At 42.2% G+C, this 144,179-nt stretch overlaps 2 protein-coding genes, 1 long non-coding RNA gene and 1 pseudogene across 16 annotated transcripts in view; 3 read left to right on the top strand and 1 right to left on the bottom strand.

Annotated features, from left to right (window-relative positions):
- Window positions 1-4,010: 4,010 nt before the first annotated feature.
- Window positions 4,011-60,889, bottom strand: ZNF592 (zinc finger protein 592). 10 transcript variants are annotated; one of them, XM_060157895.1, is made up of 13 exons: window positions 60,787-60,889; window positions 47,439-47,549; window positions 43,443-43,486; window positions 43,039-43,122; window positions 33,363-33,481; window positions 31,219-33,290; window positions 14,780-14,958; window positions 8,604-8,780; window positions 8,165-8,324; window positions 7,764-8,051; window positions 7,425-7,537; window positions 6,611-6,746; window positions 4,011-5,388 (listed from the first exon to the last, which is right to left on the bottom strand). In XM_060157895.1, exons 3-13 carry the CDS (start codon window positions 43,466-43,468, stop codon window positions 4,888-4,890), a joined length of 3,855 nt encoding a protein of 1,284 aa, XP_060013878.1. In that variant the 5' UTR covers window positions 43,469-43,486; window positions 47,439-47,549; window positions 60,787-60,889; the 3' UTR covers window positions 4,011-4,887. The 10 variants fall into 10 exon arrangements, with proteins under 10 accessions (XP_060013878.1, XP_060013868.1, XP_060013899.1 ...); XM_060157885.1 differs by having other exon boundaries at window positions 31,219-33,481; XM_060157916.1 differs by lacking the exons at window positions 47,439-47,549; window positions 60,787-60,889 and adding exons at window positions 35,993-36,103; window positions 42,463-42,584 and having other exon boundaries at window positions 31,219-33,481; window positions 43,443-43,461.
- Window positions 60,890-68,102: 7,213 nt separating this feature from the next.
- Window positions 68,103-68,594, top strand: LOC132503928 (large ribosomal subunit protein uL23-like; annotated as a pseudogene).
- Window positions 68,595-91,400: 22,806 nt separating this feature from the next.
- Window positions 91,401-142,650, top strand: SEC11A (SEC11 homolog A, signal peptidase complex subunit). Of its 5 annotated transcripts, XM_060157969.1 has the most exons (8): window positions 91,436-91,570; window positions 110,377-110,513; window positions 118,283-118,351; window positions 120,072-120,181; window positions 124,961-125,110; window positions 134,842-134,961; window positions 141,881-141,938; window positions 142,127-142,650. In XM_060157969.1, exons 4-8 carry the CDS (start codon window positions 120,099-120,101, stop codon window positions 142,175-142,177), a joined length of 462 nt encoding a protein of 153 aa, XP_060013952.1. In that variant the 5' UTR covers window positions 91,436-91,570; window positions 110,377-110,513; window positions 118,283-118,351; window positions 120,072-120,098; the 3' UTR covers window positions 142,178-142,650. The 5 variants fall into 5 exon arrangements, with proteins under 5 accessions (XP_060013938.1, XP_060013958.1, XP_060013933.1 ...); XM_060157955.1 differs by lacking the exons at window positions 110,377-110,513; window positions 118,283-118,351 and adding an exon at window positions 135,477-135,514 and having other exon boundaries at window positions 91,401-91,570; XM_060157962.1 differs by lacking the exon at window positions 110,377-110,513 and having other exon boundaries at window positions 91,433-91,570.
- Window positions 142,651-142,869: 219 nt separating this feature from the next.
- Window positions 142,870-144,179, top strand: part of LOC132503938 (uncharacterized) — a 6,984-nt gene continuing 5,674 nt past the window's right edge. Inside the window, exon 1 of the long non-coding RNA XR_009534673.1 lies at window positions 142,870-142,990. This is a non-coding gene — a long non-coding RNA (uncharacterized LOC132503938). The remainder of the gene's footprint in view (window positions 142,991-144,179) is intronic.

A 144,179-nucleotide genomic window follows, 5' to 3' on the forward strand; every position in this document is an offset into this window, starting at 1 on the left:
CTTCCATTTTTGTATATATCTAGGCCAAAAGTCAATCCATAAATAAAACAATTAAACAAAGGAAGAAATTCAATAAGAGATCTTGCCTTTAGGAAAGTCCCCTCTATTTTTACATAAATATATACAGGATCAAGAAGATAAAACCTAACCAGGCTCAATTCTAGATCCCCAGGAATTTAAAACTCCCACCCCCCCCCACCCCCAATTTGACAGATGCAAGAACTGAGGCCAAGAGAGATCAAATGACTTAGTTACAGAATCCAGACTGGAACCTAGGGCTCTTGATTTCTAGTCCCTGGATTTCTTCCTTCTATTACACTGCCAGTGAGTTTATTCTCAAGGCTATGTAGAAACAGGGAAAATGTCCAGACATAATGTTAAGTAGAAAAAAGGAGGATACAAAATCAGAGGCAGTGCAGTGCTAGTCACACCTGAGTAATCTCAGATCTGCCCCTTACTAGTTCCATGACCTTAGGGTCAACCACTCTGAACCTCCAAAAGAATAATAGTAGTATTGATATTTATCTCATAGGATTGTTATGAGACTAAACAGGAGAAGGAATGTGAGAATAATGTCTGTCATATAGAAATGTTTGATGTTAACCACGGTTATTATCATAATTATACCATAAACTCAGCTGTGAACAGAACAAGGACTGGAAAATGATATGCAAAAATGAAAACAACTGCAAAGATGGGATTATAAATATGCATGTTTTTTATTTCTCTAATAATGCTATATCATTTTCCAATAAGAAAACGGTGTTGTTTTTTTTTTTTTTTCCAGCCGTACCGCGCGGCTTGTAGGATCTTAGTTCCCCAACCAGGGATCAAACCCAGACCCCTGTGGTGGAAGCATGGAGCCCTAACCACTGGACGACCAGGGAATTCCCCAAGAAAAAAGCATTTTAAATAGAGACCTAAAACAAAAAAACAAACCCATACTGGGACTTGAGTCTTAGTCTGCTCTTTCCTCCAGAGGGACTGAAGGCTCCCAGTTTCTAAGACTGCTGTGGCAACTGTTGGTGGAAAAGGTCAGGCTTTGGACAACAGCCTGAATCCCCTGGAAAAGACAGGGAGAAATGTTCCAGAATCCAGAAGATTCTGTCTCAGATCAGACCCTGAGAGAACTTTGTAGCTACCAGTTGAATCAGATTCTTTCAGTCACGCATACATGCATTAATTCAGTCATTCAAACATTCTTTGAACCACTAGTGTATACAAGGAACTGTACTACGAGCTTTTAATGAATTAGACTGACCCACTGGATGAATTTAGAACAATCTCCATTATATAAGTGAAAAAAAAAAGCAAGCTTCAGAACACTGTGTATAGAATGCTACCATTTGTATTAAAAATAGATATATAAATATACATATTTAAAAACTTGTAAATGCATAGAATTGCTCAGGAAGGATACATAAGATATAGAAACAGTGATTAATTCTGGAGAGGGGGATGTGGAACTGAAGGCTGACCTCCATTGGGAAGCTTACTTTTCATTGTATTCTCTTTTTGCATTGTTTGGACGTCTTACCATGTATGTGTATTAATTTTTTCCAAAAATGAAAAAAAATATTAAAAACAAGTAAAAGAAAGTGTGCCCAGAGCTGAATACACAGTGATGACCAGGGCAGGCAGAGGGGTTTTTCTGCAGTCTCGGGGAAGGCAAAGTGTGTTGAACTTGCTGAACCACAGCTGTTTTCAAAAGCCAGACTGTTTACATAAGTTAAGGGAAGAGCTCTTTCTACACCAATTAGCTTATAGTAATTCGGCATATCATTTTACAGAGATAAAGGAGTTGGAAAATAAATACTAGTCATTTGTCAAGCCTTAGAGTGTATTAAATTGTAGTTTCTACAAGGGTGGGGATCTTATCTGTTTAACTTGATCAGTAGAGCATTCACTCCAGCAGATAAGTGCTTGTTACAGCAAGCATTTTCTGATAACAAATGATAGCACAACTATTTTAAAACATCTTTAAAAAAAAAGATCAGAAGATATTGGACCCTGAGGGAACCATGTTCCCTGTGAGGGTTGGGCCACTTTTTCTGTAATAGCCTCACCAAAATAATGATCTTCAAATGGCAAGATAAATCCCAATGAGAATGAAAGGTCACAGAGACACTGCATGTGCTTTGGAACGCCACAAGCAAATGTGATGCACAGGGCCCTCCTTGGGGTGAAAAGGCACAGACTGACTCCAAAGAGAACCTGGTGCTCAGTGGGGCACCCCAACTGCAGGGGAGGTAGGAAAGCAGTTGTCTGGATGGCTGCAAACTGTTGATAAGCTGGCAGCCAGCCAAAGTAGCCGGGTCACTAAGGCAACACAGCAGCTGACATCATGGACTTTAGAACCAGATGGGCTTGACTTACAAGGTCACCCAGCAACTTATTTAACCTCTCTGAGCCTCGGTTTTCTTCTCTGTACAGTGGAGGCTAACTGTGAGATCACTGTGAGGACAAAGTGAGAATCACTGCAAAGTGTTTTTAGAAAGATGCTGGGCCCACAAGCAGGACTTAAAGTGCTGTTAATCATCACTCTTACTAAACAGTGGAGAGATGTCCCAGACCGATCATAACTGACCATCAGCATCAAGTCTGAATAGCCGGCAAGGTACACTCCACCCTGACATTGATAGTGTTTCATAGTCAATAATCCCTGACATTGATAGTGTTTCATAAACTAGAAAATGCTTCCATACTTATCACCTCACAAAAGCCTGTGAATCGAGTTGGATGGGAAATACTAGGTCTATCTTGAAGGGGAGGGGCTGGTGAAGTTAAGAGGGTTTGTTAAGAGCTGGTTGAGGGCAGAACCCAGGCTGTGACCCAGGTTTCTTGGTGAGTGGCTCGACATTCTTTCCACTCCATACCATTCCCAGGAAGGAGATAGATCTGAGGTCAGGACAGGTCAAACCTGTGATTTCACCACCTCCTCTCCCCCAGCTCCAGCTACACTGTCTCTGAAAGTGGTTCGGCCATCCATTTCAAACGCTTCTATCAGCCTCCTCTATAATCTGTTCCTGTGAATGGCCCCGGGTGCAGGGTAGGCACCCTGCAACTGGAATTAGGAAGGGATGACAGCTGAGTTGGGGCCAGCTCTGGCTCTGCATGCAGCCGGAATCAGGCCCGGTTTGCCCTCTCTGCCTGCTTGGGAAGCAGGGACATGGTGGCCTTGCCAGGTATGGCAATCATTAAGAAGCACTGTTTCTCTGAAACTGAAACAAGCGCTAACCTTTCCCAATGCCATTAGCATTTCCACTAAAAATCTGGCATTTGATAGAGGAAGAAATTTTTTTTTCAATTGTGAAAAGGTCAGGCATATTCTGACTTAATAATTTATCATTGATATTCAATGTCTTCCTTGAAGGATCGCCTCTAAGAATGCAGTCAGCACCCACTTCCCTTTGCTGCACTAGATCCTGCTGGGCCCAGCCCCACATCCCACCCATGCAGGGCTGCAGCAGCTACTCGGAGCAGAGGTCAGAGGACACCTCCGCACAGCCGGCTCCTTGTGCTAGGTCAGGTCCTAACTCTGCCATCAGAGAAAAGACAGCCCAGCCTCCCATGTCTAATCCCAATTCTGCCACGCCCGAGTTCCCTGTGGCAGGGGTGATATCAAGGCCTCTTGAACAGTGCAAGAAAAGTACAGAATTCCTCCCTTCTATCCCTCTCCCTCCTCCCACCAGTAAAGGGTTCTCTTAGTTTGAAAAACCGTTTGTAGGAAAGATGGAGGTGCCCAGGAAAATTTCAATAAGCCCTAAAAACCAAGGCTGCTAGCTCAGGGGAGAACTTGGAGGTGACTCTTGACCAGCATAAGACCCTCCCCTCACCCCTTCAGAAGTACTGAGCTCCTGGTTTCCACACCACAGCTCCAAAATCTAGAGAGGACTGTCCTTGGGCAGCAGGAAACACTGTTCTCCCTCAGAGATGGGACAATGAGGGAAGTCTTAGGTGGAGTAGGGTAGGGCCAGGCTCACTGGAAGAGGAATACAAGAGCCTACCTGCATGGTAAGAAGATTTTTTTATTTGAAATATAGTCTGAGCAACACGGGTGCAGCCGAGAGGAGGAGGGGCTGGCCTGCCTGGGGCAGCAGCCTCTCTAATGGCACAGGAGCAAGAGTACAAATATCCCAGTGTCTCTGTGCCCCAAACCCCGCTCGTCAGGAAAGGCAGAACAGCAGCAGAACAAGGACGCACAGCTCCTTCTGAAGGGGGTCTGCCTCTCGGTGCCTGCCTGACTTGGCTGCGTTTCCTGCTCTCCCGGGTTCCAGACAGAGGTGTGCTGCAGAAGTTTCTCCCCCCACACAGACAGGATGGGCCAGTGTGACAATTAATTCTCCAGGACTCTTTTTTGGGGAACGAATCAGAGAAGACAGAAAGGAACGGCATGGTGACCAAGGGCCCTCTGCAAGCCAGGCTGGGCGAGCTCTCTGAGAGGGACTGCACCAGCACCCTCATCCCCCTTCTCAGGCTCCAGTGGCAAGAAAGAGAGCTGCTGTCAGGAGCCCCTGGCTGAAGGCAGCGAGCGGGGAGCCTCCCAGAAGAGCACAGCTGCTGAGGGGTTTCTAGCTGAGGTGACAGCATCGGGGTTGGGCCACTTAAGCAGCCTGGGGCTGGAAGGACGCAGACAAAAGTTGGGGTACCAGGAAGCAGCACAAAGCCATAAATAACAGAAGCAAATTCAGAGCTGTGAGGGTCCTGGATGACCCCGCCATCTCCTGGGGCTGGGGGACACCCAGCCCCCAGCAGCTCAGGGCAGACACTGCTCCAGGGCCCAGCCAGCCACACTCACACCGGGGTGGAGCCTTCTCTTTCCCACTGTCCGCGTGGCAGGCGGAGGACACCACGGCACCACCCGACTGCGCACTGCAAAGCTTCCAGTCACACCTGTGGGGATGGTGTGTGGCTGTCCCGGTCCTGAGAGGCCTGTGGTTGACTCTGAGCATCTTGGGCACCATCCTCGTCAGGGGCCAGGCCCAGTGACCTCCTGGCCTCTGAGTCACCCAACAGAGGCTCCTCCGCACACTCTTCCAGTCCGTTCTCCCTGGTCTCCACGGACACCTCCTCCCCAGAGCCCTCCTCTGGCTCTGCCGCCTCTGCCTCTTCCTCCTCCTGGTCTCTCACCTTGTGGACGATGAAGAGGTGGCGGCTGAGGGAGCTGGCAGAGGTGTAGCACAAGCCACAGAGGAGACACTGGGCTGTGGAGCTGTCCTTCTGGTGCTGAGGTATGTGGCTCTGAAACTCGAGCCCTGAGTCTGTGGCAAAGCTACATTTCGCACACTGGAAAAGGGACTTGTGCCTTTTGGTGGAAGAGACAGTCGCGCCATTGCTGGTGTCTGGAGCATCCCCTGCTCTGCTGACTGGTCTTTTCAGATGGTTCACCTGAAAGGGGAAACGATGTGAGCCCGAGACACGAGCCCCCCAAACAGGATAAACGCAGCCCAAGGACTCACAGAATCACCACCCAGGCCAGGCTCACCGCAGCCCTAAATTCTGGTTTAGGTTTGGTTTGTTTCTTATGTTTGTTTGTTTAATATAACACATACATGTGGCACAACATTCCAAAGATATGGGAAGGGTATAGAAAAGATTAAGTCCCTCCTACCCGGCTCCCCAGCCCTGCTCTCCAGAGAACACCGTATTACCTGGGTTCTGTGTGGCTCCTCCAAAAGATATTCTATCCGTACACAGAAATAAAACTACTGCCTTTTATGAAATGATAGCATTACACTCACACTTCTCTTCACCCTGCTTTTTTCACTTAAAAACATATATTGACACATTTCCTTATGCCCAAGGCCAAAGATATCTGACAGATAACTCTTAGAAGCAGAATTGCTAGATCAGAGGATGTATGCATTTGGCAGAGAAGGGAGGGTATGCATTTTAATCATAGACAGATGTTGCCAAAATGTCAACTGACACCCTTCCTGCTGTGTGTGAAAGGGCCTTTGCAGACCAGGGCCCTTCTCTGAATAGCCATTAAAGAAACTCCTCAAAATCCAGGCAGTTTCCCAGACATGCCTGCCCCTCTGAGGAGCAGCCCTCGCCGTGGAGTGGGAAGGCCCTACTGTGAGGAGGCTGCTCCAGAAGTTGACCAGAAATGGACGAGGGCATGAAATAGGGATGAGGCCAGAGGACGAAGGTCCAGGAGAGCAGGAGTCTAGGTCTGGCTCCTCTGTAACTGGGGGTGGGGGTGGGGAGGTGACTCAGCCAAGCATGGCCACCCTCACCTAACAGTGAGCCCTGCCTACCCCTGCCTCCTAGGACTGCAGAGGGGCAGAAGTAGGAGGGTATGTGTGAAAGTACTCCGATGGCCACAGAATGCAGCATACACCCAAGGAAGGGGGTCGCAGTGACAGGGAAACATAAAGAAAACACAGCCAACGGGCTGCCTCGTGGGTCTTTGTTCCTGTCCCTTCTTTGTGTGCAGTCCCCAGGCAGGTCACACAAGACTAGAGAGTGACTGGCATTGAGGGACGCTGTCACTGCTGGCTGCTCCACGGCCACAAGGACAAATGGGCTCCCTGTAGCCTTCCTAGTGCCCCTCCAGCCCCAGCCGCACTGGGCAAGCTGCTCCAGTCGGCAGGGGTCCCACACTCACCTGAGGGGAATGTCCGCCCGAAGGTCTGACTTTGGACGTCTGGCTCAAATCAGGGTTTCTGATACCATGCATAAGGCTGATGTGGCTCTCCAGGAGGGAGGGCCGAGGAAAGCTGGGGCTGTCCTCTGTGCAATACCTGCAAAAGTACAGCCGAAAGAGGTCATGTAAGATGACAGGCTCCGGGGCCCAGGGGGGCCAGGCAGGTCTGGCAGGCAGGCAGAGGCAAAACTGCTGCTGGCTCCAGCGGAGAGAGAGTTTGGAGCAGGCAGAGTGGCCCTCAGGCTGGCTGCGTGGTGCTGGGTACTCCCCAGAGAAATCTAGCCAGCAAGCCAGCCAAGGTGGCAGACAACAACAGCAAATCAGAGTATCTGTACTGGCCCTGAGCTATGACTGCACTCTCCACTCTCTGGTATCAGGGTCCAGAGACCCAAGTGCTGGTGGGTCTAGTGGTCAGCCTGAAAGAGTGGCCTGTCCTGTCCTAAAGCTCGGACAGATGGTGCTGAAGCCTCACAGCCGAACGGGGCACATGCTCACATTGCCACCACTCCTCTCAGACCTCAGGGCCCTCCACTGCTGACTGGCAGGCCAGCCTGGGGTTAGGGAGTTGGGAAGGGGGAGGGCTCCAGAGCCACCAGGCTCTAGCAGCTTATTTCCGGAATGCCCTCATTTCTGACCTAGCCACAGCATATTCCCGTTAGAAACCTGCTTATCTCTTGCCTTTGGGCCCTAATCTCACAGCAGAGAAAAGCCCCAGTGGTACTATGGACAGTCTTGATAAATTCAGGCCTCCTGGCTCCCGCCCCCAGGGACTCACCCACAAGTGTAGACTTTCTTTACTGTGTCGTGGTTGTTGCGGATGTGTTTGCGCAGGCTGTTGGGGGTATGGAAGGACTGTTCACACTGCCGACATGGGTACCGCTTCAACGTCTATGGGAGATGACAGGATGCAAAGCATCAGAACCGTAAGACAGTTCTGGGTGCGTCCTTCTTCTCAGATGATGAAGGCAGAAACGAGGATGCCCCAAGACCTCAAGATCTGTAGTACCCACCATGCCCAAAGCACCAGGAAGTCATCCATACAAGGGGGCTATAACCCCACAGGACAGAGTCCAGAGAATCTGGGGCTGCACTGTGCCCGTGTGGCTACACTTACCCGACCATGGCTCTTTTTCATGTGGGACACATAGCTCTCCCGATCAGGAACCCACTCCTGGCACTCCTGGCAGGTCCAGCCAGTGTTCCTCAGCCGGGGCCTGGCCTCACCCCTGCGATGGGCTTCTGGCCTGCCCCAGCGACTAGAGGGCAGGGAGCTGCCCCGAGCAGCCACATTAGTGGCTGGGGGTTCAGTGGGAACTCGAGAGCCAGGGCGGCTTGAAGATGTGTCTGCTGAAGACTGGAGGCTTGACAGCTCGTCCACGTTTCGGGGAACACCGTGGGTGCTCTGGGGATGGGGAGAGCGATTACTGACTGGGCAAGGGGAAAGATGCACAGAGTCAGACCCCCGGCCTGAGGCATGTGCCCTTCTCCCCAGCCTCCTTCCCCAAGGCGTCCCACCTTGACATGTTGCATCAACTCTGGCTTCTGCAGGAACAAGAGCGGGCACTCAGGGCACTTGAAGACGCCCACCTGCGCCTTACTGGCATTCTGGTAAAAATGCTGCTGAATGTGCCTCTTCTTGTTGAAGACCATTTCACAGGAGCACTTATAAATGAGCCTGACGAGACAAGCCCCAGCGTGTGAGGTACCCAAGGCTGCGCTGGCAGAACCACAAGGCCCCTCCACCCCATCTCTCATCTCTCTGAACCAGAGTCAGGTTTGGGGAAGCAATACTCTGAGCCAACGTTGATACTCAGCAGACTCAGGATGTCTTTAGAGGACTCCAGGCATCTCTGCCACTAGCCCAGGCTTCCCAGTCCATCCCAACACCTCCCCACAGAGCACCCAATCTATCAGCTCTGCTCCACAGGCCTGCTGGCCCTGGAGCTGCACTCACTGGGAGGGTCTGTGGGGCTGGGTGGGATGCTGGGTGGCGCTGTGGTCCGCGGTGCTACTGGCAGTCTTGAAGGCCATGGGGCAGAATGCACATTTGTGGAAAACCTGGCAGTGTCGCTCCTGGATGTGGCTTTTCAGCAAGGCCAAGGTCAAGTGGACTACCCCACAGTGGATGCACCTGGATAACAGATGTTGGGGGGTGCGGGGGGAGTAGGCATGTCAGACCGAGAAGTAGTGTTGGAAAAGGAGGAATGGAAGACAGGAACAGGGCCATCTCAGGGACCCTCCCTCTCCTCCTCCCTCATGCACTCAGTCTTCTATCCTCCACATGTACACCTCGAGAGCCTGCTTGCTGCCACCTGGCACAATGCAGTCATCCAGGGTCCCCCAAGCCCAACACCCAACCTGGTAGAAAAGGGGGAAGACAGCCTCCCCTCCCCTCACTGGCCAGAAAATATTCTTCTGCAAACCAAAAACTTGAACACAGCCAAGAGAATCTGGTGGGAGTGGAGAGGGTAGAGAATGGTTCAAAAATGACATCAACAGTATCCATTTAAGTGTGATAACAACTGAAGGAGTCCAAGAGGAATTTCAGAAGGAGACTGCAGAAAGCCTGTGTCTTCCGCAAGCTGGAGCCGAACAGGCAGGGATGTTCACTGAATAAAATGTACAACTACGGAATGCTACACTCCCCATAACAACCACATTAAAATAAACAGCCCTCAAAGCCCAAGAAGAAATGCTCTAGAGCAGCACTCTCTGATGGAACTTGCTGTGATGATGGACATGTTCTATATTGCACTGTCCATGTGACTATTTAAATTTAAATTAATAAAATAAAATGGCCAGTTGCACTGGCTACACTTCAAGTGCTCAGTAGTCACGTGCCTGATACTATTTTGGGTTTTCTTTTTTTTTTATAAATGTATTTTTTGTTTGTTTATTTATTTTTGGCTGCGTTGGGTCTTCGTTGCTGTGCACGGGCTTTCTCTAGTTGCGGTGAGTGGGGGCTACTCTTCGTCACGGTGTGTGGGCATCTCATTGCAGTGGCTTCTCCTGTTGTAGAGCACGGGCTCTAGGCACGCGGGCTCAGTAGTTGTGGCGCATGGGCTCAGTAGTTGTGGCACACGGGCTTAGTTGCTCTGTGGCATGTGGGATCTTCCCAGACCAAGGATCAAACCCGTGTCCCCTGAATTGGGGGGCGGATTCTTAACCACTGCACCACCAGGCAAGTCCCCCTGATACCATTTTGGACCGTGCAGCTCATAAGTGTTCTAGTGTCTCCTTGGTGGGACTATGGATAACATTTTTCTTTTTTTCCCTACCCATTCAAATTCTCTGAGTTTTGTTTAGGGCATACATTATTTTTGTAAAGTATCAACTGTCTTAAACCGTTTTTCTGAAATTGAGGTCTGTTGTACTCTTCTTTCAACTTCAGAATATCTCTCTATAAATACTGTGTTTCCTTCCTTCAGTATCAGAAAATGATGTGACCTTCCTCCAGGCTAACCTGCATCTCTTCAGGTTCCTAGACCCTCTCATGTGTTCAGTCTTTCTTCATGCCTATAAACACACACAGGTCTCCCCTACATGAGAAAACACCTTCCCTGCTCCCAGCTATTCCTCTTGAGATAACTATTATTTTCCGTTTGTTGCAATACTGCTTGCTCCTATAAACTTGACATCCCAGTAGGCTAAATAGAGGCTAGTAGAGAGGCTGTTGCTTTACTGAAAGGACATCCCTTCACTTAAGAATTCTTTGACTCCCAATATTAGCCTGCATTTCAATACATTAGCCCATTTTTGCAATGCACATAACTCATCACAGAATCCTGACCGGTCCTTTTTGTTTTTCTTCCTTTTGTGTGTGTTGGGGAGTGGGAGTGGGGGACAGAATCACCTTTTGCAAACTTAATTAGCAATGAGGAGAAGTGCACAGAACTCAAAGCCTGTTCGCAACTGAGGTCTGTGAGCATTCGTTACTAAATGTGTACATGTGTTAGAGCAACTATACAAACTACTTACACTTAAATTATATTTTCTTTTCTCTCCTGCTAAACAAAATAGTGACCAACTCCTAGCACACAGAAGTACATCCATACCACAAGTAATTATGAGGAGAAAAAAAATCCACATATTTCCAAATTCATCCAAAGTGGCAAATACACCTGACGTGTAAGGAATCTCTTAAGTGGTTTTATTTGTGCAGTTTGACCAAACTCCTACAGGAGCAATGTAAATGCGACTGAAAATCCATTCTATTTACCCAGCAGACATTCCTGGAAGAAACCTCATGGAAAGTAAGAATATAAAGGGGTAAAAGAACATGTGCCAAGTAGCCTCAGTGAAGGACTGAATCAAGCAGGGTTTACAAACTGATGAAAAAATCTGCAGAAGAGAAATCCAACCCTATGACACAGCTCTTTACCAACTGTTTAAGAGAAAAAGAGAAAACAGACAATTATAGAACCATATGCTGTCAAACATATACAGTTTCAGAAAAGATAAAGAGCAGTAAAATATTTAGCTTTGCCAATAACCACAAATAATAAGAAAATAACACATTATTAAACAGTCTAAACTTGCTCCCTTACGACACTGGTCACAAATTTTCAAGAAAGAGCAGAATAATTTATAGAATTCTAAAAATATTATATTGTAAAACTCTGTAGTAGAGCTCAGTGAAATGGAACATAGGTACCTTCTGAGAATTTCCTAAAAAATATTAATACCCAGGGCTTCCCTGGTGGCGCAGTGGTTGGGAGTCCGCCTGCCGATGCAGGGGATGCGGGTTCATGTCCCAGTCCGGGAGGATCCCACATGCCGCAGAGCGGCTGGGCCCGTGAGCCATGGCCACTGAGCCTGCGCGTCTGGAGCCTGTGCTCCGCGGCGGGAGAGGCCACAACAGTGAGAGGCCCGCGTACCAAAAAAAAAAAAAAAAATTAATACCCAGAGAATGGGAGAAAATATTAGCAAATCATACATCTGACAAGGGACTTGTAACCAGAATATATAAAGAACTCTTACAACTCAACAACAGAAAGACAAATAACACAATTTTTAAATGGGCAAAGGATCTGAATAGATATTTCTCCAAAGAAAATATACAAATGGCCAATACATTTATGAAGATATGCTCAACATAATTATCCATCAGAGAAATACAAATCAAAATCATGAGATACAACTTTATACCCACAACAACGGCTATATGCAAATGTCAGACAATAACAAATATGTGAAGAAATCAAAACTCTCATACACTGCTGATAGGAATATAAATGTGGTATAGCCACTTTGGAAAACAATCTGGTAGTTCCTTATTTTACTGCGAGGTATATATCCAAAAGAACTGAAAACATGTGTTACATAATAACTTGTACATGAATGTTCATTAGCAGCATTATTCATAATAGCCAACAGGTAGAAACAAAAAAGGAATGAAATACTAATATATGTTACAACATGGATGAATCTTGAAAACATTAGGCTAAGACCACATATTATATGATTCCATTTATATGAAACGTCAGAAGGAGACACATCTATGAGACAGAAAGTAGTTGCTTAGGGTTGGGGGGATGGGAGGATTGCAAATATAGGGTTTCTTTTTGGGTGATGAAAATATTCTAAAATTGACTGTGGTGACTGATTGTACCACTCTGTGAATATAGTAAAAACCACCAAATAGGACACTTTAAATGGGTGAATAGGATGGTACGTGAATTACCTCTGAATAAAACTGTTACCAGAAAAACACATTAATAGTTGAAGATCTTAAGTATAATGAATACTGTATTAGTGTGTATATCTTCTGAGTTCAACCATAGATCATTGAAAATTTTAATGTCAATATCTTCAGTAATACCTCTAGCTGAATCATAATACTTTTTTGTCTGACATTTCTTACAAAGGCTTGATAAACTAAATTCCTTTTGAGACATTAGGTTTCTTTCTACTTTTACAGAAGAAAGTAAAATATTTAATTAAAAGACAAAAAATGCTATTAATCCATCTGTGTTATTGAAAATTTCTTGGATTCAAGATTCAAATACAAAAATTAAAGTGTTGATTGCATTGCTATTGGATTCGATTTGATCTTGAAACAAGCAGCATACACTTAAGTCAAAGTTAGAAAGGTATTTTCAAACTTTATGAATGCTGCAAAAAACACAGGTTCAGGTGTTTGGTTTTAAAATGTAGCCTGGGATGCTGCCCAGCAATGCTCTTCTGCAACACGGAGGCAAGGGCTTTGTATAACCCCATCTCTGGATTATTTCCTTCCCATACACTTTAGCTTCTCCATTCTCCATAACATGTAAAAGAAATCAGTCTACATTTGGAAATGCTTATACCAAGAGAGAAACCTGGAAGATCACTAACCACTCCCCATCCCTCACCCCAGTATACAAACTATCATCAAGCCCTAATGTTTCTACTTCCTAATCTCTCTCAAATTTACCTTCTCTCCATCCCCACAGCCATGCCTTAGCTGAATCCCTCGGTCTCTCATCTGGATTGCCACACGACCAGTCTCTAATCTCTCCCCTCTAATATACATGTCAGCTTTCCAGAATGATCTTTCTAAAACACAGATCCAGTTGGATCACTCCCCTGCTGCAAATCTTTCTGTAGCTCATCACTGTCCACTGGATAAAGTCCAAACGTCTGCCAAGGAATACAAGGTCTTGCATGGCCTGGCCTCTACCAACTCCCTAGTCTCATTTCTCACCCTTCCTCCGGTTCATCCTGACCTACATCTATTGAAATGCTCATCATTCCTGTAAGCCCTTTTATGTGTGCTGGTATCCCTTGCCTATGCTCTTGCCAGATATGCTCTCCGCCTTTCTTCTACCTAAAAGCTCCTAGTATGTCCTCTGTGAAGCTTTCCTGACCATTCCTCAACTATGGGACTTACCACTTTGAATTGTAATTACTTGTGTGCATGTCTGTAACCTATCAGACTGAATGAAGCCCCTTGAGGGCAGGAGCTGGGTCTTAATCATCTTTGTATCTTGAGTGTCTGGCACAATGCTAAAGACAACAGTAAGTACTCAAGAAATGTTTATTAAATGAACTAAATCAATAAAAAAAATTTAATACCAAAGAGAAGAAAACCTTAATAAATTTGGGCAAAATTATGTTTCTGAAGTAAAAATAATCAAGTAAAGCATGAGAAGATGTAGAAACTCCCAAGCAACCAGTAAACCAGTAAAGGAGACCTGATTGCGTCAATGTAAAATGATGGATCAATGAGTTTTGGAGGGAGTGTTCTCCCTCATTTTGATCTTTTTCCTGAAAATGACTTCTTGCTTATATTTGTTCAACACAATGGAGAAGATTCAGTTTAATTAAAATAGAGTTTTCTCAGTTTTACCATGAAGCTGATGATTTTTTCCATGCTTAGGCTTTGCTTCTCACAAAGTGACAAAAACTAATCAACACAAAGATACTACAGTCCTTTGAGTTTGGCATCTTGCCATTTGTTAACAAAAATTGAGAACATTTGAAAGTACTGACAGTTGTAAATTTATTACTGAAATGGTACTTGAAAATTAATATGCCAAACATGATAACTTTGTGAACAAATTTATATACTTTTAAAAAACAAACTGACAAAGTGAATGCTTATATATATTCTAATCTTCCCCAAATCTTCCCATTTAAAGCTTTTTTTTTTTTTAATTTATTTATTTTTTATCTTTTGGCTGTGCTGCGCATGGCACGTGGGGTCTTAGTTCTCCAACCAGGGATCGAACCCACGTGCCCTACAGTGGAAACGCAGAGTCTTAACCACTGAACAGCCAGGGAAGTCCCAAAGCTTTTTTTTTTTTTAAATGTTTAACTTTTTAACTCCTTATTCTTCTTCCCCTTGCTATTCTGGTTCCCTACAAGATTAAAAATGTCTGTCCACATACCAATCAACATTCTTCTCTTATTAGGCTGCAGCCCAGGCCTCTTAAGATCAAAACTCATTTTTTTTCCGCCGTGCCTCGTGGCTTGCAGGATCTCAATTTCCCAACCAGGGATTGAACCCAGGCCACAGCACTGAAAGCACCAAATCCTAACCACTAGACCACCAGGGAACTCCCAAAGGTCAAGTCTTAAATGAGTTCTGGTCCAGAAAAATAACCAGCCACTGGGCAAGCCCAGGACAGTGAGTCAGGTAGCACCCACCTGTAGCCCACCTTGCGGGCATAGTGCAGGCAATTCTCCTTTACATGCGTCTGGAAGTAGGCAGAGCGACAGAGGGCTCCACACTCCGGACAACAGTAGGGGGACTTGTGGGCGTGGATCCGCTGGTGGGCACAGAAACTGCACTGGTTGGGCAGCAGCATCTGGCACACCTGGCAAGTCTAGGAAAGAACAGCAAGAAAGCAGTTCACACAGGAGCCACAGGCCTGTAGCTCTCCAATCAGAGCTGTCTGGCTTTCCTAGGACATGGGTCAGAATGACCTCCTCCCCCAACCATTCTCTCTTCCAGCTCTCCTAGGACACTAGTGAAATCCCCAGGCCTCATGAAGTGTTGACACTGACACCCAAGCTAGCTTTGCCTCTCACCTTATTAATCAAAAACAGATCTGACCGTATTTTCCCAAAGGTTAGTCCTACATGTAGGACTGTGAGTACTTCTCTCCTCTGGCATAGCAGAGGACCACGTTTTCCTTTTCAGAGGCCCAAGGCACTTCTTGAATTCTAAGACCTCATTACACTGCCAGACTCACCAGGGCCTCTACCCTAGCTCAGCAGGTTCCTACTCAACAGCTTTAGTCAGCTGACTCAGGGACTTCCAAAGTAGACCTGAGCCTACCCTGGTTAATGCTCAGAAGCCCCAGTGCAGACTAATTGAGCTTCCATAACCTCAGCCCACTCTGAGGGGTGCCCTGAGCCACAACTGACCACATACACCCACAGGAAAGCATAGGATAGGTAGCAGCTCCTTTGTTCTCAGTCCCAGGAGAGAACCAGAGGCTAACAAGTCCTACAGGCAGACTCATTGAAGCTCTCTAATGGGGACAGCCCAGACAGCCCAGAGGGGGAAAGCAAGAGACTAATCTGGTGCCTGCATCTGAAGAGGCCCTTCTTAGGAAAAAAGGGACAACTGTACTACTCACTAAGGGGGCCATTGACCTGGGGTCAGAGGAGTGCTTAGAGGGATAAGTTGTTAGGGAGGTCAGGAAAAGATCTCTGCTTTAAGCAGCAATATCCAGAATATAGGGCCTCTACAGGACAAACAATCCAGCGTTTTCAACAAAAAAAATTTCAATGGAAAAAAAAGATTAAGGGAAGAGGAATTTACAGATTAAAAGAGACTTAAAAGACATTTCAGTGTATACAACTGCAATGTATAGCCCTTATTTGGATCCTGATTCAAGCAAGCCAAGTGTAAAATGAAATGAGATAATCAGATATTTTAACCCTAACTTAATGATGACAATACTGAGACATCTGCCATTTGATATTAAGATTTGATAATAAGGAATTATTATTAAGTTTAAGATGTGATGATATTATGTCTATGTTTTGGTATTTTTTGAGGATAAAACTTTATCTTTTAGATATATATACTGAAATAGATACTATAATGCTGGAATTTGTTTAAAAGCAATCCACTGGGGGAGAGGTGAGTAAGAACATAGATGAAACAAGATGGGCCACTGAGTTGCTAACTGTTAAAAGAAGGTTCATTATACCATTCTTTCCACTTTTATATATGTTTGGGACATTCCATAATAAAAGGTTTTGTTGTTGTTTTTTCACTATTGCTCTAGGTGCAAAACAGTAAACAAGTATGCTATTTTTTGTGTAAAAATGGAGGAAATAATCACTCTCACACATACACACACACATTTGTTCATATTTGCAAAAAAGGAGCAATGGAGCAGTAAACCAAAAGTCAATAAAAAATGGTTACCTATGGGGAAGGAGGGAACAGGGTGAAACGGACAGGAATGGAAGCAAGACTTTTCTGCATATACCTTGTTATGTAATTTTGGAATCACATAAATGTTTTACATAATTTCAAATACATATACAAAATTAAACTAAATAAACAAAAGCATTCCCTAAAAACTGAAAAACAGAAACAACCTAACTATGTATCAAGTAGGTGACATAACCATGTAGAGAAAAAAATTATCCCCAGTGACTTTTAAAACACAGTATTTTGACTTACACATTCTTAATATGATATATTCTAAGGACAAAAAGAACTGCAAATACACCCTCAACTTTATGCAGTTGTCCTAACATTAGAAACAATATTGATTTTGATATTTAAAAATTGGTGTGTATGGGTGTGTGTGTGTTTATGTGTGTAGTAAGAAAATCTTAGGAACCAAGATTTTCAGTATAAAATCAGTTACATAAAAAGGATAATCTTGGGCTTCCCTGGTGGCGCAGTGGTTGAGAGTCCGTCTGCCGATGCAGGGGACACGGGTTCGTGCCCCAGTCCAGGAAGATCCCACATGCCGTGGAGCGGCTGGGCCCGTGAGCCATGGCCACTGGGCCTGCGCGTCCGGAGCCTGTGCTCCGCAACGGGAGAGGCCACAACAGTGAAAGGCCCGCGTACCGCAAAAAAAAAAAAAAAAAAAAAAGGATAATCTTACATTTTAATACCTGCATAAACTCATGATCTTCCTTTCCTCTTTTTCAAAAAATACTTTTTAGCTCTGACCACTGAAAAGGCCTAGGAACAGATATATCCAGCAGAATAAGCATCTCTGGTGCCCAGAATGTGGCCTCTAAATATCATTTCTCACACACATGCACACAAAAAAACCCCGGCTTCTTGGAAAAACAACTGACTCTAGGTTTAGTACAAGAAATGTGCCCAGGACATCTAGTTGGGGCTCAAAGTAAGAAAGCTTCTCAAGGTTTAATGAGTTCATATCAAAAGGACATAGGAGCCAGCTTGAAGGGGCTCCCACTGATCAAAGATGGGACAATTGAGCATCAAAAAGAATGACTCACAGGACTTCTCTGGTCACACAGTGGTTAAGAATCTGCCTGCCTGCTGAGGAATGCCTTATCTCCTAACTAGTTTGGGACATTAGCCAAGTTAAAATCAATAAGTGCTACAAACCACTTTATGTTGTTCCTCTCAGACTTCACGACCAGGGTGATAGATGGTCTGTGTTTGGAATGTATACACAGCTTGTGTAGAAAGGTTTGAATCAGCTTACAGCTTAAACCAACCCAAACAAGCCAAGTGGAGACTGAGTCCAGGTATGGACTCAGGAAGAGTGGACACCATCATGCTTTGAGGGTCACAGATCACTATCTACAACTTGGCTGTGAACTCGTGGCAAACATTCCTGGCAGCAAGTGCAAAAACAATAAATGTTGTGTACAACAATGAAAAAAAAAGAAGAATCTGACTGCCAATGCAGGGGACACGGGTTTGATCCCTGGTCCAGGAAGTTCCCACATGCCACAGAGCAACTAAGACCGTGTGCCACAACTACTAAGCCTGCGCTCTAGAGCCCACAGGCCACAACTACTGAGCCCACACACTACAACTACTGAAACCTGTGCACCTAGAGCCCACGCGCCACAACAAGAGAAGCCACCATACTAAGAAGCATGGGCACCACAACGAAGAGTAGCCCCCACATGCCACAACTGGAGAAAGCCCGCACGCAGCAATGAATACACAATGCAGCCAAAAATAAATAAATTTATAAAAAAATAAAATAAATACTCGAGATATTTTTTAAAAAAAGAATGACTCACAAATCAAAAACATACAACAGATTCACAAAAAAACAAAAAGAAGAGGACACAAGCATAACACAAAAGAAAACCATCAAACCACAATAGGAAAAACAAAAAGAAAAAGAAAGGAACAAAGAAGAAATACAAAATCAACTGGAAAACAGGTCTAAAATGGCAATAAATACATATCTGTCAGTAATTACCTTAAATGTCAGTGGACTTAATGCTCCAATCAAAAGACACAAAGTGGCAGACTGTTGATTAAAAAACAAAACAAAACAAAAACAAGAGCCTATAATATGCTGCCTACAAGAGACCCACTTTAGGGTGAAGGACATACAAAGATTGAAAGTAAGGGGATGGAAAAAGATATTTCATTTAAAAGGAAATAATAAGAAAGCAGGGGTAGTAATATATCAGACAAAACAGACTTTAAAACAAAGGCCAAAATGAGAGATAAAGAAGGACACTATATAATGATAAAAGGATCAATACAAGAAGAGGATATTACACTTGTTAACATATATGCAGCCAATACAGGAGCACCCAAATGTATAAAACAAATACTAACAGACATAAAGAGAGAAACTGATGGGAATACAATAATAGTAGGAGACTTTAACATCCCACTCACATCAGTGGACAGATCTTCCAGACAAAAAAACAATAAAGCAACAGAGATCCTAAACGACATACAATAGAACAGGTAGACCAATTGATATTTTCAGAACATTACATTCAAAAAACACACAATACACATTCTTTTCAAGTGCCCATGGAACATTCTCTAGGACTGACCACATACTAGGATGCAAAACAAGCCTCAACAAATTTTAGAGGATAGAAATTATTTCAAGCGTCTTTTCTGACCATAAGGGCATGAAACAAGAAATCAACCACAGAAAGAGAAATGAGAAAAAAAGATTACATGGAGACTAAACAACGTGCTACTAAAAAACCAATGGGTCAATGATGAAATCAAAGAGAAAATTTTAAAATACCCTGAGACAGGGCTTCCTTGGTGGCGCAGTGGTTGAGAGTCCACCTGCCGATGCAGGGGACGCGGGTTCGTGCCCCGGTCCAGGAGGATCCCACATGCCGCAGAGCAGCTAGGCCCGTGAGCCATGGCCGCTGAGCCTGCGCATCCGGAGCCTGTGCTCCGCAACGGGAGAGGCCACAACAGTGAGAGGCCCACGTACCACAAAACAAAAATACCCTGAGACAAATGACAATGAAAACACAACCATACAAAATCTATGGGATGCAGCAAAAGCAGTTCTTAGAGGGAAGTTCATAGTGATACAGGCCTTCCTCAAAAAGCAAGAATAAACTCAAATAAACAACCTAACCTACCACCTAAAAGAATTAAAAAAAGAAGAACAAGGGCTTCCCTGGTGGCACAGTGGTTGAGAGTCTGCCTGCCGATGCAGCGGACACAGGTTCGTGCCCTGGTCCAGGAAGATCCCACATGCTGCGGAGCAGCTGGGCCCATGAGCCATGGCCGCTGAGCCTGCGCGTCCGGAGCCTGTGCTCCGCAACAGGAGAGGCCACAACAGTGAGAGGCCCGCGTACCGCAAAAAAAAAAAAAAAAAAAAAAGAACAAAAAAACCTGAAGTCAGCAGACAGAAGAAATAATAAAGTTCAGAGAGGAAATAAATAAAATAGAGATTTAAAAAATTATAGGAAAAACCCAATAAAACCGAGAGCTGTTTTCTTTGAAAGGGTAAACAAAATTGACAAATTTCTGGCCCAGGTCGCCAAGAAGAAATGAGAGAGGACCCAAATAAACAAAGTAAAAAGTAAAAGAGGAGAAATAACAACTGATACTGCAGAAATACAAAAAACCATAAAAGAATACTATGAACAACTATACGCCAACAAACTGGACAACATAGAAGAAATGAACAAGTTTCTAAAAACATACAGCTCACCAAAACCGAATCAAGAAGAAATAGATAGGGACTCCCCCAGTGGTCCAGTGGTTAAGACTCCGTGCTTCCACTGAAGGGGGCATGGGTTTGATCCCTGGTTGGGGAACTAAGATCCCACAAGCCATGGGGCACAGCCAAAAACTAAAAATAAATAAAAATGTTCTCAAAAAAGGCAAAATTGGGACTTGCCTGGTGGCACAGTGGTTAGGAATCCGCGGGCCAATGCAGGGGACACATTCCCTGGTCAGGGAAGATCCCACATGCCACGGAGCAACTAAGCCTGTGCGACACAACTACTGAGCCTGCACTCTAGAGCCCATGAGCCACAACTACTGAGCCTGTGTGCCACAACTACTGAAGCCCGCACGCCAAGAGCCCACGCTCCTCAACAAGAGAAGCCACTACAATGAGAAGCCCTCACACTGCAATGAAGAATAGCCCCCACTCACCCCAACTAGAGGAAAGCCCACGCGCAGCAACAAAGACCCAACACAGCCAAAAATAAATAAATAAATAAAATAAATTTAGTTTTTTAAAAAAAGGTAAAATTGGGCTTCCCTGGTGGCGCACAGGTTGGGAGTCCGCCTGCCGGTGCAGGGGACGCGGGTTCGTGCTCTGGTCTGGGAGGATCCCACATGCCGCGGAGCGGCTGGGCCCGTGGGCCATGGCCGCTGGGCCTGCGCGTCCGGAGCCTGTGCTCCGCAGCGGGAGAGGCCACAGCGGTGAGAGGCCCGCGTACCACAAAAAAAAAAGAAAAGGTAAAATTATCATTATATGCAGATGACATGATAATATATAGAGAAAACCCTAAACACTCCACACAAAAACTACTAGAGCTGGGCTTCCCTGGTGGCGCAGTGGTTGAGAGTCCACCTGCTGATGCAGGGGACACGGGTTCGTGCCCCAGTCTGGGAATATCCCACATGCTGCAGAGCGGCTGGGCCCATGAGCCATGGCCGCTGGGCCTGTGCGTCTGGAGCCTGTGCTCCGCAACGGGAGAGGCCACAACAGTGAGAGGCCCACGTACTGCAAAAAAACAAAAAACAAAAAACTACTAGAACTGATAAACAAATTCAGCACGGTAGCAGGATACAAGATTAACATACAGAAATCTATTCCACTTCTTTACACTAACAATGAAATATCAGAAAGGGAAAGTAAAAAAAAAAAAAAAAAAAAAAGCAAAACCCTTTCACAATCACATCAAAAAAAAAAAGATGCAGCAAAAGCAGTTCTAAGAGGGAAGTTTACAGCAATACAATCCTACCTTAAGAAACAAAACAAAACAAAACAAAACAAAGAAGAAACATCTGAAATAAACAACCTAACCTTACACCTAAAGCAATTAGAGAAAGAAGTACAAAAAAAATCCCCCAAAGTTAGCAGAAGGAAAGAAATCACAAAGATCAGATCAGAAATAAGTGAAAAAGAAATGAAGGAAACAACAGCAAAGATCAATAAAACTAAAAGCTGGTTCTTTGAGAAGATAAACAAAATTGATAAACCATCAGCCAGACTTACCAAGAAAAAAGGGAGAAGACTCAAATCAATAGAATTAGAAATGAAAAAGGAGAAGTAACAACTGACACTGCAGAAATACAAAGGATCATGAGAGATTACTACAAGCAACTCTATGCCAATAAAATGGACAACCTGGAAGAAATGGACAAATTCTTAGAAATGCACAACCTTCGGAGACTGAACCAGGAAGAAATAGAAAATATGAACAGACCAATCACAAGCACTGAAATTGAAACCGTGATTAAAAATCTTCCAACAAATAAAAGCCCAGGACCAGATGGCTTCACAGGTGAATTCTATCAAACATTTAGAGAAGAGCTAACATTTATCCTTCTCAAACTCTTCCAAAATCACCATCACTCTGAGACCAAATCCAGACAAAGATGTCACAAAGAAAGAAAACTACAGGCCAGTATCACTGATGAATATAGATGCAAAAATCCTCAACAAAATACTAGCAAACAGAATCCAACAGCACATTAAAAGGATCATACACTACGATCAAGTGGGGTTTATCCCAGGAATGCAAGGATTCTTCAATATACGCAAATCAATCAACGTGATACACCACATTAACAAATTGAAGGAGGAAACCGTATGATCATCTCAATAGATGCAGAGAAAGCGTTCGACAGAATTCAACATCCATTTATGATAAAAACCCTGCAGACAGCAGGCATAGTGGGAACTTTCCTCAACATAATAAAGGCCATATATAATAAACCCACAGCCAACATCGTCCTCAATGGTGAAAAACTGAAACCATTTCCACTAAGATCAGGAACGAGACAAGGTTGCCCACTCTCATCACTATTATTCAACATAGTTTTGGAAGTTTTAGCCACAGCAATCAGATAAAGAAAAGAAATAAAAGGAATGCAAATTGGAAAGAAGAAGTAAAGCTGTCACTGTTTGCAGATAACATGATACTATACATAGAGAATCCTAAAGATGCTACCAGAAAACTACTAGGCTAATCAATGAATTTGGTAAAGTAGCAGGATACAAAATTAATGCACAGAAATCTCTGGCATTCCTATACACTAATGATAAAAAAATCTGAAAATGAAATCAAGAAAACACTCCCATTTACCATTGCAACAAAAAGAATAAAATATCTAGGAATAAACCTACCTAAGGAGACAAAAGACCTGTATGCAGAAAATTATAAGACACTGATGAAAGAAATTAAAGATGATACAGATAGATGGAGAGATATACCATGTTCTTGGATTGGAAGAATCAACATTGTGAAAATGACTCTACTACCCAAAGCAATCTACAGATTCAATGCAATCCCTATCAAACTACCACTGGCATTTTTCACAGAACTAGAACAAACAGTTTCACAATTTGTATGGAAACACAAAAGACCCTGAATAGCCAAAGCAATCGAGAAAGAAAAATGGAGCTGGAGGAATCAGGCTCCCTGACTTCAGACTATACTACAAAGCAACAGTAATCAAGACAGTATGGGGCTTCCCTGGTGGTGCGGTGGTTGAGAGTCCACCTGCCGATGCAGGGGACACGGGTTCATGCCCCGGTCCGGGAAGATCCCACATGCCACGGAGCGGCTGGGCCCGTGAGCCATGGCCGCTGAGCTTGTGCGTCCGGAGCCTGTGCTCCACAACGGGAGAGGCCACAACAGTGAGAGGCCCGCGTACAGCAAAAAAAAAAAAAAAAAAAAGACAGTATGGTACTGGCACAAAAACAGAAATATAGATCAATGGAAGAGGATAGAAAGCCCAGAGATAAACCCACGCACATATGGTCACCTTATCTCTGATAAAGGAGGCAAGAATATACAGTGGAGAAAAGACAGCCTCTTCAATAAGTGGTGCTGGGAAAACTGGACAGCCACATGTAAAAGAATGAAATTAGAACACTCCCTAACACCATACACAAAAATAAACTCAAAATAGATTAAAGACCTAAATGTAAGGCCAGAAACGATCAAACTCTTAGAGGAAAACATAGGCAGAACACTCTGTGACATAAATCACAGAACGTTCCTTTTTGACTCACCTCCTAGAGAACTGGAAATAAAAACAAAAATAAACAAATGGGACCTAATGAAACTTAAAAGCTTTTGCACAGCAAAGGAAACCATAAACAAGACGGAAAGACAACCCTAAGAATGGGAGAAAATATTTGCAAATGAAGCAACCGACAAAGGATTAATCTCCAAAACATACAAGCAACTCATGCAGCTCAATATCAAAAAAACAAACAACCCAATCCAAAAATGGGCAGAGACCTAATTAGACATTTCTCCAAAGAAGATATACAGATTGCCAACAAACACATGAAAGAATGCTCAACATCATTAATCATTAGAGAAATACAAACCAAAACTACAATGAGATATCATCTCACCAGTGAGAATGGCCATCATCAAAAAATCTACAAACAATAAATACTGGAGAGGGTGTGGAGAAAAGGGAACCCTCTTGCACTGTTGGTGGGAATGGAAATTGATACAGCCACTATGGAGAACAGTACGGAGGTTCCTTAAAAAACTAAAAATAGAACTACCATACGACCCAGCCATCCCACTACTGGGCATATACCCCGAGAAAACCATACTTCAAAAAGAGTCATGTACCACAATGTTCATTGCAGCTCTATTTACAATAGCCAGGACATGGAAGCACCCTAAGTGTCCATCAACAGATGAATGGATAAAGAAGATGTAGCACATATATACAATGGACTATTACTCAGCCATAAAACGGAATGAAACTGAGTTATTTGCAGTGAGGCCACAAATGGCCACGCTAAAGCAATCTACAGATTTAAGTGAGGTGGATGGACCTAGAGACTGTCATACAGAGTGAAGTAAGTCAGAAAGAGAAAAACAAATACCATATGCTAACACATATATATGGAATCTAAAAAAAAGAAAAGAAAAAGAAAATGGTCAGAAGAACCTAGGGGCAAGACGGGAATACAGATACAGACCTACTAGAGAATGGACTTGAGGATACGGGGAGGGGGAAGGGTAAGCTGGGACAAAGTGAGAGAGTGGCATGGACATATATACACTACCAAATGTAAAATACATAGCTAGTGGGGAGCAGCCCCATAGCACAGGGAGATCAGCTCGGTGCTTTGTGACCACCTAGAGGCGTGGGATAGGGAGGGTGTGAGGGAGGGAGACGCAAGAGGGAAGAGATATGGAGACATATGTATATGTATAACTGATTCACTTTTTTATAAAGCAGAAACTAACATATCATTGTAAAGCAATTATACTCCAATAAAGATGTTAAAAAAAATCACATTAAAAAAAAACAAACAGGGGGCTTCCCTGGTGGAGCAGTGGTTAAGAATCCACCTGCCAATGCAGAGGACACGGGTTCGAGCCCTGGTCCGGGAAGATCCCACATGCCATGGAGCAGCTAAGCCCGTGCGCCACAACTACTGAGCCTGTGCTCTAGAGCCTGCGAGGCACAACTACTGAGGTCTGCACGCCTAGAGCCCGTGCTCCACAAGCCCACGCACCATAACGAAGAGTAGCCCCCACTTGCTGCAACTAGAGAAAGCCCACGTGCAGCAACAAAGACCCAATTTGGCCAAATAAATAAATTAATTAATTAATTAAAAAAACAAAACAAAAACAAAACAACTTAAGAATAAACCTGACCAAGGAGGTGAAAGACTTATGTGATGAGAACTATAAAACACTGATAAAGGAAACCGAAGATGTTTCAAAGATATGGAAAGATATCCCATGCTCTTGGATTGGAGGGATTAATATTGTTAAAATGGCCACGCTACCCAAAGCAATCTACAGATTTAATGCAATCCCTATCAAATTACCCAGGACATTTTCCACAGAAATAGCAAATATTTCTAAAATTTATATGAACCATTAAGGCCTCAGAATTGCCAAAACAATCCTGAGGAAAAAGAGCAAAGCAGAAGGCATAACGCTCACAGACTTCAGACCATATTACAAAGCTACGGTAATCAAAACACCATGGTACTGACACAAAAACAGACATGAATCAACGGAACAGAATAGAGAGCCCAGAAATAAACCCACAAACCTACAGTCAATTAATCTTTGACAAAGGAGACAAGACTATACAATGGAGCGAAGACAGTCCCTTCAAGCAAGTGGTGCTGTGAAAGCTGGAGAGCCACATGTAAATCAATGAAATTAGAACACACCCTCACACCATACACACAAATAAACTCAAAATGGCTTCAAGACTTAAATATAAGACATGACACCTTAAAACTCCTAGAAGAGAATGTAGGCAAAACACTCTCTGACATAAATTGTACCCATGTTTTCTTAGGTCAGTCTCCCAAGGCAATAGAAATAAAAGCAAAAATAAACAAATGGAACCTAGTCAAACTTATAAGCTTTTGCAGAGCAAAGGAAACCATAAACAAGACGAAAAGACAACCTACAGACTGGGAGAAAATATTTGCAAACAATGCAACCAACAAGGGCTCAGTTTCCAAAATATACAAATAGCTCATACAACTCAGTAACAAAAAAACAAACAACCCAATCAAAAAACGGGCAGAAGACCTAAACAGACATTTCTCCAAAGAAGACATACAGACGACCAGTAGGCACATGAAAAGATGCTCAACATTGCTAATTATTAGAAAAATGCAAATCAAAACTACAAAGAGGTACCACCGCACACAAGTCAGAATGGTCATCATTAAAAAGTCTACAAATAGCAAATGGTAGAGAGGGTGTGAAGAAAAGGGAACCCTCCTATACTGTTGGTGGAAATGTAAATTGGTGCAGCCACTATGAAAAACAGTATGGAGGTTCTTCAAAAAACTAAAAATAGAGTTGCCATATCATCCAGCAATTCGCACTCCTGGGCTACCCAGACTAAACTATAATTCGAAAAGATACATGCACCCCTATGTTCAGAGCAGCACTGTTTACAATGGCCAAGACATGGAAGCAACCTAAATGTCTCTGGACAGATGAATGGATAAAGAAGACGTGGTATGTATGTATGCACACACGTGTACACACACACACACACACACACACACACACACACACAATGGAATACTACTCAACCACAAAAAAGAATGAAATAATGCCATTTGCAGCAACATGGATGGGTCTGGAGATTATCATACTAAGTGAATTAAGTCAGAAAGACAACTACCATATGATATCACTTATATGTGGAATCCAAAACAAGACACAAATGAACTTATTAAGAAACAGAAACAGACTCACAGACATAGAGAACAGACTTGTGGTTGCCAAGGGGCTGAGGGGATTAAGGAGGGATGGATTGAGAGTTTGGGATTAGCAGATGCAAACTATCACATATAAAATGGATAAACAACAAGGTCCTACTGTGTAGCACATGGAACTATATTCAATATCCTGTAATAAAACCATAATGGAAAAGAAAAAAAAAGAATGACTGAACATATAAACATACTGAATATATAGAAACCAATAAGTTCATTATAACACTACCACTAAAAATAATAGAGGAAGTCACCTCATACCGATTAGGGTGGCTACTATGAAAAAAACAGAAAATAACAAATGCTGGTGAGGATGTGGAGAAATTGGAACCCATGTGCACTACTGGTGGGAATGTAAAATAGTACAGCCACTGTAGAAAACAGTATTGGGGCTCCCCGAAAAATTAAAAATAGAATTACCATATGATCCAGCAATTCCACTTCTGGATATATACCCAAAAGAACTGATATTGTACAACACAAGGAATATAGCCAGTAATTTACGATAACTATAAATTTTGGAGTATAACCTTTAAAAATTGTGAATCACTGTATTGTACACCTCTAACTAACATAATATTGTACAGCAACTATAATAAAATAAAATAAAATACTTGATCACACAAAAAAAGAATTGAAAGTAAGGTCCTGAAAAGGTATCTGTACACCATGTTGATAGCAGCATTATTCATAATACAACTGGAGGCAACTCAAGTGTCCATCAGTGAATGAATGGATAAACAAAATGTGGTATATACAACAACAGAATATTATTCAGCCTTAAAAAGAAAGGAAATTCTGTCAAATGCTAAAATATGTATGAACCTTGAAGATATTATACTAAGTGAAATGAGCCAGTCAAAAAGAGACAAACACTGTATGATTCCATTTATGTGAGCTACCTAGAATAGTCAAATTCATAGAAACAGAAAGTAAAATGGTGGTTGCCAGGGGGAAAGGGGAGGGGAGAATAGGGAGTTGTTATTTAATAGGTTTAGAGTTTCAGCTCTGCAAGATGAAAAGAGTTCTGGAAACTGACTTCACAACAATGTGAATGTACTTAACGCTACTAAACTGTACACTTAAAAAATGGTTAAGATGGTAAACTTTATGTTACATGTATTTTACCACAATTTTTAAAAATAATAGAGGAGGGACTCTCAAAACACCATTTAAGATTGTTGGGGCATCAATTCACTACTGTGAAAACTGTTAACTGAGGGAAACAAATTTATCCACTTTTCCAACATAAACTGTATTTCAGCGTAACCTAATAGCCCTCAAGGAAGAGGAAAAGATTTTATACAGAATTCCAGCTAATAAATGAGAAAGAAATAATAAAATTTAAAACAACCTCCTGCAACTCCTAATAAAATTACTGTCTCAAGCAGCAATTATTAACGGCTGCTAAAATCATTAGGTAAAAAGATAGGAAACTTTATAAGGAAGGGATCTGAACATCACCAACCTAAACTCACTGATCAAGTTTAGCATCATTAAAACGGAGACAATCAAGCACATTGTGCCTCCCTGAAGTAATGAATTATGAAGAACACAGATTTCCCATTCCTCAAGATGAATCTAATCAAGTCTTCATTGCTAACTTCTAGTCTACAGATAAAATATGGGGTATAGAACAAATTAACTGTATGAGGAAGCAATCAAACTCAAAATTATCCTGAAAAATTCTCAGGAAGCAATCAGTGAAACCCAGAATTGTCCTGGAAAGTTCTCAGGACACACGAACCAGTTTCTTCAACAAAACAATGATGTGAAAAATAAGGGGGGGGCGGGGGGCCCTTGTTGGGTGGAGTAGGAAAAGGTACTGCTCTAGATTGAGAAATTTCAAAGATATAACAAACAAACACAACACTTGGTCCACATCTGGATTCTGATTCAAAACAAGCTCAACTGTAAAAATACAATTTTGACATGAATGGAAAATTTGAATATGAATTGTATTAGACAATGTTAAAGAACTGTTATTAATTTTGTTAGGTGTGATAATGACATAGTTAAACAAAAGCTTAAGAACAAGAAGAAGTAATCTCTTTGTGCTGACATCTGCCCAACAAGGTGGCTTGGAATGTAAGGGGAAGGACCCCCTCCAGCCACTGCAGAGGGAGGCATAAGTGGTTCAGACTCCCAGGAAGAAGTCAAAGGCCCAAACATGCCGTCCTACAGTCCCTCCAGCAGAGTGGAGCCCAACCCCACCCACTGGTCCACTGCCTGTCCCTCATATGGCCTAAAGCTTGGGTACCATCTTGGGAAACCCAAAGCCAACAGCCATCAAGGTTAGATTTTGATCCCAGAACTCAAGCCTTCCCCCTTCCCTGAGACTCTGAGGCCACATTTATTGGCAGGAGATTTTGTGAGAGAACAGAGCTGGACTGAGAGAAGCCTCACAGCAGCCCCTCCCTTTCCCTCTGGGGGGGCCCTCTTGTCCAGCTCCCACTGAAGGAGAATGACACAGAGAAGATGCAGGATGAGAAGGGTGCCAGCCTGGGATCCTACACCCAGACCTTAGCCTGCTCAGATTTTAAAAGGCGAGTGAAGAAAAGTGTGGGGGAAAAACCACAGGCACAGGTATCAGACCTTCACTGGCAAAGGTTCTGATCAGATGACCCAGAAGAAGTGATCCTGTCCAAGTTAATCATGCTGGTACAGCAGGAATACCTGAAGCCCCAGAGGAAAGGGCCTGGGGGACCCACACTCCACCTGACTCATTAGAAAGAAAATGCAAACTGAAACAGAGAAGGTGAAGATGAGAGGCAACAGGGACTTACAGCAGCTTGCTGGCCCCTTTCAGGGGCTGCCTACTGAATTCTACCTCCTGTCTCTAGCCCAACACTCCCAAGGCTGGTCTCCCTCCCAACAACTCCCTGTTCCTCAAACCACTTTGCACTTTCCCATACCTTTGCCCTATACCTGGAACACCCCTTGCCCCTCCCCCTCCTCCAAACTCATCCCTGCAGGTCCAGCTCAAATGTCATGTCCACGTGGCACCCTCCCTATGCCTGGAACCACGAGGAATTAGTCCCTCTGAGGAACTCTATGCAACTATGTTACAAGCCTGTTTTCAGCCCTTAGCCTGCCGCACACTCTAGCAGTTCGGGTGGGGAGCCCTGCCCTTGCTGAGCCATCGTGAGCTCCTGGAAGAATGGTGTGACTTCCTCCTACGGGCAACCCTGCTCTTGACACAGAGCCTCTGTGCACACGGGGAACACTCAATAAACAAGGGCAGAGCTCATCAAGACACCAACAGGTGCGTGGGCCACTGTGAACTGAAGTAAAAAGAGCTGGTCTGCTTTCCTTCCAGGCCTCTGTGGCCCTGGCTTAGGGAGGCTTGGTGAGGGGCTGGGCTTGGCTAAGTTGTTAAGGGAGCCACCTGAAGAGGGAAGAGAAGAGCCTTCTGGAGGCCTGCTTCTTCAGAGTACCTTGCTAATACAGACAACAACCGACACACAAGGTGCCAAAGGGTGTTTTCAGCATGGAATGCCTTAAGTCACACACACACACACACACACACACACACACTCACACACTCATCAAGTTCTCATCAAGCATAACCAAGAATCGGAACAAGAGATAAGGGCAGCTGCTTTCTTAGTAGTGAGAACAGAGATGAAGGGAAGAGGCCCCAAAGCCTTTGACTCAGGGCCCACATGTCAGTCTACTCTCCTTCCACATCAACCCTGCTACTGGCCCTATGACAGCTTCCCCAAAGGGATTCTGCAAAAACAGCTATGTCCACCGTGGGGCACAACAACTTGGTAAAGACAAGGTTCTTAGAAGTACAGACTGAGGCGCAGGGCAGTGATGCACCTACCTCTGCCCCCAAGTTCTTTGGGCACGTGCAAGGACTGTGCTGACAGCTGCCAGAGACCAGGGGACCATCCAGCAGAGCCCTAGCCCCGGCCCAACAATGGACCCTGAGAGCCCACTGGAGTGGGAGCGGAGTGTCCGTAAATACACTCGTTAAATCTTCAGGGTCTCCCCTCAGTTGTGGGCAGGATGCTTTTCCCAATAAACACCAAGCACTAAATATCCAGGTGGGTCGCTAACCAGCAAGCCAGATTCCTCTTCTAGGACTCTTAAGATGCCACACTGCCCCACATCAATGAGCTTCTCTCTCCATGCCCAGTCATGGAACCGTGCGAACCAGGGGCCTGACAACTATCACAGAGAGGGTCTGCTTACCAGCCCCTCGGTTTCCTCCGTCATCCTCTGGAAATGTGCAGCCATAGCCATGTAGTCTCGCATCTGCTTGTGACATTCGAGACACTTGATACTGTGCCGGATGAGCCTCACAGGGTCTGGGTAGAGCGGCAAAGCTGGGAGTGGGGGGCTGGCACTGCTTGAAGTGAGGCCGTGTTTGGGGGAGGAGGGGGGAGCCGGGGTTGCTGATGCCGTGGAGTTCGTGGGGGCCGACACGAACATTTGGTCCGCAGAGATGGGCTTCACAAGCAGCTGAGAGCACTGCATGACGAGACCCTTGCTCTTGTGGTCACGGGCATGCCGGAGCAGGCTGCACTTGTTGAAGAAGAGCAGCGTCTGGGAGCACAGTGTGCACAGCACCTCGATGTGGACGCTCCGCCGGCCGTAGTGCTGGCTCAGGCTCTTCTCTAAGGCAAACGCATCCCCACACTCCAGGCAGCAGTACCCACTGGCCGGCACGTGGATCCTGCTGTCCGCAGGCGGGCTGAGATTTGGCGCGTAGAGGGGCACGGGGTTGGAGCTGTGGAGGACCTTGTTGAAGACCTCCACAACCAGTGGGGCGGCCTTTTTCACCTGGTGGACCAGGGGCACCGACATCTGCGTGAGCTGTGGCTGGCTCCGCCTCTGTGCTGAGGACTTGGCCGTCACGGACGCGGCCACACTGTGGGGGACCAGATTCAGGTTGGCCAGGTGCACGGCTTTGGGCAGGAGGTTGGCAGGGGCCAGGGTGGATGCCTGCAGTGCTGTGCTCTGCTGCTGCTTCTTGCCCATCTGTGAGCCCGAGGCAGCCCCCTTTGGGCCCCGGGACCCAGAGCTGCAGCAGGAAGTTGAAGATTCACTGGCTTTTGTCATGCTCTCATCCCCCTTCCTGTCACCCTGAGGGCTCCCTGAATTTGTGCCCACCTCAAGAAAGTGCTCCGCCCCAGACAGGGCAGTGACCTCATCCTCCTGCACCTCGCTCGGGGCCTCAGCAATGGCGCTTCCTAGAGGTGACCCAGCAGGGGACTTACTGGGATCGTCAGGGTCTGGTAGGATCCTTGTGACAGTCCGTTTGATTTCCCCTGATGATGTCTTAATGGTTTTGATTCTGACTTTGGGAATTGCTGGTGGGGAGCTGGCAGCCACAGAAGGGGAGCCTTTGCTGCTGCTGTCACTGCAGATGCTCCGAGGGCTGTCTGATGGCTTGATACTTTTTCTAGTGGCCTCCAGAGGGCTCCGGGGACTCTTTGGTGACTTGGGCATTTTGGGGCTGCCTTTGGAGCCCTCTTTTGTGGGCCCTGAGGGATCCTTTGTGTGGGTAGGCTGATCCTCCTTGGTGACACTGGCCACTCGTTTAGCCTGCAGGGCCACCAAGGCTGCAACACAAGAGGACAGCTTGGAATGAGCTGGCTTAAGACGCTGCCTAGGGGGCACTGACGAGCAGGTACCTAGCTCCGAGGCAAGCCCCTTAGGCTCTCCGATACTGTGGCCGGGGTGGCTGTTGAACTCCAAAGCTTCCCCAAAGAATCGACTGGTATCCAGCTCCTTGTGAGGTTCCACTGCCTTCTGCCCACCTTGCTCGTGCTCCTGCTGACTCCCCAGGGGCAGGGGTTCTGGCTTGGGCTCTTTCTTACAAAAGTGATCAAACATATGCAGCTCTGGGACTGGAAACTTAGTCAGAGCCTCCAGGACCGGGCCCCCCACAGACTCACACCCAGGAGGGGGTGGGAAGTAACTGTCAGCGTGCTTGGGCTTTATCCCAAACCCATTATCTTTGATGGCATCCTCGGGTTCGGGGCTGGAGATTGGACTGAACTGGTTAAAGGTTGGTAAGGGCTCTGACTTGGAAGGTTCCAGCTTGCCGGGGAAACTCCTGGTACTATCTCCATTCATGAAAGTGGAATCAAACTTCCCACAGTTGTGGCCTAGGTTGTGGGGATCCGGAGGCAGGTCCGAGCCCCGGAATCCATTGTGTAGGAGGCTGGGAGCGACGTGGTCTTTCTCCGCTTCAAATGACTCCTGGCGGCTGGTGTTCTTGACGATGACACTCACGGCTGGCACATCTGAGGCTGATCCTGAGTGAGACAAGGACACATTCTCATCCATACACATGCCTGGAGGTTTGAGGGGACTCTCATTCTCCTCACTGGGGGTCTGGATGGCCTCCTTGGCATCAAGGCTGGTGGGGTCTGGGATGTCAAAGGCAGCCAGAAGGTCATCAAAATCTGGAGTTTTCATATCCCCCATGGCTGGATGCTGGCAAGGGCTGTAACAGAAACAGAGAACAGAATCAGTGATCACCAGGATCCCACTGGGCTCTGTCCAGCATCATCTTCATCACAAACCCATCTCGCTAACACACATGCAGCCAGCACGCACATGCACAAATCCCCACGCTATGGGAAGTCACACACCTGAGTTTTACCCCAACAGGTTTCCAAAATGCTGGGGACATTGGGGGAGGAGTGGAAAGAAAAGTTAGTATGTAGTGACAAGTCTGCCTGGCAGGCTCTACACATTAATACCTTGAAATTCCTGGTTGGTTGCAGAGCCAAAAAGAGGGTACACTCACACCACACTCCAGAGCCAAAAAGAGGGTACACTCACACCACACTCCCTCAATTTCTCAGAGAATATCATCACTCGATGATCATAAGCATTAGCAAAAAACCAATCACTCAGCCCTTTTAAAAAAAAAAAGCATGGCTCAGCACCTCCGTTCTTTAGAAAACTTCTGATTCATATGAGACTTGGCTATAACTTCTGCTAATTTACTTAGTAATTAATCATTAACTTTGTATAACTTGGTTTTTTGCTGCATGAATCCAAGCAAATCCAAAATGATTTACCACTGCCAGGATTAAACAAACTCTAACAGATTATGTCATCCCCTAGGTATTTTTTTCTCTAGTCAGTGTCTGCTTGATTCCTTAATTTTCCCCCCAAATCTGTTATTGGTTGGTGAATGGATCACTAAACCTGAGGGACAGGGTGACTCTCAAAGAAACACACAGTTATCAAACTTGCCAGAGAATAGTTTTAGAGAAGCCCTAAATTTTATTTTAACTTAATACACAAAGGAAAGAAAATCCACCTGTTTCCTTCATGATCTGTAGAAGCAGAGCTACAAAAACTACTGCAAAGGAGGAAACCCAAGGCCCTACGAAAGAGGCCTTCCCTTAGGAAGTTACTAAAATACTCACACTTAGATAAGACATGAAGCTGCCTGGCTCAAACCTGCTGGAAAGAGGAAGAAAAAACCCACTATCTCCCTTGTTCAGCCCATAAATCCTGCATCTGCTTCAGCATCCCAGAGCCTTATTTGCTTCAGTATTTCCTACACCATGTTTGTACTGAAAGCCTTTGTGGATGCAGATTGACACAACTCTTTTAGAAAGCAGTACAGTAGCTGCACAGAACCAGGTCAGGGGCAAATCCTTGGGTCCAGGAACCCCACTGCCAGAAATTTATCCTAAGAACAAAAATTCCCAAAAGCTATATGCAAAAGTATACAGCATTATTAAAACAACACAAAAAGGAGACACCCACATACACACAAAGAATCTAAATGTCCAAGGACAGGGAATGGTTAAGTAACTGATAGACTATTATGTAGTTATTAAAAATCCCAATTATGAAATCTATGTAGCAACATGAAAAATTACTTACAGTGTTAAGATTAAAATAAAAAACACATACAAAAATGTTGTCAAACTATGACAATGTAAAACTAAGTATCCATTTGAGCCAAGATTAAAAGAGAAAAGTAATTTATGCAGATCACTGGTGTGTTAATTTTTCACAACTTTTGTGTGTGTGTGCTGGTAGACTGCCTTTATAATTTTAAAAAGGGAAAATAAAGAAAAGAACAAAAATTAGAACCACAGGGGAACAGCTGGCAGAGATATATATCTATTGCCATCCCATGGGATCAACAGGCTTGCAGGTTTGGTTTCTTGTCCCACCCCACCAAGCCCCAACAAAACACATCTGCCTTCTTAAGAGTTCTCACGGAAAATGAAACAGACCGTCCCATTGGGAAGATATCTAATTATGGTAGATACTAATAAAGTGAAATACCAGTTAACTAAATATGAGTGGGCAGAATATCTCGCTGAAATGAGATGTAAAGTTTCTGGACAACAAATGATTGTTTGGTGGAATAAAACTGTTGGAGCCCATAAGCGAGGGGAATATACTGGATATCATTGGAAGCAATCAGCATCCCAATACCAAGTGAACTACTTTGCAGGCTGATCCCAACTATAAGGAAACACCTATGTGGTATTTGCTTTATAAGCTTATCTCCAACTCCCCCCCACCCCCCCTTCAGTCTAGGAAAAAAAGATTGAGGGAGAAGGGTGGAATAGATTAGTCTTCTTAAGGTGCTGGGAAAAGCCTGTGGGGGAGGAGGGGTAGTAGTTGGCAGTGTGTGCAAGGATTATCGAGAAGCCTACTACTGTTTAACTCCAAGTCACAGAGGCTTGAAGCAGAGAGATACAACATGAAAGTAATGATGTTCTCCACACAGAGAAATCTCAGGGATTGGCCAAGAATGGTCAGAGGTCAGAGCAAAAGGTATCTTTTGCTAGGAAAATCAGAGCTAATAAATGGTGTGGCAGCTCAACATCAGCAGCAGGAAAAACTTTTATAACCTTTGAATTTTAAATACCAAGGCTGATACTTTTTAAAAGCCAAAGATCAAATCCTGTTTTCTATTTAGCCCTAGTAAGGACAACCAAAATCAGCAGCAATCGATAACTGTTAAAAGACTTACAGTGGGGGACTTTCCTGGTGGTCCAGTGGTTAAGACTCCGTGCTCCCAATGCAGGGGGCCCGGGTTCGATCCCTGATCGGGGAACTAGATCCTGCACGCTGCAACTAAGACCTGGTGCAGCCAAAAAAATAAATAAATAAATATTTTTTAAAAAAAGACTCACAGTGTGCCCAAGTGTCTGTATTTCTTTAAACTCTGCTCTAAAGTAAATATCGCATTGTTTATAAGTAGAAAGTAGAAATTAATCAAAATGTACCCTGTTATAAAAGCAATGGAGAGGGACTTCCTTGCTGGTGCAGTGATTAAGAATCTGCCTGCCAACAAAGTGAGAGAGTGGCATTGACATATATACACTACCAAATGTTAAATAGATAGCTAGCGGGAAGCAACCACACAGCACAGTGAGACCAGCTCGGTGCTTTGTGACCACCTAGAGGGGTGGGATAGGGAGGGTGGGAGGGAGATGCAAGAGGGAGGGGATACGGGGATATATGTATATGTATAGCTGATTCACTTTGTTATACAGCAGAAACTAACACAACAATGTCAAGTAATTATACTCCAATAAAGAGGTTAAAAAAAAAAAAAAGGAATCCGCCTGCCAATGCAGGGGACACAGGTTCGATCCCTGGTCCGGGAAAATCCCACATGCCGCGGCACAACTAAGCCCGTGCGCCACAACTACTAAAGCCTGTGCACCTTGAGCCCATGCTCAACAATAATAGAAGCCACCGCAATAAGAAGCCCACGCACCAAAGAGTAGCCCCTGCTCACCGCAACTAGAGAAAGCCAGCACGCAGCAAAGAAAACCCAACGCAGCCAAAAAAAAACAAAGTAGAAAAAAAAAGCAAAGGAGAAACTGCAAAGAAAAAGACTACCAATAAAAAGTTCTATTCATCAAAAACCTGCCAACACATAGTTAAAAAGCAAACAACCAAAAGGAAGATTTGCAACATATAATAATTACTATCATTAATATCTTTATTAATATGTAAAAGGCCCTTAAAAAGTAGTTAGTAAAAGATAATCAACGTATTAGAAAAATAAGCAAAAGTGATGAGCAGGCACTTAAAAAAAGAACAACCACAAACGGACAATTCATACATAACAAAAGTTGCAACCTCACAAAAAATTAGAGAAACACAAATTGAAATAATGAGAAACATTTTTGGCTTATTAAATTGACCAAAGTTTTCAAAAACTAATAATCCCCAGTGTTGGCAGAGATGTAGCAAAATAAGCATTTTGAAAGTAATAGAAATTGATACAACCTGTCTAAAGAGCAATTTAGCAATACATACATAAGGCTCAATAATTCCACTTCCAGATATTTATCCTAAGGAAATAGAGATGCATGTGACAAAAATAATCATTACAGAATTATTTATAACAAAATTATTTTATAACAAAAAATGAGACACAACCTAAAGTCCCAACAATAGGAAGTTGGTTCAATAAATTATGGTCTATTTACACAATTAAATACTAGGCATCATTATAGATCAATATTTAAGACTATGAGAAATGCTCCTAAAATGAAGAAAAAAGATACTGAAGTGTACACACAGTACAATCTTTATTTAAAACAAAAAAATTTTTTTACTATACATAGTTCTTATGAAAAAGCCTAGAGGAATACTCTAAAATGTCAAAAATATCTCAACAGATAATGAAATTATTTTCTTTCCTTTTTATCTACATTTTCAAATTATTTATTCAAATGATTTATTTCAAATTTTATTGCTTAAGTAATTTTATTAAATTATATTTTTAACCTATGAAAAGAAGAAATTAGGCAGGCCAAAAAAATTTGAGGCACTTGGGGCTTCCCTGGTGGTGCAGTGGTTAAGAACCCACCTGCCAATGCAGGGGACACGGGTTCAAGCCCTGGTCCGGGAAGATTCCCACATGCCGCGTAGCACCTAAGCCCCATGCGCCACAACTACCAGCCTGTGCTCTAGAGCCCTCGTGCCTAGAGCCTGAGCTCCACAACAAGAGAAGCCACTGCAATGAGAAGCCCATGCACTGCAATGAAGAGTAGCCCCCACCCACGCAACTAGAGAAAGCCCGCATGCAGCAACGAAGACCCAACGCAGCCAAAGATAAATAAATAAAATAAAATAAATAAATTTATATTAAAAAAAATTGGGGGAGCTTCTTACAGAGGACTCTAAAAATCATCACTATAAAACTCTTTAAGCACATCTGGCATGACTCAGCAAGGGACTGCCAGCTAGAAAAATCGGTGAAGTAACTTAATTAAAATTAAAGGTGTAGTCAAAATAAAAAGCTTCAGCATACACCAGTGTCTGCAACTTGTTGCAAGCAGCCGAAGTTGGAAAGAGCAAACCACAGACGGCTGCCTGCCTACCTTGCCTAGGGGCAGTCCTCAGGACCCAGAGGTGATGGCCCCTGCCCCATGCCCACAAATACCAGCCTAGGAACCATGGCTCACCCTGCAGAGCACTCAGCAGGGTTTACCCTGAAGCATCTGAACAAGCTAGAGCCACGCATGGTGAGCTCACCCAGTGATCTAGAATGGCCTAGTCAACAGACAAGGCAGGCTCCCCGGTTCTCTGAGCCCTAGGCCAAGAGCAAATTTCACTCAAAGGTGAGAAGGTGGAACCATGCTACGATACATACAACCCCCTTGGGGGTGAACTGGCAGACTGACGCTGTATCCTCTCAGGGTAAGTTTCTATTCAGGGAAGATCTGGAAACTAAAAAAAATGTTAAAGTGAATATAAATACCCAGTATTTATTACAGGGTCTACTAGCTGCCCAGGAAATTTTGCCAAACAGTTAAGTAAACATATCAACTAGGTGAGAGGGAGGGAAGAACACCTTAATTTTAAAACGGCCTCATCAGGCCTAATTAACCTATTCGAATTCTTTGAGGAGATAAAAACAATATGATTATGGCAGAACTAGTAGGCAGAATTTCTAATGCCAAAATTCCACCAAAAAAACAACACACTGAATTCCATGTTGCATGTATGTTTGTCTTTATGTGATTGTCATTTATGGGAAACCATGAACGACGGTGTTTTTTAACCCATTGACCAGTTCTGGACTGGAGCGCAATGCTTTCATAAATTGCCTAGAATGATAGTTCCCAACCCATTGGGGACCCAACTTCATATCCACAAATATGTTCCCAATGACCAGCCATTAAAAACACCATTACTGAATGAGAGTCCATGAAAAAATTAATTTGAAAAGGAGGTCTCAATGCTTTGGTAACCAATAATCTATCAGAAAAACATTAGGTTGTAAGATTCATGAGGGAAGAGACTTATCTGTCTCATTCACCACTGCATTCTCCATTAGGCAGTCAATAAATATTTGTTGAAGCAATAAAATGAAACCTTGAAGACTGCAAATGGCCTAAAAGCTGTTCCAGAAATGAAAATGCTAAATTAAAAGACAAGTTCTAAGGAGGCTGTATGAATAGGCGAAATTATGGCAAAGTAGCATTAGTGAAAGCAAATGTGAAGGAACGTTTAGGGAAAAGCAATTCCAATTATACTAGAATATATATGGTTATGGTTAGAATAATGGGTTCTAAGCTAAACTGTTCAATAAAGAAGCATCAGCTTAGACTGTTCCCTTAAGACACCACGTTGCATGTTTCATCACAAAAGGCCCAGAAAACACTGGGCATTATCAGAAAGGACACTGGAAACAAAATAAAACTTATGATCCTGCCCTTATTCACAACCACTCAGTGTCCACAGAGAGATGTGCTGAGCAGTTTTGGCTCCCCACACTTTAAGAAAGATGTACCAGGGCTTCCCTGGTGGCGCAGTGGTTGAGAATCTGCCTGCTAATGCAGGGGACACGGGTTCGAGCCCTGGTCTGGGGGGATCACACATACCGCGGAGCAACTAGGCCCGTGAGCCACAACTACTGAGCCTGCGCGTCTGGAGCCTGTGCTCTGCAACAAGAGAGGCCGTAATAGTGAGAGGCCCTTACACCGTGATGAAGAGTGGCCCCTGCTTGGCACAACTAGAGTAAGCCCTCGCACAGAAACAAAGACCCAACACAGCAAAAATAAATAAATTAATTAATAAACTCCTACCCCCAACATCTTCTTAAAAAAAAAAAAAAGAGAAAGATGTACGAGAGTTGGAAAAGGTCCTGAGAAATGAGACTGAGTAGATGGAAGAGCTTTCTAATAAGAGCCTAAAAATTAGAACTCTATTTTATTCTAGAGAGATGAAGATTTAGGGGAAAGGGGGAACATAATTGAAGTATAGGTTTGTTCATCAAACCTCAAACACTAGAGAGCAGAGGGCAGCATTTTTGAAGTTTGAAGTAAATAAAAGATATAGACCAAAACCAACAACAACAACTTAATCCATTAGTCAGAAAATATACTGATATTGTTAAAGGTAAAATATATAAATGTAGTAACATCCACACTTATTCAAATCTATAATTTTTTTTTTAAAGGCTCTGAGAAACTAAAAACAAGGAATTGTCACTAAATCCATGAGCTTTCTTTCCCTCAGCACTGAAGCCTTTGAATTTCAAATAACGTTAAACTTGGTCTCCCGTTGCGGAGCACAGGCTCCGGACGCGCAGGCTCAGTGGCCATGGCTCACGGGCTCAGCCGCTCCATGGCACGTGGGATCTTCCTGGACCGGGGCACAAACCCATGTGCCCTGCATCGGCAGGCGGACTCTCAACCACTGCGCCACCAGGGAAGCCCCACCTGTTTTTCTGAATAATATTAAGTTCAGCAATAACAGAACATCAAGGGGGCAGATACACTCCAAATTTAAGAAAAGTCTGATCTCTATTCAGTATATTCTGTCTAATGAAACACGGAAACAAATAACATCACAGATTTATACGATGAAAATGAAAGACCACATGATTTAGGGAACACTGGGCTGTGAAACAACAAAATTGTTTCCTTTTATTTGCCACCTTGTTGGATGAGGACTAGAAGGAAGGATGAGTATGTATGTTTTACAACCTGTAGGTGAACTCTTTACCCTACTGCCCCACATGACTGAATATGGTGTAGATATTGACATAAACTGTGTTCAATTATTGTTATAACAGTTAAGAGTTTAAAAATGGATAAATAGGGACTTCCCTGGTGGCGCAGTGGTTAAGAATCTGCCTGCCAATGTAGGGGACGCAGGTTCGAGCCCTGGTCCAGGAAGATCCCACATGCCGCGGCGCAACTAAGCCCACACACCACAACTACTGAGCCCGCGCTCTAGAGCCCGCGAGCCACAACTACTGAGCCCGCGTACCACAATTACTGAAGCCCACACACATAGGGCCTGTGCTCCACAACAAGAGAAGCCACCGCCATGAGAAGCCCGTGCACCACAACGAAGAGTAGCCCCCACTCGCCACAACCAGAGAAAAGCCCACATGCAGCAACAAAGACCCAATGCAGCCAAAAATAAAATAAATTTATAAAAATAAATAAATAAATAAAAATGGATAAATAAAATTTCCCCCAGCTTTCTATTTCAGAAGGAACATCCCAGGGGATAATAAAGCAAAAAATAACTCAAACTGTATGAGACACAGAGAGAGAGAGAGAGAGAGAGAGAGAGAGAGAGAGAGAGAGAGATTATTTAGCAGACCCTAAGAAAGTACTTGAGTTTGTTCCCAGGTGGGAGAACTTCTGTACCAGGAATGGAAACTGGGCAAGGGGAAAGAGAGAATGAGCAAGCAAGCACAAGAGCAAGCTGCTACTCCCATGACTTGCAGGAACTTCAATCTGGACTCTGGCTGGAACACCGATCAGAAAGAGACACTGCTTCTATGGGTGGTGGAGAAGGGAGCTCAGTGAAACTTTAGCTGGATCAAAGGGAACAGAAAAAAAGAGTTCCTGGACCCAGAATGAAGCCCCAGACTGGGAATAGTAGAGCTAAAAGAATAAGAAATTGTGAACCACGGAGAACTAGCTTTCACCCCTATGCTGTCACCAATTACCTATGTAAGGATCTTAGGCAGGCCTTGGTTTAATATGTAAAATTAAACTAACCTGAAGGGTCTCTGAGACCTTGAACAGGCTAGGCTACAACAGCTGGGCAAATTAATCTAGAACTATTGGATTTCTACATAAAACTTAAGTCCTAAAGTAGACAAGCAGACTCTCTGCCACATACATACTACTGCCCTCCTGAATACACATCTGAGTGAGGCCTTCTTATAGGTCTAAGTGATCCCAAGTCACAGACATTCTGAGTCAATCAGTGGTCAATGCTTCATTTCATGAGGCACCTGGCATTCTAATCATTAGCAAAGAACAGCCCAAAGAGATTCTCAGCAGTATACAAGAAAACAGGTGCCCCAACAGACCCAGGCAAAACAACAAAGCGTTTCACTTGTCTTTTCCTCTATCTGGTCTTAGTCCTGCCAATGCATATTTTGCCAGAATGGTTGCTGTAAAACACTTATCTGATCACAGAGACGTCCCAGTTCAAAATCCCCATCACCTTCAGTAAGTAAACTCTTCTTCCAGAGTGCAGAAGCCATTCCCATCTGGTCTGTGTCCACCTCTCCAGCCACTTCCCAGGGTACATTTCAGTCACTGGTGTCAGAGCTTGAGCTGTTCCTCCTGAGTGGCCCCAAACATAAATCTGCCCGAGAACTCCTCATCCCCAAGCTCCTGTTCCAGGGCCCCTCCTCCTGGATGCCTTCTCTGAGTCCTCTGCCCTTCCCTTCCTCCCTTCCTCTATGGCAGCACTTCCCACAGTAGGCTGGGATCCTAAGTTTTCTCATCAGTCTGTGAGTCTCCCGAAAATTGGGGTCATATCCTTTACCTCTATGCCCAGGGCCTAACACACCTAGTTCCCAATGTTATGGGGGTTGTCACTGCTCCCACCCCTCCCAGAACCTTTCCTTGAAGCCTCTCCAAACCCTGGCTGATACACCTGTCCCTGCCTGCCCTGCCCAAGATGTCTGTCACCCAGAGGCAGCTTCTCTTCTCCCTGTCTAAGCCCTTCCACCCCAACCAAAAATTCCATTTCCCAAGAACAGAATTGCATTGCAAGCATTCTAACAAGACTCACAGGATGTTAGAGCTGAAGTGGACCTCAGAAATGACCTGGTCCAGTGGCTTCCAAATGCCCGTCTGCAGACTGCTGCTGGACTGACTGCAAAAGAATAACATGGGGAGTGACTTTAAAACACAGAATCCCAGGCTCCACTGTGGAAATTCTGATTCAGTAGGCCTGGGATGGATCCCTGCATTTTTTTAAAAAGCTTCCCAGTTGATTCCAGGGCACTGGTCTAGTCCAACCTCTTCATTTTATACATGAAGAACTGAGGCTCAGAAAGGGGAAGTTCATCCATCAAATAATTACCAAATGCCAAGACTTATGCCAGGCACTGAGGACACAAAGGGAAGGCCCAGACCCTGTTTTTGAGTGCCCTCCCCTCCACAACCCACTGAAAACACCTCTCAACCACATACCTGTGAGTGCCACCAAAAAGGCTCATCAAGGGGACACAGGCTTCCTACAAGCAAGGAAGGGAAAGGGACTTTCTCTGACTGCCCTTGTCAGAAGTCATCTCATCCTCCTTGTTTTACTTATTTCTCCTCATAATTTTCTACCTTTAATGTAGTACCTTTAAACTACCTTTAATGTAGCTTACCAGTAAAATGTTCTCTCTTCTGCTATTTCATAAGCCCCTCGACAGGCACTCACTGAATCATTAATTAATTGGTATCCCTCGATTCTAGACTTGGATTTCTACTTGGATAGGCATCTCAAATCTAATATGTCCAAAATCTAACTCTTGGATTTCCTCCTACATTCTTTCTCATTTCAGTAAATGACAACTCAGTCCTTCCAGTTGCTTGGGCCAAACCTTGGCATCTTTGAGTCCTCTCTTTCCCTCATACCCTTAATCCAATCCATAAGCAAATCCCGTCAACTCTACTTCCAAAATGTAACCAAATCCAACCATTTCTCACCACCTCCAACCATCTTCTTTTCTCTCCTGGATTCCCACAAAAGCCTGATGACTGGTCTCCTTGTCTCTCCTCTTTGCCTCTACTACTCACTCGCAACACAGCAGCCAGAGTGCTGCTTTTAAATCATCCACCAGATCATGTTCCTCCTCTCCTTAAAACCCTTCAACACCGTCCCACCTCACGCAGAGTAAAATCCAGTCTTCACCCCAGCCTACATGGCCAGGACGATCTAACCGCCCTCTGTCTCCTACACCTCTCTGTTGCCAGTCTGCTCCAGACTCCTTACTGCTCCTCAACCAAGCAGGGCATACTCCTGCTCAGAGCCTCTGCACTTACTATCCCCTCTGCTTGGAATGTTCTTCCCCTCAGATCTCTGTGGGCCCACTCCTCACTTCCTTCAGGTCTTTATTCAAACACCACTTTGTCAGGAGCCTTCTATGACCATTGTGCATAAGATACCAATCCCCACCCTCACCATCAATCTCTGTCCCTTTAGTCTGCTTTGTTTTTCTTCACAGCCCTTATAGCATCTGACACATTATATAACTGCTCATTTATTTATTTTCTGTGTGTAAGCTCCACTATGTTTACTAGACGGTAATCCACCATTAGAAAGGGGGAATGATGTGACAGGTTCATCTGTCCAGAACGAAGATTGTTCAAGGATAGTCACAGATTCCTAAGCAAGTTTATTACCAGTCAAGCAGCTGGCAAATTTGCTACAGTGTTTGTATTTAGCTTTTGAAAACTTTTTATAAATAGAGAGACCTTGAGTGGTGATGGGGCCTTGCCAGTGGGAAAGGGTCTATCTGAAGTCACACTTGTCTATGAACCCTAGGCCCCTGCAGGACTAAGTTAAATATTATATTTTATTGGTGTTAAGTGCCTACTGGCCATTGTCCCCACAATAAGGTCATCTGTCTTGAGGACTGGATCAGTGTGACGCCAGTGGAGGGGGAAGGCTAGCTCTGAGAACCGCAGGGAAGAGGAGAACACAAGGTGGTCTTGAGTCTTAAGACAAGAGGATACAACTCTGTGAATATACCAAAACCCATTGAATTACGCACTTTAAATGGGTAAACTGTATGGCACGTGAATTACATCTCAATAAAGCTGTTAGATTTTTAGAAAAGATAAAAAGGAAGAAAAGAGGATAGAACTGAAAGGAATTGGGATTATAAAAGACTGTACAACTGACTGGGATGATACAAGTGGAAACTAGGCATAGGCAACAAAGTTTAAGCAGAGCTAAGAACTGAGATAAAAACTGATACTTTGTAACCAGTACCCCCTTTTCCTTTCATTACTTGAAACAGAGCTCAGCACTAAGGGACACTGCACTTTGTTAAAAGGGAAAAAGACCCAGAGACAGAAAAAAGAGAGACAGGACTCCTCTTGTTCACACACCATCCTTGAGGAGTTTCCCCCCACTGAACTTTGTAAAAGCATCATCTCTTGGTAGTAGGGATCCCCAAATTTAGGTAGGAAGCCAGTAGCCTCAGACCTGCTGGGAACCAAGCCTCCACTCCCCAAATAAAAGGGCTCCAGAAAAGAAAAAGTGGCCATTCCACAGATCACTGCTTCCCCAGCTCTGGTACCCCTGTGTTTGGTGGCTCTGGGTGTGCCACCAATCTCATCTACCACAGGCAAACCACAGTCCCAAATATCCCAAAATTAAAAGGTTGGGGTGGGGGCCAAATGTACTATTAGTATTGGGGTGTCTCTTCAGTTCCCTTAGGTCACTAAGGAGTTTAGGAGCTGCTGAGTCAAGGGCCTGGTAAAGGATGCCTCTCCCAGGTACTCTACTCTCACTCCCCTTTTCTTTCACACACACACACACACACACACACACACACACACACACACACACTCTCTCTCTCTCTCTCTCTCTCTCTCTCTCTCTCTCTCTCTCTCTCTCTCTCTCTTCTCCTTCCTGTTCCTCTCTCTCCCCCTACTCCTTCCTCCATGCCCCTCTCCATTCCTCCGTCCCTTTCTCTCTTCCCCCCTCTTGTCTCCCTCACAGATGTTCTTCTTTATCCCCTTCTTCCTCTCTCTTCTCTCCTTCCCCTCTCAAAAGAGATCTGGGTGTGCTCTTTCACCATGACTGCTCAGACCCAAGTGCAGCCAGCCTCCTGCAGGAAAGCAGGGCGCCAGCCACGGCAGCTTTTCACCAACAACCCAGCATGGCAACGGACCCAACATCCAGGTATCTGCAATGTGTGCCCACTGCATATGTCCCTGGTGATCCAAGGGAATGACAGAAAATAACGTGTTCAAAGGACATCCCTATGTGCCCTTCCACCATCAGAAAAAATGGAATATCTTTTTAAGATATTATCTGTGAAATGTTCACAGATAAAATGATGTGATATCTGGGATCTGCCTCAAAATAACACAGGGCAGGAGGAAGAGAGCAGGGAGGGCATGTATAAATGAGACAAGATTGGCCATGAAATGATAACTGTTGGATCTGCATGAGGAGTACATGGGAGTTTATCATGTTATTTTTCTCTACATATGCACATTTCAGCACACTAGGAACCAGACTCTTGGATAGTGGACTCTATGGGTGCAACTAGCTAACCACCAAGATCACACCCATTAGGATGGCTATTATCAAACAAAACAGAAAATAGCAAGTGTTGGTGAGAATGTGGTGGAGAAACTGGAATCCTTGTGAATCGCTGGTGGGAATGTACTGTAGCCACTATGGAAAACAGCATGGCAGTTCCTAAGAAAAATTACACATAGTGGATATAACACTTCCACTTCTAGGTATATACCCAAAAGAATTGAAAGGGGTCTCAAAGAGGTATTTGTACATCTATGTTCATAGCAACATTATTCACAATATCCAAAAGGTGAAAACAACCCAAGTATTCATCAATGGATGAATGGATAAACAAAATGTGACATAAATATAAAAGGGAATATTATTCAGCCTTTAAAAAGGAATGAAGTTCTGATACATGCTAAAACATAGATGAACCTTAAAGGCATTATGCTAAATGAAATAAGCCATATACAAAAGGACAAATATCGTCTGATTCCACTGATAATGAGGTACCTAGAGCAGTCAATTTCATAGAGACAAAAAGTAGAACAGTGGTTACCAGGGGATAAAGGGGAGAAAAGAAAAGGGGTTGTTATATAATGGGTGAAGAGTTTCAGTTTGGGATGATGAAAAGGTTCTAGAGATGGACGGTGGTGATGGTTATGTGAATGTCCTTAATGCCACTGAACAGTACATTTGAAAATAGTTAAAATGGTGTAAATCAACTATACTTCAATAAAAATAATAACAAAAACACTAATAAAAAATTCTTGGATACCCTTAAAATATGGTTAAAATGGTCAATTTTTTTATGTATGTTTTACCACAATTTTTAAAAATAATGATAACTACCAAGGAACATTGAAAAAAAAAAAAAACCACTTGTGTCCAAACTCTCAGCTCTTCAAGGCCAGCTCAGGTCAGCCTAGACATCATACCTCAGTGAGGTTCTCAAAACAAGGGTGTGGTGAATATTGCTGGGAGTGTACAGCTGTGGAGAAAGGAATAACTTCTACCTATAGGCACATGGTCTAGTTTCCAAACACCACCTAAGGAAAGAAGAAAAATAAAATGTTTTTTAATAGGTCTGAAGGCAAATGTAATTAAAGTAAGTTAATAATAATAAAGTGTAGGTCAGACCCTGAGAAGAATCTCCAAACCTAATTCAAAGCGGGCCTCAAATGTAGTCAAAGATAGTACTATCCCCAGTCCCAGATCTTCTCCCTTTCGCCTAGCATAGTGTGCTGGTTCAGAGCCCAGACTTTACGTGGGTTCAAATCCCAGTTCTACTACTTACTAGCCATGTGACCTTGGCCAGGTTCCTCCACCTCTGTGTCTCAGTTTCCCCATAAGTAAAATGGGGGTTATAGGGGTTAAATGAGTTAATATTTGTAAAGCTCTTACAACACTGCCTTAAACATAGCAAATACACATGTTTGTTAAGTATTCTGCCACCAACCTCAGTGGCCAGCAAGCTTTACCTCATAATTTTTCAGAGTGCCCCTGCAGACCACTGAATCCCTAAACGTCAGGCTGATTGGATGCATGCACAGGGGACAGAGACAGGGCAAGTGAAGGTCGGTTACCCCTCCTCACAGCTCATCCTCCAGTGCTCAGGAGGGCTGAAGAAGCAGAGGATCAAGGAGTGAGCAAGGGGACCAAGGGGCAGGTAGGCTGGGGGAAAGTCACAGGTTGGGGGGAGGCAGGGAAGGGACAAGCACCAAGCAGGGGATGAGAATAAGAGAAGACATGGGGAAAGCTGGCAGACCCTTTTTTTTTTTTTTTTTTTAATCTAAGTGGTCCTCAATTGTAACTGGACATCAGAATCACCTTGGGAACTTTGGAAACTACTAATGCTTGGCCATAACCTCCCAAGATTCCAATTTTAGAGGCCTGTGTGGAGAAACTAGTTAACAGTCCATCAGGTGCATGTACCCACAAATGACAGAATAAAGAGTCTCTTTTCTAATTCCGCTTACTCTCACTGTAATTCTGCGTTCCCTCGTTTGACTTCATTTGTCTTAACTTTGACAGAGCAGCATTTATTTGGATTCTAAATAGAGATATAGACAATATTAATGGAAAAACTTACAAGGGAATGGAAGGAAACTCATTATTCCAATTCTATAGAAGGGAAATACAGAAAACTTTTTTCCTTTTCTTATTTGGATCTTCACATTTCAAAACATAAACTAACAAGCAGACCCTGTGCTGTCCAGATGAGGATAAAGTCAGAAACCAGGGGATGGGGTAGGGAGTGTCTTAGATCTGATGTCCAAAATAAGTTAGTTCTGAGGTGCTCCAATGAGTGTGCCTGATTATTTATTCCAGGGTAACCTCAGTTCCTGCAGACACTGGATTCTTTAGGGTTATTCAGACCATCTCTGGTGCCCAATAACACAGTTTGGCTGCAGAGAGGGGCTGGCAAACCTGAGAATCAGGCTCCATTGGCCCAGGCTGGCTGCTTCTCTCAGGCCACATACACACATGTGGATTTATAGGAACTTTACAGTTTATATAACACTATTGCCACTTCACAGGGAACTCGCCAGAACCAAGACTAATAATACTGAGGCTCCTGCTTGCCTCCAACAACCAGACTGCCCTTCCACTCAGGAATTCTGAACCAGGAGGTCTGACTTCACATTTCAGTTTCCCAACATCCTCATCTTCCCAAGGTGCTACTGCATATGGCACACATTTTCCTTCAACTGGTATTGAGACATTCACTACAGCCCTTGCCACAATTATGACACACCTTAGGGTGTTGTAAGACTGAGATTAGGAAACAACGTACTAGAACACTGTTCTGGATTAGAGGTTCTTCCAACACCAGAAAGATTAAGAGCCCAAGAGATTATAGGAAACCATTAAATTTAAGCTGCTAACTCTACAAGCAAGGAAATGAAGGCCCAGAGAGGTGAGGTAATCAAATGAGATAAAGTACATAAACTGGAGAGTTTTTATTACTGTGAAAGATTCCTGTTATTCCTGGCAACATGACTGGCCCTGCCTTAGCTTCCCAGAGGGCCTGAAGTCTCCTACTCACAGTTACCCATTCAAATCTCTCCATCAAACACCCAGTATAAGGCTTATTAACCCGCAGACTAGTGATTCTAGCCCTGGAAGCACATTAGAAACACATGGGGAGCAGTGCTAATACCTAACCCCACCTCAGGCCAATTAAATCAGAATCTTCAGGGGTGGGGCTGAGCATTTTTTAGAAAACCACCTAGAGGACTGATGTTGTCTGGGGCTGGGAACCACAGTCTTTAGACCAAAGTATAGTCCAGGGATCACTGGCCTCAAAAATCACCCCCAAATCTTGTTAATGATGCAGACTTCTAAGTCCACCTGCAGACTGACTCAATAGAAATAAAGTGGGTCTCGGCACTTCCCTGGTGGCGCAGTGGTTAAGAATCCGCCTGCCAATGCAGGGGACACGGATTTGAGCCCTGGGTCCGGGAAAAGCCCGCATGCCGCAGAGCAACTAAGCCCGCAAGCCACAACTACTGAGCCCTCGTGCCACAACTACTGAAGCCCGCGTGCCTAGAGCCCGTGCTCTGCAACGAGAAGCCATGGCAATGAGAAGCACACGTGCCGCAACGAAGAGTAGCCCCTGCTCGCCGCAACTAGAGAAAGCTCATGCGCAGCAATGAAGACCCAACGCAGCAAAAATAAATAAATTTTTAAAAAAAGAAGAAAGAAAGTGGGTCTCAGGAATCTGAAGCTGTGACAGTCACCCAGTGGTTAGAGAATTACAGCAGTGGCACTGAGTGAGTCTCAGAAGTCACACCTGTGCTCCGGCTGACCCTGGAGTCCTGGATGGCCCCAGTAGCTGGCCTGGGAAAGGTTCCCAGATGATTCAGACTCTGGTGCCCACTCTAAGCTAAGAGCCCCTGCAGAAGCCCCACTGCTTCAATCACCAGCAGCTGTGGCAAACCTTTCAAAAACAGAGCTGGAGTCCATCGTGGTTCTACACAGCCACCTGGGGCTTCCCATCTCACTCAGAGCTTCGGTTCAGGCCCCCACTAGGATTTACAAGCCCAGTGGGACCACCTTGGCCTCCCCTCCTATACCTTCCTCCTCCTCACTCCAGTTTTTCTCTCCACCCTGACTGCTCTTCCCTCAGATAAATGCATGGCTCCCTCTCTTACTCCTTCAGAACTCTGTTCAAACGTCCATTATCAGTGAGGCTTCCTTACTTAAAGCAGAAAATCTGCCTCCCCACCAAACCTCTCTATCTTCCATCCCAGCTTTGCTGTTTTTCTCTGTAATACTTTTCACCATCTCTCATACTTTATGTTTTACTTGTTTATTATCTATAAGACCTCACACACTGGATTACAAGCTCCATGAAAGTAAGATTTTTGTTTATTTTGTTCCCGGTTATAGTCCCAGTGCCTATAGTGCCTGGCACAGAGCAGGCACTGAAATATTTATTCTAGGAATTAATACATCAGGAACACCAATCTCAAAACATAACTTGTACCAAAAGATCAAAGAAGCTGATTATACCGAAATCACTTCTCCACTGATCTCATCTTGGCAGAAGCCTTTTTAAAAACAGGCTAGAGGCCTAATGAAACAGAAACCATTTAGAAATAAGTACTTCCCGTCAATTAATCCAATCCAAATGGGTTTGTCAGTCAAAGACAATTTGTTCCGAGGAACAGATAAAACTATGGAGACAGAAAATGGAGTTGAAAGAAGGTAATCGAACAAATAGATTTCACATACTGTCCTGGTATATGTGTAGGTTCAGAAGAAAACCTGAGAGCACTTACAGCTACTCTCAGACAGGAAAGTTTCCAGCGGACCAGAAAGGACAGGCTCCCATCCAGGGTTACAGTCGGTGAGATGCAGGCCCAGTGCAGGATATGACGGCCCGCTTCCCACCAGATCCATCAACCTAATGAACCTGGAGAGGACCCGTCCTCTTTCCCTTGTGCCTGCTTTCCCCACCTGCTTCCAAAACTCATTTGAAAGCACGGACAGTACTTTAAGCTCTACCAAGTCAGGAGCACTAGAAGCTTTTATCAAGGCCACACAGCAGCTGGGGAGAATTCTGCCATTACTAAGTCTCACAGACGTCATCTGTTCTGCTCCATGTCTCCATCCTTGTCCTTGTTACCGCTTTCCTCGCCACCTCTGGTCTCTTCCCACAGTCATCCTATATGTCTAAGACCAATCTTCCCCATCACCATTTTCACGGGTCATTCACTCTGCTCAAAAACTTACAATAATTTCCTGTAGCCGATCACATCAGCTCCAACCCTCGGGCCAGACTTTTGAGAACCTGTCCTCTAGGCCTAGACTTTAAATTTCAGGAGCTGCTTCTTCACCCACCTCAAAGCACCAAATCACTGCCTTCACCTTCAACAGCACCAGTAAGAGATGAGACCCTCGAGCCTGGAACAGACTGGACCACATCTCCAACCTCCATTCCTGCCCAAAGCTTCCTCACTCTCCACACCATCCATACCCATCCCCCCACAACAGCTTCTAGCCACACTGTCCTTTCCCACTCGACTTCCACAACACAAACACACACTACACACATACATGCATGCTCATTCATTCAACTGATAATATTAGTTGAGCACCTCCTAGGTGCCAGGCCTTATCCTAGTCACTATGGATACCACAGTGAACAAACAGACTAAGTCCCTCCCCATGCAGGGCTGATATTCCACTAGGAGACAAATGGACACAAACAAGCAAATTCATGATATGTCAGGTAGTCATATAGCCTTTCTCAATAGGAGTTCAGTAGGAAATCATAAAATGGAACGACTACATTCTCAATTCTGAAGCAAGTGAGAGTGCAAGCCACATGAATACAGGGGAGAAGAGGTTTTAGGCAGAGGGAAGAGCAAGTAGAGAAGCCCTGAAGCAGGGAAATGCTTGATGCATTCAAGGAACCCAAACCAGAGCAGAGGCAGTCACAGGAGATGGGGGTGGGAAGCAAATAATGGAGGGCCACTGTGAGGACTGACTTTCACTCTTAGATTGAAGGCTATAGGAGGACCTGGGGTAAAGGAGCGACATGCTCTGACTTTCACTGTAAAAGGATTACTCCTCTCTGCCGTCTATCATCAGGTAGTAAAATTATGAGGGACTTATTTTCTTCTTGAATGTTCCAAAATTTTCTAAACTGAAGATATATTTTTCTTTTTTTTTTTTTTTAAGGCTGCAGCACACAGCTTATGGGATCTTAGGTCCCCGACCAGGGATCGAACCTGGGCCCCGGCAGTGGAAGCTTCGAGTCCTAACCACTGGACTGCCAGGGAGTGCCCCAATTTTTTTTTAATTTTTATTGGAATATAGTTGATTTACAATGTTGCATTAGTTTCAGGTGTACAGCAAAGTGAATGAGTTATACATATACGTGTATCCATTCTTTTTTACATTCTTTTCCCATATAGGCCATTACAGAGTACTGAGTAGAGTTCTCTGTGCTATACAGTAGGTTCTTATTAGTTATCTATTTTATATATAATAGTGTGTATATGTCAATCTCAGTCTCCCAGTTTATCCCTCCTCCCCCACTCCCTTACCCCCTTGTAGCCATACCATATTTTTTAAATGAAGGAAAAACAATCTTCCTAATCCTTTAAGACTGAGCCCAAATTCCACCTCCACTCAAAGCCCCCCGTACCAGTGCTAGGCCATGCTGTACCCTAGACCCTGGCCATCAGGACCACTGGGGTGGCCCCAGTGTTAGCAGTACCGGCCTACAGCAACTAATTTTCATGAAAGTTTCTTCTGCTCCCCTCACTTCTCTCCTGTCATGCAGGAACATGTCCCTTCGGACACTCTTGCCCCAAGTGCCTGCCTGGGGTCCCACTCTTTCTCTCCATTAACTTAATTAATTCCTGGTAATTAAAGTTACAGTTTAGTGATGAACTGCTAAAAGACTGACCTCTCAAGGGGTGTAAATATTTTTTTTATTCTTTATACAGTTTTTTAAATTCTTTATACAGTTTTTGAAAATAAATTTTATTGATTAATTGATTGATTGATTGCTGCACTGGGTCTTCGTTGCTGCGCGCGGGCTTTCTCTAGTTGAGGCAAGCAGGGGCCTGCTCTTCGCTGCGCTGCGCAGGCTTCTCATTGCGGTGGCTTCTCTTGTTGCAGAGCACAGGCTCTAGGCACACGGCCTTCAGTAGTTGTGGCACTCGGGATCAGTATTTGTGGCTCGTGGGCTCTAGAGCGCAGGCTCAGTAGTTGTGGTGCACAGGCTTAGTTGCTCCACAGGATGTGGGATCTTCCCGGGCCAGGGCTCGAACCCGTGTCCCCTGCATTGGCAGGCGGATTCTTAACCACTGCGCCACCAAGGAAGTTCCAGGTGTAAATATTTTAAATGGGGACACTAAGTGGAAATGCAAACGTCTTAAGACTCAGAGGAATGCAGCTATAATGTTGGAACGATAGGCACTGGGGTGCCTAGTTTGTGGGTAGGTGGCTACCTTCTCCTAAAGGGTACAGGTGCTTAGAAAAGCAATGTCAAAGGGAGACAAGTGAAGTAATGAAAGATGAGATTACGTCATTGCCACCACCTCTCTCCTCCCAAATGGCCATTCAATCCATTTTGGGTACCAGAGAATGTTCCCCAGAGGTAACCCCAGCCATCTCAGAGGGGTGACTTGTGTGAAAGTAACTACCACCATCAGAAAGAAAAGCCCCCTTAAGACACTTCTGGTCTGGAAGCAAATTGTTCTCCAATTGCTTTCAGTGGGGGAACTCCTTGAGGGCAAAGTTCATCTCACATGATTCTTTTATGCTCCACAGAGCATCCAGCTCTGTCTTGGGCCCAGGGTGGGCCTTTCATAAACAACTGTAGATAATTGATCATTGATGGCCCAGTTGTAAAAAGGCTCCAAAGGACTTTTTCTCCAAAGGATTTTAAATACACATAAGCATTCTAACTAAGAACAACAGTAGTATTAATCACACACCTAATATTTTTAAGGGCCTGAAGATTTATAGCCTTAATGAAGTCTCAGACAGTGAAGCAGTTTTTACAACCTCAGCCAGTTCAGTTCAGGTCTGGAGAGTCTGTCTAACAAGGCAAAGGGAGAGAGCAGCCCTTGTCCACACACACCCGAGCCTTGGCTGGGCCAAGCCCCAGAAGAATCTGAACAGCTGCTTGCTGCCCACCCCTGGACTCCCTTCTCCTCCAAAAATGCCAAAGCTCTGCCTCAGAGGTGTTTTCGGGCCCTGGAATAGCCTTGAGAGGCTTGCAGTTACAATGGTCACCTTGAAGGTCACCTACCTTCAAGACCTCTCTCTCAGGTCTCACTCTGCCCTTGGCTTGCTAACGAACAACTTTAACTTCAGAACTGAATTGGCAGACAGGAGTAGAATGCTGTGAACTGCAGCAAACCAGGGGAATAAAAGCGGAGCCAGAACCCACTCCACTGGCTCACATTCAGCTCCAGCTTGCTAAGGGCAGTGTGGGTAAACGTTCCTATGCCCAATGACTGGATGGACATAAGGATGAAGTAGCTCCCTGCCTCACTCCCAGGATGGGCTGAACCTCCAGTAGGAGGGAAATTCCAGGAATGTATGTGAGGTTCATACATAGGAACCCCTCTCTTTACCATCCCCCATGTCAATGTGTAGGAGACTAAGAGCGCTGTGCTCCATGGGAGAGAGCCCAGGGCCATGCCCAAAAGAAGTGACTTCTTTAGAAGCATGCCCCCAAAAAACACCCAACAAATGAAGCTAGAAGCCAATTCATTCTGCTCATCAGCTCCTCCCAGATGGGTGCAGCTGTGGCTCCCTGAATTCAGGAACTATCCCGATCAGAGTTTCTAGCCTAAGTCACCTGCTGGGGAGAGCTGTCTTTACTGCACATCTACCAAAGGCAAGCCTCCTTGCCTACCAAGGAGGGATAGCCAGTTCCAACATCATACCTCTTCTAGAGGGACATATTTCTGGGCAGTTTGAGTTTTTGCTTTAGGACATTCAATGTTTGTCTCTAAAATTAAACACAGATTTACCCACTGTTTTTGTAATGATGACATATAAGCTTATAGAAAATTCAAGTGACAGGCAAAAATATAAAGAAAAAAGTAAAAACCACTCTAATCCCACCACTCAGAGGTAAGATCTGACATAAACTCTGCTCTGCAGAAGAAGTGAACCTATTCTGAGTTAAACCTAGGGTGTTGCTCTTGCTTTTCTGGAAAAGTCTGTGGATTTAGTTTTCAAAAGACCCTTAATGCCACCCCTGAACTACTCGAAAAAATTTCAGGGGTCTCCAATATTTCTGGAGCTCACAAATGGACATTAATGAAGTCATAAAGACTCGCTGCCCCACACACATACTGACTTGAGGCCAGGAGTTCATCTGTTCAGCAGACATACCCCTTTTTTTCACTCAACATAGCATAAGTCTTTCTACAATCAATCACATAAATAGACATCATCATACTTTTTATCTCCTGGAGCATGTAAATGAGAGGAAGGGGGACACCATTACCTCTTGATACAATACCTTTAGAATCTGAAATGGAGTATGTGGGTAAATGTGACTTTACCCAAAGTCACACAGCAAACAGAGGACACCTATTCTCTGCTGATGGATTTGAGGAATGACTCTGTGGTGACACCAAACTCAAAAGGCGTTCATTAACTTTTCTTTCAGTCATAAAAAGGATCCAATGTGCCATTTCAACACATACATAAACACTTCCCACTGTCAAATAAAAATGAATGGTTGGTTGAAGTAGCACTTTTATCCCTAAAAACATTTCCCCAAATTAATAAGCTAATGGATATCCCATCCTACACTCCTAAAGCATGAAGGGGGAGAACAATGGACCAGATGCCCACAAATGGAAACATACACAGACTGTGGGTACATGCAACTGCTCCACCTCACAGGCATCAACACTAGGAACTCTCTCCTATTCAGGATACTCCTATTTTTGTAGGAAAAGAAAAAGTTAAAACAAACGTATATAAAGACAGCGCTGGAGATAAACATCTAATAAAAACACTAAATATTAAAACAGTAGCTCTAGGGTATAAGATTTATCAGTTTTATTTCATTTGTATACCTATCTGAATTGCCTAAATTTTCTACATGAATGCTAATTATTTTTAAAAGAAAAATAATTAACTCATAATCTAGGTTGGTCTATTTGGATTTTATTTTTTGCTGTAGAAAAACAGATTCAAAACTCTAGAGGGTCCACAACTCTTCTCAGTTTTGTGGAAGCAGAAGGAAGTGTTAAGACGAAGCTCAAACCTCATGAAGATTGCAATCCAACAGGAAAGCTCACCATGACCACGCTGAATAGAGGGCAAGAATTATTACCTTCTTTTCTGTCTCCAATGTGTAGGGAAGATGAAAATCCTAAACCAATCTCTCCTTCAAGTGCAACCAAAAGAAACCACCCCTGCCCCATCTCTTCCAAGAGTTCACAGACCTCTACTCTCCGAACAATTTCCAGTGCATCTGTCCACAACCACTCCTTGGCCACAAAATTACCCACACCACTTGGTATCTGCATACCTTCTCCAGTAATCCCCTTTTCCAGTACTTTATCTCTAAAAAAGTTATTTCTCCTTTTCCTTAAGTCTCACAAACACAGGATCCCACCCAAACAGTACAGAATCATTCATTCTATCAATTAAATAATCATTGTTAACTATACTGTATAGAGCTTCAGGAAAGATTATGTTAACAAAAAGGGTTAGTTTTCATGGAGCCTGAGAAAAACAAATGGGAATTGAGGAGCAAGAGTTTGTTAGTCTGTCCCAGCCCTGGCCAGAAGTCAGGGAGTGGGGGTGGGGAGGGCCATGGCCAGAGGAGAGAAACATCTGTCATTCTGCAGTTTCATTTCTCAAGGCTAGTTAATACCCTGAGTTTATGCATCAGTCTCTTCCAAGTTTGGTTAATCAGCCTCCCTGGATCCAATCAGCTCTGCGTGCCCTACAAACTGAATTTCAGGTTTATGAAACTGAGCACAAGATCCTGAAGCACAGAGATCCCACCAAACTAAAGTCACCTCCCAGGATGACATCTGTCTCCACTCTCTAACAGCAACACCCATCACGTGATATGTATTTGATGCACCCAATAGTCTCTGATATGTCCCTGTGACTTACAGAATTAAATCCAAACTTGGCCTGCCTTTCACAAGCCCAAATCAGCTTCCCAGCCTCATCCCTGGACAAGCCAAGTCTCTCATGGCTCCATGCTTTCACACATGACTCTCTCTTCATAGACTGCCCTTTGCCCAGTCTTGCTTGCCTGCAAAACTTCTGTTCTTCCTCTAAAGCCCAGTTCAGAAGTCACCTGGCCCTAAAGCCTTCCCTACTTCCCCAGGCATTTAGTTCTTACTGCCCCCAACTGTAGTTCTCTAACTACAAAGGCTTTAGAGAATTTGTTAAATACATTGTAGCTCATTCTTTTAATTATCTAACCTCCCCTGGATACCCTGAGCTTCTTGAGGCAAGGAACTCACATTGTATCCATAAGCCCTAGCACAGTGTCAAGACTGAAATAAGAGATCAACCTTGAAGGACTGATCACATGGAACATTGGCATTAAGTTATTTAGAGGAAAAGAGTCTCACAATATTCAAGAATTAAATTGTCTATATACTTAATCTCATCCAAAATGACAATAGGGCACGGAGGCAGCATGGGCGTTTTAAAATTTTAAGTAATAATAGCAGCTAACATTTGTACTAAGTTAATTTGATCAGCACAACAACGCTAGGAGGTAGATACATTTTTCTGCATTTAAGCTGAGAAAAGCTTGAGGCTTTTCCAAACAGGAAACTGAGGCACGAGAGGGTTTAAATAACTCAAAATCATTCAGTTAGTAAGTGGCAAAAGCAAGACACAAACTCGGTAGTCTGGCTCCAGAGCCAGTGAGCTCTGGAATCAGGAAGATCTAGGTTTTAATACAGATTATGTTACAAATATGGCTTTGGATAAGTCATCTAACTCCTCCGAGCTTGTATATGTAAAGGGGGCAGGACAACCTCTTTCTCTTAGAGTGCAGGGAGGATTAAGTTAAATATGATAATGTTTGCAAAAGTCTCTAAAATGGATTCTCCCACCTAACAGGCACTCCATAAATGTTCATTTATTTTCCTTTCCCTTCATAAAAGCTGGGCAAAATAGTCTCTCTGAGGAAAAGGATCCTCCCCCAGACTGCGTGAGGCTTTTCGAAGCAGATCAAGTAGTGTGGCCACTCAACACAGAAAGCCTTGCCTTACCTGTTTATCTCTGTCCATACCAGAGTCCTTTCAAAATGTAAATATCATCATGTCACTCACTTAAAACCTTTCAAAGGTTCCTAATTACACCGGGGATACAATCCAAACTAAGGAGGGAAGGCATTCAGTCCCCAAGGCCCCCAGTGATCGGACACACCTCTCTATAAACTTATCTCCCCTCTCCTTTTCCCCCTCCAGCCATACAGGCCTCTTTCACTTCCTCCAACTTGCCAAGCTCTCTGCTGCTCCACACATGGTTAACTCTTCACCCTCCTTCAGGTCTCAGCCTAAATGGCACTTCCTCAAGGGAAGCCTTCCCTGAGCCTCCAACCCAAATCAAGGCCCATATCTCTTACCACTCTCTTCACCTTTCTTTCCTTGTATTCATCACAGTCTGAAATGATTAGTTTACCACTTCCTTCAAAGTTTTATTTAAAAGACACCTTCTCAGGAGGCCTTTTCAGACCACTCAAATATAAATTCAGTCCCTACCCAGTAACTCATATCCTCCTTCCCTATCTTCTTTTTCTCATTAGCACTTATTAACAGACTATATTTTTATTATATATTTTATTGTCTGGCCCCTTAGAATGAAAGCTCCACAAGGGCAGTTATTTTTGCTTGCTTTCTTCACAACATCTAACAATGGCTGGCACATATTGGTTGACAAATATCTGTTGTTGAATGAAATTTCAAGATTATTTATTATCGGGCCTTCTCACTGGTCTATGAGCTCAAGCTAAAACACATCTATCTGGTTTCCCACTGTACTCCCAACACCTAGTCCAGTACCTAGCACATAATAAGTGCTCAGTAAAATTTTACTAAATGAATCAAAGCCATGACCAGTGGAAAAATTGGAAAATGGTCAAAATATGTGTTAGCACCTTGCTTCCTCTTCTCTTTCACTGTATAATGTACCTGTGAGTTTGAGGAAACAGACCCCTGAAATCCCACCAAGCACCTGCCAGGCATCTATCTGTCCACATCCTGTATCCTCAGCCACACTGTACACACCAACAAATGCACTGTACAGGCCCTCCAGAACACAGAGCTGAAGGCAAGTGGGCCAACCCTAAGCCAAATACCACCTTACCCCAAGTCCCATTCTCTGACTGCCAGTCCTATTCTAGGCTAGTCCTGGGTGCCAGACATGCTGCCCTGGGTGGGCCCATGGATTTATTCCAATCTAGGATTTTTAATGCCACCTCTAGCCTACTCAAAAAAGAAAAAAAAAGTTAAAAATCCCTGAGCAGCTCGAATAATCCTGGGGTTCTCAGAAGCAGACATACCTAAGGTCGTACGGACCCCTCCCCCTCACATGCGCTGATCCAAGGCCAGGAGGCCATCTGTCCAGCAGACGCTCCCCGTCCTCCCTCGGGTCACATTGAGCCTTTCCCCTCCGGGCTGGCAGGAAGAGCCCCTGTAGAAAGACAATCTCCACCCTGATCAACAGGCCTGGTCACCCCCTGGGCCCCCAACTCTGGAGCAGGAATACCCGTCTGCTCCCGAAAAAACCTCCCCCAGGGTCAGAACTTGGGCGGAGGTGGGGGGAAGGACTGAGGGGCGCCAAAAAAGGTCGATCCCCCAAATGTCTGTCCCGTGACGACACCAGCTCTTCGGGCGACCGGGACAGTCCAGCTGACAGGGCGCCCCAGCGGGGGAAAGTGGCACCGTTATCCGTGCCTGGGCGGGGGGACGCGGGCCGACGCCGAGGGCGGCCGCCCGTCCCGCGCCGGGAGGACAGCAGCGTGCCCGCCCGGCGGGGTAGCGGCGGGTCGGGGTGGCGGAAGGGGCAGGCTGCCCGTCCGCCGGGGGCGGGGTGGGGTGGCGGCCGGGGCCCGCCAGGCGGCGGTCAGGGGAAGTGGCTGCCGCCTCAGGCGGCGAGCAGGGTCCGCCTGGCTGCAGGGCCGGGCCGCGGTGCGGGCGCGGGCTCGGCCTCGGCCCTGGCTCCGCTCAGCCCCCAGCTCGGGCTGGAGCGGCCTCGGCGGCGGCCCCGGCCCACAAGCCCCGCCCGGCCCGGCCCGCGGGGGGCGCTTACCTGGCGGCGGCGGCGGCTGCAGGCCCCGGGCTCGGCCGCGCGCGTCCCCAGCGCCGGCTGCGGGAGCCACAACATGGCGACGGCGGTGGCGGGCGGGGCTGCGGCTCCGGGGGCGGAGCGGGGGCGGGAGCCGGCCTGGCGGCGGGACCTGGCTGGGGCCGCGGGCGGGGGTTGTGGGGGGGGCAGGCGGAAGGCGGCTCGGACCTGGGCACCCGCCCAGGGCGGTGCGGCTGAGGGGCTGACCCGGCCTGGGCCCGGCTTCTCGCCTCTCGCCTACCGTCTACCGCCTCCCGCCCCAGGCGGGCTGCGCGGCACCGACCCGGCGGTGGCGACAGCGACGGGCTGGGCGGGGCGGGGGCGGTGCCGGGCAGAGCTGGACCCTAGACCTCGCAGACCCAGACCCTGCCCCCGCCCTCGCCTGACCCGTCTGCCCCGCCGAGCGCCCGGCGCGATTCCGGCCCGGCGGCCGCTCCCTGCAACCTGGGCCTCTCGTTCTCTGACCGGCCTCCAGGGCAGGGGCCTTCGGTCAGGGCCGAGGTCCCCCACTAGAGGGCCACGATCTGCCTACGCGGCTGTGTCGCCCCAGCGGACAGCGAGCGCCTCTGGAGCCGGCACGGCGTCCTCTTCCCTCAGATCTGGCACCTAGTGGGGCCTAGTAGGCTGTTAAGTGAAAGGTAGCAGAGGTGGCGTGGGCCTGGCACTTAGTAGGTGCGCCCTAAATGTTCGGTCATCGCTGGATCTAGGGACTTGCAAGCAGGCCTGGAAGTGCGGGGCGCTCTGACATGTTGTCTCTGGGATGACCGTGAGACCCGCGGCGAACAGAGTTGGAGGCCTGGCAACGGGTGCCTCCCAGGGGTAGACTGCAACATCTCTGAGTTACAGGGGAAGCTATGACTGTGCGAGGTGAGAACTCGGAGAGACGGGCAGATGGCCAGGGCAGGACCTTCCAAGAACCTAGAGTACCTGGAAACTGGTGGTGTTAAGGTGGCAACTAGGTTGAGGGTGTGAGAGCACGGAGATGAGGCCCTGGTGTCTGGCAGTGAGCACCCACTGCTAACCACGGAGAAATGCCCTCTGAAGAACCGGGAAAGAGACGCCAGTTTGCTCGAGGGGTGCAACTGATTTTCAGCCAGGGCCTGCTGTGGGCCAGGCTCTAAGCTGAGTTGACCACTTGGGTAGGGGGTGTGTGGTAGTGAAGCAATGAAGGCAGTAAAGGGTGATGATTCCAGAAGTTTGGCAGGAAGAGGGGGAAAAGAGTAAGCCTATAGCTCCAGGGGTAGTAAAAGAGAGAGGTGATTTTTATTTTTATTTATTTATTTATTTATTTATTTATTGCGGTACGCGGGCCTCTTACTGCTGTGGCCTCTCCCGTTGCTGAGCACAGGCTCCGGATGCGCAGACTCAGCGGCCATGGCTCACGGGCCCAGCCGCCTCGCGGCATGTGGGATCCTCCCGGACCGGGGCACGAACCCATGTCCCCTGAATCGGCAGGTGGACTCTCAACCACTGCGCCACCAGGGAGGCCCTATTTTTATTTTTTCCTATTTGAGGACGAGCTCTCAAAGGAGCTGAGAGGGGAGAATAAAAGATAAGGGATAGGATAATTAATGATGCGTGATCTCAGAAAAGAAAAAGGAAATAGGGCTGAGGAAGGGGGAGGAAGAAATCAGAGAAGAGGCACACCTCTTCCTGCTAGATTTAAAGGATACACAAAGATAGAAATATTTTGAGGTGGGGAGGCATGCATACTCAGCCCTGCATGTTTCCATGGGTCAGCTGCCTGGATGACCCCCAAAGTCAACCATAATTCTGCTGGGGGGTCACTGCCCTTTGCAATTTAAGTGCAATTGGCTCAAACCCCTATTCCACTTAGAGTAGGAAACGCAGCATACCTGCCAACATTTCCAAAGATTCACGGGAGAACTTAACATTTCTTCAAATTATCACTGGCCCCAATTTCTTATTTCCAAAATTATACTCCATTGTGCTCTTTTAGGAAATTTGTCACTATTCCCTGGATACTCTCCATGTATATTCCCCCCAAGTACGGTACCATGCTTGTGAAAACAAGCAAAATGCCCAGTGTTATATAATTGTTAAATTATAGTTCATTTGTAACCATTAAAAATCATGTTGAACACAACATTGTAAATCAACTATACTCCGATATAAAATTTAAAAATTTAAAAAATCATGTTGAAGAAAAAGATTAATGACATGGTATATACTTGTAATTAAAAAGCACATCAAAGGGGCTTCCCTGGTGGCGCAGTGGTTGAGAATCTGCCTGCCGATGCAGGTGACACGGGTTCGTGCCCCGGTCCGGGAGGATCCCACATGCCGCGGAGCGGCTGGGCCCGTGAGCCATGGCTGCTGAGCCTGCGTGTCCAGAGCCTGTGCTCTGCAACGGGAGAGGCCACAGCAGTGAGACGCCTGCGTACCGCAAAAAAAAAAAAAAAAAAGCACATCATAAGATGATGGGATACCGAGACTTCCCTGGTGGTCCAGTGGGTAAGACTCTGTGTTCCCAATGCAGGGGGCACGGGTTCAATCCCTGGTCAGGGAACTAGATCCCACATGCATGCCACAACTAGGAGTCCACATGCCGCAGCCAAAACTAACTAAATAATAAATAAATATTTTTTTAAAAGATATGATACCAGCTTGTAATATATAAATATACATAAACGTGTATCACACAAAGACTTTTTTTTTACATTTATTTGCATTGGGTTTATTGGATAACACCATATTGAATATCTTTAATCCCAGAATCTGCTTATTTTTTTAATTGAAATATAGTTGCTGTACAATATTATACAAGTTACAGGTGTACAATATAGTGATTCACAATTTTTAAAGGTTATACTCCATTTATAATTATTATAAAATATTGGCTATATTCCCCATACTGTACAATATATCCTTGTCACTTATTTTATACCTAATAGTTTGTACCTATTACTCCCCTACCCCAATATTGCCCCTTCCCTTCAAATTTTTTAAAATGCAAGGTGGAGAGCAGGGTAGAATATACTTCCATTTTTTATAAAAATTATATATATAATTAATATTTACACACATATATTTGCTTATCCAAGCATAGCACATATCTGATGGACACAAATGAGATTGGGTAGGGAAACTAGATGGCTGGGGGACAGGAGCATGAGGGAGACCTTTTATCACCGTATGCCCTTTTGTGCCCTTTGAATTTTATACTATGTGCTTTACCAATAAAGAACAAATAAATGCAATTTAATTTTTTTTAATGCATATACTTTTTTAGTAGTGTTCTGGATCACCAGGTATAAACAGGAAAATAAAGCAGGGCTCTGGACAGCAGACCTAGCTATTTTTTTTTTTTTAATTATTTATTTATTTATTTATTTTTGGCTGCGTTGGGTCTTTGTTGCTGCGCGCAGGCTTTCTCTAGTTGTGTAGAGTAGGGGCTACTCTTCATTGCGGTGCACGGGCTTCTCTTTGTTGCGGAGCACAGGCCCTAGAGCGCGCGGGCTTCAGCAGTTGTGGCCCGCGGGCTCAGTAGTTGTGGTTCACAGGCTCTAGAGCACAGGCTCAGTAGTTGTGGCACACGGGCTTAGTTGCTCCGCGGCATGTGGGATCTTCCCAGACCAGGGCTTGAATCCGTGTCCTGTGCATTGGCAGGTGGATTCTTAACCACTGTGCCACCAGGGAAGTCCCAGACCTAGCTATTTCCAAAGTCCCCTCCCGTGCCCAGAGGCTGCATGGTGTCCATCGAAGAACATCACAGAGGGAATCAGGAGACTTGGCTTCAAGTCCAGCCTCTGTTACCAACTCTCTGTGCTGCCCTGGACCGGTCACCTCATCTCTCTGATCATCCCTTTCCTCTTCGGTAAAATGGAGGCAATAGTACTTTTGAGCTACGTAATATAAAATAATATCACACATAGATTTTTAAATGGTATTTTTATTTTCTTCTGTGACTTCTTATTTTCTTATTTTTACAGTAGTACATTAATATTTACCTTGAAATCAGGAAAAATGATATTTTAAAGTGTATTTTTATGAAAGGTATTTTTAAAAGATATTTATGGAATTCAGAAGAAAGATATTAGGAGTCAGGAAAGGAAATTGGAAATGGATATTTGAAGGATGGATGGGACTTTGACAAGCAGAGATGGGCTAGTTGAGGAGGCTGCCCTATGCAGAAGGAACAGTACAATGATACAGAATGAGAAGTTCAGCAAACACCAAGAGGTCAGTTTGGTTGGAGCACAGATTCATGTGGAAGAAATTGAGGTGAATCAGTCTGGACAAGTAGGGCAATAGTCCTGAATGCCAAGTTGAACCCTTTGTAATTTGACAGCTGGGAGAACCCTGGAGCTTGAACTGTGCAGGTGATAAATTTTAAAATAAATGTTCCTGTATCCTCTTCCTTAATGAGATTCTAGATCTTAACCCTTCTACCCTAATGATATCTGGGCATCTGATTGACTCAGAGTGAAGCGGTAGGGGCAACAGTTTTTGCATTCCCTTTTCACAGAGTGAGAACTGGCCCTTGCTTCTCTGATTATTCATTACTACAATTTTTATTCACAAGGCAGAAGTTTCAGAGAACAAATTAGCAAAGAGTGAAAATGAAAGGAAGAAGAAATGTGCATTTTAAACCAATGCTTGCAAAAACTTTTTTGTTTTTTTACAACTTTCTATGAGGTCAGCTTTTTCTTAGATTCCATATATAAGTGAAATCACACAGTATTTGTCTTTCTCTGATTTATTTCACTTAGCATAATGTCCTCAAGATCCATCCATGTTTTCAAAAATGGCATGATTTCCTTCTTTTCTATGGCTGAATAATATTCTTTGCACTCTTTCTGACTCTGAACTTCCATAAGAAATATATTCCACATCTCAACCCAGAATATATACACATGTGCACACAGACACACACACCTCTGAAACAAAACATTTCATGAAATGTTACCATTGTATGCAATGCATTCTGATATTTTCAACTTTATTATTTTTATTTCTTTTTAAATACTGGTCATTGATCTTATGACCCATTATAGGGCTCCAAAATGCCTTAAAGGACATTGAAAAAAGGCTAGACTATTATTCCTTATGTTTGCAGTTCTCATTTAAATATCCATACAGGCAGTGACCTTAAGTTTGCCATGTTTACATGTCCCAGAAAGCCTCAGGACAGGCAAGACTCTCTCAGGATGTGGTGGGGGAGAGAATAGAAGGATTGGCAGGAGCCATGTTTGAGTTTCTCTTCCCTTCTCAGTAAATATTTCCTGATTTCAATATTTCTCAGGAGGCATAAATGTTTTCTCCTTTGTCTAGCTTGCGATACAGACTGAACTTCAAACAAGATTAGACTACTGCCTGCAGACTACCAGAGACAACTATTTATTTGAATGAACAGAATCATGGACTAAAATAAAAGGGAAATAATATGTCTGGATAGTGGCAACACATAGAAGCCATCTGATCCAACGCTGTTGGAGTACTACAGGGACAGTAAATTTTATCCTTACTTAGAAATTTGGAACCAGTGAAAAGCTGAAAATATCAACTTTACTACCAATAAAGCTGAGCTGAAGAATGTTCTGGTTGATGACCAATAGTCTTTTTACTATTCTTTGAATTAAAATATTCTCCCCCCAAACTCCAACCTACAACTTGCAGAGGTCTAGCAACTTTAACCATGTATGATTAGAGAAGACTGCCCTCTCTATAAGGGCAAGCAGATCCAAATTCACCAATTAGGTAGGTCACCTGGAAGAACCAGGACAAGTTCTCCTACCTGACTTCCTATGGGGGGGAAAAAAAAAAAGAATGGGGAATAAGGATTTATCCCTGCCCAAACAAATTGGACCTAGCCCAGTAGTTGGTCAGTTAATTGGAAAAGTATATTAAAGCAGTGAATTATAAAAAGTGACAAATACAAACCTTAATATTTCATTTTCATTTCAAACCTATAAGGAATACCCACTTGCGAATCTTTTGATGTGAGGTCAAACCTTTTATGTGAGCAACAGTGGTGATTAGAATTCTTGAGTTGTCTTTCTTACATAATTCATATCCATGATATATTTTCTATGCTTTCCAATTCGTTTTTTTAAAGTTGACTGAGGGGGACTTCCCTGGTGGTCCAATGGTTAAGACTCCATGCTTCCACTGCAGGGGCCACAGGTTTGATCCCTGGTCCAGGAACTAAGATCCCACATGCCCCACAGCATGGCCAAAAATTAAAAATTAAAAAAATAAAGTTGACTGAGGACTTAGAGCTTCTTGCAAAGCAATATAACTAGAGGCTCCCTCTTAAAAAAAAAAAAATTCCTTCTTAATTCTCTCACTCACGTCTGGTTTGACAGTAATTTTCAACTGGTCTCCATCTAATATTTCCAAAACATTCAACTGACATTTCATAGAAACAACTCTTTCTTTTTCATGCTTATGTGTCATCAGTTTATGTAATTTTAATTAAATTAATTATACTCTGGCAAACAGCTGTCATAAGCAATTTTGGGATCAAACACAACAGATTCTTATTAGGCATCTAACAAAACTGGTAGGAAGAAGTATGTAGATATTCCAGAGATGGACTCACTAATCCAAAGCATTTAGCAGGCTTGGGCATTAGTCAATATGTTTATTTGGAAGGAATGGAAAGTGTTGATTCCAGAGAGTTCATTAAAACAAAACCGGTTAATGCTCATATACTAGTATAACCAACTCTGGGTGCATATATCTTAACATTCTTCTTCCATTATGTATCCACTTTATAAATGTTTACTGATATTCAGGATAGTGCCAGGCACTATTCTAGGCCCTGAAGAAGCACAGCTCACTGAAAAGGAAGAAACTGGTATGTAAACAGGATGAAGAGGCAGGATGGAGAAGGAGGAATGTTAAGGAGCAAATCCCTTTACCTTCTCTCTACTCTATCCCTTCAAAATCACTGTCCCTCCATTCCCACTTAGCTAAAAAATGGCTTTAAATATCTTAGGATTGGCATGGCTATCACAGAAATCCCCATGGTAATACCACAATACCACCTACTACATTAACAGTATATATGTGTATATATATATATACACACATATATATATACACACACCTTATGTACTTTCCAGTGCTAATGAGATGATGCAATTGGTCCATTCAGAGAAAGCTGTGGCAATGGGAATTGGTATAATTCTCTTAAAAAGCAATTTGACAGTACTTGCAAAGAGCCTTAACAGAGATGTGACTCTCTTTTGACTCATCAGTACCACTCCTAGAAACTTTTCCTTAAGAAAAAGTCCTCCCTCCTTTTCACAAAGATGACACCAAAGGCAAAGAAGGAAGCCCCTGCCCCTCCCAAAGCCGAAGCCAAAGCAAAGGCTTTGAAGACCAAGAAAGCAGAGTTGAAATGTGTCCACGGCCAGAAAAAAAAAAAAAAAACATTCGCCTGTCACCCACCTTGCCACAGCCCAAAGCACTGAGGCTCAGGAGGCAGCCCAAATATCCTGCAAAGAGCACCCCTAGGATAAACAAGCTTGACCGCTATGCCATCATCAAGTTCCCCCTCACCGCCAAGTCAGCCATGAAGAAGACAGAAGACAGCACACTTGTGGTCCTTGTGGATGGCAAGGCCAATAAGCATCAAATTAAACAGGCTATGAAGAAGCTCTATGACATTGACGTGGCCAAGGTGGACAACTTGACCAGGTCTGATGGAAAAAAGAAGGCATATGTTCGCCTGGCTCCTGACTATGATGCTTTGGATGTTGCCAACAAAATTGGGATCACCTAAACTGAGTCCAGCTGGCTAATTCTAAATATAAAAGTTTTCCCAAAAAAAAAGAAGAAGAGAGAAAGAAAGAGAGAAAGAAAGAGAGAAAGAAAGAGAGAAAGAAAGAGAGAAAGAAAGAGAGAAAGAAAGAAAGAAAGAAAGAAAGGAAGGAAGGAAGGAAGGAAGGAAGGAAGGAAGGAAGGAAGGAAGGAAGGAAGGAAGGAAGGAAGAAAGAAAGAAAGAAAGAAAGAAAGAAAGAAAGAGGGCTTCCCTGGTGGCGCAGTGGTTGAGAGTCCGCCTGCCGATGCAGGGGACACGGGTTCGTGCCCCGCTCCGGGAAGATCCCACATGCCGCGGAGAGGCTGGGCCCGTGAGCCATGGCCACCGAGCCTGCGCGTCCGGAGCCTGTGCTCCGCAATGGGAGAGGCCACAACAGTGAGAGGCCTGTGTACCACAAAAAAAAAAAAAGAGAATGGCCACATGCCTAATATTTACTACAACCTTATTTGTGATAGTGAAAGTTTGAAACATATGAATAAGTAACTTACGGCATGCAACATTGTATAACTTACCACTGAGTATGTAACAGAAAACATTTGATTACATATTAAATGAAAAAAGATATAATTTGCTCAACTATACTGAGAACCACTGAACTATATACTTTTAAAGGGTGAACTTTTGGGAATTCCCTGGTGGTCCGGTGGTTAGGACTCTGTGCTTTCACTGCCAGGGCCTGAGTTCAATCCCTGGTTGGATCCCCGTGTGGTCAAAAAAATATAAAAAAATAAAAGGGTGAACTTTGTGAATCATATCAATTTCTTTTAAAAAGATAAAATTCTCCATTTTTACTTTTGTGTCAGCCAAGATCAGCAGAAAACAGATGGCCTGCTCAATGTGTGTAACTGAAGAAAGTTAATGAAGGGACAGTGTATAAAGATGCTGGCAGGGTTGAGCGAAACCAACAAGGGATAATGAAATACCCCAGGGCTAATGCTGAGAAGCCATTATCAACCATAGGCCTGAAGGGGCAAAGAGATGGAACCAGTGCTCAGAGCAACAGCTGAAGGAGAGGGAGGGCCAGTAGGAACTTTGAGGAATACAGCGCACTCTCTCTCTCTCTCTCTCTCTCTCTCTCTCTCTCTCTCTCTCTCTCTCTTCCTGTGGTACCTCCCACTGGCTGAACCCAAGAGGAAGCCTAAGGGCAAGTGACCCCAGATGACACTGCCCTTCAAGGTCAGCCTCTAGAGAAGGACGGAGAGGAGTGGATCTGGAAGCAGATTATCTAGCAGGTATGTGATCATATAGCAATGTGAGAACCATCTAAACATATGGCCAAGGGCTTCCCTGGTGGCGCAGTGGTTGAGAGTCCGCCTGCGGATGCAGGGGACGTGGGTTCGTGCCCCGGTCCGGGAAGATCCCACATGCCGCGGAGCGGCTAGGCCCGTGAGCCATGGCCGCTGAGCCTGCGCGTCCGGAGACTGTGCTCCGCAACGGGAGAAGCCACAACAGTGAGAGGCCTGCGTACCGCCAAAAAAAAAAAAAAATTGTTTATACTGAGCCTGCACTCTAGATCCCGCTAGCCACAACTACTGAGCCTGCGTGCCACAACTACCGAAGCCCGTGCGCCTAGAGCCTGTGCTCTGCAACAAGAGAAGCCACCACAGTGAGAAGCCCATGCACAGCAACACAGAGTAGTCCCTGCTCGCTGCAACTAGAGAAAGCCAGCACGCAGCAACAAAGACCCAGTGCAGCCAAAAATAAATAAATAAATTTATTTTTAAAAAGATTGTTTAAATAATCAGTAAAAAGTACCCTCCAATGCTGTTATTTGCTTACCATGTGGAATAAGGCCTAACCTCCTTATCATGGACCTTATCTTCTGGATCCATCACTTGCATGTACCTCTTTCATTCTCCTATCAACTGTAATTGTCTGTAGTCTATTGAATACTGCACTGTCTCTCATTTCTGTACCATTGTCCATACTGCTCTTTCCGTTTGGAACCTTCCCACCTCCTCCCAAGGTTGGCAATCTTCTTATTCTTTTAAGCCCATTAACTGCCACCTTTTTGGTCAAGCTTCCCTGACCTTCCCTGGTGTGAGGGAGTATCTTCCAGTTCCCACCTTTGTGTTATCAGTACATCTTACTGTATAGGTACCTCTAAATGTACTTATCATACCATATAATTCTAGTTCTTGGAGCTCAGGTGTACATGATGGGGTTAAATATGTTCCATAGGTCAGGGACCCTATATTCTTTTGTTCATGTGTGACCATCTTTTGTTACTTATTCAACCTAAAAACTAGAATTGACAACTTACATATATCCCCCTATCCAGTGCTTAATCTTTTTTCTTTCAGTTTTATTGAGATATAACTGATATAGAGCACTGTGTAAGTTTAGACATATAGCATAATGATTTGAATTTCATACATTATGAAGTGATTACCACAATAAGATTAGTGAACATCTATCATCTCTTATAGATACATAATAAAAGAAAAAGAAAAAAATGGTTTTCCTTGTGATGAAAATTCTTTGGATTACTCTCTTAACAACTTTCATATATAACATACAGCAGTGTTCATTATATTACTCATGTTGTACATGACATCCCTAGTACTTATAACTGGAAGTTTGTACCTTTTGACCACTTTCGTCCAATTCCCCTTCCTCTCCCCATCCCCTCCCCATCCCCTTGCCTCTGGCAACCATAAATCTGACCTCTTTTTCTTAGAGTTTGTTTGCTTGTTTCTTTGGGGGGTTTTTGAAGTATAACTGACCTACAGCACTACGTTAGTTCTTGGTGTTCAACACAGTGATTTGATATTTTTATACATTACAGAATGATCACCACCCCATTGCTTAATCTTGTGTTTATCATTTTCTTGCTCTTAAAAATACTTTTATGTAAAAAATAAACATTTTAGGGCTTCCCTGGTGGCACAGTGGTTAAGAATCCGCCTGCCATTGCAGGGGACAAAGGTTCGAGCCCTGGTCCAGGAAGATCCCACGTGCTGCAAAGCAACTAAGCCCACAACTACTGAGCCCGCGTGCCACAACTACTGAAGCCCACGCACCTAGAGCCCGTGCTCTGCAACAAGAGAAGCCACCGCAATGAGAAGCCTGTGCACCGCAACGAAGAGTAGCCTCCACTCGCCACAACCAGAGAAAGCCCGCACACAGCAACGAAGACCAACGCAGCAAAAAATTTAAAAAAATTAAATTAAAAAAAATTAAAAAAACAAAAAACATTTTATTAAAAATAATAATTTTTTTTTTTCCTGCACCATGCGGCTTGCAGAACCTTAGTTCCCCAACCGGGGATTGGAGCCATGCCCTCAGCAGTGATAGCTGCGGAGTCTTAACCACTGGACCACCAGGGAATTCCAAAAAAATTATTTTTAAAAACTGTCCTAGCTTTATAAAAAGTTAAAGTTAAAAAGTCTTGCTTCTTTAGGGAACCCTCCTACACTGTTGGTGGGAATGTAAATTGGTACAGCCACTATGAAGAACAGTATGTAGGTTCCTTAAAAAACTAAAAATAGAGCTACCGTATGATCCAGCAATCCCACTCCTGGGCATATATCTGGAGAAAACCATAATTCGAAAATATACATGTACCCTAATATTCATTGCAGTGCTATTTACAATAGCCAGGACATGGAAGCAACCTAAATGTCCATCGACAGAGGAATGGATAAGGAAGATGTGGTACATATAAACAATGGAATATTACTCAGTCATTAAAAAGAATGAAATAATGCCATTTGCAGTGACGTGGGTGGACCTAGAGATTGTCATACTGAGTGACGTAAGTCAGAGAGAGAAAGACAAATATCATATGATATTGCTTGTGTGTGGATTCTAAAAAAATGGTACAAATGAACCTATTTACAAAAGAGAAATAGAGTCATAGATGTAGAAAACAAACTTATGGTTACCAAGGGGTAAAGGCGGGGAGGCGGGAGGGATAAAATGGGAGATTGGGATTGACATATATACAACACTATATATAAAATATATGACTAATAAGAACCTACTGCATAGCACAGGGAACTCTATAATGACCTACATGGGAATAGAATCTAAGAAAGAGTGGAGGGACTTCCCTAGTGGCACAGTGGTTAAGAATCCACCTGCCAATACAGGGGACGTGGGATCAATCCCTGGTCAGGGAAGATCCCACATGCTGTGGAGCAAAAAAGCCCATGCGCCACAACTACTGAGCCTGCGCTCTAGAGCCCATGAGCCACAATTTCTGAGCCCACTTGCCGCAACTGCTGAAGCCCGTGTGCCTAAAACCCGTGCTCTGCAACAAGAGAAGCCACCGCAATGAGAAGCCTGAGCACCGCAACAAGGAGTAGCCCCTGCTCACCGCAACTAGAGAAAGCCCGTGTGCAGCAACAAAGATCCAATGCAGCCAAAGATAAATAAATTTTTTTTAATTTGTATATGTCTATGTATTTACATACATACATAAGTATATATTTGTGTGTGTGAACATGCATACATATTTCCAAAACATATATTATTAATTTTAGTTGTTTTGTTTATTAAAGTAGTATCATTCCCTACATAATAACCTGGGAACTTTTTTTTTAATTTAACTACAGTTGATTTACAATATTGCATTAGTTTCAGGTGTATAGCTTCAGATTCTTTTCCATTATAGGTTATTACAAGATATTGAATATAGTTCCTTGTGCTATACAGTAAATCCTTGTTCTTTATGTATTGATATTTTATACATAGTGGTGTGTCCTGGACTTCTTTTTCACTTTTCATGTTGTATTGCTAAGATCCATCTCAGGTTTGTTGCCTGGAGCTGTTTATTTATGGTTGCTGCTGTCGACTATTTCAATGTGTAAATATGCTAATGTTACTTTGTTGCTGGCAGCAAAGGCTCTTGGTGGCCTGTATTCTTCCCTTTGGCCCACAACTGGTTTTAGCCAAATATGTGGTAGACAGTTTTGTGGGGCCTCCCATTTACTGACAATGCCCACCGCAAGTGCTAGGCCGTGGGCCTCTCCAATTTCTGCTTTAAGGCCTTCTCAAAAGCCACAAGAGCCTTCTCAGCCCTCTCCCAAACACAGACTGAAAGTAAAGAGCATTAACCCTCAACCAATGGGGGGTGTGAGCCAAGGGATAGATGCCCCAAGCTCCCTTTCTTCAGATGGACAATTCTGGGAGGCATTTTTTTTTTAATACGGGATTTTTAAAAATATTTATTTATTTATTTATTTGACTGTGCTGGGTCTTAGTTGCAGCACGCGGGATCTTTGTTGCTGTGTGTGGGATCTTAGTTGCAGCATATGGGCTCTTAGTTGTTGCATGAGGGCTTTTAGTTGTGACACGCAGTATCTTCAGTTGCGGCACACAGGATCTTTAGTTGTGGCATGTGAATTCTTAGTTGCGGCATGTGAACTCTTAGTTGCAGCATGTGGGATCTAGCTCCCTGACCAGCGATCGAACCCAGGCCCCCTGCATTAGGAGCACAGAGTCTTAGCCACTGGACCACCAGGGAAGTCCCTGGGAGGCATTTTGTATATTTCTCAGAGGTCTCCATGGAATCACACTCCTTATGTTGGTGTTTCCTGCTACTTTGCCTCAATCTCACCCTCTTATTCACCCCTGCTGCCTGAGGTCACTTCTCAAATGAACAACTTGCACCCAAGTCCTCATCCCAGTCTCTGCTTTTGAGGACTTCAAACTAATACAACCAGTTTCCTGATAATGAGCATTTGGATTGTTGCAGGTTTTTGCTATTGCAAAAGTGCTACTAAGAATATTCGTATAAAACCCACTGGTGCACAAGTGCAAGAATTTCTCTTGCATATTTATACAGGAGTAGACTTGTTGGGTCAAAGACTAAGTGAACTTTCAGCTTTACAAGATAATTCCAAACTGCTTACCAAAGTGGTTTTTACCAATTAATGGTTTCAACAACATTGTATACAAGATCTTATTGATCCAAATCCTCTTCAACACTTGGTTTTGTCAGATTTCTTAATTTTCACCTCTCAAATAGATATCGAATAGAATCTCATTGTGGTCTCAATTTGTACTTCTTGATGATTAATGAGGTTGAACATGTATTCATATATTTATTGACCACAAATGTTTCATCTTTGGGGAAATGTCTCTTCAAAGCTTTTGCCCATTTTTCCATTGCTTGACTGTCTTTTCCTCATTAATTTTACGAATTCTTTTACAGTTATGGTTATTCTCCTTTGAAACTCAGAAGCTCAAAATCAAATTAACCATAATCTTCACTGAATATTACCTTTTTCATGGTTACAAAATTAATGCATGCTTGTTGTAAAAGAAACATGTAAAGAGTACAGACATGTTTAACTGAGAAAGTCTTCCTTGCTGTCAGCTCCAGCCCACCTCCAAGTAGGAATAATTCCCATGAATTGTTTGCCATCCCATATTTTGAGGATTTTGTTGTCACATCTCTCTCGCAGATTAGACTGGTAATTTCCCAAGGGTAAGGACTGTGTTGTATTCATCTTTGTATCCTCAGGCCCAGGCACAGTGCCTGGTTTAGACCTGGAACGCAATACATTATTGTTGAATGAATTGCTGAAAGTTGGGTTAGAACAGAAAATTTGAAGTTACAAGAAGACTTCAGTTTGGAACAGAGGATTCAAGTAAAAGTGGGAGATAGCAGTGGTAAAATGTGTTAGGGCTTGATTACCAAAAGTCTTGGCCGTTAGGCCAAAGTGTTTGATTTTTATCTTGGAGGCAGTCATCCAGGGAGGCATTCAAGACTCTTCAGGTGGAGAGAAGTTATTTGTTCTTATGTTTTTACCAGCAACAGGATTAGAACAAAACATTGACAATCCAGTCATCTAATGGCAATGTACAGGATGTAAAGCGGAGGAGGTTGGGGAAAATGAAACTGAAGACAGAAAAATGAATGAATCAAGAAGTTATTAACTTCTGGGGGGACATAGGCACCCGTGAAAAACATGAGAACTATGTTTCTGTCAGAAAAATAGGCATAAACCCAAGCCCATGCACTTTTTAAGAACCCTTTGCTCTTGGGTTTGTTAGTCTAAGAGTGAGAGAATAAGAACCTGAACTATGGGGCCAGGATGTGTTCATTCATTCAGACATGTTTATCCATCACCTGCTACATGCAAGGCACTGGGCTGAGTGCTGAGAACAGTTTGAGGCGTGGGGTATGCTATGGCATGGTGGCCAAGAGCATAGACTCTGAGCCCAACGGTCTGATTGCAAACCCCTGCCAGAGGTTTGGGACCTTGGCTAATTTACTGAAGTCATCTACACCCCACAGGTGTTTTACAGAGACAGTCCTATCACCACCCTCGTGATTAAGGGGATCTTACATCTGTATAAAGCACTTAGAATTCACAACATGCAGGGAGCCCTCAGCAGAGTTGTAAGGCAGAAACCAGAGTGGAGAGCAAGAGGAGGAAGCAGAGGGCATGATTTCAAGAACTTTTGTTAAAATAGAGGAGAGAGAAGACTAGAAGGTGAAGTGAGGCCAAGGAAGGTTTTTTTGTTTGTTTGTGTTGTTTTTTAAGATGAAAAGATATCCTAAATGCTCACAGGGAGGATGTAGTAGAGTGGGAGAGGCTAAAGACACAACACTGATAATCTGTTCCTTCCCGCTAAGGGTACCCAGATGTCGGGAGGGGAGGGCTTTCTGGCAAAGGTGAAAGGCCCGGCTTTAGCTAGGAAGCCACTTCCGCTGGCGAGCTGGAGGAGTGGCGCTGAGCGTTGCCTGGCTGCAGGTGCCGGCTCAGAAGTAACCACAGGCAAGCGAGAAGGAATGTCACCAGTGGGGGAGGGGCGAGGAGCGGCGGCTGGTGGGAGGTCTGAGGAGAGAGAAGAAAAAATTGTGCCATACCATTTAAAAATGGGATGGTCAGAAACTAGAGGAAGCAGACTAGACTGCCAGGAGCTGGTAAATTTGTAAGGGTACTGATCTGCCTGGTTGGGTAACTTCCGGTGGTCCTGGGAACTCCAGGAGGAGGGAAGCATCTAAAGAAGGGGTGGTGAGTGCCAAATGTCACGGTGGTGAAGTTGGGGAGAATGGGGACGGATAGGGGACCGCTGGATTTGCCAGCTGACTGGTCATTACTGAAGTAGGGTCTGGAGGGTCACTGTAGTGTCAAAGCAGATGACACATGGCAGAGAAGAAAGGAGAGAAAAAACGGCAGGGCAGTAAAGCACATGCACTCCAAGAATACTGACTGTGAAATGAAAGGGCAAAGTAAGACATTAACCAAAGAAAGTGACTAAGTCAGTGAGGTGTATTTTTCTTTCTAAAGGTCGGGAAAGCTTTGTATACATAATTATTTTATTTATGTATGTATGTATTTATTTATTTATTTATTCACTGCGCCGCCCAGCTTGCAGGAATCTTAGTTCCCCAACCAGGGACTGAACCTGAGCCCCCTGCAGTGGAAGCGTGGAGTCCTAGCCACTGGACCGCGGGGGAATTCCCTAATAATTACTATTTTTTAATAAGGCAAAGGCAGCAATTGTACTAGGGCTCCCCAAAGTCAGCAGGGGTATGATACAAGCATAACATGGTAATAAACAGCTCCTCTGAGCCAGATGTTTTCCATAAGACGACGTTATCACCAATTTATAGAGGAAGAAACTGAGGCTTAGAAAGTGAAGTCACTTGCCCCAAATCACACTGCTAGTATGGGGCAGAGTCAGGATGTGAACCCAGGTCTTATGGCTCTAAAGCACCAATGCTTGTCTACTCGTATACCACAGATAAGCAGAAAAGCTGGCACTGCTCAGGAGGAGGGACTGAGGGAAGGAAGAAAGAGTTGGGAGAGATGTGTGTACTAATGATTTGTGTTTATTTAGAATTACTCTCCTTCCCACTCACATATGTAAATGTATGGACTGTTGAAGTTGGCATTATTGAGAAAGCCTTGCTTTACATAGGAGAAAATTCAAGCCAGAGAACTGAGGTGACCTTTCTGTAGTAAGAGGATTTGTTGGCATGGTCTAAAAAGTTACAGCTGAAGACTCAGGACAACTGCGTGGTCAATTGATTCACCCAACCCTCTACCCAAATGGTTGCTTCATTGGAGCATCAATCTCCTAGTTCAAGGGAATGGAGGTGAAAACAGTTTTCACATATTGACAAATTGTTTATTACGATTATCAACTTGAGACCTTTTGTAGTATATTCTCATCTATGAATGTTTTCTGAGAGGTGACTTCAAAATATCTGCCTGAAGAACAGATCTCATTTCTTTTTGCTAAACTCCCACGTGCAATGAACACAGAGTAAACCAAAACCAAACCATAGTCCAAAGGGAACTGTGTAGTGTTATGGTCGGGTCACAGGCTCTGGCCAGGGATAGAAACAGAGCTTTGGTGAGCAAACTGGGCAACTAGGGCCTAAGGTCAGGACACAGGGGGCAGACCCTGTTGCCACACCAAAGTCCCAGCCCCAGAGGTCACAACAAAGGCAGGGGAGAAAATGCCAGGGTTCATGGGTATTTAGTAGACCAGGAAAGGACTGAAAAAGCAGATCTGAGCAGAAAAGAGGTAGCCACCTGACCCAGCTTGCAAATTAACCTCTACATGCCCACAAATGCAATTTTAAATTATCTAATAGCCATATTAAAAAGAGTAAAAAGAAATAGGTGAAATTAAATTTAATGTATTTTATTTAACTCAATATATCAAAAGTATTATCACTACAACTTCTAACCAATATTGCCAATAGTTTACATTTCTTTTTTCATCCAACATCTTCCAGATCTTGGATGTATTTTATACTTGCAGCACACATCTCAGTTCAGACTGGCCCCATTTCAAGTGCTCAGTGAACCATGTATCAAGCAGCCCAAGCTTAAAGAAAATTGAATTATTTTGTCTAAATATTTTTCTCCTCTTTCTTTTTTTCTTTCTTTCTTTCAAAACATGTTGAATTGGGTAGGACTGAATTATGAAGAAGTGGATGAAAACTCTCATATTCTAAGAGTTTCCAGTTTGAAATTTTAAATGTTTCAGGTACAGCACTCCCAGTTGATTTTCTTTCTATCCCTGAGAAATGGCTTTTTTTATTTGTTTGTTTGTTTTTAGATCCACGGTGCACAGAATCGCTTGGGAAGCTAAAAAGGCAGGGAATGTGATGCAGGTGCCTGCTATCAAATGTTCATTCCTTCTGTTCACTTGTTCGTTTATTTTTTTCCTCTTAACAACAGTTACTAAACACCAACCAAGGGTCAGTTGCACCTAGGGCTAGTTTTACAGGCATATTCCCTGGCTTGTGAAACCTACAATTTAGCAGAAAATCCAGGCAAATAAGTAAAATAAAATGTAGTAAGTGTTGTGATAGGGGAGATATGAGGGACGGGCTGAGTGGCTACTTAGGAGAATAATTTGACCCATCTTGGAGAGATAAGAGAAGGCCTTTGGAGTGGAGGAGGGAATGAAGATTGCCTAAAGAGTGGCCAAGAAAAGGGAGAAGGGAGGGCTAAAAAATGCTCGAGGCAGAAAGAGCAGAGGTAGGGAAGGCCCGAAGCTTTTTGTGTAACTGAAAAAAGCTTGGTGCGATTGGGGCCCCCAGGGTGAGAGGTAAGGCTGGTATCATGCATTTTTCTCTGGTCAGCCTATTTAACAGTGGGAGCTGGAAGGCAGGATGTTGACAAATCTGGAATAGGCAGGCCCAGCACAGGAAGTACTCCACCCCAAAAGTATTCCTTCACCAGTTCAGTTCAACTTTACTAGTTACAGACTCAAGTGGGTTAACTAGCTCTTCTTTATAAAAGCAAGAATTTCTCCTACAGTGATTATTCTCTTTTCAGATTATGTCAGGCCTTGATACTGTATTTCTGATTCAGAAAATTGAACATGATTGAAGTTCTATGTACCAAAGGACAAATAAAAGTACGTATAAAATTCAGGAGTGGAACTAATGAAGCAGTGTTAATCCTGCCCAGGGGAGGTCTGAGCAGGCTTCACACAGCAGATGACACTTAATAGCCATTATTTACTAAGTATCAGGTACCGTTCTAGTGGTTTACATTCTTAGCTCACTTTATCTTCATAAAAGCTTTAGATACCACAATCCCTGCTTACAGATAAAGAAATTGAGGTACAAAGAAGTAAAATAACTTGTCTAGAGTCACACAGTTTGTAGAGGGTAAAGCAGTTTGCTCCAGAACTCTTCATTAACCCCTCTGTCATATCCTGGGGCTGCAGGTGTTTGCATATGCCTGGATTGTGTGGCGAAGCATTGACAAAGAATCAGAGATCAGACTGATGACAGAGGCAGTGGCCAAACCATGCAGAGTTTCAGCACGAGCACCTTGAAGACAGGCTCAGAATAGCCTTTAGGTTAATGTTTTTTACTATTTCAGTGCATGTATAAATGATTGCTAGTGATCATATCTTTGAATGTAGTTGCATTAAGAGAACATTATAGTCAAATCCAGATTTACACAAACCACATTTCGAGTGGTGATTCATTATTGCCCCAACAGATTCTCACAGGATCCCTAAGCTATCAAGAAGAGCCAATCCCTGTCATTAGCTGTAAGATGCAAAAGCTCAAAAGGCAACTCATCATTGACAGAGGAGGTATAAGCCCCAGTTAGGGGGAGAGGCTACAGTTGCCCCCACTCTTGGCCCTTCACCCACAGGACCTCCACGTTCACAACACGGCTCTTTCCTCTCTAAGAACTAAAAAACAAACAGCAAGGCCCCTTTCTCTTTTTAGCCAAAGTAGAATGGGCAAACAGGAAACTGGTGCCCTCCACCCCCCGGCCCCTTGTACACACATACCAACCCGGAAAGCCGGCGCTTCTTTCTCCCAGCTGCCCTTGCAGCTGTCCAGGACTTTTTAAAGAGAGCGCTTCAAAAATCTTCCAGGGAAACTTGAGTGACTCTAGTAATCTCTCTGCACAAAAGGCACCTTTGATTTCGGGGAATGATATTTCTTCCTGACGCCCCATGTTAGACAGAGCTACTGCATCTTTTATTTATTTATTTATGGCTGCATTGGGTCTTTGTTGCTACGCGTGGGCTTTCTCTAGTTACAGCGAGTGGGGGCTACTCTTCATTGCAGTGTGCAGGCTTCTCATTGCAGTGGCTTCTCTTGTTGCGGAGCACAGGCTCTAGGCACAAGGGCTTCAGTAGTTGTGGCACGCAGGCTCAGTAGCTGTGGCACACGGGCTTAGTTGCTCCGTGGCCTGTGGGATCTTCCCGGACCAGGGCTCGAACCCGCGTCCCCTGCATTGGCAGGTGGATTCGTAACCACTGCGCCACCAGGGAAGTCCCAAACTACAGCATCTTTTAAAACCATGGTCTCTGATGACCATAGCCACTGGGTTGGTGGGCAGAAAGTCTCATCTCTTGAGCCCCTGACCTGACCTTGGGGAGGCTGTGTGGATGGGTCCTCCCAGCAAACCCAGATAGATCCTTTTGGGAGGTGGCACCGGGGAAGAGCTAGGCTTCCAGTGTGGTCTGTGCACTGGCCTTCCCTGATATGCCTGGGCCACTTCCTTTCCTGTCAGGGTCATAAAGAGTCCTTCTCCTTCCACCCACCACTTCCTTCATTGGGAAGGTCAAGGAGAAACTGGTGAGATCATAGTTTTTTTGAATAGGGTTTTCAAAAATAGAGTCAACTTTGCTTCTGCTGTAGACACCCTTGATTTGTATAGAAGTGACTAACTGGGGCTCAGTTATATAATGACAGGCCTGAGGATTTGGACATCAGTTTGAACCCACTTCCTATTTTTCATAATTATTATCATTCATTGTCCACTTACCATTTGTCATCCATTGTGCTAACAGCTTTACTAACATGTACTATCTTGTTTAACCTTCAAATGATGAAAATGATTTTTATTCCCATTTTACACATCAAAAAACTGAGGATAAAAAGAATTAACTGGCCCAAGATCACACAGCTAGTGAGTGGTTGATCTGTAATTCAAAGTCAACTGGGCCTGACACACTCTGTAAGATGCTTCCTTCAGGCAGGCCTATATATTGATATAAAGGAAAATACTAGGCATGCCATTGTGATTGATGGGGTCCAAAAGACTTATGTGTTTGGAAAGACTGGCAGTCCAGTGAGCAGAGAAAATAGCACGTTAGAGTCCCACATTCGGAAAAGTTAATTCCTTAGTCTTTACATCTTTATCTAGTGTGGGATCACCTGTCCTAAATATCTGAATTATTTTCATAAGAGATACTGTTTCCACCCCAGCACTGCAGGGAAACCTCCTTAAGCCTTTCCAGATCCACCCGGTTTATATGAATCTCTCCAGGTCCTATTCCTTCCTAACGAATTCTTTTCAGCCCAATTATTTCTTACTCAGCCTATCTTTTCTTCAAAACTGTAAGCTCCAAGGAACGAAGCCTGGTTGTTAGCCATCTCCCCATACCTAACCTCATTTCTAATCTGTGCTTATGCTTCCTCTATTACAGTGCAAAGATGGCCCAGTTGTGGCCCAGCTTCCCTCAGGAATCTCCTTTGACTAAGGCATGCCTGAAAGATTCTTTTCTTCTCTAAGTTTCAACAGCATGTATAGACTAGCAGTTATACCTTAACTAGTTTTCTTTCATAAAGATACCTTTTTTTTTCTTTCTGCTGCAAATGATACTGAAAGCTCTTCAAGAACTAGGGCTATATCTTCTGCTTTTTACTTTGATAAATCCATTTTCAGCCTAGAGCACACACTGTGGGCCACTCTCCCTGTGGATCTGAGTGAGGATAATCCTATCCTTAGAATCATTCTTGGGTCTGGGGGTGGGCGGAAGATTAGACTGGAAGTTTGGGATTGACATGTACACACAGTTATATTTAAAATGGATAACCAACAAGGACTTAGTATGTAGCACAGGGAATTCTGCTCAATATTATGTAGCAACCTAAATAGGAAAAGAATTTGAAAAAGAATAGATACATGTATATGTATGACTGAATCACTTTGCTGTACACCTGAAACTATCACAACATTGTTAATCAACTATACTCCAATATAAAATTAACAGTTAAAAAAAAGAAGAATTGTTCTTGATCCATCTGTCTCTGGAATGTCTGGGCCTCCTCGGCTTTAAGACCTCCCTTCATTCATTTGACAACTTTTTTTATGTGTTCATTTCACGTAAGTTTTCCGGAGTAAAAAGATAAGTAATAAGGCTCTTGCCCCCAGGAAACTCAGAGTCTGGTGAGAGCAACAGATACACGATACACAATACACAAATGATGGTAAGTATGCAGGTAGGAGAAGTGCAGTGAAGGCTTCCCAGAGAAGGTGATGCATGAGCTGAATTTGAAAGACAAGGATGAATAAAAAGCACTGGGGTGAGATGGAGGTCTTTTCAGGCAGAGGAAGCAACTTACACAAAAGTGAGAGTATGCAGCGTTCAGGGAACTACACGCTCTTAAATGAGAGAGGAATGAGACCAGTCAGAGAGGTAAGCAGGGGCCAGATCACAAAGTGCCTTTTGGAGCATGCTAAGGAATTTGACCTTATCCCACAAGTCAGGAGGATCGACTGCAAGATTTTATGTAAGGAGGTAACATCATCAAATTAATGGTTTGGATAAATCACTCTGGCTGCAGTATAGAGAGTAGACTGGAGTGAGGCAATACATGGAGCAAGACTGCAGCTGGAAGACCGATTAGGAGTTCAATGCAATAATCAGGATAAGTGACAGTAGCATGAACCAAACTAGTGACAGTGGGAATAGAGAAAGTGATCGGATAAGAGAGATATTAAGAAAGTAGAATAATAAGAGTTGGTAACTAATTGGATTTGGGAGTTGAGGGAGAGGGAAGAATCAAGAATCACAATCCAATTTCTTTTTTTTTTAAATGAAAACTGTGATCTTTTTTATTTTAAAAAAAATATTTATTTATTTGGCTGCGCCACGTCTTACTTGAGGCACCCAGGATCTTCGTTACCAGGTGAGGGATCTTCATTGGCATGCGGGATCTTTTAGTTGTGGCATGTGGGATCTTTAGCTGCGGCATGCAAACTCTTAGGTGAGGCATGTGAGATCTAGTTCCCTGACCAGGGATCGAACACGGGCCCCCTGCATTGGGAGAGCGGAGTCTTGGCCACTGGACCACCACTGTCCGATTTCTTGTTTCTGTGATTGGGTGGTGCCTCTGTGGAGATTTGGAACATAAAAGGAAGAACCTTATCCCACAAGTCAGGAGGATCTACTGAAAGATTTTTATGGAGAATAGCTGTTTTATGGAGAATAGTGAGGATGGAGACATTTGGACATAGTGAATTTGAGGTGTCTGCTGGACATCCAAGTGGAGCTGTCTAGAGGTAGTTGATATAATGGCCTGACCTCCAGGAGGAGATCAGAGCTGTAGACATTGGAGAGTTGAATGCATAGAGAAGATAGTTGAAGTCATGAGAACAGATAAGATCACTCAGAGGCAGTGTAGGGTGAGAAGATGGTGCGGGATTTCACCATTTAAGGAGCGAGCTATGGGACTTCCCTGGCGGTCCAGTGGTTAAGACTCCACGCTCCCAATGCAGGGGGCACGAATTCAATCCCTGGTCAGGGAACTAAGATCCCGCACGCTGCATGGTACAGCCAAAAAAAAAGGAGTGAGCGAAAGAGTCCATGATGGAGGCTGAGAATGACAAGCCAGAGAGATAGGAGGCAAGTTGGAAAAGGGGACCTAATGGACCTCAAGGTTTCAATCAGTTATTTTATGACTTTTAGCCGCAGGATGGGGCCACGAATGAGCTCTCAGTGAATTGAAGAAAGATGTAAATGATGGTTAAATGGATATGTATATTTGTTGAAATTAATCAAGCTGTATGCATATTATTTATGCATTTTATTGTATGTAAATTGTACCTCAATAAAGCACTCAGCATAAACATTTTGAAAGAAAATTTGAATGTGATCAAATATGCTGGGAGAAGAGCATACTGAGGGAAAGAAATTAAGGGAGAGAAAGGATGATTAAGGGGAAAAGGTCCTGAGGAGGTGGAAGAGAGAAGCTTTGAGCAGGTGGAAGGATTAGCTTTAGACAAGGGATTAGCTTTAGAAAGAGGCCTTCCTCTTTCACTGATAAGAGGAAGAAATGAGGAAAAGGAATGTTTATGGAAGTGGATAAGTTGGATAGGAAGTAAGGTAGTAAGTTGAGTCTCTCTTTAATACTTTCTTTTCCCATGAAACTGGACTCCAAATGTGGTGGTTTTAGAAATATGCCTACAAATTCTTTGATACTCCTCCCTTCAAAAGGTGGAACTTAATCTCCTCCTTCTGAGTCTGTACCAGACTCATTTCTCATGAATAGACTATGAAAGAAATGATGATATGTCATTTCAGAAATTAGGCTATAAAAAAAGACTGCAACTTTTGTCTTGATAGGGTAACCAACCATCCTGATTTACCTGGAACTGAGGGATTTTCTGGGATGCAGAAATTTCAGTGCAAAAACCCAGACAGTTATGGGAAAATCAGGATGAGTTGGTTATCCTAGGCTTGATCCTGTTCTTTTCTCTCTTGGATCGTTCACTCTGATAGAAGTTAGCTGCCATGTTATAAGCTGCCAAAAGAGAGGTCCACATAAAACTGAGGGAGACCTATGAGCAACAGCCAAGTAGGAACTGAGGCTTCAGTCCAACAGCCCAGGAATAACCAAGACCTACCAACAACTACATGAGTGAGCTTGGAAGCAGATCCTCCCTCAGTTAAGCCTTCAGATGAGACTGCAGCCCCTCTGCACAGCTTGACTATAACTTTATGAGAGACCTTGAACCTTAACCACCAGGGAGCTCCAAATTTCTGACGCACAAAAACTGTGAGATAATGTTTCTTGTTTTAAGTCGCTATGTTTTGGGGTAATTTCTTATACAGAAATAGATAACTAATCATCAGATCAATGAAAATGAGGGGAAAGTGGTGTGATAGGTTTCCAGGACCTAGCATGGTTAGACGACTTCTCCAGCAGCCCTAGACAACTCCAGACCATGTGTTTGTCTACTTCATATGCCACTGATATTATGCAATGTCCAACAGTATCTTTTTTTTCAACAGTATCTTTTGATAAAGGGATTTTTCCAAAATCTTATTTAGCTTTCTTACTGAGGTATTAATCATTAACACTATGACTGACTTTAAAAGCTTTTTGGCCAGAATGTGACCTGTCACTGTTTTGGCTACAAAAAGTGTAACTTTATATATATATATATATATATATATATGATTTTTTTTTTTTTTTTTTGCGGTATGCGGGCCTCTCACTATTGTGGCCTCTCCTGTTGAGGAGCACAGGCTCCGGACACGCAGGCTCAGCGGCCATGGCTCATGGGCCCAGCCGCTCTGCGGCATGTGGGATCTTCCTGGACAAGGGCACAAACCCGTGTCCCCTGCATCGGCAGGTGGACTCTCAACCACTGCACCACCAGGGAAGCCCGATAGCTTTATATTTTTGATCCCTTCTCTTATCTTTGAGAAGAAATCTTATCAAAGTTACATTAGGAAGCATTATTTTGTGGGTTTTTCTTCCTCTAGAAAAAAATATTTTTGATTATCGGATTGGCCACTGTGCTTTTTAAAAAATGGCACTAAAACTTCATTGACTTTATGACACTATTTGACCAAGTTTCATAATCTATATAATGAAACATATGTAGTGTACTAGGAACCAGGGGCAAGTAGACTACCAGTTTATTTATTTATTTAAAAAAATTTTTGTTGATGTATAGTTGATTTACAATGCTGTGTTAGTTTCAGGTGTACAGCAAGGTGAATCAGTTATACATATACATATATCTACTCTTATTTATTTATTAATTTATATTATTAATTAATATTTATTTTTAATTAATATTTATTAATTTTTTAAATGTATACATTTTAAAATATTTATTTATTTATGCTGCATTGAGTCTTAGTTGTGGCATGCAGGATCTTGGTTGCAGCATGCAGACTCTTAGTTGTGGCATGCATGCAGGATCTAGTTCCCCTACCAGGGATCGAACCTGGGCCCCCTCCACTGGGAGCATGGAGTCTTACCCACTAGACCACCAAGGAAGTCCCTCTACTCTTTTTTAGATTCTTTTCCCGTATAGGTCATTACAGAATGGTTTTTTTTTTGGCTGCATTGGGTCTTCGTTGCTGCACACAGGCTTTCTTTAGTTGTGGCAAATGGGCGCTATACTTCATTTCGGTGTATGGGCTTCTCATTGTGGTGGCTTCTCTTGTTGTGGAGCACCAGCTCTAGGTGCACAGGCTTCAGTAGTTGTGGCACGAGGGCTCAGTAGTTGTGGCTCAGTGTCTCTAGAGCGCAGGCTCAGCAGTTGCGGTGCACAGGTTTAATTGCTCTGTGCGTGTGGGATCTTTCCGGACCAGGGATCAAACCTGCATACCCTGCATTGGCAGGTGGATTCTTAACCACTGCACCACCAGGGAAGTCCCATAATTAGCATTTTTCTTTTTCAGCTGTTCGTCATAATTCATTACACTTGTGGATTACCCAGCCCCTGCACAGTCAGATTCACCCAGTATATGTATTTGCACTGTATTCCTGGGCAATGTTTCAGTTACAACTTTTTTCTGAGTTTGAAAGTATTCAGCGTCCTGATTTAACTTTCAACTAACTGATTTGAATTCATGATCCACTTTTGTGAATTGAAAATAAAATGTAACACAATGAAATTTAAAATTTAACACATAAACAATAACACATATTATGAAAAATACATTAGTTTAGATTAACTGCATCATATCAACTGAACATTATTAGCTGAGACAAACTATAGAGCAACCTAAACTTTAAGAGTGAAACCACTATTGAGATGTTACATGATTTGAGAAAATCATGATTAATCTGACATTTAAAATTTATGAAGTAGATGTGAATAAAAGCTTCTCATCCCACTGAAATATCCTGTAGATAACTTGATAGATCACTGGTTCAGGGACTTCATGTTGGAAAAGTGCTGGTAGATTGGGAGAAAATTGCAGTCACATGACTAGAGGACTCATTGAAGGGAAAAAGAGAAAGGAGAGCAAAAACTAAAAGGAAATGTACAGTGTGATCCCATTTATGTTAAAAAGTGAGCGTAAATTTTAAGTACATAGGAAAAAAGCACTAGAAGGAAAAAGTGTGTAGTGGTGATCAGTCTAGAGAGGGGAGAGGCTAGGAGAGCAAAGGGAACCATCACATTATACTCTATATATGCTTATCTTTTTTTTTTTTAAGGAACATTTATTTATTGGCTGCGTTGGGTCCTCATTGCTGCATGGGCTTTCTTTAGTTGCGGCGAGTGGGGGCTACTCTTCGTTGCAGTGCATGGGCTTCTCATTGTGGTGGCTTCTCGTTGCAGGGCACAGGCTCTAGGCATGCGGGCTTTAGTAGTTGTGGCATGCAGGCTCAGTAGTTGTGGCTCACCCGCTCTAGAACTTAGGCTCAGTAGTTGCGGCGCACGGGCTTAGTTGCTCCGTGGCCCGTGGGATCTTCCCGGACCAGGGCTCGAACCCGTGTCCCATGCACTGGCAAGTGGATTCTTAACCACTGTGCCACCAGGGAAGCCCGTCTTACCTGTTTTTAAGTGTAGAGTTTAGCAGTGTTAAGTGCATTCACATTGCTGTGCAGCCAATCTCCAGAACTCTTCTATCTTGAAAAAATGAAACTCTGTATCCCTTAAATAGTAACTCCCCATCTCATCTCCCTAACCCCTTAACCACTGTTTTTCTTTCTGTCTCCATGAATCTGACTACCCTGGGTACCTCATATAAGTGGAATCAGACAATATTTGTCCCTTTGTATCTGGCTTATTTCAATTAGCATAACATCGTCAAGGTTCATCCATGTGGTAGCATATGTCAGGACTTCATTCCTTTTTAAGGCTGAATAATATTCCATAGGATGTTTATACCACATTTGTTTATTCATTCATACATTAAGGGACACTTGGGTTGCTTCCACATTTTGGGTATTGTGAATAATGCTACTATGAACATGGGTGTACAAAAACCTCTTCAAGACCCTGCTGTCAATTCTTTTGGGTATATACCCAGGAGGGGAGTGGCTAGGTTGCCTGTCATGTTTTAATCTTTTATGGTGAGAATGTACTCATGTATTTGTATAATTTAAAACATATGGAGAAAAGAGTCAGGTACTGTTAAGAAAGCTGGGGGTAGAAGGGTGGAAAAGGTCCCTGCCCTCACAGAGTTTATGTGTATTTTCCTCCACAGGCCTTCTTAATTTGGAGAAATCAGGAATTCATATTTCAACTCAGTAAGTGTGGGTTACCTATGGGCAACAGTTAGGGATACCTCACCCCCCCCAACACACACATGTATTTTAAATTCAGCAAATATTTGTTGGGTGCCCAATACTTGTCAGGTTGTACATTTGCCATTGGGAATTTAACAACAAACAAGAAATCAATGGTTCTTTTTTCTTTTTCTTTTTTTGTTACAGCTTTATTGTGATATAATTCACATCCCATACAGCTCACCAATTTAAAGTGCCAATTCAGTGTTTTTTTGTATATTCATAGGGTTGTACAGTTATCACCACAATCAATTTTAGAACATTTTCAACACCCCACAGAAAAAGAAACCCTATACCCATTAATATCACTTCCCATTTCTCCCAACGCTCCCAGCCCTAGGCAACCACTGCTTTCTGTCTTTATGGATTTGCCTATTCTGGACATCTTACATAAATGGCATCATATAATTCATGGTCTTTTGTGACTAGCTTCTCTCATGAAGAAGAAATGTTTTAAGAACCTAATGTTTTAAAGGTTCATCTGTGTTGTAGTATTTCTTTTTGTTGCTAAATAATATTCCATTGTATGGATATACCATATTTTGTTCATCCCTTCATCAGTTGATGAATATTTGGGTTATTTGCGCTTTTTGGTTATTATGAATTATGCTCTCATGAACATTCATGTGCAAGTTTTTGTGTGGACATATGTTTTTCGTCCTCTTAGATATATACCTTGGAGTGGAATTGCTGGTTAATATGGTCAAGATAGTAACTACAGTAATATAGTTAATATGTTTAACCTTTTGAGGAACTGCTCTATTTTCTAAAGTGGCTGCACCATTTTACATACCCACCACCAGTGTTCCATCCTTCCCCAAACTCATAATAAAAACTGTCTTTTTTATTATAACCATCCTCAAATATACTTACCTTTTTATTGTGAAATAATTTTCAATTTAAAGAATTGCAAGGATAGGGCTTCCCTGGTGGCACAGTGGTTGAGAGTCCACCTGCCGATGCAGGGGACACGGGTTCGTGCCTCGGTCCGGGAAGATCCCACATGCCGCTGAGCGGCTGGGCCCGTGAGCCATGGCCGCTGAGCCTGCGCGTCCGGAGCCTGTGCTCTGCAACAGGAGAGGCCACAACAGTGAGAGGCCCGCGTACCGCAAAAAAAAAAAAAAAAAAAAAAAAAAAAAGAATTGCAAGGATAGTACAAAGAGTTCCAGTGATATTTCCTCACTCAGCTTCCCCTGGTGTGAGATAATCAATATTTTGAAAAAGATAGAAATAATAGCCAGAGACCAGTTCTGGTTTTCTTGTCCTAGGTGTGTGTTAGGTGTGTTACAATTTTTGTATTACTTTAACCATGGTGAAAGTGATAAGCATTCACTAGAAACTGTACTTCTTTTCCCAGTATGATACTGTCTTCTGATGGTGGGCAGCAACAGCAAGCCACAGCTCCCAGTCAGCCACATGAGCACAGATGGCAAACAACCAGTATACTTACAACCTTTTGTAGCCACACCACCATTGTCTTTCACTTTCAGTACAGTAGTCAATAAATTACATGAGATATTCAACACTTTATTATAAAATACACTTGTGTAGGGCTTCCCCGGTGGTCCAGTGGTTAAGGCTCCACACTTCCACTGCAGGGGGCACGGGTTCGGTCCCTGGTCCGGGAAGTTCCACATGCTCAGCAGTGCGGCAAAAAAATAAAAACAAAAAACGGTTTGCGTCAGATGATTTTGCCCAACCGTAGGCTAGTGTGTGCTCTGCTTGCTTAAGGTAGGCTAGGCCAAACTACGATGTTCAGTAGATTAGGCGTATTGAATGCGTTTTTGACTTATGGTATTTTCAATTTACCATGGGTTTATTGGGAGGTAAGTCAAGGAAGAGCTGTATAGAGACAGAAGTCAGCGATAACAGGGTCACATTATGGTGCCCGAGGTAACAAAACCAGGAGGTTTTCGTCTAGTAGACAATCAGATCCTGTTAGCAAGGTCAATTTCGGGGAGGAAGGGACTACCTCACAAGCCGCACTACTGGTGGTCTCATCACACGGTTGTATGGTTTGGTAGTTTTCTAATCCTACCGGGTTGTTTCCTCTCCAGCCACGAGTTTCTTAAACTCCTTAAAGTGTCAGGCAGTGCTTTGAAAGTCACATCCTCCGCCCTTACCCAACAGCACTTATTTAAACACCTCAGCCGTCAGTTTCCCGTAGCGCAGGAGACCGGCCGCAGCAGAGGAAGCAAGGCCTGTCGGAACATCCACGGCCACACCCAGACCCACGACCGGGGCCGCTCAGGGGCCCCGCGCCGGCCGCTCAGGGGCCTTTTCTGCCCTCAGACTCCAGAAACACGTTTCCCTATTGGCCAGGCGTGCACCAGGGCCCGCCTTCTGGAAGTTGCAGGGCGGCCTCCGTGTGGGGCCACGGGGCTGTGAGCGGGAAGTGAGCTTCATTCTCTTCTCAGCAGACGAGGTTAGGGGTACGAGAGCCCTCCTACAGCGAGGTCAGGGGAGGAGGCTGGATTAGGACGGTCGCGAGACCCTTTGTCTGCTTGCCCCGGCGAAGGGGCGGAGCCGCGCCGGTTCCGCCCCGGTTCCGCCCCGGAAGCGGAAGTGCGGGCACCCTGAGGTTCTGTCCAGTGAGATCTTGGACCGTGCGCCAGTCGTTCCTCCTGCCGGTCACATCTCGCCGTCTCTTCTGCCCGTGTCCCCTCGCCGGCCCCGCCATGCTGTCTCTAGATTTTTTGGACGATGTGCGGCGGATGAACAAGCGGCAGGTGAGGTTGGCCGCCCACTGTTCCCTCTGTCCCTTCGACGCTGCCACTGCGGTGCCCCGCGGACCTCTGGGCCCCAGTGTGAGGGCCGGAGCGGGTCTGACGCCTGGATTATTCCATCTCTTTGTGGGGTCTGTGTCCAGAGGTTGCTTTATCCGCCCCATATTTTTAGCCGCTGCCTGATACGGGGCCTTCTAGGGGCGGAGCGGGAAGGCTGGTCTTCACGTTCCATTGCCCCCTGTGTGGCAGGGAAGCAAGTGGAAACCGTAGGGCTCTTTGTAAGTGGGAGTTGGGGTTGCTTATTGTTTTAGGCTAGTAAGGCGGCAAACTCGTGATTTCTCCAGTCGCAGCGACTTCCGATGGATTCCAGTAGCTAGGTTTAGCAGTTCACCGCTACTCTGGGATGCTCGGGAAGGCGGTTGTAAGGCCCCACAAAAGCCGTTTGGCTACTTTGAGCCCGTTACAACCCTTCTAGTACAGCTGGGTCTCAGCGGGCTGTCCTGACTTCCTTGAACCACCTCCGAGTTCAGAGTTGAAACGTTTACTCCCCTTGTCCTTGAGTCCGCTTAGCATTAAGGTATACCTCAGGATTCTCGGGTATACCTCCCAGCATTAGTGGTACCGGGATCCTGAAACTTCCATCTCCTGATTTTGTCCTTAAATCTTACTCCGTCTTGAACTTACAGATCATATTCCAAATGGTACTGGGAATACTGTTGTAATTATTTAGTCATTGGAAAAAGTTGCTCCTTTTTGTCTTCTACACCAAGTGTGTCCGTGGAGCCCACTTTTGCTTGCCTCGGACCTTTTTACAGTGTTTTGCTGTTAAGAATTGTCCTGATGTCACTATTAAAGGTTTTTCTCTTGGACTTCTATTATGCACTATTTATATTTACCATTTAGGGAAGAAGATATACAACTTCCCCTTACTCCCCTTCAGACCTCTTCTTAGACATGTTTGCTAATTCCTTCAGTCATAATTGATCATTTTTTCCCCAAATTGCACAAAACGTTTTAGATTCTCACTTGTATAGTGTTTTTTTTTCATCCATATCTGAATTTCTAGGTGCAGAGACATTGCTTTGAAGAAACTCTTCTTTTGGGCCTACTGTTTATTGTACCCTGTGCTAGGTACAATGAGAGAAATGCGAAGATAGATAAGACAGATTCTGCCTTCAAGGAGCATAAATATGTAGATAATGACTAAGGCAAAACAGTAACTATTTTGAGCTCTTGCTATGTGTGAAATGCTTTATACACCTGTGAGGTAGATAATGTTATTCCCATTATACAAGTGGAGAAAATGAGCAACCTCCCAGAGATTGTTAAGAGGGAATGTGAAGGATTGGATAGCATGGGGATGGGATGAGGGAAAGTTAGAAATGAGGTTTTACCTGCACATAATATCTGGGGGAAAAAATTGATACTGACTGTAGGTACCAAGAGCTAATTAGATGAAAAGAGGGAAACTAGAAATTTCATCAAATGTCTGATTAATTTGAGTTGTAATTTTTTTTTCCAGTCAGGTTCATAGAGGAATACTTTAGTACAGTAAACTCCATCCAGGGGAATTCCCTGGTGGTCCAGTGGTTAGGATTCCGCACTTCCACTGGGTGGGGTCTGGGTTTGATCCCTGGTCTGGGAACTGAGATCCCACAAGCTGTGTGGCGTGGCCAAAAACAAACAAACAAACAATTATATACACCCATTACAATCAAGATACAGAACATTTCTGTCACCCACAAGATCCCTTTGTAGTTCATTTCTTTAGCACTTGGCAACCACTGATTTGCTTTTTTGTCAATATAGATGGGTTTGCTTTTTTTTAAAAAAATATTTTATTTATTTAGCTAGCTGCACTGGGTCTTAGTTGCTGCACATGGGATCTTCATTGCGGCATGTGGGATCTTTAGTTGCGGCATGAGGGATCTTTAGTTGTGGCATGTGGGATCTAGTTCCCCGACTAGGAACCGAAACCGGGCCCTCTGCATTGGGAGCGTGGAGTCTTAGCCACTGGACCACTAGGGAAGTCCCTGGTTTGCATTTGATAGAAATGGAATCACAGAGTATGTATTCTTTTGAGCTGTAAGTTTTAATTGATTTTTAAGACCTTACTCAAGACTTTTGTTTACGGTATGTAATTTTTATTTTTGTCTCCTTCACAGTTTTCAAAATTAAAGTGTTTCACTACTTTCATGGCATCCAATACACTGTTTTCAGATTAATGTCTTCTCTCCTGCCCTCCAACCTTCAGTAGATCCCATTGCCTTGTAGGTTAAGTCCAACCCCCTTAGAATGGCATTTGAAGTAAGTCCCAGTCATTTTACAGTCTGCCGTTTCTCACTGTTTCAGTCTTGTCCCAGTTTACTCTTCCTGCCTGTTTCATTTCACTGTGTATATGAACATTGTTCTATTCAAACTTTGTGTACTTAACTGTCTTCAGAACTCCCCTTTTACTATTTGAGTCTTTGTGGACCGCCCTAGACTATTAGGTGATCTCTAAAGGCCTTTTAGCTGTTATGTACTATTCTATTTGTCTTCTCCCCTTTGCAGTGTGGCTCTTTTACTGTAGTGTCAGAGCACAGTGTTCCTGAGGCTTTTCTTAATCCATGGAACCCTGATTTGTAGTTTGCCTGTTTCTGTGGTAAATACTTCCAACATGGTTGATTTCAAGCTGCTAACATGACATCACTGAATGTGGAATTAGGAAGAAATGTGGTAGCATGCAACTGTAATTTCCACCTTACAGGTAAAATTTAAAAAATAATCTCAAGAACACAGATAATAGTAAAATGTAGTAAAATAGTTAGAAACTGATTTAGAGTATTTATTGACTTTGTTTTTTAAGTAATTTAATTGTACTAATTTTTAATAACACTGTGTTTAACAACCAGCTTGCAAGATTCCTGAAAATTTAGCAGGTTGGCTCCAGCACACCTCTGGTTGTAGGTTAGTTTCTTGATGCCCATTGAGGTAACCTTTGTGTGCAGAAAAGCCTGTTTAGAATTCTTATATTTAAAAACATAATATTCGATTTGTAAAACCTAAAATTTTAAAACAAAGTTCTTAAACCTTTCAGAATCAGTTTTCAAATCTTATCCTATTTAAAATCTAGCAGTTGGTGGGATCTTAGTTCCCTAACCAGGAATTGGACCCAGGCTCTCGGCAGTGAAAGCGCCAAGTCCTAACCACTGGACCGCCAGATTGGACCGCCAGGGAATTCCCAGGTCTAGCAAATTTTAACAATCACTTTTAAGGGCCTTTGAATATTTGGGCTAATTTATAAACAGACATCTTAAAAACGTTAAATTTAACTTATAAATTTAAAGAAGTTCCTTTTTAAGAACATCGATTATTCAACAAACACCACTGCATACTTATATAATTTTTATAAATCTGGAGCTTAGGTTCTCCTAAATGTTTCAACATTTGAATATAAGGTATAAATAGTAAGCTTTCTGATTAAAATAATAAATCTACAATTGATTGTACATTTTAAATTGGAATTACAAACCTGACCTATTACTTTTATATTCCAAATTCTCTTAAATTTTACAAAACTTAAGAAAAACTTACAAAACTTACAAAAACTTAAGATACCAAATATGCACAGTACCCTTAACATAAAAGTATTAATACTATACATAATCTCCTTTAAGCATTTCTGTTCTTAATTATGAATTTTCCTGGAGTGAAAAGATGCTTATTCACTAAATAAGTATGTCATGCCAAGTAATTTTTATATTATTTTCATGTGTAATTCTCTGCTTGCTGAGAATTCTTAATGATCAGAGGATATTGGCCAGCATGTGACTAGATCCATGTTTGAGCCCTGATGGGACTAATCTGACTTTGACAGAATTTGCTTTATTAGCTCCTCCTTAGGCCTTTTGCATTACTTGATTGAATTTTGCATTTCTTTGGATTTTAATTATCTGTATGTTTTCCTACGTAAATCTGAAGACCCTAGGACTTGGCACGATCCTTTCTTTTTATTTATTTATTTATTTTTTAATATTTTGGCTGTGCCTCACAGCATGTGGGATCTTAGTTCCCTGACCAGAGATCAAACCCCTGCCCCCTGCAGTAGAAGCGCTGAGTCTTAACCACTGGACCACCAGGGAAGTCCCTCTTTTTATGTTTTTCAGTCTCTTAGGATCCCTTAACTCTTCTTTTTTTTTTTTTTTACTTATTATTATTTTTTATTTTGGCTGTGCTGGGTCTTCATTTTGGCACACAGGGTCTTTGTTGTGGCATGCGGACTCTTAGCTGTGGCATGCATGTGGGATCTACTTCCCCAACCAGGCATTGAACCCTGGCCCCCTGCATTGGGTGTGCGGAGTCTTACCCACTGGGCCACAAGGGAAGTCCCTCACTTAACTCTTTTTTTAAAAAAATAAATTTATTTATTTATTTTTTTATGGCTGCATTGGGTCTTCGTTGCTGCACGCGGGCTTTCTCTAGTTGTGGCGAGCCGGGGCTTCTCTTTGTTGTGGTGTGCAGGCTCCTCACTGCAGTGGCTTCTCTTGTTGCAGAGCATAAGCTCTAGGTATGCGGGCTTCAGTAGTTGTGGCTCAGTGGCTCTAGAGCACAGACTCAGTAGTTGTGGCGCACGGGCTCAGTTGCTCTGCAGCATGTGGGATCTTCCCAGACCAGGGCTCGAACCTGTGTCCCCTGCATTGGCAGGCGGATTCTTCACCACTGAGCCACCAGGGAAGTCCTGTTCACTTAACTCTTAATGGCTATTGTAGTGATACCTGATTGAATTCCGGATATCTTTGGTAACTTTTTTTTTAATGAATTGGCCCTCTGGTGAAGCACATAGAAGCCTAGATTCTTCCTAGGCTTGGACCTAATATGAGTAAGTGTGCTGCGAATAGGAGGTATATACAGCACAGAGGACAGATCCATTACTTTTTTTGATTATTGAAAACTAATCTGGTCTTGTTTAGGATCAGGAAACTCTTTATCACTGGCAGGGTATAAAAATTCAGTAATAAATTGCCAAGTTTCAATGTAGAAACATCAGTCTCTGTTATATACACAAGGAAATCACAAGTAAAATTATGTTAAAAACTGCGCTTACTGTCCTCGAATATATTCTTCTTGAGCATCCAAAAATCATTCTTCATCCTGTATAACTTTGAGCAAATCTAGAATACAGTGCCATAGTAAGGATAAGGCATTTACTTGTTATGGTTCTTAGATACTTCATATTTTTTAGGTTTTTTTTCCCCCATAGTATTCTCTCCATGGACATACAGACAAGCATGATTATTTATTCTCATGCCAGATGGCACAAGCCTCCAACAATAAAGACAAATTCCACTTAAGCAGAAATTATGACCATAACTCTTCTTCAAAAGAGTTGTCTTTTGAGGCTTCCCTGGCAGTCCAGTGGTTTAAGACTTTGTGCTTCCACTGCTGGGGGCACAGGTTGGAACCCTGGTTGGGGAACTAAGACCCTGCATGCCATGCAGTGTAGACAAAAAGAAAAAAAAAAGAGTTGTCTTTTCTGACTTCAAGGAAGTCTTCTGACTTCAAGGAAGGAGGTGAGGTAGAGTATCCAAACACAGAATATGTTCATGGGGATAGAATGCTTTGTCTGAAAAATTTGGCTTATCGGTCAGGGTTTAGTCTGGGAAGCAGAACCACTATGAATATTTTAGAATTAAGGGATTTATTATAGGAATAAGATTTTATACAATTGTAGGAGAAGCTGGATGAGTCAGGAGTCTAAAACAGAGATGCAGAAACAGAATGTCACCAGTTCTTCTGTAGCACTGTTGTGGGTAGACGGAAGCTTGCCATGGAATCTGGGGCTAGATTCCACATCTGGCTGATGGAGTGGAATCACACCAAAGGAGAGTAGATGAAGTCTGTGGAAGGCTGTTGCCTCTACAGCTCGTTTCTGGATGTGGAGCAGGGGAATGCGAGGACAAACTGGATTCTGCCAGGCCTTTAATGTCTGTCTCTCACCATGTCTAACCACAGTGACCTTCAGCATAATAGCAGCTGCTGCTACTCTTTCACCTTCTAGGTCTTGGGCAGCTTTCTCTTTGCTAAATCTAATTCAGAACCATACATGGAGGGGGGTTTGGGGAAGCCTAGTTCTAGCTAAGCCAATTTGGCAAAACTACTGTAGTTTTCAAAACTATTATAGTCTGCCCTTTGTCAACTCAGCATTTATACACACCTCTTTTAATCATATTTCACTTTTCAAATAAACATAAAAGCAAGATTATACTTCTGTCTTATATGCAGCTTTCCTTTGTTTCTGTAATTGGCTACATGGTTGTAGCTGTCATCTTTCTTCTCAACCATTCCACATTCCTTTTGCTCTCAGCAGGATCCTAAGTTGGTCATAGTTTCTTGCCTTACCCAAACCGTGATTATTAAAGGGTAATGTCATGAGGAGTCCTGCCTGAACTGGATTGTTATAGTTTTCACTAACTTTTATTGTAAGACATGGAAGTACTAAGAAAGGCCTCAGAGGATTCTTTATATTCCTATATATTCACTTCCCTCATTATGTAGTAACAAACCTCTGTTTTTCTCTGATGGTCAGGGTCAATCCCCTTTGCCAGTAAATAACCACCCCATTCCCTGCATTTTGGTTCACTGGCATGAGTATCCCAAAGTGGCAAGGGGGCAGACTCAACTTCCAGTTTAATGGAACCACTGTGTCTCCTGGTGGAAGGAAATCTCCTTTAGGAGTGAAAACTTCTGTTTTTTGGCTGCGCTGGGCAGCTTGTGGGATCTTAATTCCCCGAACAGGGATTGAATCCGGGCCATGGCAGTGAAAGCGCCAAGTCCTAACCACTGGACCACCAGGGAATTCCCAGGAATGAAAACTTCTAAACCAGCAGCCAAAACTATGAGGCTGGGAAGCAGAAATTTCACTAGCAGATTATTAGTAGTGGGAGGAGTCACTTCCATTCCCACCCTTTAATTCTGGACTAGTGAATCCTACTTACAGAAGATATTGGTTGCTGATTAAGAGCATATACCACATACTGGAGGACATTAGACATTATCCCAGCCCAACAAAGTGTTGCTGCTGTCTGGCTGGTACTGTAGCTGTCTTCAAAAGGCCATTTGTATCACTCAGAAGATAGAAACAACACCAGTAATTGAACAGGGAAAAATTAAATACAAAGAATTGTTAACTGGCAAAGATGCTCAACCACTAAAATGTGTAAAAGAGGACTCTTAAGGTGTTCAGAAATAGCGTATGCAGAAAACAGTTATTACCTTCTAGGATAAGGGAGTGAACAAAGAAAGAACTAGCAAAATACCTCCCTCCAACCCCCTTCACCCCTTCTTAACCGGAGATGTAGACCTCTTTGGAGAGGGTGTGGCTGTCACAGGGACTTGCAATGACATTTGCCAGAGCAGTGAGCTGGAGCTGGACCTTAGAAGTGGCCCGCTGGGAGGTTGAGAAATTTGCCAGAGTGTGTGTGGGCAGGAGTCAGTCTGTGATGGTCTCTGAAGTGAGTAATAAGAGACCTCCAGTACACAGATCCACTAGCTACTGGGTGAAATAAAAACACTCCATGGGAAGAGAAGCCCCTCCCACTCTCTATCACCTTGCTGTGGCCCTGCAGTCCCTTTATTAATAAAACCTAACATCATTGAGCCAACTGGAAAAGGTGCCCTTGTTTATAGGCTCAGCCTGGTAACACAAAGAAGGATGGATTTGGTGCTGAGAGACAATAAATTGATAATGCCTACTGTTCCACTGTTCTTTCAGGCCAGCCACTTAAGATGATGGAGGACACAGTAAGACCAGTGAAATTCATGACTATGTGCCCACTGTTGTGCTTTAATTACCTATAAGTTCCCTGGTCAGAATCAGTGTTGTATGGAATACCATGATGCGGAATAAGGCATTCTGTAAGTTCATGAATGGTGGTTTTGACAGAAATACCGAGGACAAGGAAGACAGATCCATATACAGAGTCTATTCTAGATAGAAGAAATTGCTGCCCCTTCCATGCTGGAAGTGATCCAGTATCAGGAATGGTGGCATTGTTGGTCTTTGCAGTTGGCAGTCTAGGCACTCATCATTGGCTAGAACCAAACTGGTCTTGGTGAGTGAAAGTCCACATTGCTAACCTTCATCTTGGCTGCTACAGCCACTTTGATCCTGAGTCCATTGGGTAAGACATGGATGGCTAGGGAAAGAGGAAAGATGGCTAAGACATCCACAAAACAGGTAATTTTATCCACCTGATTATTAAGATATTCTTCTGCTGGGGTAATTCTTTGGTGGGACACAAATATCTTCACATTCTATGTACCTACTTGGAAAGCTCCATCCACATACCTTTTCCGCAAACCTCTTGTCTCTAACTTTCCAGTGATATATCTTCCAAGTCCCTGGCCATCCAGCCAAATTGCTGGTCACTCTTGAATCAGTGTAAATCCACACCTGTGGCCATCTCTCCTTTCAGGAAAAGCAAACAATTATTGTATCACTTGAAGTTCTGCCCATGGGAGGATTTCCCTTCATCATAATCCTTTATGGTGAACCCTGAATGGGGATGTCATGGCACAGCTGTCTACTTTCAGTTGGTGCTAGATGGTTCATGTAGAACCATCATCTAAACACCAGGCCTAAAGTCTTCTTTAGTCAGCTGGTCATAGGGAACTCCCCATGAGGCGAGAGGTGTAAGCTGAGAGAGAAGAAGCAATGTAGCATGAGTAGGAGCCATGAGTATCTGAGTCACTTGTGTCTCATACAACTTACTTGTGTCTTCAGGACCTGCTTGAGCCCAATCTTGTATATACTACTTACAGTGGATGATGGAGTACTGCTGTGAATGCCCAACTTTATGGCTTGGTGGATCTGGCAGCATCCAGTTCATGCTGAGGAGTTCAGGTTATATGGTAACTTGGTGATCCATGGTCTAGTGTTTAGTCTCTTCTAGAATTCAGCAGCTAGCTAGAAGCTATTACAGAGGAGGAGAATAGTTCTCCAAAGGATAGCATAACTTTGCCCCCAAATTCAAAGACCTGTGCTGTTGTTCACCCATAGAGGACTGCCAGAGGCTCTCCATCTGTTACAGGTATTTCAGTTACCATGAGATCTGCTGGGTGTTATGGTCCAAGTGATAGAACAGCTTGATGGGAGCTTGGACCTGTTGCACAGCCCTCCTCAAAACTGGATCAAAATTGGTTTACTACGTCAATACATTGGAGTAGCACACCCAAATGAGGTATATGTTGCCTCCAAAATCCAAAGAGGTCCACTAGGCTTTAAATTTCTTGGTAGTAACAGGAACCAGATGCAGCAACTTGTTCTTCATCTTGGAAGGGATATCTTAACATGACTGGGACCACTGAACCCCAAGAATTTTCATGGGGATAGGAATTTCTGTGGGATTTATTTCTCACGCTCTGGCCATATATGTGTTTACCAAGGTGTCTAGGTCATGAGCTTCAACCACCCAGTCTAGTCACTGTGATATCATCAATATAGTGAACATGTTTACTCTGTGTATGTTGGACCAATCAAGGTCCCCATGGACCTTTATGATAGAAAGCTCTAGGGCTAATTGAGCCCTCAAGTAGGCTCTGCCACCAAAAGCATACTGCTTCTGGTGGTCTTATTTCTCTTGCTATAGGAGTCCTCAGGGATAGGAAACTGTCAAAAACGCGGAATGAGTCTCTTAAGTTGGAACTGCTAGAAGCTGATGATTGTCTTACTAAGACAGGGAACCTAACTTTTTATTTTAATCATCTAGACTTATTAAGAATATGTAACTTTTAGTTTTGATTCGTTATGCAGTTATTGCTACATGTAGTAGCATTGTTAAGGACTATGATATTCTGCATTACAAGCTAAATTATGGTTTGAGCCTAGAATATCACTTGTAGCAAGAAATAGGAGTGGAGAAGATAGCAAGAGCCAGATCATGGAAGGCCCTGTATACTCGGAGGTTCAGAATTTATCCTATAGGTAGTGAGAGAAGTTTGTTTTGTTTTGTTTTTTTTTGCGGTACGCGGGCCTCTCACTGTTGTGGCCTCTCGCGCTGCAGAGCGCAGGCTCAGCGGCCATGGCTCAGGGGCCTAGCCGCTCCACGGCATGTGGGATCTTCCCAGACCGGGGCACGAACCCATGTCCCCTGCATTGGCAGGCGGACTCTCAACCACTGCGCCACCAGGGAAGCCCTGAGAGAAGTTTCTGAGCAGACACCTCAATAATTTTATTTTCACTTTGCGAACAATAATTATATATAGGTGGATGAATTAGAAGGATACAAGTCTAGAGGTAGGACTCTCAGATTGTTTCAGTAGTCTGTGTAAGAGGAGATGAGACGTGAAGTAAGGCAATAGTCATAGAAATAAAGCCAATGGGATGGATGTGAGAAATGTTGGGGAGATAAAATTTAGAGGACTTGGGTGGATGGTGATACTAATCACCAAGAGAATGTGGGAGGAGGAAGAGATTTGAGGAAAAGGATTGAGTTCAGCTCTGGATGTGTTGAATTTAAGGTGTCTGTTTAACATCTAGGTGATTTTTAGTAAGTAATTGGATATACATACCAATTGGATATAATTGGTCTGGTATGGAGAAGAGATTTGGGTGTCATCAGCATATATGTTGTAATTGAAACCATGAATAGACAAGATTGCATGCAGAATGGAAAGAGAAAAGGGCAAAGGTTGGACTGCTAGAACACTTGTATTTAATGGGATGCCAGAGAAGAGGTCAGGGTCTGAGGTCGGTGACATAGAAACCAAGGGATGAGGGAGTTAGAAGAAAGTTAATCAAGTGTCAAGTGACTCAGAAAGACAAGGTAGTTAAAATAAGTTCATGGACTCCCTCTTCCGTTTTTTTAAAATTAATTAATTAATTGATTGATTGATTAATGGCTGTGTTGGGTCTTCATTGCTGCATGCAGGCTTTCTCTAGTTGTGGCGAGCCGGGGCTACTCTTTGTTGCAGTGCCCAAGCTTCTCATTGCGGTGGCTTCAGCACGGGCTCTAGGTGCGTGGGCTTCGGTAGTTGTGGCACGTAGGCTCAGTAGTTGTGATGCATGGGCCTAGTTGCTCCACGGCTTGTGGGATCTTCCTGGACCAGGGCTTGAACCCATGTCCCCTGCATTGGCAGGCGGATTCTTAACCACTGCGCCACCAGGGAGGTCCCCCTCTTCCTGGTTTTTAATGAATAGTTTAAATAGGTAATATATTTACATTGTTCTCCCCCACCCCCACAAAAAAGTGAGAGTGACGTTTTCCTGTAGTCTCGCCAGCATTGTGTGTTTTCAGACTTAGATTTTTGCCATTCTAATAAATGAAAAGTGGTATCTCAGGACAGTCTTACTTTGTATTTCCCTCATTATCAGTTTGGTTGAACATATTTTCATATGATTTTGGAGTTGTTTTTATTTCATTTTCTGTGAACTAGCAGTTCATAATCCTTTGCCTATTTTCCTTTTGGATTGTTGTTATTGATTTCTAGGAGCTGTTTATAGGAAGATTAGTCTTTTGTCGTATATATTGTAAATATTTTCTCCCAGTTTGTCTTTTGATTTAGCTTATAGTATAATTTGCCATGCATAGTTGTCAGATTTTTTTGGTTATTTGCTCTTTTATTTTGTTTTGGGTAGCCAAATTTACCCATCTTTTCTTCATGGCTTCTGGATTTCAGGTCAGTTTAAAAAACCTCCTTTACTTCAAGGCCTTTCCTACTTTATTTTCTTCTATTACTTTTGTGACTATGTGCTTTAAAAAAAAACAGCTTTATTGGCATATAAAGTATAAAATTCACCCATTTTAAGTGTATAATTCATGGTTTTTAGCAAATTTATAGGGTTGTGCACCTATCACCACAATCCAGTTTTAGAACATTTCCATCATCCCTGAAAGATCCTTCGTGCATTTTTACAGTCAATGCCTGTTTCCACTCACAGCCCCAGACAACCACTAATCTGCTTTGTATCTCTATGATTTGCCTTTACTAGACATTTTATTTTTTTATTTTATTTTTATCAACAATTAGCTTTTATTAAATCATTTTATATAAATGGAATCCTATAAAATGTAGTCATTTGTAGCTGGTTGCTTGCTTTTTTATTTTTGGCTGTGTTGGGTCTTCATTGCTGCATGCGGGCTTTCTCTAGTTGCGGCGAGCAGGGACTACTCTTCCTTGAGGTGTGCGGGGCTTCTCATTGCAGTGGCTTCTGTTGCAGAGCACAGGCTCTAGGTGCACAGGCTTCAGTATTTGCAGCACATGGCCTCAGTAGTTATGGCACTCAGGCCCTAGAGTGCACAGGCTTCAGTAGTTGTGGTGCGTGGGCTCAGTAGTTGTGGCTTGCAGGCTCTAGGGTGTAGGTTCAGTAGCTGTGGGGCATGGGATTCATTGCTTCGCAGCATGTGGGATCTTCCCGGACTGGTGATCGAACCCGTGTCCCCTGCATTGGCAGGAGGATTCTTAACCACTGTGCCACCAGGGAAGTCCCTGATTGCTTTCATTTCACATGATTTTTTTAAATTGTGGTAAAATATACATAACAAAATTTTCTATCCTAACCATTTTTTAAACTTTATTATTTATTTATTTTTAATGGAAATGTCGTTGATCACAATATTGTGTTAGTTGCAGGTGTACAGCAAAGTGATTCAGTTATACACAAATATATATGTATCTATTCTTTTTCAGATTCTTTTCCATTATAGGTTATTATGAGATATTGAATATAGTTCCCAGTGCTATACAGTAGGTCCTTGTTGTATCTTAACCATTTTTTAAGTGTAGAGTTCAGTAATGTTAAGTACATTCACATTGTTGAACAACCCGTCTCTAGGACTCTTTTTATCTTGCAAAATTAGAACTCTGTACTCATTTAAAAACTCCCCATTCTCCCCTTCCCCCAGCCCATAGAAACTACCATTGTACTTTCTGTCTCTGTGAATTCGGCTTTTATTAATTTTTTTCTCATTATTTGTTTTCTATTTCACTGATTTCTGCTCTAAACTTTATTTCCTTCCTTGGTTACTTTGTGTTTAGTTTGCTATATTTTCTAGTTTCTTAAAGTGGAATCTTGGGTTATTGGATTAAGGTCTTTCTTTTCAAATATATGTATTTAAAGCTATAGATTTGTCTCCAAGCAGTACTTTAGCTACATTACAGAAATTTTGACATGTTGTGTTTGTTTACACTCAGTTTAAAATATTTTGTAATTTCCCTGTGGTTCCTCTTTGAACCATGGGTTATTTGGGAAAAAATGTTTCTAAGTATGTATTTGTGGGTTTTTCAAATTTCTCTCCAGCGCTTATTTCTAATTCAATTATATTGTAGTTGAAGAGAATAGTTTGTATGATTACAGTGTTTTAAAATTGAGTCCCCTTTTAAAATTTGCCTAGAGCCTGGTCTCTGGAGAATGTTTCATGTTTGTTTGAAAAGAATGTGTATTCTCCTGTGTGGGGTGGACTGTTCTATAGATGTTTAGTTGGTTGAGGTATTCAAGTTTTCTATATCCTTGCTGATTTTCTGTCTTATTCTATCAACTATTAAGAAGAGGATGTTGAAGTCTCTAACTTTCTATCCTGAGATAGATCCTACTTGGTCATAAGGTATATATTGTTTGGTCTAAACATTTACTAAAATGTTACAGATACTTTTTATGTCTATATCCGTGATACCATTCTGTGGTTTTCTTGTAACATCTTTATCTGATTTGGGTATCAGTAATGTTGGCCTTCATAAAGTGAGTTGGGAAGTATTCCCTCTTCTTCAGTTTTCTGGAAGAGTTGGCATAGAATTATGATTTTTTCCTTTAAATGCTCGGTAGAATTCATTAGTGAATACTGTCTGAGCCTGGAGTTTTTCTTTGTGGGAAAGTTTTTAAATCATAAATTCAGTTTCTTTAATAGGTCTGTTCAGGTCTATCTATTTCTTCTTCAGTGAGCTTTGGTAGCGTGTATTTCAAGAATTAATGTATTGTTATAAAGGTATTCACAATACTTATTATCCTCTTGATATTTGTATATTAATACAAATTAATAAATATTAGTCTAGTGATGTCACCTCTCTCATTCCTTCCTGATATCAGTAATTCATATCTTTCTTTTTTTCCTCATTAGTCTGGCTAATGGATCTCCTCAAAGAACCAACTTTTGGTTTGCTTTTCTTTACTGTTTTCCTGTCTTCAGTTTCACTTATTTCTACTCATATTTTTAGTATTTCTTTTTTGTGAGTTACTTTGGATTTCATTTGGCTTTCCTAGTGTTTTAAGGTGGAAGCTTAATTTGGGAAATCCACAAATATTTGGAAATTAAACAGTGCATTTCTAAATAACCCATGGGTCAAAGGAGAATCACAAGGGAAATTGCAAAATATTTTGAACTGAGTATAAACAAAAACACAACATATAATTTGAGACATTTCTGTTTTCTTAACATAGGCCTTTACTACTGTAAAATTCCCTTTACATACTACTTTAGGTGCATCCTACAAATTTTGAAATGTTGTATTTTTATTCTCTTTTGATTTCTTCTTTTACCATGGGTGATTTAGAAGTGTTATTTGATTTCTAAACATTTGGGGGAATTTTTCAGGTATCTTTCTGTTACTGATTTCTATTTTCATTCCATTGTGATTGGAGAATACTCTTTGCATAATTCAAATCCCTTTCTATTTATTGAGATTTGTTTTGTGGTCTTGAATATGGTCTATCTTGGTGAATGTTCTCTGTGTACTTAAAAGGAATGTGTATCTGCTGTTGTCGGGCAGAATGTTCTGTAAATATCAGTTAGGTCAAATTGGTTGGTAGTGTTGTTCAAATCTTCTCTATGCTTATTGATTTTTTTGTCTTCCTGCTGTATCAGTTATTGAAAGGGGGTGTTGACATTTCTGACTATAACTATGGATTTTTCTGTTTCTCCTATTCTTTTCCATTATGGTTTATCGCAGGATATTGAATATAGTTCCCTGTAGTATACATTATGCTATACATAAACTTGTTGTTTATCCATTCTTAATGTAATAGTTTGCATCTACCAACCCTAAACTCCCAATCCATCCCTCTCCCTCCCCCTCCCCGCCTTGGCAACCACAAGTCTGTTCTCTATGTCTGTGAGTCTGTTTCTGTTTTGTACATAGGTTCATTGTGCCGTATTTTAGATTGCACATATAAGTGATATCATATGGTATTTGTCTTTCTCTTTCTGACTTCATTTAGTATGATAATCTCTAGTTGCATCCTGAAATAGTTTTTTATTGCTATGACTTCAGTTTCACTAAACTTTTCTTCTGTGATGTCTAATCTGCTGTTATTCCATTCTGTGTGGTTTTCAGACAAGATTGGGTGCTTTCAGGGTGGTATGCTGTGTGGTTTTCATTTCAGACATATTCTTTTTCATCTCCAGAGGTTTGGGCTGGGTCTTGGATATATTTTCTATCATCTAAGTCTCTATTTAATGTGCTTAGTCTTTCCCCCTACCTTTTATTTTTATTTCTTTTGCCACACCACACAATTTGTGGGATCTTAGTTCCCTGACCAGGGATTAAACCTGGGCCACGGCAGTGAAAGCACTGAGTCCTAACCACTGGACTGCCAGGGAATTCCTGTTTCAAGGCTTTTTTTTTTTTTTTGGCGGTACGCGGGCCTCTCACTGCCGTGGCCTCTCCCGTTGCAGAGCACAGGCTCCGGACGCACAGGCTCAGCAGCCACGGCTTATGGGCCCAGCCGCTCCACAGCATGTGGGATCCTCCCGGACCGGGGCACAAACCCATGTCCCCTGCATCGGCAGGCGGACTCCCAACCACTGTGCCACCAGGGAAGCCCTCAAGGCTTTTTTAAAAGGCTTTGTTAGGCAAGTCCAGAGCAGCCTTCAGTCTAAGGTTAATTTTGCACCACAACTGAGCAATAACTTTTGAGTATGCTATCCAAAGCCCATGTGTTATGAACATTTCCACTCTGGCTGGTGGAAGCAAATTATCCCTGCTGCATATGAACTTTTAGAATTGTCCTATCTGCTCCTTTTAGTTGGTTCTTTTTCCATCCTTGGTACTTCCCTGAAATGCATGTGCTGATCATTGCTGATCATCACTCAGCTGAAGACTTGAGGAGAGACCATCTGTAGATCTTTGTGTAGTTCTCATTTCTGTACTGCCCTACAATCTTAAGTTGCCTTCACTTCCCCAAACTCCCAGTTCTTTATCCTCAAGTCGAGGAGACTTCTAGGCTCTGGCTACATTTCTGTTTTGCCCTGTGGCCTGGAAACTATCCATTCTGTAAATTGGGGCAATTGTAGGGCTCACCTTGTTTCTCCTTTCATAGTCCTATGCTACCTGGACACAGTCACATGTCCAGTGTCTGAAAACCTTTGTTTCATATACTTTGTCCAGTGTTTTAGTTATTTCAGAGGTAAATTTGGTCCCTATTCCTCCAGTTTGGCCTGAATAGCATATATTCAAGATTCATCTATGTTGTGTGTTTCAGTAGTTCATGTTTTCTATTCCTGAGTAGTTTTCCATTACTTGGAAATGTTGTAATTTATTTATTCACCTGTTGATGGACATTTGGGTTTTTGTCTTTTTTTTTCTCCCAATTTGAGGCTGTTACAAATGAAACTGCTGTACATGTGTTGTGTTTTCATTTGTCAGATTTTTAAAAGATTTAATGGATTTTTTAAAATGAAAATTATCTTATTGGTATTATGCCTGTTTAGACTATTCAGGAACTTTTGTTATCGTTGTTAATCTTTTAAGATCCTCACTGGGACTATCAGTGACTTTATTGGACCATAATAACAGTGCCTATTCTGAATACACTTCAGTTTTTCCAACACCATCAGTTTCACTTGTACCTGCTGTCCGTGTATCTGCCTCTAGTGCCCTAGCTTCTGCTGCTGCTTCTATGAGTTAGAAACCAGTGGAATTGTGGTTATGAATTAATGAGTCTCTTAGTTTGAGGTCGCATGGTAAGTGGAATTTAAGACTTAGGCCAATGGCTATTTTGTAGCTCTAAGACACATTTTTGCTTCCATGGTCACTTCTGTCTTTGCTTGAGATGGCTAGAAGTCTGACTTCTATGTAAATATCCTATATGTTGAACTTCAAGTACCTCTTACAAGAACAGGAAATATAATGGTATATTTGATAACTAAAGGATAAATGCACAGTATATAATTTCCAGATTGTGGCTTGTTAAATTATAATATTTAAACTTACTATCAGCTTTATTTTGCTGAATTTTCTGTTGTAGGTTTTTCTTAAATTCTTGTTATTTATTACTTACTGTTTATTTTAAGTTGTCATGTGGATTATTCTAGTCACGGAACTTTTGGGGGAAGTCTCCACACACTACTTCCCAAAAGTGCAAAAGAAAAATAGCACACACAAATCTCCCTATACCATAGCTACCGAAAGATATTACATAGAGCTTTGACTGGTTTTAATAACATTCTTTTCTAGTTACACCTTGAACACTGAGGGATATAATGTTCCAGTCACTTGTTAGAAAAAATAATGGGGCTATTCAATTCTGTGGTTATTATTCTACTTATGTCACAATGTCTTATTAATAGTTAGCTTGATGTGGCCAAATGGTATGAGAAGGTTAGGTAGCTGCCACCTTATTTCTGCCAATACCCAAAAAAGCACTTCTTTCTGTACGTTGATTCTGTATATTCATTAGCATTCAGATATAGTGGTAAAGAAAGCAGGGGCTAGGGAGGCAATATGTTTGTCTTTTCAGTAAAGATTTTTGTCACGAAAAAGGGGAGAAAAGAAAGAGAAAAATAGGACATTTTCAAACTTGCTCAGGTAGAGTATTTGTTTTAGCAAATAGTGTGCTTCTGTCTAGGTTTTGGCTCACATACTGACTTAGCAGTATTCAAACAGGCACCTTTTAAAGAACATTTGCCAGTTACATGTATTGAGGGACTTTTAACCTCTTTCTCTAATAAGAATGATGAGGATAATCTTGATGATTAGATGCATTTCACAACAATGATTCTATAGCAAAAAGTAGTATTACATGTCTGAAGAAAAAGAGAAGGGTAATTATAGTGACCTCCTGGCAGTGACCTCCTGGCAGAGAAAAATCACGATTTTTTAAGTCTTTCATTTTTCTTTTAAAGGACAGTTATTTTAGGGACTTCCCTGGCAGCCCAGTCGTTAAGACTCTGCACTCCCAATGCAGGGGGCACGGGTCCCATCCCTGGTTGGGGAACTAAGATCCCATACACTGCATAGCATGGCCAAAAAAAAAAAAAGAACAGTTATTTTATTAGATATTGCACACCTGTTCTGACAATGCTACATCTGTGCCCTTCTGAAAATGGAAAGATTTTCCTCAACAAAACAGATTTGAACTGGCTGACATGTAGCTATTTTTAGTTTTATTTATTTCAGTGTGAATTTTTTATGTTTTGCTGGAGAAATATTAATATGATTGATTATGGGATATTGCCTGCTTGGGGTGTTATGTGCTATATGGTATGTTACCTTTTCAAAATCTGGACAATTCTGAATTACGAAGCATTTCTGACCCCCAAGGGTGTTAAATAAGGAATCATGAAACTATAGTTTATAGTTTTTATGGAATCCCACAGCCCTTCCTTCAGTGATTCTGGATCGGGGCCCATAATCTATTGTCCTAACCAGTAGTATAGGTGGCTTTCTTAGCATGGGAAGTTTGGAAAATAGAGCCTTTAGCTGAATTCCTGACTGCTGATCCACAGGTTGACCATAATCACTTCTTAGAAGCTAGTTTTCCTGCTTTTAGCCTCTCCCACTCTACTTCCTCAAATCTGTCTTTGGAATAAAAAGACCATTTTTTGTCTTTTAAAAAGCTACTGTCTTGAGGTGGAGTCAAGATGGTGGTGTGGGAAGATGTGGAGTTAGCATCTCCCTACAACTAGGGTGCCTGCCAGCTGCTGGTGGGGGACTCTGATGCCCAAGGAGACGGAAGGAACCCCAAAGCGAACCGGTAGGATGTAGGGGGACTGAGGGGGGAGGAGAAGTGGAGGCCAGACAGGATCAGCACCCCTGAGGCCGGAGAGATCAGGAGTGGCAGGCGGAAGGGGCCCCCGGAAAGAGCAGGCAAGGAGTGGAGGGCGGTTGCCCCACCCACTCAGGCACAGGGAGCCTGCTAAGCTCCCAGGCGGGTCCCCTGCTCTCCAAAGCCCCCTCCAGGCCTTGTGGGTCCTTGAGGGCATAGGAAGGAGACCTGGGAGATCAGGAGAGGCAAGTGGGAGGGGCCCTCCAGGAGGAGCAAGAGAGGAGCAGAGGGCGATTGCCCTACCCATTCAAGACCAGGAAGCCTGCTGGGCTCCCAGGTGAGGTCCCCCGCCCTCTGAGACTAGAGTTGGGGGCACGCCTGGGCCCCTTTTGTCCCTTGAGCCTGAGCCCCACCCCCCACAGCCCCCAGGGCCTTTTCCAGTCCTGTGGGTCCTGAGCATTGGCCCCACCTACCGCCCAAACCTCGCCCCTGCTTAGGCCCTGCCCTCCACAACCAAGGCCTCCCCCTGCCTTTTTCTTTTTCCCCTTCTCTTTTTTACTATTGTGGTATTGATGTACCTTCTGGTTGTTGATTCATCTATACTTTTATTTTTATATTCTTCCTAACTTACCTATTAGTTTCCTAGTCTAATTTTATTTTTTACTTTGTTATTGTTTTTTGTTTTTTTGTATGTTTTTTGGTTTTTCTTTCTACGCCTCAGGCGGCTCGGGGGATCTTGGTTCACGAGCCCAGGGTCCGGCTGAAGCTCCTGCAGTGGGACTCTTGAGTCTGAACCACTGGACTAACAAGAGAACCTCAGACTCCAGGGAATATTTATCAGAGTGAGGTCTCATGGAGTTCCTCATCTCAGCACCAAGACTCAGCTCTACCCAATAGCCTACAAACCCCAGTGTTGGAAGCCTCAGGCCAAACAACCAGTAAGACAGGAACACAATCCCACTAATAAAAAAAAAAAAAAATGTCACAGATGAAAGAGCAAGGTAAAAACCTACAAGACCAAATAAATGAAGATGAAATAGGCAGTCCACCTGAAAAAAAATTCAGAGTAATGATAGTAAAGATGATCCAGAATCTTGGAAATAGAATGGAGGCATGGACTGAGAAAATACAAGAAATGTTTAACAAAGAGCTAGACAAACTAAAGGACAAACAAACAGAGATGAACAGCACAATAACTGAAATGAAGAATACACTAGAAGGAATCAATAACAGAATAACTGAGGCAGAAGAATGAATAAGTGAGCTGGAAGACAAAGTGGTGGAAATAACTGCAGAGGAGCAGAATAAAAAAAAAGAATGAAAATAATTGAAGACAATCTCAGAGACCTCTGGGACAACACTAAACGCACCAACATTCGAATTATAGGGGTCCCAGAAGAAGAAGAGAAAAAAGAAAGGGTCTGAGAAAGTATTTGAAGAGATTATCGTTGAAAACTTCCCTAACATGGGAAGGGAAATAGTCACCCAAGTCCAAGAAGCACAGAGAGTCCCATAGAGTATAAACCCTAGGAAAAACACATCAAGACACATATTAATCAAACTAACAAAAATTAAATTCAAAGAAAAAATATTAAAAGCAGCAAGGGAAAAGCAACAAATAATGTATAAGGGAAACCCCATAAGGTTAACAGCTGATTTTTCAGCAGAAACTCTGCAGGCCAGAAGGGAGTGGCAGGAGAGGGCAGACAGCAGAAGCAAAAACTACATTCCTGCAGCCTGTGGAACAAAAACCACATTCACAAAAAGATAGACAAGATGAAAAGGTAGAGGGCTATGTATCAGATGAAGGAACAAGATAAAATCCCAAATAAACAACTAAATGAAGTGGAGATAGGCAACCTTCCAGAAAAAGAATTCATAATAACGATACTGAAGATAATCCAGGACCTTGGAAAAAGAATGGAGGCAAAGATGGAGAAGATGCAAGAAATGTTTAACAAAGACCTAGAAGCGTTAAAGAACAAATAAACAGATGAAAATACAATAACAAATGAAAAATACATTAGAAGGAATCAATAGCAGAATAACTGAGGCAGAAGAACGGATAAGTGACCTGGAGGACAGAATGGTGGAATTCACTGGTGTGGAACAGAATGAAGAAAAAAGAATGAAGAGAAATGAAGACAGCCTAAGAGACTTCTGGGACAACATTAAATGCAACAACATTCGCGTTATAGGGGTCCCAGAAGGAGAAGAGAGAGAGAAAGGACCTGTGAAAATATTTGAAGAGATTATAGTAGAAAACTTCCCTAACATAGGAAAGGAAATAGCCACCCAAGTCCAGGAAGCGCAGAGAGTCCCATACAGGATAAACCCAAGGAGAAACACGCCCAGACACATAATAATCAAACTGGCAAAAATTAAAGACAAAGAAAAATTATTGAAAGCAGCAAGGCAAAAATGACAAATAACATACAAGGGATCTCCCATAAGGTTAACAGCTGATTTCTCAGCAGAAACTCTACAAGCCAGAAGGGAGTGGCATGACATATTTAAAGTGATGAAAGGGAAGAAGCTACAACCAAGATTACTCTACCCGGCAAGGATCTCATTCAGATTCTGTGGAGAAATCAAAAGCTTTTCAGACAAGCAGAAGCTAAGAGAATTCAGCACCACCAAACCAGCTTTGCAACAAATGCTGAAGAAACTTCTCTAAGTGGAAAACACAAGAGAAGAAAAAGACCCACAAAAACAAACCCAAAACAATTAAGAAAATGGTAATAGGAACATTCATATCGACAATAACCTTGAATGCAAATGGATTAAATGCCCCAACCAAAAGACACAGACTAGCTGAATGGATACGAAAACAAGACCCACATAAATACCGTCTACAAGATACCCACTTCAGACCTGGGGACACATACAGACTGAAAGTGAAGGGATGGAAAAAGATATTCCATGCAAATGGAAATCAAAAGAAAGCTGGAGTAGCAATACTCATATCAGATAAAATAGACTTTAAATTAAAGACAGTTACAAGAGATAAGGAGGGATACTACGTAATAATCAAAGGATCAATCTAAGAAGAAGATATAACAATCATAAATGTTTATGCACCCAACATAGGAGCACCTCAATACATAAGGCAAATGCTAACAACCATGAAAGGAGAAATCGACAGTAACACAATAATAGTAGTGGATTTTAGCACCCCAGTTACACCAATGGACAGATCATCCAAACAGAAAATTAATAAGGAAACACAAGCTTTAAATGACACAGTAGACCAGATCTAATTGATATTTATAGGACATTCCACCCAAAAGTGGCAGAATACACTTTCTTTTCAAGTGCACATGGAACATTCTCCAGGATAGATCACATCTTGGGTCACAAATCAAGCCTCAGTAAATTTAAGAAAATTGAAATAATATCAAGCATCTTTTCTGACCACAACACTATGAGATTGGAAATCAATTACAGGAAAAAAACTGTAAAAAACACAATTACATAGAGGCTAAACAGTGTGCTACTAAATAGCCAAGAGATCGCTGAAGAAATCAAAGAAATTAAAAAATACATAGAAACAAATGACAACGAAAACACAATGACCCAAAACCTGTGGGACACAGCAAAAGGAGTTCTAAGAGGGAAGTTTATAGCAATACAACCTCACCTCAAGAAATAAGAAAAATCTCAAGTAAACCCTACACTTAAAATAACTAGGGAAAGAAGAACAGAGAAAACCCAAAGTCAGTAGAAGGAAAGAAATCATAAAGATCAGAGCAGAAATAAATGAAATAGAAATGAAGAAAACAATAGCAAAAACCAATAAAACTAAAAGCTGGTTCTTTGAGGAGATAAACAAAATTGATAAACCCTTAGACTCGTCTAGAAAAAAATGGAGAGGACACAAATCAATAAAATTAGAAGTGAAAAAGGAGAAATCACAGCTGACATTACAGAAATACAAAGGCTTATAAGAGGCTACTACAAACAACTATATGCCAATAAAATGGACAACCACGAAGAAACGGACAAATTTTTGGAAAGGTACAACTTTCCAAGACTGAACCAGGAAGAATTAGAAAATATAAACAGACCTATCACAAGTAATGAAATTGAAACCATAATTAAAAATCTTCCAACAGACAAAAGGCCAGGATCAGATGGCTTCACAGGCAAATTCTATCAAATATTTAGAAAAGACCTAACACTGATACTTCTCAAACTCTTCCAAAAAATTGCAGAGGGAGAGACACTCCCAAATTCATTCTACGAAGCCACCATCGCCCTGATACCAAAACCAGACAAGGATGCCACAAAGAATGAAAACTACAGGCCAATATCACTGATAAACATAGATGCAAAAATCCTCAACAAAATACTAGCAAACAGAATCCAAAGGCACATTAAAAGGATCATACACCATGATCAAGTGGGGTTTATTCCAGAAATGCAAGGATTCTTCAATATATGCAAATCAATCAATGTGATACACCACGTTAACGAACTGAAGAATAAAAACCATATGATCATCTCAATAGATGCAGAAAAAGCTTTTGACAAAATTCAACACCCATTTATGATAAAAACTCTCCAGAAAGTGGGCAAAGAGGGAAACTACCTCAACATAATAAAAGCTGTATATGACAAACCCACAGCAAGCATCATACTCAATGGTGAAAAACTGAAAGCATTTCCACTAAGATCTGGAACAATTCAAGGATGTCCACTCTCACCACTCTTATTCAACATAGTTTTGTAAGTCTTAGCCACGGCAATCAGAGAAGAAAAAGAAATAAAGGAATACAAACTGGAAAATAAGTAAAACTGCCTCTGTTTGCTGATGACATGATACTATACATAGAAAATCCTAAAGATGCCACCAGAAAACTCCTAGAGCTAATCAGTGAATTTGGTAAGGTCACAGGATACAAAATTAATGCACAGAAATCTCTGGCATTCTTATATATCAACAATGAAAAATCAGAGAAATTAAGGACACACTCCCATTTACCATTGCAAGAAAAAGAATAAAATACCTAGGGAATAAACCTGCCTAAGGAGGCGAAAGACTTGTACTCAGAAAACTATAAGACACTGATGAAAGAAATCAAAGATGACATAAACAGATGGAGAAATAGACCATGTTCTTGGATTGGAAGAATCAATATTGTGAAAATGACTATACTATCCAAGGCAATCTACAGATTCAGTGCAATCCCTATCAAACTACCAATGGCATTCTTCACAGAATTAACAAAAAATTTTACAATTCATATGGAAATACAAAAGACCCTGAATAGCCAAAGCATTCTTGAGAAAGGAAATTGCAGGGGGAGGAATCAGGCTGCCCGACTTCAAACTATACCACAAAGCTACAGTAATCAAGGCAGTATGGTACTGGCACAAAAACAAATATAGATCAGTGGTACAAGATAGAATGCCCAGATAAACCTGTGCACATATGGGCACCTAATTTACGACAAAAGAGGCAAAAACATACAGTGGAGAAAAGATAGCCTCTTCGATAAGTGGTGCTGGGAAATCTGGACAGCTGCATGTAAAAGAATGAAATGAGAACACTCCCTAACACCATACACAAAAATAAACTCCAAATGGATTAAGGACTTAAATGTAAGACCAGGCACTATAAAACTCTTAGAGGAAAACATAGGAAAAACACTCTTTGACATAAACCACAGCAAGATCTTTTTTGACCCACCTCCTAGAGTAACGGAAATAAAAACAAATAAACAAATGGGACTTAATTAAACTTATAAGCTTTTGTACAGCAAAGGAAACCATACACAAGACAAAAAAGAGAACCCTCAGAATGGGAGAAAATACTTGCAAATGAAACAACAGACAAAGGATTAATCTCAAAAATACACAAACAGCTCATGGAACACAATATCAAAAAAAACAATCCAGTTAAAGAATGGGCGGAAGACCTCAATAGACAGTTCACCAAGGAAGACATACAGATGACCAAGAGGCATATGAAAGATGCTCAACATCACTAATTATTAGAGAAATGCAAATCAAAACTACAATGAGGTATCACCTCACACCGGCCAGAATGGCCATTATCAAAAAATCTAGAAACAATAAATGATGGAAAGGGTGTGGTGAGAAGGGAACCCTCTTGCACTGTTGGTGGGGATGTAAATTGATACAACCACTATGAAAAACAGTATGGAGTTTCCTTAAAAAACTAAAAGTAGAACTACCATATGACCCTGCAATCCCACTACTGGGCATATACCCTGAGAAAACCATAATTCAGAAGAAGATACGTACCACAGTGTTCATTGCAGCAGTGTTAACAATAGCCAGGACATGGAAGCAACATAAATGTCCATTGACAGATGAATGGATAAAGATGTTGTACATATATGCAGTGGAATATTACTCAGCCATAAAAAGTTACTGAGTCATTTGTAGTTAGGTGGATGGACCTAGAGTCTGTCATACAGAGTGAAGTAAGTCAGAAAGAGAAAAGAGATACCATATGCTGACAAATATATATGGAATCAAAAAAAAAAAGGTAGTGATGAACCTAGTTGCAGGGCAGGAATAAAGAGGTAGACATAGAAAATGGACTGGAGGACATGGGGTGAGAGGGCAAAGCTGACGCGAAGTGAAAGTAGCATCGACATATATACACTACGGAATGTAAAGTAGTTTTCTGGTGGGAAGCAGCAGCATAGCAGAGGGAAATCGGCTTGCTGCTTTGTGGTGACCTAGAGGGGTGGGATAGGGAGGATGCGAGGGAGGCTCAAGAGGGAGGGGATGTGGAGACATGTGTATGCATATGGCTGATTTGCTTTGTTGTGCAACAGAAACTAACAGTATTGTGAAGCAATTATACTCCAATAAAGATCTATTAAAAAAACAAAAAAGCTACCGTCTTGAGATGGAATTTAGGAGACCTAAGTTTTAGTTGCTACTCTGCCTGCCAAGAGCTGTGCAGCCATGAGTGCATCGCTTAGCTTCTCTGTGCCTCAGTTTTCTCACCATAAATTGGAGTGTCAAACTAGGTTTCAAATCACACCTGTATAGTCATATTACTATATTACTCAAAGAACAGCAGGTATTTCTAAGTGTCCGCAAGAAAACGTCCATATTTTCTTTCTTCCTTTGTGCATGATGTTATGTTGATAGAATATGTCATACTTCGTTGGAAGTATGTTCTGGCCATTAGCATGGACTTAAGAAAAAAAAACCTAAACAACTTATTTTTGAATAGGTGATACTTGCATTTAGTAAGAACTTAAAAAACGTGCACATGTATATTGGAAAGAATTTTCCTTCCACCTTGAGTTCCAGTTCCTCTTTCCAAAGGCAGCCATTGTTCCCAGTTTCTTGTGTGTGCATCCAGAGATTAACTATATGTTTATAATAATATGCAACCTGAAACTTTTTTTAGAGTATGCAGGAAAAACAGGTTAATTGCAGGGGAAAAAGTAGAAAGTGGTATGAGAGCTAAAATCCTCATCATAATAAATAGTTTATAGATGTTCCAAATTTATGAAAAGAGAAGCAATTAATTTTTAGAAGCATGAGGGTAAAATAGCTAAAAGAGGTGAAAAGGATTGCTGGGGGTGGCTTGCCATGGCCAGGATATGCAGGGTTTTTTAAAAAAAATATGTATCTCTTGACTCTATGTAATCTTTTGATAAAAATAAAAATTAATTTTAAAAGGAGAAAAGAAAATGTGGATAAACAAATGAAACAAAATTGCCTGGTATTGTAACCCCAGGTGTAACCAGTTTATTTTCTTCCAGTTTTGTCTATACTTTAAAAAATAAGAAAAATTGAAAGGTATCACCCGCACCCCCAAGGAAAAAAAAAAGGTAAATACGTGAGGTGATGAATGTGTTAATTAACTTGGGGGAATTCTTTCACAAGGTATATCAAATCATCACATTGTACTATGAATATTGACTATCTTAACAATTTTGTCAGTTATACCTCAATAAAGCTAAAAAAAAAAAGAAAGTTTGAAAGAATAGTACAGCAAACACCTGTAAGCTATCACAGGTTTAACAGTTTTTAACATTTTTCCATATTTGCTTTGTATGTACTTATGTGTATGTGTGTGTGTATATATATATGTATATATATATAATTTTTTCTGAATCCTTTGAAACAAATTGCAGATATGACAGTTCACCCTTAACTACTACTACTAGCTAATTACTGCTAAGCATGCATCTCTTACGAGTGACAGTGTCCTACATACCACAATACCATTATCATATGTAAGAAAATTAACACTAATTTCCTAGTATCATTTAAGTAATAATTTGAGTTTCCCCAATTGACCCCAAAATGTCTTTTATAGTTAGGGTTTTTTCTTATATGCATTTTGTTCTTTTGAACCAAGATCTAACCAGAGTTTATGCGTCACATTTGGTTATTACGTCTCTTTAGTCCAGTACCCCACCTTTATTTTCGTGACATTGAATTTTTGAAGACTGTAACAGTTGTCTTGTAGAATGCCCATATATTCATATATATATGTGTGTGTGCATATATATATATATATACATATATATATGTATGTAAATAATTTCTTTTTTTTGCCGCACCACGCGGCATGCAGGATCTTAGTCCCCTACCAGGGATCGAACCCGTGACCTGCGCCTCCTGCAGTGGAAGCATGAAGTCTTAATCACTGGACTGCTAGGGAAGTCCCAGCACATATATTTTTTAAAATAACGAAAGTGAACTTAACATTGGACATATTTTTGAAACTTCTGCTTTTTCACTTTAAAGTATGACTGTCTTTATAAGTTCACATTTTCGTTCGTACATTCAGGGGTCTTCATAATCTGAGCTTAATATGCTTTTTCAGATTTCTGTCACTGCTCTCCAGCACCATCTTTTCCTCTCCTGAACTATCTGCCATGGTGTCCAGTCATCCTCTCTACTTTTATTCATTATCCAGCATTAGTCCAACACAGTTAGCTCATATGTTTCCCTCACTTGAAATACCTTTGCTTATTTAAGTCATAGAATTTTACAATTTGTTGAGCAGTGTAAATTTTGTAGGGCATAAGGCTGGCCTTCAAGTCCTAACTATGTGACTGACAAGCTGTATGACTTTGATAAGTCATTTCCTTTCTGAGACTAAGTTTCCTCAGCTGTAAAATGAGGGGTCAAGTTAAATGTCATTGAATAGCCCATAATTATCAAGGGATAAGTATTGTAGAAAAATAAGTATTAGAGTTTAGAAGCAGAGGTATGTTGCTGTTGGCTGGTATGTGTCATGTATGTGATTGAATTTAAGCTGAATGGTCGTGAAGCCCAAGTAAAATAATTTATGTGAAAAGTTCTGAAAAAACGTTATATAAATGTAATATATTTTAACAAACAAAACAGCAGGGTTCTTTGGGTGAGTGGGTGGGGATGTTCTGGGATGCTGATGGTGTAATCATTACATTATTTTAAAGAGTTTCTTAGAACTTCAGGTGCCCTAATAGTACTACTTAAAACTTTAAAATTGATACTACTCAGTGCTTTCCTAGGCGAGGATAATTATGGATCTGATATCTTCTCTTGTTCTTACAGCTCTATTATCAAGTCCTAAATTTTGGAATGATTGTCTCCTCGGCACTAATGATCTGGAAGGGGTTAATGGTCATAACTGGAAGTGAAAGTCCAATTGTAGTGGTGCTCAGGTAACAGTTTTTCTTTTCAAGGCATGGAATTGCATGGCATTACTTGGGAGAAAAATTGAAATGTTTAATAACTGATGTATCATTCCTTTAGACACTACTCTTTCCCAGAAGACGGCCTGGAAGAAAATTTGTTAGTCTTTCTCACTTGTGAGAAATTCTAAACCTTGTTAGGCACTTTCCATTCAGATCCCAAAGGGCTCATGACTTTTCTATGAAATGTTTATGTGAGCTTTATTTTTGGCACATCTGTTAAGAAAGTATTTCGGTATACTTTATTTTCCTGAAATCCTTCTGTCTTCTTACATTCTTTACTTTGGAATATCAGGAAATTTAATTTACAAGATTTACAAGATTATATATCATCTTTACAAATTAAGAATTTTTCTACAGCATGTTTTCAGTGTCAGTATAGAAGCATCACTAATTATTTCCATGTTTCCTGCTGACCTTTAAATATCACTTCTAAATAGACTTCAGGAATTCTGAGTATATTAATGCCATCTCTTAAAGTGACAAATAGTACTGACTTTTTTTTCTCCACTGTCTTCCTTCCCTATCCTTGTACTCATACTCTTAGGGATTTAAAAACCTAATTTAGCAACTCATTTTTGGAGAATTACCACTTGGTGATTTAATTGAATCATTGTAGTTCTGTCTTATTTGGGGCTTAATTATGTAAGCTATCTCAAGTCTTTTCTGGAGATAATGGAGTATAACTATAAAATAAATTGAATCATTAACATTACCTAAAGTCTAGATAATAGTACATTATTCTTAACAAGATGAACTTGACTCTTTCATTGTCATACTAGGATATGCTTCCAGCAACAAGTGGTTGGAAGCACTGGGTGCCCAGTATCTTACTCCTCCCTTACTCATACCCATACCCTCGGTCTGAATTTATTAGTAATCAAATGCAACTGTGATTTTAGAGATACAATGAAATGTCTGGAGTTTATTACCTGGGAAAACATTTAATGTACTATTCTAGGGGTATAGAGACTTGGGTCTCTAGCTTTTTCATTGTCTAACTACAGCCTTGGGCAAGTCATTTATAGACTGAACCATAGTTTCCTCATCTGTAAAATGAAGACTAGACCTAGATGATGTCAGAAGACTTTTCCAGTTTTAAAATTATGTGGCCCTAAGTTCCCAGTCTTGAACTCAGTGGAGAGCTTCAATTTGTGAAGTGTTCAAACACTAACAGAAGGAGAAGCCACACTAATTGGCACTGTGGGGAAAAGCTGTAGAGAGAAGGCCCAGGGAGGCTTCTTTTGAAGATTCTTCTGGAATTATTTCAGAGTGAGTTCTGTTCAGTGGAGATGTTTAAGTACAATCTAATGACCTTTAAACTGGGAATGATGGAGTGAAGAGGAGATTAGACTAAGCACCTGTGGAACATTTTGGTGGTCCTGAAAATATCAGTTGGGGCTTAAAAGGAGTGTTTGGATAAGTTATTTGGTAGCTAGGTTATTTGTATACTAAACTTTTCTGATTGCTGGTTTGGAATAAAGAAAAAAAATGAAAAGAGACAGGTCATATTAGAAGAGAATCTGGTCAAGACTGGAGGGAATAGTCATTAGAGAAAGGTAATTTATGTGATTGGGTGTTATTTATGTGATTTCATAAAACTTCAAGGAATATAATTTTTACCTGGAACCAAATGTGCCTCAGAGGACTCAGGCCAACTGAGAATCCACTTATAGGACTTTCGTGAAACCACTGGGGATAAAGACAAAAATACTTTCTTATTATTTATTTTATTAACTGAAGTTTCAGGGAACATTGAAAACTGATTTTTTTCCCCCTTTGTGAAGCTGAAGTCAGTTTAATTTATTTTTATTTTTATTTATTTATGGCCAAGCCGCGCAGCTTGCGGGATTTTAGTTCCCCCACCAGGGATCGAACCCGGGCCCTCTGCAGTTGAAGTGCGGAGTCCTAATTGGTGGACCGCCAGGGAATTCCCCAGTTTAATTTATATATAACTTCTTATAAAATTGATCATGATTGATGTATTAAATTTGAAAGTATAGTTTAATCAGATAACAGTAAGATGTTTATCAATAATTTATTTAATTTTTTAAAAGTTTCCCCTGGTTATTTCTTTAATGATCCTCTTACCACATGCTTTTATCTGTTTTTAATTGCCATCTGTATCTGAATTATTATTATTATTATTTTTTTGCAGTACGTGGGCATCTCACTGTTGTGGCCTCTCCTGTTGCGGAGCACAGGCTCCGGAGGCGCAGGCTCAGCGGCCATGGCTCACGGGCCTAGCCGCTCCGCGGCATGTGGGATCTTCCCAGACCAGGGCACGAACCCGTGTCCCCTGCATCGGCAGGCGGACTCTCAACCACTGTGCCACCAGGGAAATCCTGTATCTGAATTTTTAAATCTTTTTTTTTTTTTCTAATCCAACTTTATTCCCTGAATCTACACTCTTGTTTTCATCCTACACTAACATCTCTATCTGGATGTTGACCAGGCATTTGAAACTCCACCTAATAAAAGTAAAATTCATCTCCTTTTCCCAAAAACCTGTTCTTCTTCCTCCTATTTCTGTGACTATCACAGCCATCTGCTCAGTTGCCAGTGTTAAAAACCTAGGAGTCATTCTTGATCCCCTCTTCTGTCATAGCCAGTTGGCCATCGAATTTGTTATTATCCCTCTCTCTATTCTACCCTTTTTTAGCTGTCCTCCCTGCTGTTATTCTATTTCAAGCCCTCATTTCCTGCCTGGGCTGTTGTAACAACCTTTAAAAAAATGCTTTTATAATCAGAAAAAAGTTAATATACTTTCATTATATGAAATGTTGAAATCACAGAAAAAATCTAGATGAAACTAAGTCACCCATAGTTCTGGGATATAATCGCTATTAACATTTTAGTCTGTTTTTTCATGTATATTATTTCTTACATAATTGAGGTAATTCTGTATGTGTATCCTTTTCTCAATCTTTTCCCCTTATCATTCTCCAGTGTCCATGGTTTTAATAACACTTTTAATAATTACCAAGTATTCACTTGTAAGTAATAGCCTGGACAACTGGTCTCCCAATTTACCTTCTCATCTTTTTCAGTTTACTCATCAATTCAATAAATATTTGAATGTCTTCTATGTACTCTGTAGTTTCTGAAGTGATGTTTCTTAAATGCAAATATGATAATGATACTCTCTGCTAAAATTCTAGAGTATCTCAGAAGCAGTTTAGCACAGTGAGAGTGAACCTCCTTGGTTCAAATCTCACCTTTATCATTTTTTTAATTTACAACTCTAGGCCATTCTAAGCCTCAGTCTCCTTATCTATAAAGTTGGGATAATAATAGTACCTACATCATAGAGTTGTTCTGAAGATAGTTTTAAAAAAAAAGAACTCTTAAAATTGGCACTCTGCATATAATAAGTGCTCGATAAAGATGAGTCATTCACCCAGAACAACTCAGCTTTTATCTATTTCATTTATATCATTTTCAAGCAAGGTTTTATTTGAACAAAGGATGTCACTGATTTTAAAAAAGAGCCAAAATAAAAACTTGAAAATTTCATGTCTAGAATACCTTCTGTAATATTTTCACCAAACACATGTTCTATCTTTTGTCTGAACACCTTCTGAGAAAGGGAACTCATTGCCCCAAGAGGAACCTAAACAAAACTTTTAAGAATAAACATGTACTGAAAATGCATATTTCTAGTGGTTCCCGAATTTTGCTCGTATTAGAATCACTTGGGATCTTTACAGAATACTGATGCCTGCTTCTCTCATCCACAGACATTCTGATTTAAGTGGTTTGAGATATGACCTGAGCGTGGGGACTTTTAAGTTTCTCAGGTGATTCTTGTGTGCACCAAAGTTTGGGAACCACTGCCATATTCCCTTATGTATGTAGAGGGACCAGAGTCTTCAAACAGAAGTGTTTGGACTTTGTCATTTTTGCTGTATTGAATTTTTTTCCTTGTCTTCTGTTTTTTCTTACTAAATTTATTGTTAATGAAAACTGGAGCTTGAGTTTCTGAAAACAATACTGATGGGCTACTTCTTTATAGAAAGAAAAGTTTCATTAATTAGTGCAAATATCTTAGGACCTTTGAAGAACTTGGTATAAGGTAGAACAGGTGAAAGGTAAGAAGACACTCTAGAAGTTTGTCATCCGTAATTACCATGGAATTGAATTCTTTGCTTGTTTCTGAAATTCTTAGGCAAAAATCTCTGGTCTTGTCCTTGGTTTTGTTTCTTGTTTCTCTTTTTTAAATAAATAAATTGATAGCGCAAGCATTATCTCTGTCGCTGACTGTTCTTTGACTTGATGAGCTGTTTTCCTTCTTGTTGGGTTGAAACCATAAGGTCATCTTGGTCTGTATCTTTATAAATGTCAGGAAAAGATGATCCAGTTCTCATCTGAATATCTTTAGCGTTTTCAGATGAAGTGAGAATAAGGACAGTGATTATAAAGCTCACTCTTTTATATATTGTTTGTCACTTGAAGTTTTAAAAGGTTAAAGAATTAGTAACATTGCCCTTTTCAAAATTTAAGCTCCTTTGAATAGTAATGGTTGAAATGGAACTAGTTATGAAGGCTATTAACTAAAGGAAACCTGTAGTATAACTAGTCTGAGGAAACCATATTTGGAGGACAATACACATTTTATGTTGATATATTTGTTAAGATATTAAGTATATTCCAAAGGTGATACTTCTAATTGTTTGTTGCATATCTAACTTTGAAAGTAAATTTAATCTCAGGCTTTCTTTTGCTATTATATTCTTCTTTCCCTCCCAGTGGCAGCATGGAACCTGCATTTCATAGAGGAGATCTTCTCTTTCTAACAAATCGAGTTGAAGATCCCATACGAGTGGGAGAAATTGTTGTTTTTAGGATAGAAGGAAGAGAGATTCCTATAGTTCACCGAGTCTTGAAGATTCATGAAAAGTATGTGCAAACTATATCTTCTCTATTTTAAAACATTTTTATGTTTTAGTGTTTGCAGCATTTAATTTTGATAGCCTAAAGATTAAGAAAGGGTGGGGAACTCCTAGGTCCTTCTTCCAGTCCATTTTTATGAATGTCTGAAGGTTTGGTGAACATTTGGAAGACTAAATACTTATTTAGTAATTCATTTTTCCCTGAAGGCTTTTCTGGAGGGTTTTCTTGGTTCCCTTCCACTTCCCAACCAGATCAGTAACCCTGTTTGTATATAGCTCCAGAAAAAACATGACACAAAGGTTGATCCCAAATAGAATCTTCTGATATAATGGACGAGGTAGCCCTAGCCTTTCAAAAACAAATCTTTAAGGCAATCTCACAGATATTTTAAATAAGAATAAGTTTGTCAACTTTTTCAAATTCCAAAGAAAATTTCTGAAATCTAAGTTATTCTTGTAAATATAGACTCTTGCGTTTTAGAATTGAAAAGGATATATGTAAAACCTTGAGAATCCCCTGGTGTGGAGGAGGGACATAACGATGAGCAAAAAATGTCACCTCTCTGGGTCTCAGTTTCCCTGTCTGTAGTAGAAAGAGGTTCAGGAAGATGAACTATAAGATCTCTGGGTTCAATATTTTAAGATAACTTCAAATGGAGTATAATCTGTAAAAATTTTGGATCCCTCTGTTGTATACCTGAAAACTAATATAATATTGTAAATCAACTATACCTCAATAAAAAATAATAATAAAGTATGCAGAAAAAAAAAAAAGATCTCTGGGCTCTAAGCCTATGCTTCCCTGTGCAGCTACATATTCCTCACCCCCTCCATTCCAAGTCTGTAATATTTCTAGTTAAGGAAAACTTTCAGAAGGAAGGAAAGAAAGAAATGAAGGAAAAGGGAGTGTCCTGGAGGACATACAGAGGGAAGTAAAACAGTGGGAGTGATGTAGGTTCTTGAGTATGAGGAAGCCCTAAATAGATACTACCTCATGTTTACCACCCTCTCAAGTGGTTTACATTCTCCACTTCCAGAAGAGGGAATTGACAACTGTTTTTTTGAAAAATCCCTGTAAACATTCTAGCTTAGAAGAGTTCTTTCTTCACTGATAAAATAAAGATCTTGGGCTTCCCTGGTGGTGCAGTTGAGAGTCCGCCTGCCGATGCAGGGGACGTGGGTTCGTGCCCTGGTCCGGGAAGATCCCACGTGCTGTGGAGCGGCTGGGCCCATGAGCCATGGCCACTGAGCCTGCATGTCTGGAGCCTGTGCTCTGCAATGGGAGAGGCCACAGCAGTGAGAGGCCCGCGTACTGCAAAAAAAATCAATCAATCAATCAATAAAATAAATAAAGACCTTACTGCTCTTTTTTTTCCATACTTCAGTATATTGGAAGATTATAATTTTTATATTGCATTCTATTAGTGACTAGGAAGGAATAACTTAGTTTTCTTTAATTTTACTTTTATTTATTGTGAAGGTTTATTCAGTACAGGTAGTGTTTTCCACATTCTCAAAGTATATTTGTGTTGTTTGTTCTCAGCACTACCTGTTGTGAACAAATCAAAACCAACTTTCCCCTGAATTTATCAGAAAAAAATCACGCCCTGCTTTGGGTAGAGCAGAAGTTGTCCATTTTTATGTGTGATCTTTTGACATTGAGTTATTTATTTATTTATTTTAGAATAGGTTTTTATTTATTTATATTTATTTTTGGCTGCATTGGGTCTTCGTTGCTGCGCATGGGCTTTCTCTAGTTGCAGCGAGCGGGAGCTACTCTTCGTTGTGGTGCACGTGCTTCTCGTTGCGGTGGCTTCTCTTGTTGTGGAGCACCAGCTCTAGGCGCACGGGCTTCAGTAGTTGTGGCAGGTGAGCTCAGTAGTTGTGGCTTGTGGGCTCTAGAGCGCAGGCTCAGTAGTTGCGGTGAACGGGCTTAGTTGCTCCGTGGCATGTGGGATCTTCCCAGACCAGGGCTCAAACCCGTGTCCCCTGCATTGGCAGGTGGATTCTTAACCACTGTGCCACCAGGGAAGTCCCAAGTTTTTTATTTTAAAACAGTTATCTTATTTCAGGACAGGTTCACTGACAGATATATCAATTACAGATTCCTTAAATTTAACAGAATTGTGAACATTTTAAACTGTATGGTGTTTGTAATCTGACGTTATTGATCATTTACTTTAAACATTTGAGATGCCTTCAATTAGCAGGCCTGTTTAAATAACAGATCCTATTAATCTTCTGAAGTTTCAAATTTCCTTTTTTGGGGTGGGGGAAAGACTAAAATACCTGGTTGTAATAATCATTTGATTTAATAGTATTAACATTGTTCTTAACTATGGGACCAAATGACAACCAAAATGGATTAAGTTTTTTTTTTTTTTTGCGGTATGCGGGCGTCTCACTGTTGTGGCCTCTCCCATTGTGGAGCACAGGCTCCAGATGCACAGACTCAGCGGCCATGGCTCACGGGCCCAGCCGCTCCGCGGCATGTGGGATCTCCCCGGACCAGGGCACGAACCCATGTCCCCTGCATCGGCAGGCAGACTGTCAACCACTGCGCCACCAGGGAAGCCCTGGATTAAGTTTTTGTAGTAAATGTGTCCTGAACATTTTCAAGCTGGTTTTTGCACTGTTAACACGTTTCTGTCATCTGAACCTTGTTTTAAGAAATGAAATCCTGAGCTTTAAGAATAGAGGTAGGAAAAAAAAAAAAAGAATAGAGGTAGGAATTGTTCAGCTAACCTCTCTCTTGTCTCATTCCTCCTTCTCCATCTACTTTTTTTTAATATAAATTTGTTTATTTATTTATTTTTGGCTGTGTTGGATCTTCATTTCTGTGTGAAGGCTTTCTCTAGTTGCAGCGAGCGGGGGCCACTCTTCATCGCGGTGCGCGGGCCTCTCACTATCGTGGCCTCTCTTGTTGTGGAGCACAAGCTCCAGACGCACAGGCTCAGTAGTTGTGGCTCATGGGCCTAGTTGCTCTGTGGCATGTGGGATCTTCCCAGACCAGGGCTCAAACCTGTGTCCCCTGCATTGGCAGGCAAATTCTCAACCACTGTGCCACCAGGGAAGCCCTACTCTTTTTTCTAATAAATTTTACTTATTTATTTAATTTTTTTTTTTTTGGAACCTGGACAGGGACTTGAACCCTGGGCCCTCAGATTAAAAGTTCCATCTGCTTCTTATGTAAATTTGTAAATATAACATAAAACTTTTTTTTCATGTATTGAATCTCCATCTTATGAACATTCTTATTACATTATTATTCTTAACACATGATGCTGTGTGAAATTGGAAAATACAAAATTGCCTGTAATCCTAGCATCCAGAGACAAAATGTTAAGTTGGGGGTCATTTTCTTTTTGTCTTATAAACATACGTTTTCCTCCCCGTGCAACACTGGGATCTGCTCAATAACTACCTTTTTTTTTTTTTTAACATCTTTATTGGAGTATAATTGCTTTACAATGTTGTGTTAGTTTTTGCTGTATAACAAAGTGAATCACCTATATGTATACATATATCCCCATATCCCCTCCCTGTTGCACCTCCCTCCCACCCTCCCTATCCCATCCCTATAGGTGGTCACAAAGCACTGAGCTGATCTCCATGTGCTATGCAGCTGCTTCCCTCTAGCTATCTGTTTTACATTTGGTAGTGTATATATGTCAGTGCTACTCTCTCACTTCATCCCAGCTTACCCTTCCCCGTCCCCGTGTCCTCAAGTCCATTCTCTATGTCTGCATCTTTATTCCTGTCTTGCCCCTAGCTTCATCAGAACCATTTTATTTTTTATTTTTTGGTTCCATATATATGTGTTAGCGTACGGTATTTGTTTTTCTTTCTGACTTACTTCACTCTGTATGACAGACCCTAGGTCCATCTACCTCACTACAAATAACTCAATTTCGTTTCTTTTTATGGCTGAGTAATATTCTGTTGTATATATGTGCCACATCTTCTTTATCCATTAATCTGTCGATGGACACTTAGGTTGCTTCCATGTCCTGGCTATTGTAAATAATGCTGCAATGAACATGTGGTCCATGCTTCTTTTTGAATTACAGTTTTCTCAGGGTATATGCCCAGTAGTGGGATTGCTGGGTCATATGGTAGTTCTATTTTTAGTTTTTTAAGGAACCTCCGTACTATTCTCCATAGTGGCTGCATCAATATACATTCCCACCAACAGTGCAAGAGGGTTCCCTTTTCTCCACACCCTCTCCAGCATTTATTGTTTGTAGATTTTTTGATGATGGCCATTCTGACCCGGTGTGAGGTGATACCTCATTGTAGTTTTGATTTGCATTTCTCTAATGATTAGTGATGTTGAACATCCTTTCATGTGTTTGTCGGCAGTCTGTATATCTTCTTTGGAGAAATGTCTCTTTAGGTCTTCTGCCCATTTTTGGATTGGGCTGTTTGTTTTTTTGGTATTGAGCTGCATGAGCTGCTTGTATATTTTGGAGATTACTTCTTTGTCATTTGCTTCGTTTGCAAATATTTTCTCCCATTCTTAGGGTTGTCTTTTCGTCTTGTTTATGGTTTCCTTTGCTGTGCAAAAGCTTTTAAGTTTCATTAGGTCCCATTTGTTTATTTTTGTTTTTATTTCCCTTACTTTAGGAGGTGAGTCAAAAAAGATCTTGCTGTGATTTATGTCATAGCGTGTTCTGCCTATGTTTTCCTCTAAGAGTTTTATTTATGGGACTCTGCACTTCCTGGACTTGATTTACTGTTTCCTCTCCCATGTTAGGGAAGTTTTCAACTATAATCTCTTCAAATATTTTCTCAGACCCTTTTTTTTCTCTTCTTCTTCTGGGACCCCCTATAATTCCAATGTTGGTGCAACTAATGTTGTCCCAGAGGTCTCTGAGACTGTCCTCAGTTCTTTTCATTCTTTTTTCTTTATTCTGCTCTGTGGTAGTTATTTCCACTATTTTATCTTCCAGGTCACTTGTCTGTTCTTCTGCCTCAGTTATTCTGCTATTGATTCCTTCTAGAGAATTTTTTTATTTCATTTATTGTGTTGTTCATCATTGTTTGTTTGCTCTTTAGTTCTTCTAGATCCTTGTTAAATGTTTCTTATATTTTCTCCATTCTATTTCCAAGATTTTGGATCATCTTTACTATCATTTCTCTGAATTTTTTATCAGGTAGACTGCCTATTTCCTCTTCATTTGTTTGTTCTGGTGGGTTTTTACCTTGCTCCTTCGTCTGCTGCATATTTCTCTGTCTTCTCATTTTGTTTAACTTACTGTGTTTGGGGTCTCCTTTTCGCAGGCTGTAGGTTCATAGTTCCCGTTGTTTTTGGTGTCTGCCTCCAGTGGGTAAGGTTGGTTCAGTGGCTTGTGTAGGCTTCCTGGTGGAGGGGACTGGTGCCTGTGTTTTGGTGGGTGGGGCTGGATCTTGTCTTTCTGGTGGACAGGGCCACATCCAGTGTTGTGTTTTGGGGTGTCTGTGAACTTAGTATGATTTTAGGCAGCCTCTCTGCTAATTGGTGGGGCTGTGTTCCTGTCCTGCTAGTTGTTTGGCATGGGGCGTCCAGCACTGGAGTTTGCTGGCCGTTGGGTGGAGCTGGGTTTTAGCGTTGAGATGAAGGTCTCTGGGAGAGCTCTTGCTGATTGATATTACGTGGGGCTGGGAGGTCTCCGGTGGTCCAATGTCCTGAACTTGGTTCTCCCACCTCAGAGGCTCAGGCGTGACACCAGGCCGGAGCACCAGGACCCTGTCAGCTGCACGGCATTGCGTTGACTGGCTCTCCATCACCGTGACCGTGGCAGGCAAGGTTTGTGGGCACGACTTCAGCTACCTGGGAAAAGCTCTGATATGACATCAGAACTTATTTCTGCAACTATCTGGAAAAATCCATACTTGACTTTTTCCCATCTTCTCCAGCTGTAGAATATCTGCCCTCCAAGCAGCACATAACCTAAACAATGAGATGTTTGCCTCAGTTGTTTCCCAGAAACTTGGAGTCAGCTGTGTCCTCAGTACTATTTTGTAACATGATTATCTCATGAGCATATGGTAGAATATACCTGGTATTACCACATATGCAAAGAATTCCTGAACTAAAAGATGACCTTGCCAAGTACTACTTAATATGATGGTACTAGGTCCATGAATTTGAATCTGTTCTTTGTGCCCAGTGTAGTTCATCTAGTCCTGCCTGTTATCCACGTGAGACTAATTTTGTGTCCTGAGCTATCTGACTAGGCAATGGAAAAGTGCACGTTATCAAGGGCTTCTCTCTAGTGCACTACTGAGCTCAGGAAAAATTCCCTTAACAGAAACATTAAGTAATTTCCGATATTTAGGGACAATAGGAAATTGTGAGAAAGTGGTTGGCATTGGAGTTTTTGTTTTTGTTTGGAGATTGTGTTATCCCTTAATCATTTTATCTTTTTAAAAATTATTTTATTTGTTTTTTTAAACTAAACGTGTTACAAGATATTAAATATAGTTCCCTGTGTTATACTGTAGGTCCTTGTTGTTTATCTATTTTATACGTAGTAGTGTGTATCTGTTAATCCCAAATTCCCAATTTATCCCTACCCCCTGGCATTGTTATTTTTAAAAAAAAAAAAAAAGACTTAACCACCTCCTGCACTGATTATAGTTAATACTGTATTTTTAATTAAGTAAAAAAAGGAGGGCTATGAGATATGCATGCAGAAAGGTTATATGTACTGTGGCAAACAGCAAAAAACATCTTCTTTGAATCCTTCTCTCCCCTTGCCTATTTTTTGCTTTCCATTTTCTTCCAAAATGGACGAGTTAGGAAAGCAGAGATAGTGAAGTTTGTTTTTTAATTTAAAAGGTGAGATAGCTATTAAATGTTTATCAGTTGACTTAATTTTCATGGATAGCTCCTCGTATTAGCCTGTTAGTCAGCAATTCGTAATACTTACATTTTTCCCACATATAAACTCTTACTTTATCTTATTGTATAGCCTACTCTAATATGTATTTAGTAAGTTCAGCCTATAGGTAGTATTATAATTTGATGATATTGAATACTGGCATGTGATCAAGTATTTAGAAGGAGAATTCTCCATTGGGGTGACTTAGTCCTTTGCTTTGCTTTTTCTGTGCAGATAGATACATTATTTTGCACCCATTTGGCTCTTGGGGTCTTACTTTATCTTATCTAAGTTATTTCCTCCCTCCTAACATCACAGTATTGTAATGGTTGAATTTTAAGTGCTTTGAGCTCCTTGGAGATAGATAATACTAAATATTTGGTCCCTATGCTAGCGAGGGAAAAGTCCCATATAAATGTGTTGTCAATCAGGATTCGGTGCTCGTGGGTTGTGAAGTGCTAGAATAGGTCTTCATAGTAGGCTTAATAGGAGCTGGTTGCCACCAGAGAATATTTCTTGCACTATTTTTAAAAAATTTTTTTAAATTAATTAATTAATTGATTGATTAATTATTTTTGGCTGTGTTGGGTCTTCATTTCTGTGCGAGGGCTTTCTCTAGTTGGGGCAAGCGGGGGCCACTCTTCATTGTGGTGCAAAGGCCTCTCACCATCGCGGCTTCTCTTGTTGCGGAGCACAGGCTCCAGATGCGCAGGCTCAGTAGTTGTGGCTCTTGGGCCTAGTTGCTCCGCGACATGTGGGATCTTCCCGTGTTCCCTGCATTGGCAGGCAGATTCTCAACTACTGTGCTACCAGGGAAGCCCTCTTGCACTATTAAGTAGATGAAGGAAACCTGTGCTTTTTCAAACAGCTATAGTGGGTCCTGATTACATCCCAGAGGGTGGGAAATTGTGTTTGTTTGTTTGTTTTGTTGACAAATTAGTCTTTGGGAATAGCTCAGATCTCTCGTAGCATCCCTTTCCTTTCCTGGGGAGTTTCCCATTTCCCAGCTTTTCTTTCCTCATACTTTTCTTTTCTGCCTCTTTTCTTGGTGTTATTTCCTGGTTGAATGGACTCTTCTTCCTGCTGCTGCTGACTTTCACTCTGCAGCTAGCCCCCCCTTGGCACCTGTCCTCTTTTACCCTCCAGGATTTTTCAGACATTCTTTCACTTACTGAGTTGTCAGCTACAGATTATTTTTCTCTGTATATATTAGCATTTTTTCTAATTGGAATCTCATTTTTAATGAGACTGTTTGCACTTAACTGTTTTTGTTGTTGCAGTACCTCCCAATTTAGTTTTATCTGCAGATGATTTAGTGTCTAGTGAGCCATTTTCTGGCTTAGAATCTAGGTGGATATTAGTCAGTAGGAGTTAAAGCTATTTTTCTTCTTTCTAGTGTAGCTGTTAACCCAAACTCACTTGAGTTAATTTTTTTTTTTTTTTTTTTTGGTGGTACACGGGCCTCTCACTGTTGTGGCATCTCCCATTGCGGAGCACAGGCTCCGGACGCGCAGGCTCAGCGGCCATGGCTCACGGGCCCAGCTGCTCCATGGCATGTGGGATCTTCCCGGACCAGGGCACGAACCCGTGTCCCCTGCATCGGCAGGCGGACTCTCAACCACTGCGCCACCAGGGACGCCCTTGAGTTAATTTTTTAAGATAGTCTTTATCAACTGTAAAATGCACTTTGCTTTCAGTTAAATTTTAAGATTACTAGAAGCCTCATGGTTCTTTAGTAGAATTAAATTAATAATTATCTGATCGAGTAGGATGATGTTTCTATAGACCCTGGCTTGTAAAAGTAGTGCATGTTTGTTGGAGAAAAAAAATGAGAAGCTAAAAGCCAGCTAAAAAAAAGCCATAGATAGCTGCTGTTTACACCTTGGTCTATCATTTTAGACCTTGTTTAATATTTTTCTTTTTTACTTTTTTTTTTCATATGGAGAATTTCTAACATGCACAAAAGTAGACAAAACAGTATAATGAACTTCCATGTACCAGTCACCTAGTTCCAATAATTATTAATCTATAGCCAATTCTGCCTACATTGCCACCTCTTCCCCTTCTCCTGCCTGTATTATTTTGAATTAAATCCTAGATATCATGTGGTATATATGTAAATATTTCAATAAATAGCTATAAAACATAACCAGTGAGCTTTTAAAGAGTATAACTGTAATTAACATTCTTACACCTAAAAACATGAACAATCATTCCTTTGTATCATTAAGTTTCCAATCTTTGTTCAAATTTCCAATTGTGTCTTAACTTTTTTTAACAATTTGTTTGAATCCAGATTCAAAGAAGGTCCTCAGTTGCAGTTGGTTGATATGGCTTTATAATGTCTTTTATTTAAATCTGTAAATTCCTTCTCTAACTTTCTTTGTCCCTTGCAATTTATTGGTTGAAGAAACTGGGTCATTCTGTAGTTTCCCACAGTCTTCGTTTGGAAGATTATATCCAAATGAAGTAGTTTAATGTGTTCCTTTGCGCTTTGTATTTCCAAAATATTGGTGGTTTGTGTTTATTTTAATATGAAAATGATATTATACTGTACATGCTATTTTGTAATATTTTTTCACTTAATAAAATTTGTATGATCTTCTGATGTCATTAAATTTTCTTCTGTATCACCGGCCTTAATGCTTGCATAGATTTCAACTCCTGTTAGACTTTGTTTGCTTCCAGTTTTTTCTTATTGTAAATAATATAGCTATGAACATCCTTTTAGCTAAATAAATAATTATTTTGATATTGGGAATGATGATAAAATGCCACAGTTCCACAGGAATTTTCAGTTAACATGAACAAATTTTGTACTTTCAAATGGCATGAAGGTATTTGGTGACTTGGGTTTCCCTTATCTTTTAAGGCAAAATGGACATATCAAGTTTTTGACCAAAGGAGATAATAATGCGGTTGATGACCGAGGCCTCTATAAACAAGGACAACATTGGCTAGAGAAAAAAGATGTCGTGGGGAGAGCGAGGGGGTAAGTATAGAGGGGAGATTTACTGAAACATTGGCTCTCTCGATCATAGTGTCTGATCATACACAATTGAATATAATGGCTTGGTCCTGGTTCGGCCAAATCACCTTGTGTCCTTTGAAAAAGTATGCTTCTTAAATTGCATCTGAAACTTCAGGTTTACTGCTCCAGAAGGGAGGATATGGGGTGCTATAAAAGAACAGAATATTAGTGATGAGGATGAATTAGAGTGACAATTTAAAAAATTCATTTGTCTGTTTAATTCATTTCAGAAATGTTACTGGGCACCTTCCATGTACTCTGACGTCTAATACTGTGCTAGGCTCTGGGGATCCAGAGCGGTATTAATCCTGCTTCTTGAAACTTACATTTCTTAAGTGTTTACTGAGTCAACAACTTAAAGTGTTCATCTAGATTAATTTCATCATGTTGATTTATTCCATATTGTTTTATTTCTAGTTTTGAAATTATTGAGGTCAAATGAAATTTAAAAGTTATATTAAGCCTGTTTATTTCAGATTTTATCACGAGAACAGATCAGTGAAGGACAGGAATTGTAAGTTACTGGTATGAGGAAGTATGGGATTATTACTACCTTCATGTTATTAATACTATTAACAGTAACTCACATTTATTAGGGCTTACTCTGTGCCAGAGACTCATTCTAAGTGCTTTCTTTACAAGTATTACCTCATTTTAACCTGAGAACAACCCTAATATTTCCATTCTACAGATGAGGAAACACAGACATGTTAGGTTGTTTATCTAAGTCACACTGATGATAGTAAGTGGCTGGCTGACTCCAGAGCCCACCCTTTTTACCGTCATAGCAAAATTACTGGTATAACACTTCTGAGATGGGTAGCTGCTTGTTCTCACTCTTTAGATGCTACATGGCACTCTTATCCACTGTCAGAACACCTGCTCCTTCTAACCTAGAACAGACACTGTGGATTCAGTGATTCCACTAGTGAACAGTGGAGCTGAGGAGCTGTGTTCCCATAAAGAAATAAATTCAAGTTATTAAGTAAAAGCTGCCTTGGTTACAGCAGAAGAGATGTTCAGTTTGGGGCCAGAGAGATCGGATCAGAAAAAGCACCAATGTGTTTTGTCTTCAGCAGACCTGGTTTTTTGTGCACACCTCCAGTTCAAGGGAACTTGATTTCCTATGATGGAGCTAAACATACTTTTATAATTCAAATTAGATTATCAGTGCTTCTGAGAAGTGATAGTCCCCATTTCCCTCAGTTCCCAAGGTGCTGCTAATATCAGCCTCTTAGAGTCTTTTTGCTTTTCCTTTAATTGCAAATGTACAGATTCTTGTAGAAACATAAGGAAATAACAGTCATCAAAAAGCAGAGTCACTTCTTTCCTTTCAGTTCCTCCATAAATATTTAATTTTTTGGTTTGTGTTCTTTTAGCTGATATGTGTAAAGATGCAGATCTTAATGTATAAGTGTGTATACATAAACACATTTTGTGTACGGGGAGAGAATGGTCACACTGCTTATAACCTCTTTTTTATCCTCCAATGTTATTAGTATCTATAAATCAAAAGGTTTATTTCCATATCATCATTTTCAAATCTGTATGCTACTCTACTGTGTGCAAAGACCATATTTTTATTTAGCCAAAATCTCCTATTGTCAGATGCCTTTGATTGTGAGCAGTGTTATGATGAGCATCCCTGTTACATATATCTCAGTGCCTCTGCCCAGTCATTTCTTCACAGTAAATTCTTATACTTGGAATGACCTGGTGAAACATAAGCATATTTTAAGGCTTTGGACAAATTTTGTTGTACAGTTTTATTTGTACTCCTCCCAGAGGGTCCCTTTATCTGGATCTTGATTCTTAGGTGTTTAGTGCAGCTCTGTCTGCTCATTCTGGCCCCCTGTTTGGGTAAAAAATGCATCATCCTATGGAAGGGTGGAGGAACCAGGCTTTCTTTTACTCAAGTAACTTGTCTTTTCTAAAGAATTTTTTAAAAGTCCCAAACTATGTACAGTGTTATTTCTAAAATCCCAGCATTGAAAGTTATAGGCCTTTTTCTGGCTATTAATTTTAAAAATGTTATAGTCTGGTACTCTCTTAATTAAATAACTTTGCATGAAGTATAAACATCTGGGACATGAACAGCAGGAGCACAGACTCTTAACTGTTACAAATTCACTTTCCGTTGATTATGTCACCACTTACCTTGACACATAATGAGGCACATCATCTCCTTTTGTGAAAATTGTGTTTATAAAATGCTAAACTATATTTCAGAGTCAGACTGTACCCAAACCTTGGAATTTTTCTTTTTCAAACAGCTGCACACTAAAAAATTTTACACTGAAGCCTAAAGCCCTAAATAAAAACAAATTTAAACAATTTTTTATTGAAATATAATTCACATATATTAGGATATAAAATTTACCCTTTTAAAGTGTACAGTACAGCGAGTTTTATTATATTCACAAAGTTGTAAAACCGTCACCACTGTTCAATTCCAGAACATTTCCTCACCCCAAAAAGAGAACTTGGTACTGATTTGCAGTCACTCCGCATCCCCTTCTCCCTGCAGCCCCTGGCAACCACTAATCTACTTCCTGTCTCTATGGATTGCCTGTTCTGGACATTTTATATAAACAGAATCTTACAATATGTGGTCTTACAATATGTCCGGCTTCTTTCACCTAGCGTAATGTTTTCAAGGTTCATTCATGTTATAGCATGTAATAAAACACTTTTAGAAAGTGAAACTAATACTGAACCAAGTAAGAATAGGGGTGATTCTTTCTAAATTCAGGTAGTTGAAAAACACAAGAGAACCTGTTAGTCAAAGATGAGTAGAAAGCAACAGGAAAAGAGGACAAAAACCTGGCAGAAGATCAGGGAATAGAGAAATATTGACAGCGAAAAGAAGAATAAAAATAAAGGAAGGAGCAGAGTAATTGAGCTCTCTGTTGACTGAAATCAGTTTTATGGAGGAGGCTTTTATTTATTTATTTAATTTTTTTTTTGTCTGCATCTGGTCTTAGTTGTGGCGCACAGGACCTTTGTTGCCACGTGCGGGATCTTCAGTTGTGGCATTCGAATTCTTAGTTGCGGCATGCATGTGGCATCCAGTTCCCTGACCAGGGATTGAACCCAGGCCCTCTGCATTGGGAGCATGGAGTCTTAGCCACTGGACCACCGGGGAAATCCTGGAGGAGTCTTTTACAATGTACTTTTTACTTAGCTTGAAACAGACTGTTCCGGGATAGAAACAATGCTCCTTTTTAAGGCAGCTACTGGGGTCCAAACTTCCCAGATGTAGATTCCTTTTGACATCTGACAGATTATTTTCACCCAGAGCATCAGCAGATAGTTCTTCCTTCTGAGGCTCCTTTCTTGGCAGCACCTTTGATTCCAAGAACTCCCAGGGACACGTATTTACCCCTACTGTACCTTCTAGATGTTAACTTGCCACAGGCTGGTGTTGAGGTTGGCTTTGTGGATGGCATTTGTTTTACTTATTTTAAACCTCTGCTTATTATCAACTCTGCTTTAGCAGAGTTTATCTGAACTCAGTAGGAAAAAAGTGCAACTGATTTGAATTTAAGATGACTGATGATAGCAGCATCATGCACTTGATTAGCGACTCTTGACTGTCTGTGTCCATGGAGGAAAACAGTAGTATAGGTAATTAAATCTTTTGTTTGACTTTGGACTGCCTGTCATATTCTGGCAACCTTATGTTTTGCTTCTATTACTCCTAAAGATCAAGTTGCTTCTATTTCACACTTATGGTGGGCAAGGAAAAACCACCGTAGGGGGGGAATATGTTTCCATGGATAACCCATAAGCAGACTATGTGATCATTGTGCTTCTTTGAGCATAGATATCATTGTATGGAGGTAACAGTGAAAGTCTCTACCCATGAGCATGGCTGCTGATTGATCATCAGGCCAGAATTAGCAGTCTGATGTTGTTTTATTTATTTAAAACAGAATTTTTTTTTTAGATTTTTATTTTCTTATTTTTGGCTGTGTTGGGTCTTCATTGCTATGCATGGGCCTTCTCTAGTTGCGGTGAGCGGGGGCTACTCTTCGTTGCGGTGCGCAGTCTTCTCACTGCAGTGGCTTGTCTTGTTGCGGAGTGTGGGCTCCAGGTGCGCGGGCTTCAGTAGTTGTGGCACACAGGCTCAGTAGTTGTGGCTTGTGGGCTCTAGAGCACAGGCTCAGTAGTTGTGGTGAACGGGCTTAGTTGCTCCACGGCATGTGGGATCTTCCCAGACCAGGGCTCAAACCCGTGTCCCCCTGCATTGGCAGGCGGATTCTTAACCACTGTGCCACCAGGGAAGCCCCTGATGTTGTTTTACTAGAAGTCACAGATGCTTTTATAGCTTTTAATCTGCATTTTACTGTAAGGCATTTGCCTTTATGTTCTTAAATTTAGACGATTTTCCTTCTGAAGGACTGGAAACTGTTGCTTTTATGAAGATGTTATAAGTGAGACAAAAGAAATAGAGTTGTTGCATTAAAAAGAAAAAATATGTGTATTAAAAATATAGAAAACCTTTATCTACCCTCCTAGAGCTTAGCTAGGCCATTCTTTAGTGACTGTTACTTTTCAGCTCTTAGAGGTCCCACAAGTTGAAAATAAAGCATGGGCCCTAAAAGGGGATATGATTTGTCACCACATGCCTGTTCCATATATCTTGCTTGCTAGAACTGTGCTTCTTGTACTTTAATGTGCAGAAGCGTCATTTGGGCCCGACCTTCCAGAGGTGCTCTGACTCAATAAATCTGGGAAGATAGAGCAATCTGCACTTTTAAAAAAATTTATTTATTTATTTTTGGCTGCGTTAGGTCTTCGTTGCTGCATGCAGGCTTTCTCTAGTTGCAGCAAGTGGGGGCTACTCTTCGTTGCAGTGCACGGGCTTCTCTTTGTGGTGGCTTCTCTTGTTGAGGAGCACGGGCTCTAGGAGTGTGGGCTTCAGTAGTTGTGTCTCGCGGGCACTAGAGCGCAGGTTCAGTAGTTGTAGTGCACAGGCTTAGTTGCTCTGCGGCATGTGGGATCTTCCTGGACCAGGGCTCAAGCCCGTGTCCCCTGCATTGGCAGGCGGATTCTTAACCACTATGCCACCGGGCAAGTCCGTAATCTGCATTTTTTTTTTTTTTTTTTTTTTGCGGTACATGGGCCTCTCACTGTTGTGGCCTCTCCCGTTGCGGAGCACAGGCTCCAGACATGCAGGCTCAGCGGCCATGGCTCACAGACCTAGCCGCTCCGTGGCATGTGGGATCTTCCCGGACTGGGGCACGAACCCATGTCCTCTGCATCGGCAGGCGAACTCTCAACCACTGCGCCACCAGGGAAGCCCCGCAATCTGCATTTTTAATGAGCTGTCCAAGTGATTCTCACAATGGAGGTGTAGGTTTTAAGAAACATCAACTTATGCGAATGGGAGTTTGGGGATGGGGAGAGAGAGATGAGTCTGGGTAGTGCTGCCAGAGGGAGAGGGGCAGGATGGGGTGAGGACAGGAGACGGGAAGTAAGAGAGCTCTTAAAAGGAAGTAAAATGCACCAAAGACAAAGCTTCTGTTTTTCAAGATTGCCAAATCCTCTGATGGTTAGAGGTGTTATATAGGAGGTAATTTCTGTTTGTGTACCTTCGGTGTGTGCTAAGGTCGTGGGTGCCCTGAATAAAAGTATCTGGGATATTTTAAAGTATGCAAAGGTCAACCTCCCTTCTCTAGGACAGGCTCGAGGATGGTATCACCCAGTCCACTCTGGAATCCAACAGTAGAAGAGGAAGAGAAAGAAGAAAGTTGTATATTTCTAACTGCTATTTCCTCCCACATCTCTCTCTACCCTGAATTCTTATGATGTTGAAGACTCTTTTGTTTTGCGGGGAGAATTGAAGTCCTGGGAGGAAGTGAGATCCCCAAGGGAAAGAGAAAAGAAGAGGCCTGGATATTCCAGCATTCAATCAGGCAGTATTTACTGGATGCCTGCTATGTGCCAAGTGTCAAGTTTGGCCTTGAAGATACAGTGGAGAAGAGATTGGCACTGTTTCTGCCTTTATAGAGCTTAGAGTCTACTAGGGGAGACAGACACTATCCAGCTAGTTAGGCAACTAATTCTGTAATTAAACTCATGATGAAGACTTCAAAGGAAATATATGAGGTGATATGAGATTATTTAACAAGTGGTTTTACCTAGTTTGAGGGGACAAACTTTAGGGACAAGAGGAAAGCAAGAGCTAGTGAAAAAGCAAAGGTGTAGCAGCCAAGAGGTAGGTAGAGAAAGAGACTGGTATGTTACAGAAACCAAGGAGAAAGATTTCAAGGGCAGGTTTCTGGTCATCAAAGTCAAGTGCTGCAGAGATGAAAAGGAAGGTAGGAGCTGAGACTGGTCTTCTGCATACAATGATTTAAACTGTTCTAGAAGAAGTTTCAGGATTAAGAGAGCCAAAGCCAGATTACACGTGGTTAAAAAATGAGAGGGTGGTGAAATCATAGGTACTATAATAGAGCTGTACACTCACTTTTTGGACACTTAACATGAAGTACCTTGTAATGTTCTGGCTGTGTTTGCCTTGTCTCCCCAACTAGATTGACAACTCTCCACAGGTTATAACAACAAACCCAACCGCTAACACTGAATCAGCAGGTGGCATTAGAGTCACCAACTAGAGGTCAGAGACCTCAGATCTGGTACTGGTTCCACCATGTACCTTGCGCATGAGCAACTGTTTCCTCATCTATAAAATGGCTATACCCCTAACTTCCCTATCACATGGGCTGTTGAAAGTGTCTAATAGGACAGTATATACAAATGGATTTTGTGAGCTGAAAATTAGTATTCTATGGAAGATATTGAGAATGTTCAGTAAATGATAACAGCTACTTAGAAAGTTCTGTGATGATCAGCTTTTTGTTTGTTTGTTTAGATTCGTTCCTTACATTGGGATTGTGACGATCCTCATGAATGACTATCCTAAATTTAAGGTAAGATCCTGTACTATATGTTTCATTAATTTTGGAAACCGTTAAATGGATTACAGTTAAAAGATGGAAGACCAGTTGGATAGTTTCGTGATTTATCATAGTCACAAAGACCAGTCTGTTAATTAACTCTGAGGATTTGTGAGCTTTTAAAAGCTTCTCTGACTTGTGGTTCTGTGTTTATTTTCTAGTATGCAGTACTGTTTTTGCTGGGTTTATTTGTGCTGGTCCATCGTGAGTAAGAAGTCTGCCTTGCTGTTCCTGGAAGATGCTGTACTTTTTGTTCCTGAATGTTTGGAGTAGATATCAATCTGTGGTTGGTGGAATGGAGAACACATGTTGGCGCTTCTTGGTAGCACTGGTTTGCATTAGTTTATGTTTCCACACCAGAGTACGTGTGGGCGGGTGCATGTGCACCACAGCGTGCACTCGAGGGGACTTTTAATCACAGAATTTCATAAGTTGTCATTGTCATACTTTCGCATTTTTGTACATCAGTGAATTTTTTATATTAAAAGATTGAGCCAAAGCCCCCAGTGTTTGTATTTTGAAGCCAAGCTTCACTTCTAAAGTGCCTACAGAGTTCTGTAAATGAAAATGCAGCTCTGCACGAGTTTGAAACTGTCATTCCTCCTTATAATGGGAATGGCATATACTGAGGTGGTCGTCGTCTTAACTTTTCAAAATTTTAAATAAAAGACTTTGCATATCGAAACCCCTTATCCCTGACTTGTGTTTGTTGGGAAAGCTTTTGATATTTGCTTTCCTGTGCTGGTTCTTAGCGCCCTTGGGGAGATACAGGCTTTGATGTGAACAATTCTTCAGCCAAGAAGGTTGTCCTAATACTGACAACTGGTTTTTGTTTGTTTTTGTGAAGCAAAAGTAGCCGTTGATATTCGTAAGAAATCTTAGTCATAAAATTGATTCTTCATTAGGGGGTCTCAGATATGTATAAACCCAGCTGGTTGCCGAGAGGTTCAGAAAATCTCACTTTGCTGTAGACTCATAACCTTTTCTACACTTGAGACGTTCTCAACTCTTTCTACAAGATGGTAGTGAGTATTAGCATCTGGGGAGGCATGAGGAAGGTGCTGGAGGGCAAGTGTGCTACTTGTTTTCTTTAGACTCTAATTTGCCTGAACCTGTTCTTGTAGGTGACTGACTTTGCTTTTCTCTAATGCAGACTTTAAGAAGGGAAGGTTTAAAGTAGTAAAGGCAAAGCCCACCTGTGTTTTCTCTTTTAATATTGAGACAGGGAAATAGGGAGCATGGGGTAACTCAGTGTGTTTAAAGCACAAAATACTCTTAATCCTCTCTGTTCTCTTTTTGTATTAGTGTGAAATCTCAAAGTAAGCAAAATGTTGGGCTAAATGAATGGTTTCTATTATTTGTTCAACTGAGGTGGAAATCAGCCCGTACTTTAATGCTAATGGAATGAGAATAGGGACAGTTAATCTTTTGAAACCCTCCCCTGTAGAGATGGGCCATCCTAAATCCATTATCCAGGCTTTAGCCTTCAAACTTTGGATATGGGCTCTTAATGATATCAACAGAGTATGAAACTTGGCAAATTATTGCTGACAGGTGCTTCTTGAACCTGTCTTTGAAGTCTGTATCGTGCTTATGTTTTCTCATGAGCCAAGGAAAGGAGAGTGCTGAAATGCGCCCCCCCCCGCCCCGCCCCTCTCCCACCTCCGTGTGTGGCCAAAAATTGCTGCTTCCTCCATTTTTCCCTCCTAGTAACCTGCAGATGACGGGGTTAATTGTTCAACCTAAATGGTGCCCTGGCTGGTTTTGTACCAGCCTTTCAGAGACTTCTCTGGGAGAGAAGCAGTGTGTGTTCTCTTGGCAAAGGTTGGGATCCCAAAGTTCTTTGTGATCCTAGCTTGCCAGAGGGTGAACATCCTTGTGCTTCTATCTTCCGCTGTCCAGATTTCTCCTCCTGTTATACTTGTTGGGAGAGAAATGTTAATATTTTCCTCACTTGCATATTTTCACACCCAGTTTTGTAAAATTACTGTTTTTCCTCCTTTGCTGGATGCTCTAGTTTGAAGCAACAGCTAAATTCTCTGAAAAGTAACCAGATCATTTAAAAATATTTCAATCACTCTACTAGCCAAAAATAAAAAGATTATTTGTGGAGACAGGTACTGTGTTCCCAGTTTTTATATTGTCTAGTGCTAAAACACAAGACTTAAAACTGGGAGATTTTATTAGTAAATATAATGTGTTGTGGGGGTTTTT

This window comes from Lagenorhynchus albirostris, chromosome 1 (assembly GCF_949774975.1).
Source record: "Lagenorhynchus albirostris chromosome 1, mLagAlb1.1, whole genome shotgun sequence".
Classification (NCBI taxonomy): Eukaryota; Metazoa; Chordata; class Mammalia; order Artiodactyla; family Delphinidae; genus Lagenorhynchus; species Lagenorhynchus albirostris.

Excerpts from the sequence above, each read along its gene's own strand:
- ZNF592 (XM_060157885.1), bottom strand. The coding sequence starts at position 43,468 with ATGAGCCTTTTTGGTGGCACTCACAG. Across the intron at positions 8,052-8,164 it reads AGTTGATGCAACATGTCAAG|AGCACCCACGGTGTTCCCCG; the intron begins GTGGGACGCCTT and ends CCCCATCCCCAG. Across the intron at positions 6,747-7,424 it reads AAGAAAGTCTACACTTGTGG|GTATTGCACAGAGGACAGCC; the intron begins GTGAGTCCCTGG and ends GTACTTTTGCAG.
- SEC11A (XM_060157950.1), top strand. The coding sequence starts at position 91,520 with ATGCTGTCTCTAGATTTTTTGGACGATGTGCGGCGGATGAACAAGCGG. Across the intron at positions 91,571-120,071 it reads GGCGGATGAACAAGCGGCAG|CTCTATTATCAAGTCCTAAA; the intron begins GTGAGGTTGGCC and ends TTGTTCTTACAG. Across the intron at positions 125,111-134,841 it reads GTCTTGAAGATTCATGAAAA|GCAAAATGGACATATCAAGT; the intron begins GTATGTGCAAAC and ends TTATCTTTTAAG.